Source organism: Rattus norvegicus, chromosome 4, assembly GCF_021556685.1.
Source record: "Rattus norvegicus strain SHRSP/BbbUtx chromosome 4, alternate assembly SHRSP_T2T, whole genome shotgun sequence".
NCBI classification, from domain to species: domain Eukaryota; kingdom Metazoa; phylum Chordata; class Mammalia; order Rodentia; family Muridae; genus Rattus; species Rattus norvegicus.
Window position 1 is genome coordinate 166,274,352 of NC_141537.1, and position 144,179 is coordinate 166,418,530.

General features: G+C 37.0%; 2 protein-coding genes and 1 pseudogene across 6 annotated transcripts; all 3 read right to left on the reverse strand.

Annotated features, from left to right (window-relative positions):
- Positions 1 to 23,806: 23,806 nt before the first annotated feature.
- LOC147995096 (killer cell lectin-like receptor 7) lies at positions 23,807 to 65,739 on the reverse strand. 2 transcript variants are annotated; one of them, XM_087659595.1, is made up of 7 exons: positions 65,678 to 65,739; positions 65,185 to 65,303; positions 50,511 to 50,670; positions 45,875 to 46,093; positions 33,606 to 33,701; positions 24,097 to 24,249; positions 23,815 to 24,017 (listed from the first exon to the last, which is right to left on the reverse strand). In XM_087659595.1, exons 2-5 carry the CDS (start codon positions 65,221 to 65,223, stop codon positions 33,670 to 33,672), a joined length of 450 nt encoding a protein of 149 aa, XP_087515721.1. In that variant the 5' UTR covers positions 65,224 to 65,303; positions 65,678 to 65,739; the 3' UTR covers positions 23,815 to 24,017; positions 24,097 to 24,249; positions 33,606 to 33,669. The 2 variants fall into 2 exon arrangements, with proteins under 2 accessions (XP_087515722.1, XP_087515721.1); XM_087659596.1 differs by lacking the exon at positions 24,097 to 24,249 and having other exon boundaries at positions 23,807 to 24,017.
- Positions 65,740 to 73,555: 7,816 nt separating this feature from the next.
- On the reverse strand, positions 73,556 to 98,529 carry Klra5-ps2 (killer cell lectin-like receptor, subfamily A, member 5, pseudogene 2; annotated as a pseudogene). Its single transcript, XR_015686206.1, has 7 exons — positions 98,441 to 98,529; positions 96,574 to 96,755; positions 94,372 to 94,452; positions 93,288 to 93,506; positions 90,769 to 90,911; positions 83,812 to 83,915; positions 73,556 to 74,150 (listed from the first exon to the last, which is right to left on the reverse strand). The product of XR_015686206.1 is annotated as a killer cell lectin-like receptor, subfamily A, member 5, pseudogene 2 (transcript).
- A 20,321-nt stretch (positions 98,530 to 118,850) lies between these two features.
- Positions 118,851 to 141,569, reverse strand: Ly49i3 (Ly49 inhibitory receptor 3). 3 transcript variants are annotated; one of them, XM_087658498.1, is made up of 7 exons: positions 141,052 to 141,569; positions 139,236 to 139,435; positions 137,747 to 137,836; positions 136,650 to 136,868; positions 134,912 to 135,054; positions 124,415 to 124,518; positions 118,851 to 119,447 (listed from the first exon to the last, which is right to left on the reverse strand). In XM_087658498.1, the coding sequence occupies exons 2-7, from the start codon at positions 139,345 to 139,347 to the stop codon at positions 119,273 to 119,275; spliced, it is 843 nt and encodes a 280-aa protein (XP_087514624.1). In that variant the 5' UTR covers positions 139,348 to 139,435; positions 141,052 to 141,569; the 3' UTR covers positions 118,851 to 119,272. The 3 variants fall into 3 exon arrangements, with proteins under 3 accessions (XP_087514624.1, NP_001009499.1, XP_087514623.1); XM_087658497.1 differs by having other exon boundaries at positions 118,857 to 119,447; positions 139,236 to 139,350; positions 141,052 to 141,209; NM_001009499.2 differs by lacking the exon at positions 141,052 to 141,569.
- Positions 141,570 to 144,179: the final 2,610 nt, after the last annotated feature.

The following is a 144,179-nucleotide window of genomic DNA, read 5'->3' on the forward strand; positions in this document are numbered from 1 at the left end:
GTCCTTCAATTACATAATTGTTATTTATTATTATTGTTCTTGTGATGGGGGCCTCAAGCCAAGGTGCATGTGTCCAGAAGACAATTTTACAAAGCTGGTTCTGACACTCCAACTTCCTTTGCGTTAGTTCCAGATATCAAGCTCAAGTATTCTGTCAGGCTTCTGTAGAAAGTACACTTACACACATTTTACCTAGATCGTATCATAATATCTTTCAGATGGTTTATATATAAACACCTTACAAAGATAAAGAGTAATGAATTCCATAATTCCTCTACGTTAATTTCTAAGCACACAAGTCACAGCATACTGCAAAAGAAAATCACCAGTGTGGAATAACATTTTTCACATTCTGCCACAGTTAACCTGATCTAACACAACAAACAGAACTTCCCCAACAATCCCTATTTCATGTCACACCCTGTGAAATTCTCTAAAGTATATTTGATCATTTGAAAAGAAAGTAATAAAAGCTGCAATTGTTACCTGTGTCTCTACACAGAAGTGATTCTGGTAGAAGGAATTGACCCCCAATTGAGGGAAAGCTGGTCTTCCCTGATTTGTCTCCCCTAAGAGACTCCAAAAAGAAAGGTAAACCACATTTCTTCTGAATGATACTCAACCTCATGATTTTCTGCCCCCCTCTTCAACAAAGCAAAAAGAGGAAATTGCTTTTGAAAGCTGCATATGAGAGGAAAGGAAAGTAGCAGCATATTATGCCAGATGCTGCAAATGTAATGTTCATAAATGATATTTGAAGTCTAATAAGATAAACACTTCTGCAGATAGAGCAAAACTAGTGTCTTTAGCAAAACTATTGGGAAAAAAGAGGGACTGAAACTCCTCTGCTTACAGTTTTGTAATAGACTGTTGGAAATTTTCTCTTACGACTACTATTTGTACACTTCTTGATTTTGAATTATGCTAATTGCAGCTAAGTGTGTATTAGAAATACCTCTGGAGAACTCACATTTCCACTTTTAAAGTCATCCTCTACCCACTGCTAGCTTCGTAATCACAGATAATATTTACTGTCAACATTGATGCCATTCCATATGGAGTGGTGAGCTGCTGATGTTTTTATACTGCTGAGATATGAAATCTAAGACAATGAGCTTACTCAGCAAATACTCTGTCCCTGAGCTATAGACTCATGCCTTTTTTTGGTTTTCTTCTGGTGTTTAGTTTTGCTTTTTGTATGTTGGTTTGTATGCTTGATTTCACTGTTGCTGTCTGCTCTCCCACTCACAGACCTGGGCTCACTCTTTTCTATATAAGTATTACAGCTATACACAACTATAACAATTAACTACATGCTTCTGATAGTAAATTATCTGGAAACTAATAAGCAGTACTTCATTTTATATATATATATATATATATATATATATATATTGATCACAGGATGTTTAAACCTATATGTAATTTTTAATCACCTCTATTCAGCATAAATTAATTAGATAATGCTCCAATATTGATTCAGCTGTTTTACAGTGTTCCGTTTTTCTGTTTTAAAACGACATGGGATATACTTTAGAACATACTAAGAAAGACATTTTATGCATGGAGTCATGGATTCAAGGAGATTTACATAGGAGGAATTCTGATATAGATCATTACATGACATCTAGATCATTTACAGTCTACGAGTTAGAATGAAAATATTCACAATTGCTTTTCTAGAGATAAGAAAAGGTGGTTTTCTTCTATGAGTTTTGCACATGAGATTGGGATAAAAATTCCTATAAAGAATCTGTTTTATCATAGACTGATTTAAACTACAGGGCATGGGGAAGTTGTAATAGTGTGGGTTCTAGGAACTAATCATATTAGCATAGGTAAACTCTAGCCTTCTAAATTAACCTATATCAGAACTAACATCCTGTGACTAATGAATTAAAAACTTCATGAAATCTATTAAAATTGCTGACCACTAAACTCCACTAGCCTGAAGGCTTAGAATGTCTTCTGATGACCCAGAGAAAAGATTCGGCCTTCTCGATGTAATTACTTCTCTGATGTACTGAGTAATGAATGCTGAAATTGCCTTGATTCATAACTTTTAGGTTCTTTGAAACTTCAAATCTTTATGAAACTGCTTTCACATTGGAACATGGAAACTTCGTCACTCAAAATGTTTCCAAAATATGCTGTATTTTATTTCTTTTAAGGTGAAATCTGGTTTTTGCATCAACAAACCTTCACTGAAAGTTACTGCTGTGCACAAATTGCTCAGGAGTTTGCAAATCCTAGTGCAGTTTCACACGCTGAACACTTTACATACTTCATTGTGTTAGAGGGTACAGTTCACAGGAGGTATGTACAAAGGCTTGACCTCATACAACACAATAATCATAATAATAACGATAATAATACAAGTGACAAGGATAATAACTAAAACAATGATAATAATAATAGAATAAAGAGAGGAGGTAGAAGACTATTTGGCTTCAACAGTCTGTTGACATGAGCCAACCATTTTCAGAATATGTTCAAGTCTCTCACTAAACTGTACTTTCATTAGACTGTAGCTTTTCCAATTTGCTGGTTTGTGTTTGATGAAAACAATTTAAATTATTCTTAAGTCAAGAGACAATGCTTAATGAAGCACTAGGAATTGGTGGAGGTCTTGTGACTAGAAGAAGAAATGATGATTCACTCTTAAGGCTGATGCCTAAAAGATTAAGTCAGAAGGGAACCCCTGCTTCTCTCCTCCACTGTTAACTTCTAGCCAGGCTTGAATCATAACTCCTCAGGGGTTTTTCAATTTTTTTTCACTCCACCTCCAATCTTTGCTCCCACTTCATAATCTACTCATGTGCTTACCAATAGATTGTTCTGCCTCTTTATTATATGATCAGGGTCTTTCTTCTTAAATTGTGTCTTTTACGGATTTAAAGATTGGGTTGTTTGGTGTTTTGTTAGTTAGCTTCTTGACTTCTTTATATATTTTGGATATTAACTCTCTGTCAGATATGGGGTTTGTGAAGAATGTTTTTCAAATTTGTAGGTTGTTGATTTGTCATATTGGCTATGTCCTTTACCTTAGAGAAGTTTTCCAGTTTCATAAGTTTCCATTTATCAAATCTTGACCTTAGAGCATGAGGCACTAGGGTTCTGTTAAGGAAATTTCCCCCTGTGCCAATGTGTTCAAGGATCTTTCCTACTTTCTCTTCTATTAGATTGAGTGTATCTGGTTTTACATTAAGGTCCTTAATCCACTTGGACTTGAGCTTTGTGCAAGGTGACAAATCTCATTTCTCTACATACAGACAGTTAGATCAGCACCATTTATTGAAGACAATTTCTTTTCTCCACTGTGTATTTTTGGCTTCTTTTTCAAAGATCAATTGTGCATAAATATGTGGTTTCATTTTCGGGTCTTCAATTCTATTCCATTCATCAACCTGTCTGCCTCTGTACCAATACCATGCATTTTTTGATCACTGTTGCTCTGTAGTAAGCTTGAGATTAGCAATGGTGATTCTCTCAGACATTTATTGCTAAGAATTGTTTTCAATATTCTGTTTTTTTGCCTTTCCAGATGAATTAGAGAATTGCTTTTTCCATGTCTTTTAAGGATTTAGATGCGGAATACATTGAATCTGTAGTTTGCTTTAGTGGGTATTACATTATTTTTCCAGTGTGTGAGCATGGGAGATCTCTCCATTTTCTGAGATCTTCTTCAATTTCTTTCTTGAGAGACTTGAGGTTACTATCATAGAGATTTCTCACTTCTTTTGTTAGAGTTACCTCAAAATATTTTATGTTATTTGTGACTATTGTGAATGAGGTTGTTTCACTTATTTCTTGCTCAGACTGTTTATCATTTGTATAAAGAAAGGCTACTGATTTATTTGACTTAATTTTATATCCAGCCACTTTGCTTATGGTGTTTATCAACTGGAAAAGTTCTTGTGTAGAATTTTGGGGGTTGCTTATGTATAGTATCTCAACATCTGCAAATAGTGATACATTTATTTCTTCTTTTCCAATTGGTATCCCTTGATCTCTTTTTCTTCTCTTATTGCTCTAGCTATTACTTTGCGTACTATATTAAATAGATATGGGGAGAGTGGGCATGCTTGTCTTGCCCCAATTTTAGAAGGATTGCTTCAAGTTTCTCTCCATTTAACTTGATTTTGATTGCTGGTTTGTAGTAAATTGCTTTTTATTATGTTTAGTATTTGGCCTTTAATTCTTGATCTCTTCAATAATTTTAACATAAAGGCGTATTGTGTTTTGTCAAATGCCTTTTCTAGATCTAATAGATCTAAGGAAATGATCATGTGAAAAGAAGACAAATTTTATATTGATAATTATTGGTGTGTGTGTGTGTGTGTGTGTGTGTGTGTGTGTGTGTGTGTGTAAGGTAGTTTGAGTACATAGATGCCTTGTGGTGTACATGGTTTTCAGAGGATAACTTTGGGGATTTATTTCTTCTACCAAGGTTCAGTGAATCAAATTTGGGGATGTCATCAGGCTTGTGTGGCAAATGCTTTTACCCACTGAGACACTACAAAATCCAATTTTGGATACTGTAACATAAGTACCTATGAGTACCACTCAAGTCTGCCATTATCATGCACCTTATGTTTGCTGAAACAGATAATAGATGTTAAGTCATCTCAACAGTAAAAGAAAAGTTACATGGGTAGAATGTGGTTGACTCAGTAATCACTCCAGCTACTCTGTTTTGTCTCAGCACCCTCATCTGGGAAGAATCCCTGTATTTCCAGCACACAATTTTGAAGGACATGGGAAGGGACAGGTAGGATGTAGCAACAGCAGAGTTGATTAGGTGGTCCCAGTGTCCCAGTGCAAGCAGATGGTTGTGATATCTCAGTTTTCTGTTGACAACAATGCTGAAGTAGTCAGATGACTTACTTAAGGACCCTGTATAACTATCTCTGAACCTGTGCTCCACATACATCATCAATTCATTCATAGAAAATGGATACAATGACACTTAGAAGGGTCTGGATTTTAGCTTCTCACAAAGAATGAATCTGGGAGCTGGGGAGACATGAGTGGAAATACTATCTCAGACTCATTTAACTTTATGTAAATCTCATCATTCATAAATTCTTTGAGCACAAAAATCAGAAGAGCAATTTCTTTACAAGGTTCATGTGAAGGTTTAATAAAATACACAAATAGCTTTTTGTTTTGTTTGTTTTGTTTTTGTTTCTGAGACAGGATTTCACTATTAACACTGGGTGTTCTGGAACTCACACATAGACTTGGTTAGCCTCAGAATAATGGATTGCCTGATTTTCTCAAGTGCTGGGATTAAGGTATAAATCATCACACTCATTTCTAAAAAAAGCTTTTAGTCATGAATTGGCAAATGGATAGTAAGTTGCATTCAGCATTAAACATTATTATTCATGGGGCAACCCTCTAATCTTTGCTTAGCATATAACTCTGAACAGAACACTGAAACTTTAAGCACCTGTTTTCATGTGATCATTAAGAGCATGTCACCTCCTTCCTAGGTTTAGAGTAACTGTTATCAGGGATATGAACAGAAGCTGGTAGATTTTTAAGAGCCTCCAAACGCTTCTCTAAGACACAAACTGGATAAATTTTCTAAGAGTGCAGATGTTGGAAGCACAGGATAGGGAGGGTACTTGAGCAAAACTGAGAAAATGACACATCTACTGATCTGAGCTATTGCTGCTCTAGAAAACCCACATTTTCCCTCATATGGGAGGTTTGTGTCACAGTGCCCACAGAAATAATAAAGGTGCTGAGACCTTTTTGCATCCTTATCTCTGTAGAGAGATTATTATCTTTACCACAGAAGCTAACCACATGCACACGGTACACTTCCTTGTGCTTTCTGCATATTGTTTGCCTCTTCTAACATCAAGCAAACAAGGGTGTGAAGAAAAACTTCAGAGTTATTTGTTCATTATTGTAACCATAGCATTAGTGGGAGGAAAGGGGCCACCAGTGCACTTGAAAAACAGTTGATAGTCAACAGAAACTGAACACAGAGTGAGTGCTGGATTGTTTTTATGGCCAAATAGGAGAATGCCCATTAACTGTAAAGCCAAAGAGCAGTGATTTCCTCTAGGCTCTGTACAACTGAACTCTGAATAAATAGAAAAACTTCAAGTGTAAGGGGCAGAGTCAACATTGAAATATATAATGACTACAGAAGAAATGGAATTAATCGATGACACTCCAATTTATTTTCTTTGACCAAAGTTCATCATAAAACAAAGTCCTGAACTCACATGGCAAGGTAATACAAGAAAACTTAAAGATATTTTAGTTTTCTTGACTTTTGTCTCTAAATTCATGTTTGTTAAAAAAAAAACAAAAAACATACTTAACACACAAAACACACAAACATATATATATATATATATATATATATATATATATATATATATATATATATATACACACATACACATACAGATACATCTTATATGTCTATATCTACACCTACATACAATCTCAATTTCTTGGCTTTGCTGTAAAAGCCTTTATTTCTGGAACCACAACTGTCCATACTCCTTTATGGTGAGAAAATCACAAACAAAATCCAACGTTTAAACCTTCAGTCAAACCCTCAAACCTCAGTGACATCATTGCAGAGTTGCAAATGGCTCTTCCTGTCCCAGGCTGAGGTGATGGACACTTGGTATCGTCACCAGCCCACAGGTTGCTTCAAGAGGAAGGACATTGGCCAGTGTCTCACCTCTTGGTGTTATCTTTTAAGATGGAACTTTTACCACCATGATATACAGTAAACTTCACAGATCTTAAAAAAAAATAAACAGCTCTTTTTTGAAATTTCCTGTGCTTATATCCACCCTGTACATTTATGGTGACAGTTATTTTAACACTCTGCCTTCCCTGCCTACCCATATACTATTAGACAGCTCACACACTGAGAGAAAATAAGTAAGTTGATTCAGGAATATACTAAGAATTATAAAAGGGGCCCAAATGGGGTTTATTGTAGATATCTGGTCTCTTCAGTACCCAGGGATAAAATTCACTCTTGGAGAAGACATATAACAATCCGTAAGACCTTTGCTCTTCATTCTCTCTTTTCTCACTGTGTCATACTTCACAGCATAGACTTTATTCCACTTCCGCTGCCTCCTCTTTGGACTCTGCAAGTTCGGCTCCTCCTCTTTAAATAACTCATTCTTTTAAGTTTTATTTCACTTTCATAATGTGTGGTCTCATATAGTTCAGGATGGCCCAGAATTAAAATGTTGCTAAGACAGCCATGAAACACCTTCTAATTTGTGAGCTCTGGAATTACAGGGGAATCTACTCTAACTAGCCTTCTTATCATTCATTATTTTACCTGTGGTGGTGTGCTTATTTTTCTTATTTTGATGAGAAGTTTTATGCTAGTTTATTATCCAATAAGACTAGGAATTCTGTTATTACAACAGGAAATCCTATTTGTGGTTCAACGTATACTTAGCACTTTGTAATAAGCAACTCTCTCTCTCACACACACATTAAGTAAATACATAGAAGTTTAATAGCACAATTTTCAAGTAATCTCAGCTCTCATTCCTAGTCCTGTCAACAATATAGACCAGCCATTTTGAATATGGCTTGTATTCCATGGAATCCAGTTTTGATTCCCAGAACCCACATATAACATCTCAGTGATTGTTTTATGGTTTATGGATATTTATTTATGGTTGGTTTTCATTTTAACTCATTACAAGTTAGAATCAGCTGAGCTTAAAGCCAGCATTTCCAGGCTTCAATCATGGGCTAATAAATAGCCAGTTTCCAGAATCATAAAGGTTTTCCATACCACAGTGAAACTACAGAGGGCCCCAGCCTTCTTGACTGAAAAACCACTGGATTGTCAGCTCCCTGAGAAAAAAACACTGGGGAACTACTCAAAATGTTAAAAAAGCAGCCAGGAGGACAAAGCACATAAGTGGGAATTCCACTCTGAATACTGAATCAGCGGTTGTTAATACTATTGTTAATTGTTAATTCTGCATTTGCAGAATTAATAAGTCCTTATATATGTTATTTTAGGGTTACTAATTTGAATACAAATGGCACTCACAGGCTTATTTAGGTATCCCCAATGTAGTGAGTCATAGCTAAGGTCACATTCATTGATTCTTAGGTGCCTCTGTCTTATCCTCAATTACTGTCTCATCCTGGACACTGAAACAAACAAACTTTGAAAGGGATGGTTTATTCATTTGACATGTTACTACTGGATGTTAAAGGAATATGCAACAAGCATATATGTGAATGCTGAAAGCAGAAATTACAGAGAAACTCTCTCAGCCTAGATATTTTTCTTTCTTCTCACTTTTTTCAATTTAATTAATTAATTAATTAATTTATTTATTTATTTATTGACCACTCTTCACTCCTCCCACTACCACTCTCACAAGCTTATCCCCCATTAATCCTTCCCCTTTTCCTCAGAGAAGGCGAAATCCTCTAAGGGTAAGAATTTGATCTTGCACCTCCAACTACAGCAGGCATATCCTCTCCTCCAAGGTTAGATAACGCAGTCCTTATTGGAGAAAGTGATCCTAAGTTAAGCAAGAGAATGGCAGCAGACTCCACTCCAATTCTTAGGGGACCCATATGAAAACTAAGACATACATATGTTAAAAATGTTTAGGAGTCCTAGGTTCAGCCCTTGCATGCTTTGTGGTTGGTGCTTCAGTCTCTGTAAGGCCCCATGGACCCAGGTCAGTTGTCTCCGTAGGAATTCTTGTAGAATCCTTGACCATCAGGCTCCCTCAATCCTACCCTCTTATCTTCCACAAAACTTCCTGAGCCTTGCCTGATATTTGAATGTGGGGACACTATATCTGTTTCCATCATCTGCTGAACGGAGACTTTCAGGAGACAGTTACTCTGCAAGCATAGTAAAATATCATTAATCATGTGAGGTTTTGGCTTTTTTCCAAAGTATGGGTTTCAAGTTGGGACAGTCATTGGCTGGCATTCCTACCATCTCTGCTCCATTTTTACTCAAGTGTATCTTGTAGACTGAACATACTTTGAGTCAAAGGTATTTTGGGTAGGTTGGTGCCTATTTCCCTCCAGTTGTAGTATCTGTTGGCTAGAGGTAGCCATTATATGGCCGTCTTCTTGTTTCCATCTGCTAGGAGTCTCAACTAGGGTCATCGCCACAAACACCCAGATACTTCTCCCATGCAAGGTCTCAAGCCATTCCCAGAGATGCCCCCCAACTGATTTCCTTTCTCTCTTTCAGCTCTTTTATACACTCCCTTACCACACCTGATCTCCACCTCCATTATTCTTCTCAAACATTCTCACATGTAGTTTCCTCCATTTATCCACCTCTGGTGTATATTTTATTACCCCTTCTGAGATAAAAACAAGCATCTCCCACTTGAGCCCCTTTTTTAAATTAGTTTCTATGAATCTGTGGATCGTAGCATGGGTATGCTGTAATTTATGGCTAAGGTCTGCCTGTAATTGAGTACATATTATGTGTGTATTTCTGCATCTTAATTGCCTCACTCAGGATGAGATTTTCTAGTTACATTAATTGACAGCAAATTTCATGACATTTTTGTTTTAATAGCTGAATAGCATTAAAACCAATTGAGTGCCAGTGGAGGGAAATGGGCACCAACCTGTCCATTGTGTAGATGTAACACATTTTCCTTATACATTCTTCAGCGGAGGAATAACTAAGTTGTTTCACATTCCTGGCTATTATTAATAAATCTGATATGTACATACTTGAGCCGATGTCCTTGTGGAGCATTTTTTTAAGTATAGGGCCATGCATGGTATAGCAAAATCTTGCAGTAGAACATTTTGCCATTTCCTGAGAAATTGACAAATGGATTTCCAGGGTGGATTACAAATATGAGTTCCTGCCTCTACTAGAGGAGTATTTCTAATGCTCCACACCCTTGCCAGCATATGCTAACCCTTAAGTTTTTTTATTTTTATTGGATATTTCTATATACATTTCAAATATTATCCTCCTTCCCAGTTTCCTACCCATTAACCCTCATTTTTAAATGTTTCCCAGACGTTCCATATTCACTTGTTTAGAATTCTCTGTTTATATCTGTACTCCAATTTTAATTGGGTTGTTTGGATTATGTGTATAACTTCTCAATTGTTTTTATATATTTTGGATATTAGCCCTCTATCAGAAGTAGAGCTGAGAAAGATATTTTCCAATCTGTAGGCTCTTATTTTATCCTAAAGAAAGTGTCCTTTGCCTTACATAACTTTTCAGTTTCATAAAGTCCCATTAACTGTTGATCTTAGTGCCTGAGCTGTAAGTGTTCTCTTAAGAGAGTTGTGTCTTGTACCAATGAGTTCAAGGTATCCCAATCTTTCTGTCCTTTTCAATTTTGTACTTATGGTTTTATGTTGATCCTCTTTCACTTGACTTTTGTGCTGTGTAATAAACAAGAATCTACTTGCTTTCTTCTACATGTAGGCATCCAGTTAAACCAGCATCAGTTGTTGAAGATGCTCTCTCCCATTTTCATTGTATGGATTTGTCTTTTTTGTAAAAAAATTAAGTGCCTGTAGGTGTGTGGTTTTACTTCTGTCTTTGATTTGATTCCATTAATTAGCCTATCTGTTTCTATAACAATACTATGCATATTTCATTTCTATTGCAGAGTAGTGAAGCTTTAAGTAGGTGAGATGATATGTCCAGAATTTCTTTTACTGTGCAGGATTATTTTAGCTACCCTGTACTTCATGATTTTTTGTTTTTCCATATGAAGTTGATAATTACAATTTCAAGGTCTGTAAAAACTTGCATTGGAATTTTCATGGGAATTGCCTTAAGTTTGTGGATTGATTTTGGCAAGATATCCATTTCCACTATGTTAATCCTATCCATTTACATGTAGCACCCATTATAATTTTTAGAAGTTAAAAATATTTAAAAAATCCTTTCAATATTTTAAAATTCCAAGTGGTTTTTTAGAAATTCAGCATTCTTGATTGTGCCTACTGTTTGATGAAATGTATGTTACAAACCTTCATAATTGAGGACGGAAAATACATGAACTAGAAAAATCGTTTCTAAGTAAAACCCAAAGGCTTTTATTTCAATCCATGTTCAGTAGTAGTTTCTGGCTTCTTATTCTCATCCATGAGCTTCTGGACCAAAAGGACCCATGTACTCCCACTTCTTTGGACAGTAAGTAATTAGCTAAACAGTGCTGCACAATGACACGCTGTCTCCAATACAAAGCTTTAAAAGATGGAAAATAAGTTAATTTAAGCTGACTGAGCAATCCAGAAAAATCTGTACCGTTGGCAATATATAGATAAATAGTACTCAAGAGTTTTCTCCAACGGTTGAATGTACATATTATGTAGGGGTCTACAACAGCTTATTCGGGGTCCATATTCCTGAGGGTTCTTGAGCATTCTACCTATCTCTCCTCATGAAAATCTTGTATAAAAGTTGTCATGGGAGTCTTCTGTGGGTGGTCACAGGTTCTCTGGTTCAGGTAATGACAATGCTATGTCCAAAATAGAATTAACAGCTACACATCTGACTTCAAAGTGGAACTTGGATGTTCATTTCCAATCTTGCCACTCAGAAAGTCATTGCATGGGGATCAGCAAGTCAAATACATCATTTTCTACAGAATGAATTTGAAACTAGGTTGCCTTATGGAATCCTGATCTCACAAAAACAAAAACAAACAAATATACTCTCTTCACTGTAGGCAAATAAACATTGTTTTACTTTAATCCACAAAGTGTATGGTCTTCATTAGAACACCCCCAAGAAGCTAGTACACACATAAAAGAGAGCAAAAATCCTAATTTGTTGTTTGCCATTTTGTCCTAATGAAAGTATTATTTGCCTTACAGGACCTTTGTAATTTTATGAGGTCCCTTTCATCAATTCCTGATCTTAGAGCATAAACCATTGGTACTCTGTTCAGGAAATTTTCCACAGTGGCCATGTGTTCAAGAATCTTCCCCATTATTTCTTCAATTAGTTTGAGTGCATCTTGTTTTATATGGAGGTCCTTGATCTACTTGGACTTGAACTTTTTTCAGATCAATAAAAAATGATTGATTTGTATTCTTCTAAGAGCTGACCTCCATTTGAACCAGCACCATTTGTTGAAAAATTATATCTTTTGTCCATTGAATGATTTTAGCTCCTTTGTCAAAGACCAAGTGACCATAGGTATATGGGTTCATTTCTGGGTTTTAATTGTATTCCATTGATCTATCTTCCTTTTTCTGTACCAGTACTATACAGTTTTTCATCACAATTGCTCTCTACTACAGCTTGAGACTGGAAATCATGATTCTCTAGTAGTTCTTTTGTGTTGAGAGATAGTTTTCTCAATCCCGTGTTTTTTTCTATTATTCCAAATGAATTTACAAATTGTCCTTTCTAACTCTATGAAAAATTTGTTGTAACTGTGATGGGTATTGCACTGATTCTGTAGATTGGTTTCACAAAATGGCCATTTTTACTACATTAATCCAACCAATCCATGAGCATTGGTGGTCTTTCCACCTGCTGAGATCTTCTACAATTTCTTTCTTCAGAAATTCTTCATCTGTATGAAGTTCTTGTCATACAGATCTTTCACTTACTTGGTTACAGTCTTTTATATTATTTGTGACTATTGTGAAGGGTGTCATTTCCGTAATTTCTATCTCATGCTGTTTATCCTTTTAGTAGAGGAAGACTACTGATTTCTTTGAATTAAATTTATATACAGTTACTTTACTGAAATTCTTAATCAGGCTTAAAAGTTCCCTGACGGAGCTTTTGGGGACACTTAACTATACTATCATACCATTTGCAAATAGTGATGTTTTGAACGTTTCCTTTCCAATTTGTATCCTATTGACATCCTTTGGTTGTCTGATTGCTCTGGCTCGGACATCGATTACTAAATTGAATAAGTAGGGAGAGTGTGGGCAGCCTCGTCTAGTCCCTGATTTATTGGGAATGCTTCAAGTTCCTCTAAATTTAGATTGATGTTGGCTACTGGTTTGCTGTATATTGCTTTTACAATGTTAAGGTATGGACTTTGAATTCTTCATCTTTCCAGAACTTTTACCATGAAGGGGTGTTGGATTTCATCCTTTCTCAATTCAACATTCGGTCCATGTATAGTCTTTGGGTAGTGGCTTAGTCCCTGGAAGCTCTGGTTGGTTGGCATTGTTGTTCACATGAGGTCTCGAGCCCCTTCAAGCTCTTCCAGTCTTTTCTATTATTCCTTCAATGGGGATCCCGTTCTCAGTTCAGTGGTTTGCTGTTGGAATTCGCCTATGTATTTGCTGTATTATGGCTGTGTCTCTCAGGAGAGAACTACATCAGGTTTCTGTCTGCCTGCATGTCTTTGCTTCATCAATCTTATCTAGTTTGCTGGCTGTATATGTATGGGCCATATGTGGGGGAGGCTCTGAATGGATGTTCCTTCTGCCTCTGCTCTAAACTTTGACTCCCTATTCCCTGCCAAGTGTACCCTTGTTCCCCTTTTAAAGAAGGAGTGAAATATTTGCATTTTAGTCATCCTTCTTGAGTTTCATGTGTTCTGTACACATAGTGTAATTCAAGAATTTGGGCTAATAGCCACTTATCAATGAGTGCATATCATGTGTGTTTTCCTGTGATTGGGTTACCTCACCCAGGATGATACTTTCCAGTTCGATTCATTTGCCTATGAATTTCATAAAGTCATTGTTTTTGATAGCTGATTAATATTTCATGAATATTAGAATGTGTAGATAGATGTACCACATTTTCTATATCCATTCCTCTGTTGAAGGGCATCTGTATTCTTTCCAGCTTCTGGCTATTATAAATAAGGCTGCTATGAACATAGTGGAGCACATGTCTTTGTAATATGTTGGGACATATTTTGCGTATATGCCCAAGAGAGGTATAGCTGGGTACTCAGGTAGTTCAATGTCCAATTCTCTGAGGAAACTACAGACTGATTTCCAAAAATGTTGTACCATTCTGCACTCCCACCAAATATGGAGGAATGTTCCTCTTTCTCCACATCCTCGCCAGTATTTGCTGTCACCTGAGTTTTTGATCTTAGCCATTATCACTGGTGTGAGGTGAAATCTCAGGGTTGTTTTGATTTGCATTTCCCTGTGACTCAAGATGTTGAACATTTCTTTAGTTTCTCAGCCATTCGACATTCCTCAGCTGTGAATTCTTTGTTTAGCTCTGAACCCCATTTTTTAAAAGGGTTATTTGTCTCCCTATGGTCTAACATCTTGAGTTCTTTGTATATTTTGGATATAAGCCCTCTATCTGTTGTAGGATGAGTAAAGATCTTTTCTCAATCTGTTGGTTGCCGTTTTGTCCTAACCACAATATCCTTTGCTTTACAAAAGTTTTGCAGTTTTATGAGATCCCATTTGTCGATTCTGGATCTTAGATCATAAGCCATTGGTGTTTTGTTCAGGAAGTTTTCTCCAGTGCCCATGTGTTCAAGATGCTTCCCCACTTTTTCTTCTATTAGTTTGAGTGTATCAGGTTTCATGTGGAGGTCCTTAATCCACTTGGAGTTAAGCTTTGTACAGGGTGATAAGCATGGATCACTCTGCATTCAATTACATGTTGACCTCCAGTTGAACCAGCACCATTTGCTGAAAATGCTATCTTTTTTCCATTGGATGGTTTTGGTTCCTTTGTGACCATAGGTATGTGGGTTCATTTCTGGGTCTTCAATTCTTTTCCACTGATCTGTCTGTCTGTCTCTGTACCAAGACTATGCAGTTTTTTTTTATTACTATTGCTCTGTAATACTGCTTGAGTTCAGGGATAGTGATCTCCCCAGAAATTCTTTTATTGTTGAGAATAGTTTTAGCTATCCTGGGTTTTTTGTTATTCCAGATGAATTTGCAAATTGTTCTGTCTAACTCTCTGAAGAATTGGCTTTCTATTTTGATGGGGACTGCATTGAATCTGTAGATCTCTTTTGGTAAAATGGCCATTTTTACTATGTTAATCCTGCCAATCAATGAGCATGGGAAATCTTTCCATCTTCTGGGGTCTTCTTCAATTTCTTTCTTCAGAAGCTTGAAGTACTTTTCATACAGATATTTACTTGCTTGGATAAAGTCATTCTGATGTATTTTATATTATTTGGGAATATTATGAAGGGTGTCATTTCCCTAATTTCTTTCTCGGTTAGTTTCTCTTTTGTGTAGAGGAAGGCTACTGATTTATTTGAGTTAATTTAATACCCAGCCACTTTGGTGAAGGTGTTTATCAGGTTTAGTAGTTCTCTGGTGGAACTTATGGGAACACTTATATATACTATCATATCATCTGCAAATAATGATATTTTGACTTCTTTTTTCCAAACTTTATTCCCTTGATCTCCTTTTGTTGTCCAATTGTTCTGGCTAGAATTTCAAGAACTATATTGAATGAGTAGGGAGAGAGTGGGCAGCCTTGTCTAGTCCCTGACTTTAGTGGGATTGCTTCAACTTTTTCTCCATTAATTTAACGTTATCGACTGCTTTGCTGTATATGGGTTTTACTATATTTAGGTATGGGCCTTGTATTCCTACTCCCCTACCAGGGCTTTTAGCATGAAGGGGTGTTGAATTTTGTCAAATGCTTTCTAAGCATCTAATGAAATGATCGTGTTGGTTTGTTCTTTCATTTTGTTTATACAATGGATTACGTTTTTCTTATATATTAAACCATCCCCGAATGCCTGGGATGAAGCCTACTTGCTCATAGTGGATGATTGTTTTGATGTGCTCTTGGAATCGGTAGGCCAGAATTTTATTGAGTATTTTCGCATCGATATTCAAAAGGGAAATTGGTCTGAAGTTCTCTTTCTTTGTTGGGTCTTTGTGTGGTTTAGGTATAAGAGTAATTGTTGCTTCATAGAAGAAATTCAGTAGTGCTCCATCTGTTTCAATTTTGTGGAATAATTTGGATAGTATTGGTATGAGGTCTTCTATGAAGTTCTGATAGAATTCAGCACTGAACTCATTTGTACCTTGGCTCTTTTTGGTTGGGAGACCTTTAATCACTGCTTCTATTTGGTTAGGAGTTATGGGGTTGTTTAAATGGTTTATCTGTTCCTGATTTAACTTTGGTAACTGGTATCAGTCTAAGGAATTGTCCATTTCCTGCAGATTTTCAATTTTTGTTGAATATAGGCTTTTATAGTAAGATCTGATGATTTTTTGAATTTCCTCTGATTCTGTAGTTATGTCTTCCTTTTCATTTCTGATTTTTTAATTTGTACACACTCTCTGTTTCATCTTGTTAGTCTGGCTAAGGGTTTAGCTAAGGGTTGTTGATTTCCTCAAAGAACCAACATTTGGTTCTGTTGATACTTTCTATGGACCTTTTTGTTTCCACTTGGTTGATTTCAGCTGTGAGTTTGATTATTTCCGGCCTTCTACTCCTCCTGGGTGTATTTTCTTCTTTTTTTCTAGAGCTTTTAGGTGTGCTGCCAAGCTGGTGACGTTTGCTCTCTCCTGTTTCTTTCTGCAGGCACTGAGATCTATGAGTTTTCCTCATAGCACAGCTTTCATTGTGTCCCTTAAGTTTGGGTATGTGGTACCTCATTTTTATTAAATTCTAAGAAGTATTTAATTTCTTTGTTTATTTCTTCCTTGACCAAGTTATCATTGAGAAGAGCATTGTTCAACTTCCATGTATATGTGGGCATTCTTCCCTCATTTTTATTGAAGACCAGCTTTAGACAGTGATGGTCTGATAGGACACATGGGATTATTTCTATCTTTCTGTATCTTCTGAGGCCTGTTTTATGACCAATTATGTGGTCAGTTTTGGAGAAAATATCATGAGCTGGTGAGAAGAAGGTATATCCTTTTGTTTTAGGATAGAATGTTCTATAATATCTGTTAAGTATCTTTGGTTCATGACTTGTCTTAATATGTCTATGTCTCTGTTTAATTTCTGTTTCCATGATCTCTCCATTGATTAGAGTGGGGTGTTGAAATCTCCTACTATTATTGTAGGAGGTGCAATGTGTGTTTTGAGCTTTAGTAAGGTTTCTTTTACGCATGTAGGTGCCCTTGTATTTGGGGCATAGATATTTAGGATTGAGAGTTCATCTTGGTTGATTTTTCCTTTAATGAATATGAGATGTCCTTCCGTATCTTTTTTGATGACTTTTAGTTGAAAATCGATTTTATTCGGTATTAGAATGGCTACTCCAGCTGGCTTCCTCGAACCATTTGCTTGGAACGTTGTTTTCCAGCCTTTCCCGCTGAGGTAGTGTCTGTCTTTGTCTCTGAGGTGTGTTTCCTGTAGGCATCAGAAAGCAGGGTCCTCATTGCATATCTAGTTTGTTAATCTATGTCTTTTTATTGGAGAGTTGAGACCACTGATGCTGAGAGATATTAAGGACTAGTGATTATTGCTTCCTGTTATATTCATATTTGGATGTGGGATTATATTTGCGTGCTTTTCTTCTCTTTGTTTTTTTTTTCCAAGACAAATAGTTTCATGCTTTTTCTTGGGTGTAGCTTGCCTCCTTCTGTTGGGCTTTACAATTTATTTTCCTTTGTAGGCCTGGGTTTGTAGAAAGATATTGTGTAAATTTGGTTTTGTCATGGAATATCTTGGTTACTCGATCTATGTTAATTGAGAGTTTTGCAGTATACAGTAACCTGGGCTGGCATTTATGTTCTCTTAGTGTCTGTATGACATCTGTCCAGGAACTTCTGGCTTTGACTGTCTCTGGTGAGACGTCTGGTGTGATTCTAATAGGTCTGCCTTTATAAGTTACTTGACCTTTTTTCCCTTACTGCTTTAAAAAATCTTTCTTTGTTTTGTGCATTTGGTGTTTTGACTATTATGTGACAGGAGGATTATCTTTTCTGGTCCAATCTATTTGGAGTTCTGTAGGCTTCTTGTATGTTTATGGGCATCTCTTTCTTTAGGATAGGGAAGTTTTCTTCTATGATTTTGTTGATGATATTTACTGGTCCTTTGAGCTGGGAGTCTTCACTCTCTTTTATACCTATTATCCTTAGGTTTGATCTTCTCATTGAGTCCTGGATTTCCTGTATGTTTTGGACCAGTAGCTTTTTCCATTTTACATTTTCTTTGACCGTTCTGTCGATGATATCTATGGAATATTCTGCTCCTGAGATTCTCTCTTCTGTCTCTTATATTCTGTTTGTGCTGCTTGTATCTGCGGCTCCTTGTCTCTTCCTTTGGTTTTCTATATCCAGGGTTGTTTCCCTTTGTGCTTTCTTTATTGCTTCTATTTCCATTTTTAATCCCTTCACCTAATTGATTGTGTTTTCCTGGAATTCTTTCAGGGATTTTTGTGATTCCTCTCTATAGGATTCTACTTGTTTATTTATGCTTTCCTGCGTTTCTCTAAGGGAGCTCTTCATGTCTTTCTTGAAGTCCTCCATCATTATGATCAAATGTGATTTTAAATCTAGATCTTTCCTTTCTGGTGTGTTTGAATATTCAGTGTTTGCTTTGGTGGGAGAATTGGGCTCCAATGATGCCATGTCGTCTTGTTTTCTGTTGCTTGGGTTCCTGCACTTTCCTCTCGCCATCAGGTTGTCTCTGGTGTTACCTTCTTCTACTATTTCTGAGAGTGCCTTGACCATCCTGTAGGCCTGTGTGTCAGGAGACCTGTTTTCCTGTTTTCTTTCACTCAGTTATGGGAACAGAATTTTCTCCTTTCAGGCGTGTAGTCTTTCCTGTCTACTGGCCTTCAGCTGTTCTTGCGGTCTTGTGTTCTGAGTCGACCAGGCAGGTCTCTTGGAGCAGAAAAGTTTGTCTTTCCTGTGGTCCCGTGGCTCAAGTTGCACATGGGGGTCTGCTTTGAGCTCTCAGTGAGGGCAGCAAACAGGAGGGCCTGCATGGCCTTTTCCCAGGGCCCCCATGCACTGGGGTCCCAGATGGCGTTAGGTGTTTTCCTCTTGAGTCAGAAATGTGGGTAGAGTGTAGTCTCCTCTGGCTTTCCAGGCGTGTCTGCCCCTCTGAAATTTTAGCTCTCCCTCCGACGGGATTTGGATTCAGAGAACTGTTGACCAATTCTCTTCAGATCCAGGCAGTGTCTGGACTGCAGGGTAACAGTTGATAGATTTCTTATAATAAACCAGCCCTGCATCCCTGGGGTGAAGCCTATTTGATCTTGATAGATGAATGTTTTGAAGTTCTTGGATTTGGTTTGTGAAAACTCTATTGAGAATTTTTGCATTGATATTCATAAGGGAAATTGGTCGGAAGAAATCTTTCTTTGTTGGGTCTTTGTGTCTGGGATAAGTAAGATTGTGGCTTTGTAGAAGGAATTGGATAGTGTTCATTCTATTTCTTTTTTGTGAAAGAGTTTGAAGAGTATTGCTATGGGTTCTTCTCTGAAGGTGTGACAGAGATGTGCACTAAACCTGTCTGGTACTGTGAGTTTTTGGTTGGGAGACATTTAATGACTACTTCTAATTCCTCAGACATTTGGAGACTGTTTAGATAGTATATGTAATCCTTATTTAACTTTAGTAACTGATTTCTATCTAGGATATTGTCCATATCATCCAGATTTGCCAGGCATGTTAAATATAGGCTTTTGGAGAATGATCTGGGGATTTTATGTATTTCCTCAGATTCTGTTTTCTGTCTCCCTATTCAATTCACATTTTAATAATTTAGATCACCTCTCTGTGCCCACCTGTTGTACTGGCTAAGGGTTTCTCTATCTTGTTGACTTTTTTCAAAGAACCATCTCCTTGTTTCCTTTAATTTTTGTATAATTCATTTTATTTCTGCTTTGTTGATTTCTGCCCTGAGTTTAATTACTTCCTCTTTCTCTGCAGCCTCGTCAGCATTTGCTGTCACGTGAGTTTTTGATCTTAGCCAATCTCACTGGCGTGAGGTGAAATCTCAGGGTTGTTTTGATTTGCATTTCCCTTATGACTAAAGATGTTGAACACTTCTTTAGGTGTTTCTCAGCCATTCGGCATTCCTCAGCTGTGAATTGTTTGTTTAGCTCTGAACCCCATTTTTTAATAGGGTTATTTGTCTCCCTGCGGTCTAACTTCTTGAGTTCTTTGTATATTTTGGATATAAGGCCTCTATCTGTTTGTAGGATTGGTAAAGATCTTTTCCCAATCTGTTGGTTGCCGTTTTGTCCTAAACACAGTGTCCTTTGCCTTACAGAAGCTTTGCAGTTTTATGAGATCCCATTTGTCGATTCTTGATCTTAGAGCATAAGCCATTGGTGTTTTGTTCAGGAAATTTTTTTCCAGTGCCCATGTGTTCCAGATGCTTCCCTAGTTTTTCTTCTATTAGTTTGAGTGTGTCTGGTTTGATGTGGAGGTCCTTGATCCACTTGGACTTAAGCTTTGTACAGGGTGATAAGGATGGGTCGATCTGCATTCTTCTACATGTTGCCCTCCAGTTGAACCAGCACCATTTGCTGAAAATGCTATCTTTTTTCCATTGGATGGTTTTGGCTCCTTTGTCAAAAATCAAGTGACCATAGGTGTGTGGGTTCATTTCTGGGTCTTCAATTCTATTCCATTGGTCTATCTGTCTGTCTCTGTACCAATACCATGCAGTTTTTATCACTATTGCTCTGTAATACTGCTTGAATTCAGGGATAGTGATTCCCCCTGAAGTCCTTTTATTGTTGAGGATAGTTTTAGCTATTGTGGGTTTTTTGTTATTCCAGATGAACTTGCAAATTGTTCTGTCTAACTCTTTGAAGAATTGGATTGGTATTTTGATGGGGATTGCATTGAATCTGTAGATCACTTTTGGTAAAATGGCCATCTTTACTATATTAATTCTGCCAATCCATGAGCATGGATGATCTTTCCATCTTCTGAGGTCTTCTTCAATTTCTTTCTTCAGTGTCTTGAAGTTCTTATTGTACATATCTTTTACTTGCTTGGTTAAATTCAAACCGAGGTACTTTATATTATTTGGGTCTATTATGAAGGGTGTCGTTTCCCTAATTTCTTTCTCAGCTTGTTTCTCTTTTGTGTAGAGGAAGGCTACTGATTTATTTGAGTTAATTGTATACCCAGCCACTTTGCTGAAGTTGTTTATCAGCTTTAGTAGTTCTCTGGTGGAACTTTTGGGATCACTTAAATATACTATTATATCATCTGCAAATAGTGATATTTTGACTTCTTCTTTTCCAATCTGTATCCCCGTGAGCTCCTTTTGCTATCTGATTGCTCTGGCTAGAACTTCAAGAACTATATTGAATAACTAGTGAGAGAGTGGGCAGCCTTGTCTAGTCCCTGATTTTAGTGGGATTGCTTCAAGTTTCTCTCCATTTAGTCTAATGTTAGCAACTGGTTTGCTGTATATGGCTTTTACTATGTTCAGGTATGGGTCCTGAATTCATATTCTTTCCAGGACTTTTATCATGATGGGGTGTTGAATTTTTTCAAATGGTTTCTCAGCATCTAATGAAATGATCATGCGGTTTTGTTCTTTCAGTTTGTTTATGTAATGGATCACGTTGATGGTTTTCCGTATATTAAACCATCCCTGCATGCCTGGGATGAAGCCTACTTGATCATGGTGGATGATTGTTTTGATGTGCTCTTGGATTCAGTTTGCCAGAATTTTATTGAGTATTTTGGCGTCGATATTCATAAGGGAAATTGGTCTGAAGTTCTCTTTCTTTGTTGAGTCTTTGTGTGGTTTAGGTATAAGAGTAATTGTGGCTTCATAGAAGGAATTCAGTAGTGCTCCATCTGTTTCAATTTTGTGGAATAGTTTGGATAATATTGGTATGAGGTCTTCTATGAAGGTCTGATAGAATTCTGCACTAAACCTGTCTGGACCTGGGCTCTTTTTGGTTGGGAGACCTTTAATGACTGCTTCTATTTCCTTAGGAGTTATGGGGTTGTTTAACTGGTTTATCTGTTCCTGATTTAACTTCGCTACCTGGTATCTGTCTAGGAAATTGTACATTTCCTGTAGATTTTCAAGTTTTGTTGAATATAGGCTTTTATAGTAATATCTGATGATTTTTTCAATTTCCTCTGAATCTGTAGTTATGTCTCCCTTTTCATTTCTGATTTTGTTAATTTGGACACACGCTCTGTGTCCTCTCGTTAGTCTGGCTAAGGGTTTATCTATCTTGTTGATTTTCTCAAAGAACCAACTTTTGGTTCTGTTGATTCTTTCTATGGTCCTTTTTGTTTCTGCTCGGTTGATTTCAGCTCTGAGTTTGATTATTTCTTGCCTTCTACTCCTCCTGTGTGTATTTGCTTCTTTTTGTTCTAGAGATTTTAGGTGTGCTCTCAAGCTGCTGACATATGCCAGTAAATGCTTTAGAACCATGCACCTCTGAACATCACTAAGAAGACATGGTTTAGAGAAAAACATGTTAGGACAAATGCAAGGAAAAGTTGAAGGTGCAAAGAGGTGATGGATATGATCATACAATGTCCCCAAGTATATAGGATTTGTCGTGTTTCCACAGTTTACGTTCAGCTATAATTCATGGTGGTCTAATGAGACACATGAGGTATTTCAATTTTCTTGAATCTGTTGAGGCTTATTGTATGAGTGACTATAGAATCAGTTTTGGAGAAGGATACATGAGATGCTGAGAAGTAGCCATTTTGTTTCATATTTGGGTGATAAATTCTATAAATGACTCTTAGGACCTTTTAATTCATAATGTCTGTTATTTTATTTTTCTCCATTTCATTTTTGACTGGATGACCAGTAAAGTGGTTATAGATGAGCGTTCAAATCTCCTGCTATTAATGTGTAGGGTTTAATGTGGTATTTAAACTTTAGCAATGTTTCTTTTTCAAATAATTTTGCCCTTGTATGTGGACATAGTTGTTCAGAATCGAGGTAACATCTTGGTAGAATTTTCCTTTGGTGAGTAGGAAGTGTCTTCCTATCTCTTTTGATTAATTGTGGTGGAAAGTCTACTTTATTAGATATTAGAATGACAATTACATATTTAGTCCTGGGTACATTGGTTTGGAATACTTTTTTCAGCTCTTTACTCTGAGGTAATAGCAATCTTTATTTCTAAGGTGTGTTTCTTGCATGCAACTAAATGATGGGACCTCTTTTTCTGTGTATATTCTGTTAGCCTGTGTTTTATTGGGGAATTGAATTCACTGATATTGAGAGAAATTAATAACCAGTTATTGATATTTCCTGTTATCTTGATGTTAATGGTGTTAATGTTTGTGTGTGTGTGTGTGTGTGTGTGTGTGTGTGTGTGTGTGTGTGTGTGTTCTTCCCTTGTTTTTGCTCATATGGAGTTTTGTATTCCCCATGTTTCCTTGAATGTAGATATCTTCATTGACTTTGAGTTTTCTTTCTAGTATTTTCTGTAGGGCTGGATTTGTGGATATCCTTGAATTTGGATTTATCTTCTTCAATCAGTCTATGTTGATTGAGAGCTTTGCTGTATATTATATATTATAGGTTGGGATCTATGAATTTTTAGAGGTCGCAAAATATCTGTATAGACCTTTCAAGTTTTTGAGTCTTTGTTGGGAAGTCTAGTGTGATTCTGATAGATCTAACTTTGTATGTTAACTGCCGTTTCCCCTTACTTATTTTAATATTCTTTCCTCACTCTGTAGACTTTGTGTTGTAATTATTATGTGTCAGTTCAGAATCTGCAGATCCCTTCAGCATCCACAGATCTTATGAAATTGAAGAGATAGGTTAGTGTAATGTGGAGGTCCTCCTGTTTTGGCAGGCTGGTCTGGTCAGCTTACCTTACTCCAGATAACTTAGTTATTACAGAAGATTGGTGGATGAAGGACAAAATTGTGCTTTTATTTAAGATGATTTACTCTACTCATAATTAAGAACTCAGGCTGTTAATGAGTATTCTTTATTTACTTCTAAGGGAGTTTATGCAAATAGAACAGATTCCTCAATGCTTTGACATTGAGCCTGGACACACACCAAAGTAGGTCTCTCTTCTCTTTACAAGGGAAGAAGATGTCCTCTGCTCTGTCAAGTCAGATTCCAGAGAATAAATCTTCCAGGTTGTCTCTCTGTTTGCACAGCAGACTAAGTCCTATGATCAAAACACTTGTTTATAAGGAGTCATGGATTATTATCATAGACAAATGTCAACCAGAACATTTCCATTTTACCTTTAACACTCCAACAGTCAGACAGGGAATTTATCCAGTGTCTTCCCACAAATACAGCTGTATGAATTATCACACTTATTATTTTCTAGTCTTGTTTTAGATAAGAATACACATCCTCCATCTTTTAGATTGAACTTCCTTATGCTCAGTACACTGAAGAACACAGAGAACAGTGGGCAACTGCTGAATTTTGAACAGTCTCTGAAACAAGTCATGATTTTAAAAATTCTTTTCACTAAAGTAGACAAAACTACAAGTATTAATCATAGGTTAATCAATAAAACATGTTTTTTTTTCTCTAAGCACATTAAAAAATAGTGGTCTCTTTGTCAAAAAAATCCTCATCTATTTCACACTTGCAATTTGTGGTTGGCAGGGAAAACTGATTATACATATTTCCCAGGAACTATTTTGTGTTGAGCATACTCTCCCACATATATCTTGTCAATAAAAATGGTAGTATAAAAGTAAAAAAAAAAAACAGATGTGTGTGTGTGTAACACAGGACATGGTCTCATATGCTCATGTTTTAAGGAGTAAAAGAAGATATGAATATCACAGATGAAGGCATATAATTAATATTTGGATTGTTATGTTCTTTTTCCTACACTACATCCTAGCAAATGGGCCTTCAAAGAAATATGGTAATCTGCAGGATGGTATAGGACTTAAATTTTAAAAAAAGTTAAATGCAAAATAAAAATACAATAGAACACAGATGAAATTAGTGCATAGAAATAAAAACAAGGATAAGGGGCTGGGGATTTAGCTCAGTGGTAGAGCGCTTACCTAGGAAGCGCAAGGCCCTGGGTTCGGTCCCCAGCTCCGAAAAAAAGAACCAAAAAAAAAAAAAAAAAAAAAAGGATAGTTAGTTCTCAGACAACCTGAGATATGTAGAAAAGCAGAATTCAAAAGGTAAGTATTTAATAACTATGATCTTCTTGTGTAAACCTGCATAAATCACACGTCTGAAACATTAGCAGGAGGTGGATCAAGTTTTAGATTATCAGAGAAGCACTACAGCCAGCTCTATCTCCAAAAGGGAAATCTAAGTAAAAATGCACTTATAATGGAGACCTTCAATATTAGATTCCTGGAGGCCTACTATGTCACAATTGAAATCATTCGAAACTACATAGGACTGTGACTTCAAAGGAATGAATCTTTAGCAAAATACATCGGTGTCTTTGAACTGTGGGTTTAAGATGAGAGGAATCGCTGCCACAGCTCTCTGTAGCCAAATCCTATATGGGAGAGAGATGGGCATTCAGAAGTGCAGACAATTCTGAGAGCTCAGGGGAGTCACATTCCTGGCCCAAGAGGAACCCAACTAGAGCATTCTGGACAGAGGAACCTAGGAGTAATCAGAGAGAGGGTCGTTCTTGTCTTTGCCCATGACAAGAGCTGAAAGCCAGACATCAGGGGCACTGAAAAAACTGAGAGCAGAGGTCAGGTCAACTCTTCTGCTCCAAGTGACCTGCCTGAAGCCCATAGAACACATAAACCCAGGAGCAGACACGGACAGGACCCTTCTGTTTCTGCCTGTACCCAAAGCTGAACTGGTATCACATCTCTGTACCCAGATTCGACTTAGAGAAAACAAGTGTCCAAGAGTAATGAAACACAGTCTTACAGGAGGAAAAAGTCACAGTCAGAGACAAAAAGACTAGCTAATACAGAGACAACATGATGGCAAGAGGCAAACATAGGAACAAAAGCAACAGAAACTAAGACTATTTGGCATCATCAGAATTCAGTTCTCTCACCAAAGAAAATAATGTATATTCCAACACACAAGGAAGGCAGGATTTGTACTTAAAATCATACCTCATGATGATGATAGGGGACTTTAAGAAGAACATAAATAACTCCATTAAAGAAATATAAGACAGCACAGATAAACAAATAGAGGAAACACAAAAATCCTGTAAAGATTCACGAGAAAACAAAACCAAATAGTTGAATAATTGAACAAAATAATCCAGGATCTAAAAATATAGATAGAAATTATAAAGAAATCACAAATGGAGACAAAACACCAAATGTACAAAACAAAGAAAAAGTATTAAAAGCAGTAAGGGAAAAAGGTCAAGTAACAAATAAAGGCACACTTATCAGAATTACACCAGATTTCTTACCAGAGATTCTGAAAGCCAGGAGATCCTGGGCAGATATATAGAACTTAAGAAAACACAAATGCCAACACAGGCTACTGTATTCAGCAAAACTGTCATTAACATAGATGAAAAGAATCAAAAATTGCAAGAGAAAACCAAATTTACACAGTATGTTTCCACATATCCAGTCCTATAAAGGATAATAGAAAGAAAATCCCAACACAAAGAAGGAAACTACATCCTAGAAAATGCAACAAATTAATCTTCTTGCAACAATACCAAAAAAAAAGCACACAACATAATTAAACCTCTAACAACAAAAATAACAGGAAACGAATATCACTATTCCTTAATATTCCTTAACATCAATGGACTCATTTCCCCAATAAAAAGACATAGACTAACAGACTGGATATAGAAAAAGGACCCAGCATTTTGATGCATATAAGAAACACACCTCAGTAACAAAGACAGGCACTGCCTCAGAGAAAAAGGCTGGAAAACAATTTTCCAAATTAATGGTCCCAAGAAAAAGCTGGAGTGGCACTACTAAAATTTAATAAAATTGACTTTCAGGCAAAGGATAAGGAGGGTTACTTCATATTCATCCAAGGAAAAACCCACCAAAATGAACTCTCAATCCTGAATATCTATGCTGTAAGTACAAGGGCACCTACATTCATAAAATAAATATTACTACAGTTCAAAGGACACATTGTACCTCAATGAATAATAAAGAGTCAGAGATTTCAACACCCCGATCTCATCAATGGACAGATCATAAAAACAGAAATTTAACAGAGACATAGAGAAACTAACAAAGGTTATAAACCAAGTGAATTGAGCAGAATATTTCATCCTAAAATAAAGAATATACCTTCTTCTAAGCATTTCATATTACGTTCTCAAAATTGATCATTTAATCCGTCAGAAAACATGCCTAAAAGATAAAATAAGATTCAAATAATCACATGCATCCTATCATATCACCACGGATAAAGGCTGGTATTTAATAACAAAAAAAAATGACAGAAAGCCCCCATTCACATGAAAGTTGAATAACAATCTACTCAATGATAACTTGGTCAAGGAAGGATTAGGATTACTATGAAAGTGTCATACAAGTCTGCACTAATTCCATCTTATCATAGGGATTTTTTTTGGTTGGATGACTTTTAATTACTACTTCTATATTTAAGGGTTATGGGAACCTTTAAATGGTTTATCTGATCCTGATTTAGGTTTGTTACCTGCATCCTGCATAGAAAATTGTCCATTTTATTCAGATTTTCCAGTTGTGTTAAACATAGGATTATGTTTAATTAAAGAATTTAATGAAAATGAAGATGCAACATACCCAAACTTATGGGACACAATTAAAGCAGTACTAAATGAATATCTCATAGCTCTGAGTGCCTCAAAAAGAAAGAGGAAAGTGCATACCTTAGCAACTTGACAGCACATTTAAAGCTCTAGAAAAAAGAAGCAAATACACCAAAGAGGAATAAACAGCAGGAAATAATGTAGCTCTGGGCTGAAATCAACCAAACAAAGCAAAAAGAACTATTCAAAGATTAAAGGAAACCAGAACCTGGTTCTTCCAGAAAATCAACAAGATAGATAAATCCTTAGCCAGACTAACCAGAGGGCACAGAGAGTGTATCCAAATGAACAAAATCAGAAATGAAAGGGGAGAAAGAACAACAGCATCTGAGAAAATCCTAAAAATCATCAGATCCTACTCCAAAAGCCTATGTTTAACACAACTGGAAAATCTGAGTAAAATGGACAATTTTCTATGCAGAATACAGGTAACAAACTTAAATCAGGATCAGATAAACCATCTAAAGGGTCCCATACCCCTTAAATATAGAAGTACTAATTAAAAGCCATCCAACCAAAAAAAATCCCTATGATAAGATGGAATTAGTGCAGAACTCTATGACACTTTCATAGAAATCCTAATACCAATACTGTTCAAACCATTCCAGAAAATAAAAACAGAAGGAACACTAACCAATTTGATCAATGAAGCCACAAATATTCTTAAACCTAAATCATACAAAGACCCCACACAGAAAGACAATTACAGACCAATTTCCCTTATTAATAGCAATGAAATAATACTCAATAAAATTCTCTCAAACTCAATCCATGAACACATCAAAGCAATCATCCATCATTATCAAGTACGCTTCATCCCAGAAATGGAGGGATGGTTCAATATATGGAAATTCAACTATGTAAAGCACTATGTAAACAAACTAAAAAAAAAAAAAGAAAACATGATCATGTGTTTAAATACTTAGAAAGCATTTAACAAAATTCAACACCCCTTCATGTTAAAAAGACTTGGAAACATCAAGCTCATACCTAAACATAGTAAAAACAATATGCAGAAAACCAGTAGCCAACATCAAACTAAATGGAGAGAAACTTGAAGAAATCACACTAAAATCAGGGACTAGACAAGGCTGCCCACTCTCTCCCTACCTATTCAAAATAGAACTAAGGGGAATCAGACAACCAAAAGAGTTCAAAAGGACACAAATTGTAAGTGAATAAATCAAAATATCACTATTTACAGATGATATGATAGTGTACTTAGGTTTCCCTAAAAGTTCCACCAGAGAACTACTAAACCTGATAACCAACTTCAGCAAAGTGGCTTTATATAAAATTAACTCAAATAAATCAGTAGCCTTCCTCTGCTAAAAAAGATAAACTGGCTGAAAAAGAAAGTCAGGAAGTGACACCCTTCACAGTAGTAACAAATAACATAAAATAACTTTGTGTGACCCTAATGAAGCAAGTGAAAGATCTGCATGACAAGAAATTCAAGTCTCTGAAGAAATAAATTGAAGAAAATATCAAAGGTAGAATGAACTCCCATGCTCTTGGATTGGCCACATTAATATAGCAAAAATTGCAATTTTGCCAAAAGCAGTCTATAGATTCAATGAAACCCCATCAAAATGCCCACTCAATTCTTCATAGAGATAGAGCAATTTGCAAATTCACTTGAAATAAAAAAAACAGCATAGTGAAAACTATCTGCAACAATAAAAGAGCTTTTCACCTAAACCTGTATTACAGAACAATAGTGATAACAACTGTATTTTATTGGTACAGTGACAGACAGGCAGATCAATATAGTAGAATTCAAGACCCAGAAATGAACCCCCACACTCGTATGGTCACTTGATCTTTGAAAAAGGAGCTAAAACTATCCAGTGTAAAATGATAGCAGTTTCAACAAATGGTGCTGGTTAAACTGGAAGTCAGCACCTAGATGAATGCAAATCGATCCTTTCTTTTCATCCTGTATAATGTTCAAACCCAAGTGGGTTAAGGACATCCACATAAAACCAGATACACTCAAACTAATAGAAAAAAAGTTTTGAACACATGGGCACGGAGGAAAATTTGCTGAACAGAACACCAATGGCTTATGCTCTAAGATCAAGAATCGACAAATGGGACTTCATAAAATTGCAAATCTTCTGGTAGGCAAAGGATGTTGTCATTAGGACAAAATGACAACGAATATGTTGGGAAAAGAGCTTTACAAGTCCTACATCTGATAGAGGGCTAATATCCCATGTATATGAGAACTCAAAAGGTAGACTGGAGAGAGTTAAATAACCTTAATAATAAGTTAGGTACCGATTAAGCCAAGAATTCTCAGCTGAGGAATATCAAATGGCTGAAAAGCACTTTAAGAAATGTTCAACATACTTACTCATCAGAGAAATGCAAATCAAAACAACCCTGAGATTATACCTCACACTTGTCAGAATGGCTAAGATCAAAAACTCAGGTGAAAAGAGATGCTGGGTATGATGTGGAGAAAGAGGAACATTCCTCCATTGCTGGTTGGATTGCAAGCAGGTATAACCACTTGGGAAATCAGTCTGCAGCTTTAACAAAATTTTGGACATAGTACTATTTCCAGAATCAAGCAAATCACAGGGTATATACCCAAAAGATGCTCCAACATATAACAATTACACATGGTCTACTATATTCATAGCAACCTTATTTATAATAGCCAGAAACTAGAAAGAACCCATATGCCCTTCAACAGAGGAATGGGTATAGTAGATGTGCTACCTCTACACAATGGAGTATTACTCAGCTATCAAAACCAATGACTCCGTGAAATTCATATGCACATGGATGTAATGAGAAAATATCATCCTGAGAGAGATAGCCCAATCACAAAAAAAAAAACCACACATGATATTCACTCACTGATAAGTGGATATTAACCCAAAAGCTCCTATTACCCAAGACACAATATACAGACCACATGTAGCTCAAGATGAAGGATGACCAAAGTGTGGATGCTTCAGTCCTTATTAGAAGGGGGAACAAAAATATTCATAGAAGCAGATATGAAGAAAATATTTGTATCAGAGACAAAGGAATAGCCATTCAGTTCCTGCCCCACCTGCCCCACATACAGCCTCCAAAACCAGAAAATTTTGCGGATGCATGAGGTGCATGCTAACAGGCTAACAGGAACCTGATATAGCTGTCTCCTGAAAGACTCAATCAGAGCATGACAAAAACAGAGGTGAATGCTAGAAGAAAACCATTGAACTGAGAATGGTGTTCTCATGGTGTAGTTAGAACAATTTGAAGGACCTGAAGGGGCTTGCAATCCCACTTGAACCCACAATATCAACCAACCAGAGCCCCCAGGAACTCAACCACTACCCAAAGTGTACAAATGGACAGAGCCATGGCTCCAGCTACATATGTAGCAGACGATGGCCTTGTTGGGCAACAATGGGAAGAAAAGTTCTGCCAAGGCTTGACCCCATAGTGGTCAAGAAATTGAATAGAAATTCTAGTCCTTAGGAGATTGAGTCCTTAGGAGGAGATATCATGAGAAAACTCATGATAGTCAATGTGAAATTATGCTTCATATAGGCAAACTAAAATTAATAACAGTACTAATAATCTCTGTGATTAGAACATATTAGTACATGTGCTAAAGCAGTCTATCCTGTGGTCATTTCTGTGACAGCCTGCTTAAGAATTTTCTTTGAAGAAATAGAGGAAAATATTTTTAGAAATATTTGGAGCCTATCTGTCCACACTGACAGGGACACATTTAGAATAGAAGTGAGCTAGATGTGCCATGTTCCCAGACACTGAATAAAGGATTCCTGAGAAAGTTATTATTGTGGGGAGCATGCCTCAGATAGTTTCTGTATTTTCTGCAGCTGCTGAAGAAGAAAGCCAGTGAATACCACAAATAAAATGACATCATAACAAAAGACAACAGAAACAGTACATTAAACCCTCAAAAGTACAAACAACACAATTACCAACTAGCACATGTGGAATAAGTATAACTGACCTTTTTCAAAAGAAAATATACAGGCCAGATATACCTGCCCATAATCCCAACCCCTAAGAAATATAGACATGAGGATCATGAGTTCAAGGATAGCCTGTGTGACAAAAGTCCCTATCTCAAAATCTCTACAAAGTAATAAAAATTAATTTTTTTACTTATGTAAATGCAATTCAGCATATAAATCCCTAGGAAAGTTATAATAAAACTCATAATTATGCAGTGATTTCTTAAAATTTGTACTTCTAAAAACCATCAACATAATAAAAAATTGATAAATATATGATGTGAAGACAGAGGGGGATTCTGAGGACTCAAGGACAAATGTGGATGAGTACAGAAAAATAAGGGAAAAGTGAGGAAAAAGGATGGATTAAGCAAAACCAAGGATGGATAAAGGCCTTATGGAAACCTACTAGTTAGCTAGTTTAGAGTTGGCCTACACAAAACTGCCTTCATATTTCCTTGGTGGTTTGGTGTTTTCTTGTTTTTTTTTTTAATGTGTGGTTTTTGTTTCTGTGTGTGTTTGCTTGTTTGTTTGTTTGTTTGTTTGAGGGGGGACTTTTTTGTCTTACTTTTTTAAATTGTTTTTTTTTTTGCTAGTTTGATTTTATTTTTTTATTTTCTGGTGTTGTTTTTTGGGGACAGAGAAAAAGCATGACAATGACTGTGTAGGAAGGTGTGGACCAAGAAGTATTCAGAGAGTATGGAATGTGATCAAAATACATTCTATGAAAAAAGTTAGTTAAAACATGGACGTTTAGAAAAGAGTTACAATTACAGAAGATATGAGTTTTTAAAAGAAAACCAAAGTGCAAGACAAAGGATACCCCAGAGGATTCACTTACTGATCAGGGAGATGACAGAGGACTCCAATGCAGCATAGGTATTGCTCCTGCACTTGCTTACCATAACTACTTGGTAAAGCCTTATTGCTGCAGATGCTCCACACTTTGACATGAACACATAGAGAAGTCTATCTCAAACCAATATGGAAATATCATTCCTTGGACTGGCTTTCAAAGGGTTAGTAGGTATTTTGCAGGATGAGGAGAGAATAGATATGATTAGTCCTACCTGCACTGGACTCTGCATACTATAGGGCTGACCTGCTAGGAAAGATAGGTCATAGGATAGCGGTTTTCTTATTGGAACTAAGGTCTTTACCATATAACAGAATAATGACTGATGTTGTAATCCAAATCAAAAGCCCAAGATTTAACAGAGGTCCAAGACCTAGGTTGGAACTTGCTACTATCACTCTGCTAAGTGGTCAGTGATTAGAGTGCATTCTAAACATTCATAGTTACAGCCTTGACTTTTGCTGCTCTCAACTTCCATTACAGATGCTTCTTTGTAGTTCATGCAGAGAGACAGAACTGGTAAATGAACTTAGTATAAGTGTTTATGTGTAGAGGCTTAAAGGAGACATCTACATCAACTTCTTCCTCTCCCTACCACCAGCATGTCTCAGGGAAGAGCAGAGAAGAAGACATGGAAAGTATGTGAAATGAGAAAAGAAAAAAAAGATTTCTGAAATGAGATTTTCCAGACAAGATGAAATTTCTTAAAGATTTCTTACTTTTTTAGAAATCATTATTTATAGGTGAAAGCTGCTAGAAAAGGGAAATGTTCTTTATTGAGGGTGTGGCCACTTTTGTGTTTCTTTTTTCCAATGGAGAGCCTACAACCAGGCACATATGGACAGCTAATTACAATGACATGATTTAGAGGGGCACTTGTTACACCTTTTAGTGGGACTAGGGGATGATATATTCACATATTATTTGATGTATATGAGATACTCACAAAATACATATTATTAATAAATATAAGTAGTTAAAATTTTTCTACCATGTTATAAATAAACAAAAATAGTTGGATTTGCATAACAAATGGAAGGTATGCATATATATGTATATATATATATATATATATATATATATATATATATATATATAAACAAGTTCATAAACCAAAAATTGTGTAAGGTAACTACAGTAAAAAGTATCTGAGATACTCACACTCATTGTATCTGTCATGATGATTCAATCACTTCACACAATTTCATCTAAAGCTGTTGACTTGCTAGTGCCCTTTGCTTCTTAGAAGACACAATCCTGAGATGTATACAGTATTAAAACATTTTTGTCAATTTCTGAACATACAACTTTCTTCTGTAAAACTTTCTTAGAGACTGCCTTATGCAACTTGCCTTACACATGAGCTCATAGAAAATGGGGAAAGACATGGGAATTGAGAGAAAAGCCTTTGTACACAATTTTTCTAATTCCCACACCAGTGTTAGAATCTAAAGGGTTCAGAAACTCAGTTTAGATTGTCCATTGTCCATCCTTTTTTATTATTATATTTCAATCCAATCCAGTAATTATCTGAAGTAACCTGGTGCTGAAGGAACTTCCGAAAACAAAACAACACACTTTATTATGAAATTTCTATCTGTTTGATGAGAGAAGAACAAGCAGGAAGAATTCTCAGCATGTATGTGTCATTATCTGCTGGGCTGTCCTTCCACCACTCAATCCTACTGTGGGGTTCAGTTTCTAAGTGACTTCCTACTAGTAGCACATCTAAGTCAAAAATTGATGTCAGTTCAACAAGTTATTTAAATGAAAACTTGAGATATTCTGAGATATTGGGTACAGGATAAATGTGTGACTGCATTTCTTAAAGCAAGTCTCACTATGTAACCAAGGGTGTCTTTGAACTCACAACCTTCCTACTTAAGAAAGGAATTTTTTAGATTTAGCATTTTCTATGACTGATGTATCAATTTCTCTATTGCATCTTTCATACCTGACCTAAACAGATAATTCTCAACAGAGGAATCTCAAATGTCTAACAAGCACATTAGAAGTGTTCAAAGTCCTTACCCATCAAGGAAATGGAAATCAGAATAACTCTGAAATCCCATCTTAAACCAATAGGAATGGCTAAGATTTAGAGTCAAATGATATGACATGCTCGCAAAGATTCAGAGCAAGGGGAACAATACTCTACTTCTTGTGGAAGGGCATATTTGTAAAACTATTTTGGAAACCAATTTGATGGTATCTCAGAAAGCTTATAATAGTTCTACCTCAAGAACCAGATATACCACTGCTGGACATATACACAAAACATCCTCTACCATCTCACAAAGGCTCATTTATTGTCAACTATGTTCATAGTAGTGTTTACTTATAGTGAGAAACTAGAAATATCTTAGATGCCCCTCCACTAAAGAATGAATAAAGAAAATGTGGTACATCTGCACAATGGAATACTATTCAGCTGTGTAAAACAAAGACATCATGAATTTTGGAGACAAATGGATGGAACTTGAGAATATCATCCTGAGTGACATAACCAAGTCACTAAAGTATATGCATGGTATATATTTACTTATAAATGATATTAGCCATAAAATAATGATGCCCGTGCCATATACCACATACCACTGAAGCAATGATGCTTCAGTCTCACTTGAAAACAGAAATGTAATAGTTATAGAAGCCATTGGAAGGAGAGAACTTTGTAGGAAAAGGGATTATGAGGGGTATAAGGATTCGGGGTCAGGTGTTGGGAGGAGTAAAGGGGAGGGTTTGATGGCCATGAGAATGAATGGAAATCTACAACTGATGTGGGTAGTTAGGGAACATCTACAGGAAATGATGGAGATCAGTGATATGGGAGGCACACAAATATCAATGGGAGTGTTCTTAGCTGCAACTCTATGTTGCCTAAGGAAGATGCTTCCTACGGCCAGGAAAGAACACCAAGGGAGTAATAGTAATACCAACAAACTCACAAGATCTTTGTCCCTATCTTCTCTTGTCTAAAAGAAATGTAGGGATTAGGAATGGAGCAATAACGGGGATACATCCAACAAATAACCACCTCCAATTGATAAAAATAAAGATAAACTGATTCGTGGTTAAATTGAATTCTTAAAAATTAGCTATGGGGCGGCAATGGGGGGACGGTTGGGAGGGGAACACCCATAGGGAAGGGTAGGGGGGAGGGGGATGTTTGCCCGGAAACCAGGAAAGGGAATAACACTCGAAATGTATATAAGAAATACTCAAGTTAATAAAAAATAATAATTAAAAAATAAATCCAAATGTTTTACAAGATATCACTAATTTTTGTAACATGCAAAAAACAATTGACGACGATTTTTCAATCATTTTTGAGGCAAGGTCTTATGCAGCTCAGGATGTTCTCAACCATGACAGATAGTTGGGAATGACTTTAAACATCGGATCCTTCTGCCTTCACATCTTGAGTGCTGGGATTGGAGATATGTACCTCTATGCCTGGCTAATGCAATGCTATGGAATAAATCCATAGCTTCACACATAATAGGCAAGTATTTAAAAACTGGTCACATTCATAGCCCAGATATTCATAATATTTCGATTTTTGTTGTAAATTTTAGTTACGTGATTTTTCCTATGTGTCTTGGATCAGTGCTCAGAACTCTCTCAAAACCCTCCATGTCTACATCTATTTATTCTATTTTTCTAATTATTGTTTTTGCAGTGCTAAGAAATAAAATGCAAAACCTTGCACATGCTAGATAATCACCATACCAACCCACGTCCCCAAAAAAGAATACTGTGCAGGAAATATTGTGGACAGTTTTAGTGTAAATCTCCATGGACCTAACTGGTCAAACATTTAATTCCACATTTATCATATCATCTCATTTTGCACACAGGGCCAGTGCTCAACTACATTGTCTGTGTCAACCATGGATGAATCAGTAGAGAAAACGTAGAACACTCGCACAGAAATAAGAATACCACTTATCTTTGAAGGAAAATTAATCAGCTGGTCATGATGACTTAAGCCTATAACCTGAGCATGTCAAAGAGAGAGACAGGAAGATCACAACAAGTTTGGGGTCATTCTAGGCTAAGTAATGACTTCCAGGACAGCCATGGCTACATTTTGTGTCCTAAGCCACCCTGGGCTACATAATGATACCATGTCTCACATGAAACCCAAAAGAGAAATATTAGCCTATCTGACAAACATTGATAAACTTGAGGATTGTGTACAAAGTGAAAAACACCAGGCCTAGGACCATACTTATGATACCATGCAGATTATATTTCTAAATCAGCCTACTTCTATGAATTAGAGGCTTGTGAGATATCCGGAGCCAGAGGGTAGGAAATGAAGACTTGCCATTCAGAGGCAGTTAAACTAATGAAAGAATTCTAGATCTGCAGTAACTCATTGTGCCCACACAAATCTACACACTACTGTGCACTTAACATTGTTTCATGTCGTTGTTAAATACTCTTACTTTAAGTGATATAAGAGACATCCTAGGGTGGTTTTGATGTAGATAACCTGTTCTCCTGAGTATTTTGATGCCTTCAATAATATGTTCAAATGCCCAAATGTTTCAAGTTAAATACATTAAAATGTGTGGAGTTTTTGTTGAAAGACTGCTTCAATATGAATATTTAGTTTAGAGAAGTGCTGGGAATGGCCATGCTCAATTAAAAAACTATCTTGAACCTCCATTTTTCTTTGAAGAGGTATCATTGTGTAGCTCATGCTGGCCTGGAATTTCATTGGATGTCCAGATTGTCCTGAAAGTTATAATTCTCCTCCCTCAACTTCATAATCATAGGTATTACATCATTAGGACAACCATTATAAATAATTAAGTTATTTTATAATAATGATAAAAAATGTTTTTGATCAGTCTAGAATACTTCTAACATTTCTTTGGAGCTTTTTTCTCCTGTCACAAATTTTATAATGTAGCACTTTCAAAAAATCACAAATCCTATGAAACTCAAGCAAAAAGGATATTACAAGTGTGGATACCTCAGTCCTACTCAGAAGGGGGAAATCATCTTCAGAAGTAGAGGGAGAGAGGGATCTGGAAGGGAGAAATGAGGGGGTGGGAAAAAGCAAGCCTGGTTCAGATACGTGAGGAGATGGAGGAAAAGTACAGATGGTCAGGAATGTGAAAGGCAGTGTATAATAGTGGGGGATGGGAAAGTGGGGGTAGCTACTAGAAAATCCCAGATGCCAGGAATCTAAGAATTTCCCAGTAGAAAACAGGGAGGACATTAACCAAAATACCTAACAAAGGAGAGATAGATCCTGCACAGATCATAACCAGTGGATAGATACATCCCCTGGTGGAGGGATGGAGTCACTCACCAACCTCAAAAATATTAATTCATAATTCCTCCTGTCAAAAGGAAATCCCAGGACAGAGAATGGAGCAGTGACTGAAGGAAACCCCATAAAACGTCTGCCCCATCTAGGGATACATCTCATATGCAGACACCAAACCTAAACATTATTGTTGATACCAAGAATTGCTTTCACACAGGAGCCTGGTATAACTTTGCACCTGAGAGACTGTGCTAGAGCCTGACCAGTACAGATACTGATATACACAGCCAAACATCAGACTGAGAATGGGGAACCCAGTGGAGAAGTTAGGGCACGGACTGTAGGAGCATGTATGTACTCAATAATAAACATAGATCACGTGGTATATATTCACTAATAACTGAATATTTGCCAATAAAGTATAGTATACCAAGGATACAATCCACAGTCCTCAAGGCTAACAAACAGAAGGGCCCAAGTGAGACTAGTTCAATTCCACTTTGGAGGGTTAAGAAATTAATCTCTGCAGAAAGATGTAGAGAGTGACCTAGCTGGGAGAAGGGAAAAGAAGAGGATACAGGTATATGGCCAGGTATGGGTAGGGAAAATAGGAATGAAACCCTCAGGGACAGCAGAATGAATGGAAGTGTGCAAACTCAGGGATAGGAGGTAGGGGAACCTTCAAGAAAATTCTAGAGACCTCAGAGGTGAGAGTACTCTAAGGGAGGGGAACTTAGATGAAAAGCTTAACTGTGGGAAAATATAACTTCTAGAGTCCACTTCCAGTAGAAATACAAGACATCAAGTGAAGGGATGGGGTTGCAATCCCACAGTCAAAAATTCTGACCCAGAATTTTTCCTCTCTAAAAGAACTGCAGAAACATAAAAGAAGAGACTGAGAGGAAGGCACTGCAGTAACTGGCCCAAATTATGATCCACTTCTTGGAGAGGTTCCAAGTCTGACACTACTAATGATGCTATAGTGTGCTTACAGGCAAAAGTCTAGCATGTCTGTTCTCAGTGAGGCCCAAATGTAGGTGGCTAAGTCAGTTGCATACACTTTCACCCAATCATTTAACTGAACACTGGGACCCCTGTGGTTGAATTAGGGAATGTCTAGAAGAGGCTGTGGAGGAGGTAGACCACATATCAGAATAGGAGTCTCATTAAGTAGAAATCCTTAGCTCTCCCAGACACACATCTAACAACCAAACAGCATACAGGTGCTCATTCAAGGCCCCAGACACATATACAGCAGATGACTGCCTGACCTGGCCTCAGTTGAGGAAGATGCACCAAACCCTCAAGAGATTTGAGGCCCCAAGGAGTGGGGATGGCCTAGCAGGAGAGGGGGTGGGGGATCTTTTAGGAATCACGGGGATGAGGAATGGGATGAGAAACTGTGGGAGGGTGGACAGGGAGGGCATAATGACTAATGGGCTGTAAAATAAATAAAGGTAACTAAAAGGGAAGAAGGGTGGGATAGCATTTTATTTCCCACATGCATCTCCTAAACCCCTTTGAATGTCAATATGGGTAGGAGTACTGCATTTCTATAAGCAAGAAGCTAATGTGTTACACTTTAGTCTGATCTTTATTTCAATACCCCAGGAGTTACTGATGGAGACCCGGCTCATTCACCAGCAGTGCTTGAAATCTGGTAATGCTTCAGTATGAACAGTTTAAGAAAAGAACCAAGTCCTCTCTCAGACTGATAGCAAATTACATGTTCCTTTAATCTGTGCTTGTAGTCTCCAACTCTCCTCCTTATGCTTGGTTACCCTGGGTAACAGAGACTGGCTACTTGTTCAGAAAACTTGTTTTCTTTTTCTACCTGGAAGATAGCTGGATGTGGCTGAATGACTGTATTCTGGCCAAAGGAATGTGACTGAATATACAATGAGTTACCTCTAGGGCAATATAATAAAACTGCCAAGCTCAAACTTCTACTCCTTTCCCTAACCATTCAGAAAAAAATGCAGAAGATGCAAGGACCTAACACATAACATCAGTTTTTCAATTTTTTGTCAGTTTATTCAAAGCGTATGGTTATGGATTATATTAATACTCTGTATAAATTTAGTGAATATCACCTATTACTAATACAAAGTTTTCCAATATGGGCATGGTTATTTCCTTCCAATTATCTGCATTTATAAATTTTTGTATAAATCTTTCATGTCTGTTGTAGAATTTATTTTGTCTTCTGCTTTTGACAATATTTTAAATGGACTTGTTTTCTTAATAATTTCCTAATTTCATTGCCTGTTTGTCCATGTAGATTATAACTCGTGCTCTTTATACTGACCTTCTTTTCTTAATGCTCAACTAAACTCATGTGTTAGCTTTAGAATTTAATTGAGTCTTCCTTTGCATTTTCAATCTAAGAAATGTCAACTGTAAATAGAAGTACATTAAATTCTATTTTCCACTTCAGACATAATTATTTATTTTTCTTGCTTAATCATTATAGCTAAACTCTCTAGTACAACACTGAATATAAATGACCAGAATGAGCAGTTTATTTTGTTTTTTACTTTGGAGGGAAACCATTCATTCTTTTACTCTGAAGTAGGTTATAATCTGTGAGTTTTTCACTGATATCCATTTTCAAGTGGGATGAATTATCTTATATAACCCTCCCAAAAATCCATAGATCATTAAATGATTTCTGATGCTGTATGACATTATTCAAATTCCATTCATCAATAGTACAGAAGCATATCGGTAGTATTCATATGGGAAGTAATTACCTGTCCTCAAAGAAATTTCATAAAGATGAAAAGTGCTGTCTGAAACAATGTGCATGGAGCTCCATGCTACACAAAGGAACTTTCCATACTTCAGATTCAGAAGTGACAGACTTTGGAGAAGATGGAGATATATTTGGTAGCATTTAGAGTATGTTACATGTGACACTGGAGTGGCATGATATTTAATTAAGTAACCGATTATATTTTTAAAATATGGGTATGTTTAAATGCAGTTATATTGGTGGAGTTAGTGTGTGTGTGTGTGTGTGTGTGTGTGTGTGTGTGTGTGTGTGTTCCATGTGTTTTATTGAATGTAGATATCCACTTGGATTGAAATTTTCCTCTTAGTGTTTTCTTGGTTTTGTCTTGAAATATCTTGTTTTCTCCATCTATGTTTATCGAGAATTTTACTAGGTTTTATAATCTAGGTTCTCATCTGTAGTGATTTAGAGATTTCAAAATATCATATCTGACATCAGGTGCATTTCTTGTTTTTCTGCCTTTGACTGTTAGCTGCCTATTTTCACCTAGAGCATTTAATATTCTTTCCCTCTCTGTAGATTTTGTGTTTTGATCATTATGCAGTGGGAGTGTTTTCTTTTCAAGCCAGTCTAATTACTGTTCTAAAAGCATCTTCTATGTTTATAGGATTCTCTTTCTTTATATAGGGTACTGTTTCCTTACTTTGGAAAAGTTTTATTTTATGATTTTGTTGAAATATTTGGGCTTGGAGCTGGGACTCTTTGCTTTAGTTTCTATTACTCTGAGATTAGGACTCTTCACGCTATCACAGATTTCCTGGATGTTTTGTCTAAGGAAGTTCTTTAGATTTAACATTTTATTTGTATCTTCTATATCTGAGGTAAACAGAGAATCTTCAACAAATGAATATCAAATAGCGAAGAAGCACTTAAATAAATATTGAAAGTCCTCACCTATTGGGGAAGTGCAAATCAAAACAACTCTGAGATCCCATCTTATACCAAGAAGAATGTCTAATATCAAAAAATCAAGTGATACCACATGCTGTCAAAGATGTAGAACAAAGTGAACAATCTTCCACTGCTGGTGGGGGTACACATTTTTACAACCACTTTGGAAATCAAATTAATAGTTTCTCAGAAAACTGGCATAGCTCTTTCCTAAAACCCAGCTATATATTGGGCATATATCCAAAATATGCTGCACCATCTCAAAAAGACATTTACTCAACTATGTTCATAGAAAAGTTATTCATAATAACCAAAAATTAGAGAGCTTAGATATCCTTTAACAGAAGAATGGATAAAGAGTGTAGTGCACCTATGCAATGGAACACTATTTGGCTATGAAAAACAAAGACGTCATGAATTTTTCAGGAAAATGGATGGAACTATAGTATATAATGCTGACTGAGGTAAAACAGTTCCAAAAGGATATGCATGGTATGAATTCAATTCTAACTAGTTAATAGCCATAAACTACAGGATGCCCTTACTACACTACAACCCTAGTAGGATAGACAGAAAGAAGGGAACAAAGAAGGATTCTTCAGTCCCACATGGAAGGGGAAATAGATGGTCACGGAAGGAGAAATGGAACTGGGTGGGAAAGTATTTAAGAAGGGTAGTGGGTAATTCAGGGTTGGGTGTGGAAATGGTTAGTAGGGATGGCATTATTGCCATGAGAACGAGTGGCCATCTAAGACTGATGGGAAGGGTAGGGGACATTTCCCAGAAAATGGGGTATAGTAGGGGCACAAGAATCAATAAGGGGGTCCTTAGCTACTGGGGAAATGGATCCTGACATGACTACCTCCTCTGGCTAGGGAGGAACCCTGGGGAAGCAATAGGGATACAAATCCACCCACAAAATTTTCATCCAAAAAGGGGATGGAGGATGCAGGATGGATTGTGGGAGGGGATGCCCAGGAGAGGGGCAATGCACAAGGTGTAATATGAATAATGAAAATACACAACAATACCTAATAAAAATAATAAGAAGAAGAATATATTATTATTATTATTATTATTATTATTATTTTAAAAATTGATTAGGTTTATTATATCAAACTATTTTCTGACATTAAAAATCTTTATGTTGTTGTTTAAACATGTATTAAATTTGTATATAAATATCATACTGTGTTATAATTTGCAAAGGATTAAAGATGACCCTTCAATCATTTCTCTAAGAATGTACTCTTCATATTTGAAAAGATTTCATTAATAATTATTTAAAAAAGAATGCCAGAATATTGGAAAATTTGTTTTCTTTCGAATAATGATTTCCAAATATGGATATCTTTTTTACAAATGTAAGAATACTACACAGTAAAGTTAGGGACATTATCAGTGAAAATTACCATGGGGCTAACTAGCAAACCAAGTAATTCCCCATTTTTCATTGTATCTCATTGTACAAAGAGGCCCATACCTCAACAACCTTTCCTGGTGTGATCTGCTTACTCATCACAGGCAGTCTCATTTCAAGGTTCCAAAGAAAAAACATTAGACAGTAGGAGCTTATTTGGAACTCCAAGGATAAAAATGACTTTCAACAAGAGGATGTGCTACACCAAAGGGTTAAACTTCATGAGGGGAAGACATTCAAACTCCTGAGAAAAGGAGAACACTGAAAGACACAAGTGTCATTGTAGTAACAAGTCTCCTCTTAACATACCTGAGTCCCACAGTTTTGTTCAAATTACAGGAAAACCATATACTTTAAAAATAAATCCAAGATTCAGTATCTCATTATTTAGACCTAAGAATAGAGTATAAGAGAATGAGGGGCAAGTAAATATCTACAGTGCCAGCTCATTCATATCATATATATTGAGAAAGGATAATCTGTACTGCTGGCATGTCTGCTTACATTCATGCCATGTTCTTGTGTCCATTATGAAATAATAACATTTTATACCATAGCAGAACCAGTGTATTCCAAACACTCACCTACAGAAAAGAACACAAATTGTTAAACGTTATTTTCTGGGATTCTTTTGTCAGAACAATGTATTAATTAATTCTGTGTAGAAAAAAAGTAAAATCTCACAGTAGTCAGAAATAGTAATTTTATAAATGCCCAGAGACCCCTGTGTACACTTATGATCTACATAACATTGTATTAACACTAGAAATAAAGCAACATTTTGTGTGTCAATCATGGATGAATGAGCAGAGAAAATGCAGCCTGTACATAAAAAAGATTCCTACTTATTATTTAAAGAAAAATGAAACAGTTGGGCATGATGACTTATGCCTATAACATGAGAGCTCCAAAAACATAGACAGGACGAACACTACCAATTTGAGACTATCCTAGGCTAAGTGATAGCTTTCATGCCAATACTTTCTATACTGTGCAGTCCAACATACCATGGGCTAAAGAATGAAATCATTTCTCACAGCAAAACCAAAAGAGAGATGATGACCTATGAGAAAGGCATGGAACTTGAGGGTGGTGAGCAAAGTGGAACACACCAGGTGTAGGATCACACTTTATGATTCCATGCAAATTGGTTATCTAAAACATCTCAATTCTATGAAAAAAAGAAGTTTATGAGATATCATAAGGAAGGAAACTTGCTACTGAGAGGCAGTCAAATTAATAATAGAATTCTAGATCTGCAGTAATGCATTGCCATGCACACCACTCGGTACTTAACACTGTGCCATGGTCTGTGTTAAATGCTCTACTTTAAGAGAAAAAGAGAGATACAAAGGAGGTTTTGATGTTGACATTCTGTAGTCATGATTATGTAAACCCCTTAAATGGTGTCCCCACATGCCCAAATGTTTCAAGTTAAATACATTAAAATCTGTACAGATTGTGTAGCAAGGTCACCTCAATATGAATATTTTGTTTAGTGAGGTCCTAGGAATATCCGTGCTTTGTTAACAAAGTTTATCTCCAATCTCTATTATTCCATGAAGAGGTTTCATCATGTAGCACAGGATTGCCTGGAATCTGCTGGACTTTCCACATTGTCCTGAAAGGTATTTTGTTCTTTCTTCAATATCCTAATCTAAGGGATTACATCACTATGCTATCCTTTAAAATAATGAAGTTATTTTAAACTAGTGACACAAAGTATTTTTCATGGGTCTGAAATACTTTAACAATGATCTAGAGCTTTTTCATTTCCTGTCACAATTTTTATAGTATAGCAGTTTTAGATATATTTAGTCTTTACATAATGAGAATAGTCATATCCTACTAACTCAGCATGGTAAGTTATAAACAAGAACTCTTCATAAGCTCTAAATCTTGAAAAAATATTTAATGATTATTGTTAAACAGTATCAGTTAAAAATTACCAGTAACACTGAAGGGTAAGAAAGATTTCTTCTGACACTTGATATTTTCATCTTCCCAGTCTCATTCAGGTGTCACTGATAGAGATGCTATAAGTGCACACTATGATTCAGCACCCCTGTCTATTCCAGGAGGATCTCTTTATTACAAACTGGACAAATTTCTAAAGACAAGTCATATGGAACACACACACACACACACACACACACACACACACACACACACACACACACACTGTTATTTTTATAATTGCAACCATGTAAATCTCAAGTCTGTTTTAGCACAAATACTTGATGAATGTATTCTATTAAAAACTTCCATGAGCATGTAAAATACAGAGGCTAATGCTAACAGCAAACCATTGGACTGAGAATAGGGTCACCATCAGTGGAACTAGAGAAAGGCTTGAAAGAACTGAAGGGGCTTGCAACCCCTTAAACATAATAATGCCAGCCAACCGGAGCTCCCAAGGACTAAACTACTACCCAAAGAGTATATATATGGACTGACCCATGACTCCAGCTGCATATGTAACATAGGATGGCCTTGTTGAGCAACAATGGGAAGAGAAGCCCTTCGTCCTGCCAAGGCTGGATCCCCAGTGTAGGGGTATGTCTTAGGGGTGGCATGGGTGAGTGGGTAGGGAGAACAACTTCATAGAAGAAGGGGAGTGGGAGAGGACAGGGGGCTTATGTCTGGCAAGCTGGGAAAGGGAATAACATATGAAATGTAAATTTAAAAAATCCAATAAAAGAAAAAAATCATCCATGTTATATCAGCAACCAAGTGGGAGACTCAGACTTTCCCCTGGACAAAAAAAATCTAAATTCTCAGGATTACTGATTTGTAATGCCATCCCCAGGGAGCTGGAAGTGTACCAAACATATGCTGATTTCTAGAAATTATAAGATTCTTCTATCCGAGACAGGGATTTCTGGGTTTCGAAGACATTACATGAAATAAAGAACCTTCAAATAATTAACACAGAGATCAACAGAATTGTAAGCTAAAGTTTGGCCTTCAAAGCTTCCATAAAAGGAACAGTAGATGATAATGCAAATCTGTATTCATCGTGCTCTCCTGCTACATACCTGTGTGCTGAGAGGAAGCTAAAACAGTCTTAGTTTTGCTGTACAATCTCTTCTGTTCTCTGTTGAGTAAGTCCAGAAGAGCATTGCCGGGAATACACTCTACAGACATATTTCTCAATATTTCTTCCTTTAAATTGATGTCATTTTCCATGGTGCTGCAGTTATGGTGGAAGTTCTGAGTTTTCTGCAGTTCATTCTCTTCATGGCTATACTGAAAAACTAAAGTAGTCACAGGCATAACAGCAAAACTGTTCATAAAGAATATATATTGTACTTTAAGATTAGAGAAAAATCTTCATGTTGACTGACAACACATATCATTACTTCCATTGGTACTTAATATTTATAAATCAACACTTCTACTAACTCACTTTTGAAACAGATACATCAATTTTTCTCTAAAGTTAGATTGACTGTAAAATCAATAACAGAGCTGAAAAAATCTATGGTGGGAATGACTTGCAGTTACTTAATATTTTAGAGTATGATGAGACAATAAATACAGAAGTAAAATATTCAGTGAATAATTAATATGTCATGGGAATTGGAAACAAAAAATGTTAAGAAATGGGACAATTATTATTGAAATGTAAGGAGTATAGATTGTCCAATTCCATAGCTATGATTTAGCATACACTAGAAGCAATATTGTGTAAATGTGAAGGTAACCAATAAAGTTTAACTTTTAATGTTTCCGTACAGATGAAGTCATTTTACTTAACCATGACCTCAATATACATTGAAGAAAAAGGAAGAGGTCATCTATTCTTTGCACAGCTGTAACTCACAAAATATTTGCATAAAGTTAACAATCACCTTACCTCAAAAATGTACATAAGTCCTCAGAAGGAACATGACCAAGAATGAGAAAGAGCAGGACAGATCCAAACAGCCCCTGAGCTAACAGATTAGGTACGAAAGCAAACATAACACTGCAGTGAGTCAGGAAAAGTTATTAAGTCCATTGATTATGACTCATCTCCTCATTATAGGCAGGACAACGAACAGAGTGTATAACTGCATCATCCCTGTCCAAAGCTATTTTTTTAGGAAGAAGTTCAATTAAGATGTATCTCAATTACTTACTGTTTGTCACCAACATTGCAACACCTACAAGCCAAAGGGAATAGAGGATTCCAAGAGCTATCACAGTGAGCTGCAAGGGGACTGAACTCTCTTAAATCAACAAAACAAAGCAAGAAAATAAATACCATTAAAAGTGCACATCTCAATATTAATTACAATTTTGTTTAGCAGACAAAAAGGGGAAATTATACACAAGTTGATGATACAAACAGACTGAAAATGTGCTCTCAAAGTTGTAGATTTCTACCTAAAATACAGCTGTAGAAATTCTACATGTTTGAAGTTTCACAAAATTCTGATCTTATTTCTGCTTTTGCCTTGTATTGTGAATCCTCCACTCTCAGAATAGAAGTATGTGGGTGAGTGTCATATGTCCCCACCCAGTTCTATAGGAACAAAAGTGCCTTCTAGAGAAGGCAATTGAGGCATAGTTCCAAGGCAATACAAGATAACAAACTGGAGCATAGAGTGCATCAAGAAGGATAACTGAGGGGGGTTGGGATTTAGCTCAGTGGTAGAGCATTTGCCTAGCATACACAAGGCCCTGGGTTTGGTCCTCGGCTCTGGGGAAAAAAAGATAACTCAAGAAAGAGAGGAATTAAGGATGGATGGATGTTCTTGAGAACTGATAGGGAACCACAGCTGGTCTGGACTTGATTTTTATAAATAAATCCCCATCCTTGAAAAGGCCTATATTTCAACTATTCCTTTTTCCTGAAAATCGATTGCTCTATATAATACTAAATATTTTGTTGTATCTAAGGTATTTAGAATCTAACACTCATGATTCTGATTACCACTACATCAATGAAGAAAATTATCTCAGCAAGGTACAGAACCATGACAGTGCATATAGAAGAAGTGAAGAAATAGAGAAGAAAAGAAAAAGTGATACTTCTGTTTTTCCTTAATAAATTAAATTATTCTTTGACATTTCAGGAACTCACAATGTGGTTTAGGTCATTCCCACACTCACTAATCCTCTCATTCTCTCTTCCTTTATCTGCAATATTATTACCATTTGTAAAATTCTTCTTTGGATGGACAACTCTTGGTGCCTGTTATATTAGATGTTGGGGATATTTATGACAATTGAAACACTTTGCTTTGGAATGAAAATATTGTTTCTAATGCATAAGCCTCATTTCTGTAGAATTTTCTTTCTGTAGAAAACTTAGTCTTTTTTCAGACTCTAGTTTGTCGGTTAGTTTCAAAGTTTTCAGAATTTTTCTTGACTAGATTGCATTAAAAAAAACAAAAACAAAAACAAACATCTCCTTATGGTTTCTCACAACTTTTCCTACTTTTATTTTTATTGGCTACTTTATGCACTTTCATTTAAAATGTTATTCCACATCCAGGTCCCCCCTCTCCCATTACCCCTATCCATTGTATGAGTATGCTCTCCCTCCCAGTCACCCACTCCTATGTCAACATGCCAGCATTCAACTACTCTGGGGGAAATGTGCCTTCATAGTACCAAGGGCTTCTCCTCCTATTGATTCCAGACAATGCCACTCTCTGCTTCATATGCAGCTGAAATCATGTGTCCCTCTATGTGTAGAATTTGGTTGGTGGTTTAGACTCTGGGAGCTCTGGCATGGTCTGATTGGTTGATGCTGTTTTCCTATGGGGTTGCAAACCCTTCTCCTTCAGTCCTTTCTCTATCTCCTACATTGTCATCCCCATGCTCAGTCTGATGGCTAGGTATAAGCATCCTCATCTCTATCAGTAAGGCTCTTGGTTCTGCAACCTTGAAGACTTTTGGAATCTCACAGTTGAGCAAGGGACCTCCTGCTCACTCATTTTGGTAGTAATGTATGAAGTCAGTTATCAGCTATAATCAGGACTTGAGTGATTTCTAAAAAAAATTTGAAATGTCCATTTTTGGTATGGTACCTAGATCTGATAATAAAAATGGCTGGGAAAAGGTCAGATCTGACTAATTTACTAAATGATTCAAACACCCTGACATGGAATGACCACGATTTCCATTACAGGTGAGAAACTTTTACAGATTTCTGTTAAATTTGTTTATATTTCTAATATTCACAGGAAATTTTGTTAGGAAATATGTAAAGAATTTAAAATTTACTTAGTTTTTGTAATATTGACAAAGCCCCTTTGTTTTTAATATTCAGCACATAAAATTTTGGGTAAAATTGGTTCCACTGAAAATCATTTTAAAAAAAACCTTTTAAACAAACTATCCAAATAAAAATGTCAAAGCATTATGAATAAATAAAAATGTTGCTTTAAAATTATTTACAAATGTTATAAACACATGAATATTAAATGTTCTTTCAGTCTTTTTATTTATTCATGACTCTCAGAGTTTCCCAGGCACTACCTTCAAAGGAATATTTGAAAGAAAATACTTGAGGTGATGCAAAGCATATAAATATCTCATGGACTGAATCCCCAAAGAGCTGAGAGGTACAACTTCTCCATCTAGCTACAATCTACATATGACTGTCTATGCTTGAACCTGTTCAATGGATTCAACCAGAAAAGAACCTGGTAAGTGGGATAATCCATACCTAGAAAGACAAAACTAAATATTGTCTCTCATCTGAGGCTCCTGGCTCAAAGTCTTCAGAAATTCTATGTTACCTCTAGTAACTGCAGCAACAAGAAAAGTAAAAATGGGACATATCTGGGTGGCTGTGAGAGCAATAGAGAGAAGCATAGAGGATACAATATGAAGTTTAATCTCAAAGCATTCCATGTACACAACCATTTCACATATAATATACTCATTCATGATGTGGCAAGAGGAGGATATATGAAAATAAATTTTGTAACTATGCAGCATATATGAGCTAATGCCAATGAAAAATATGATCTGATAGTTGATATCAATGTAATAGTAAATAGTAAGTAATAGTAAATGACATTACCCTTACATTAATAACTGAGATGTGAGCAGGCAGATAATAAAGATAACACAGTGCACGTAATACAACATATTAACCTTGTTTTTAATTTATGAAGTTTTCTGAGGTGATTTTTCGGCTCCATTATTTTTTGGATGAAAAAGAACCCGTCCATTAAACAACTCTCTTTCCAAATTGTTATTTTTTATTATGGCCCCTAGGGTGGAGCTTGCTGAGCCAAGGTTCATCTGCCCAGAGACAACTTTCCAAAGTGAGTTCTTTCACTCCAACTTCATGTCAGTTCCAGAGATTAAGTTCAAGTATTTGATTAAGATTGTTTGTCAAGTACCTTTACAAACCGATCCATCTCACTTGGGTCCTATTGTGACATTTGCCAGATGGATAATATATACACATTTGACACAGTAAAAGAGGAAAAACCCATAGATACCTCGATCTTAACTTCTTAGCACACAACTAAATTCACAGCATACCGTGAAAGAGAATAACCAGGGTTTTTCTCTTTATAACAGTTTCACATGCTTCCAGAATTAAAATGATCTAACAGAACCATCAGGGTTTCATCCTCAATCCTATTTTCATGTCAGGCCATGTGAAGTTCTCTAGAAAATATTTGTTCATTGATATAAAACAATAAAAGCAGGAATTGTTACCTGTCTCTCTACACCGAAGTGATCCTTTTGGAAGGTATTGGTCTCCCAGTTGGATGCAGAGTTGACGTTTCCTGGTCTGTATCCACAAAGAGACTCCAAGACGAAAGGCAAAACTAACTTTCCTCTGAGTGATACTGAACTTCATGACATTTTGCCCCTCCTCTTGACCAAAGCGAAAAGAGGAAATTGTTTAATGAAAGCTGATTCTGAGAGTAAATGAAAGAAGCAAAATACTGTGCTAGATGTTGCAAAATACATGTCAATATTTAAGGCTTGAAGACTGGGAAGATGTAAACTGCAGAGAGAGCAAAACCAGTGTCCTTAGCAAAACAGTAGGAAAAAGATGGACTGAAGCTGCACCATCCTTAGATTTCAAATGCGCTCTCGGAAATTTTGTCTTATGTTATTACTTTTAAAGTTACTTCTTGATTTTGTATTATGCTAATAGCAGCTTAAAGTGTGGATAAGGAGTGCCATGAACGCTCTCATGATTCCACTGGTAATGATGTTTTTACACTCTTCTCACTTTTTAAACATAGATATTTAATGTGTACATTGTCATTTAACATGGAATGACTTAAATACTGATATGTTCATTGTGCTGGGAAATCAAATCTAAGAAAAAGAGCATGTTCAGTATATACGCATTTGCTGAGTTATATTTTATTCTGGTGTTTTGGTTTTGGTATGCTTGATGATGCTATTTTAATATACTTGTTGTTTCTTACTATGTAGCACAGGCTGACACCACATTCACAGACCTCTGTACTATTTGTTCTCTTAGAATTATACCTGTATACCAGTACACAAATTTATGCCATTTGTGATAGATATTTTCTAATAAATAGAAAGATATTTTGCATTTTATAAATATTGATATCAAGATTTTTAAAGCCATATGCAATTACTATTCAATTATATATTTCATAAATTAAGTAGGTACTCCTCCAATGCTGAAAATCCTAGCTATTTTATAGAATTTTCTTACTGTTAATTGAAGAACTGCATAGAATATACTTTAGAACATACTTAAAAACATACTTATTTTATGCACGAAGTCAAAGAATTAGGGCAGAATCACATATAACAAACTCTAACATACATCATCACCTGACATCTAGCTAATTTATAGTCTTTCAATTGGCTTTAACAAATTCACAGTTGATTTTTTAAAGATGAAATGGATTTTTATTCTATGAGATTTTCTAAGAATTGTGATGAGAAGTCCTGGAAAGAAGCTCCTTCAATAAAGACTGCATTAAACTACAGAGAAGAGGGGACTGTGTAAAGTTTTTGTGTCTAGTATACAACAAAAAAATTGGCCTAGATCCTCTATTTGATCATTTCCAAGAGTGCAGGTGTTTGGAAGGTCAAGAAAACGGGTATTTGCGCAAATGAGTGAGGCTGTCACATTTACAGCACATCTATTGCTGCTCTAGAAAAGGGAAATCACTCCCTCAAATCTGGGAGGTTTATGTCATATGACCTACAGAAATATTGGTAGTGCTGAGACCTTCTTGCATTCTTATCTCTACTGAGAGGCTGTCATCCTTACCACAGAGGCTGATCGCATGCAAAGGGCACACATCTTTCTGTTCTCTGTGTTTCATTTGCCTCCTCTAACAACATACAACAACTGTGGGAAAGAACCCAAGAGCTTTTTATTTATTAGTGTGACCAAAGTATGACCAGGACAGGGTACCTACCAGTGCAGATCATGAAGGAAGGGTGTAGTTAACAGAAGCTGAACATAGAATGAAATATTTTTGGATTTTGTTTCTTTGTATGTCAGAGACAGGAGGATGCCCATAACTGTAAATGTAAAGAGCAACAGCTTCTTCTAAGCTCTATGGAGCTCTGAATTTATAGAAGACTTTAAACTGTTAACAGGCACAATTAGCATGGAAGTTATAGTGACTGTAGAAGGAATGGAACTGACTGACACCACCATTTTGTTTCTTTGACCAAGGTTCACCATAAAACAGGAAGTACTGAACTACATATGACCAAGTAATAAAACAGAGAAATGAAAAAAGTGACGAAATTGTTTTTTTTAGTATGTCTTCTAAAATTTTTGTGAAAAAACAAACAATAACAGTATACATACTTACACACTACATACACACACATATATACATTACACAGATACACATACAGAGAAACACACACAGACACACACACACACATTCATGGCTGCTTTAGTGTAAAATCATTTATTTGTGAAACCACAACTCCCACTCCTTTATGTTGAGACAGACACAATCAGAATCCTACTTTCAAATATTCCAGTCAGACACTCAGACCTCAGTGCCATCTTTGCACAGCTATAAGCTGTTTATTCTGTCCCTGGCTGAGGTGAGCGACACCTGAAGTACCCACCAGTCCACAGGAAATGATTTTCTAATTGCTTGCTTCACTGGGAGAGCTGGGTTATCCAGGTCAGTGTCTCACCACTTGGTGCTGTCTTTTAAGGAGGAACGTTTACTACCATGAAATATGGTAATCTTCACAGGTCTTCAGGAAACCCCCAAAACCTCTATTTTGAGATTGCCAGTGCTTATGTCCACCCTGTGCACTTATATTGACAGTTATTTTAACACTCTGCCTTCCCTGCCTACCCACATAGTCCTAGAATGGCTGAATCACTGAGAGGAAATGAAGAAGATGTCAGGAATGTACTAAGAATGATAAAAGGGGACAAGATAGGGTTTATTACAGATAACTGGGCTCTTCAATACCCAGGGATACAAGTCACTCTTGGAAAAGTCAATTAGGCAACAATCCATGAGACCTGTGCTTTTTCTCATTGTGCAATACTTCAGAGCAGACACTGTAATCTGGTTCCTCTGCATCCTCTGTGGAGTCTGCAGGCTCAGCTCATCCTCCATAAAGCACTCATTCTTTTAAATTTATTTCTTTTTTAAGGTGTTTTGTCTACCATAGTTCAGGATGCCCCAGAATTACTGTGTATGTGACACAGCCCTGAAACTCCTTCAAACTTACGTGATCTGGATTTTCAAAGTGATCTATCATAACCACCATTTGTATCATTCATTAACTTTTTTGTGTAATTATTTTTTTATTTTGATAAGAAGTATTATCCAATTAGCCCAGGGATCCAACTATTGAAACAGCAAAAACTATTTGGAGTTCAACTTATAGCTTAGCCCTTTGTAAGAAACAGTTCTCTCTCATTTTAAGTAACTATATATAGGAGTGCAATAGAAAAATTCAAAGTAACCTCAGCTATCATTAATAGTACTGACAACAATGTGGAGTAGCCATATTGATAATGGTTACTCTTCCAGAGAAACCAGTGTTTATTCCCAGAATCCACATTTAACATTTCAGAGGATTAGTTGGACAAAAGACATTTTTATGGTCTGTTTCAACTCACCAAAAAAAAAAAAAAAATAGAATCAGCTGATGTTGGAGCCGGTTTTTCAGACTTCCATCTGGAACTAAGAAACAGCAGGTCTCCAGAATATTAAAGGATTTTCCTGCCACAGTGGGACTAAGGAATGAGCTTTGTGTACAAAACAAATACTGGGTTGTCATCTTCCCAAATGAGAGGCAAATATTGTGCAACTACTCCAAGTGTCAAGACAACTGCCAGGAGGACCAAGAAATTAACTGCATTTACCACTCTCCATTGTGATTCAGCTGTTGTTAACTGTATAGCAAGTGTGAAATAAATAAGTCATTACATATGTTAGCTCAGGGTTACTATGTGTCTTAGTCATGCTATCTATTCCTGCAGATACATCATGAACAAAAAGCACGTTGGAGAGGAGAGTTTTTATTCGGATTAATCAGTTTATTCCACATTGCTGTTCTTCAACAAAGGAGTTCAGGGCTAGAAGTCAAACAGGTCAGGAAGGAGGAGCTGATGAAGAGGCCATAGAGGGATGTTACTTACTGGCTTGCTTTCCCTGGCTTGCTAGGCTTACTTTTGAATAGTACCCAAGACCATCAGCCAAGGGATCGTACCACCCACAAAGGGCTGGGCCTTCCCCCCTCGTTCACTACTTGAGAGTGTGCCTTAGAGTTGGATCTCATGGAGGCATTTCCTCAACTGAGGCTCCTTCTCTGTGATAACTCCAGCTTGTGACACACAAAACCAGCCAGTACACTATGTTAAATACAAATTGCACTCATAGGCTTATTTATGTATCCCTAAGAACATCCATTGATTCTCTGGTGCCTCTCTCTTATCCCCAGTCAGTCACATCCTGGACACTAACCAAACAAACTTTGAAGAGAATGGTTTAATTCATTGCACATGTTACTACTAGATGTTAAAGGAATAAGGAACAATCATATACATGAAAGCTCAAAGCAGAATTTACAGAGAAACTCAGGCTTGCTCCATGGCTCAAGTTTAGCTCTTTTTCTTTTTCTCTTCTTCTTCTCCTTCTCCTTCTCCTTCTCCTTCTCCTTCTCCTCCTTCTCCTTCTCCTTCTCCTTCTCCTCCTTCTCCTTCTCCTTCTCCTTCTCCTTCTCCTCCTTCTCCTTCTCCTTCTCCTCTCTCCTTCTCCTTCTCCTTCTCCTTCTCCTTCTCCTTCTCCTTTCCTTCTCCTTCTCCTTCTCCTTCTCCTCCTTCTCCTTCTCCTTCTCCTCCTCCTTCTTCTTCTTCTCCTTCTCCTTCTCCTTCTTCTCCTCCTCCTCTTCTCCATCCTCCTCCTTCTTCTTTCCTCCTCCATTATTATTATTATTATCATTATTATTATCATTATTATTTGATTATTTGAAATTTTTATTTAATTTTTACACTTCAGATCTTATTCCTCTCCCAGTCTACCCTCTGACTTTCCCCCATCCTTTACCTCCTCCTCCTCACCCTCCTGTCTCCAATATGATTTCCCTACACATAAACCCCGTACTCCACCACAGCATGAAACTCACTGGTTGCTCTATTCTCTTGAAGGTTAGGTGAAGTTTATTTGCATCTTCTGTGACTGAACCCAGACCAGCTATTCTCTGCTGAATATGTGTTGGGGGCCTCAAATCAGCTGGTATATGCTGCCTGATTGGTGGTCCAGTATTTGAGCGATTTTCAGGTTCTAGGTTAATTGAGATTGCTGGTCTTCCTATAGGGTCTCCTGCCTCCTCAACTTCTCGCAGCTTTCCCCTAATTCAACCACAGAGGTCCGCAGCTTATGTCAATTGGTTGCATGCAAATATTTGCATCTGACTCTTTCAGGATTTTGATGGCTCTTTCAGAGGGCAGTCATTATAGGTCCATTTTGTGAGTGCTCCTTAGCCTCAGTAATAGTGTTAGGCCTTGGGGCCTCCCGTTGAGTTGGATCCTACTTGGTGCCTGTCCCTGGAACTCCTTTGCCTCAGTCTCTTCTTCATTTCCATTCCTTCATATCTTTCAGACAAGAACATTTATGGGTCAGTATTTTGACTGTGGAATGGCAAGTCCATCCCTCACTTGAGGCCCTGTCTTTCTGCTGGAGGCAAGCTCTAAAAGTTCACTCTCCCAACTGTAGGTCATTTCATCTAAGGTCTTGTCCTTTGAATCTTAAGAGTCTCTTGATTTTCAGGTTACTGGTACATTCTGAAGGATCCTCCCAAACACCTACCTCATGAGGTTGCTTGTGTGACCCTCAGGACTTCAGTCCTTTCCCCGATCCAAAAACATCATGTTCTCTCTCCTCTTCAACCACCAATTCCCTTTCCCTTCCAGAGCCCACCATTCCAGCTTGTGATTGATTTCTTTTATTCAGTGGCTTATTTATTCACCATTCTCTCGACTCTTCATACACCCATACACACATGCCCCTAACATGATTAACCCTTCCCCTTTTCCTCAAAGAAAAAGAAACACTACATGGCTAAGAAACTGCCCTGGCATCTGCAATTAGAGCAGGCATATCCTCTGCCTCTAAAGCTAGACAAGACCATCCTTATTTGGGAAGATGATCCAAAGTTAAGCAACAGAAAGGCAGCATCCTCCACTCTGATCCTTAGGGGACCCACATGAAAACTAAGTCATACAACTGATAAAAGTATGTAGGAGTCCTAGTTTTAGCTGAAGCATAGATTTTGGTTGGTTTTTCCAGCTCTGTGTGGCCACATGGGTCTGAGTTATTTGACTATGTAGGTATTCTTGTGGTATCATTGTCCTTCCAACTCCCTCTATCCTATCCCTCACTCTTTCACAATAGTTACTGAGCCTAATATTTGACTGTGGAGACACTACACCCGTATCCATAACTGATGGGTGAAGACTCTCAGGAGATAGTAATGCTAGGTCCCAATACGAAAGCATTATAAAATATCATTAATCATGTCAGCGTTTGGCTCTTTCCCAAGGAATGGATCTCAAGTTGGTGAAGGCATTCATTGGCCATTCCCACCATCTCTGTTCCAGTCTATCTCATAGGCTGGAAAAATGTTCAGTCAAAGGTGTTAGATGTAGGTTGGTGTCCATTCCTTTCCTGGAAATCCCATTTGTCTGCCAGATGTTGCCACTTCAGTCTCTCTATCCCCAGCTAATAGGTGTCTCAACTAGGGTCTTTCCCATAAAGACTCAGATGCTTCCCCTATCCCAGGTCTCAGCGCATTCCCAGAAATGTCCCCTAACTAGGTCCCCTTTTCTATCACAATTTTTTTTTTACTTTCCTGTACCACATTAGACCTTATCCCCATTAGCTTCCTCACCTACTCTCCTCCATTCATCCACCACTGATATATATTTTTGCCCTTCTGAATGAAATATAAACATCTTCACTTGAGTCCTCCTTGTGACTTAGATCCTTTAAAACTGTGAGGTGTAGCATGTATCTACTGTACTTTAAGGATAATGTCCTTTTATAACTGAGTACATAGTATATGTGTCTTTCTAGATCTGAGTTACCTCACTTGGGACAATAATTTTTAGTTCAGTTAATTTACTGCAAATTTCATGATCTTTGCTTTTTGCTGTTGTTGTTTGTTTCTTCGTGATATTACTGTTTTTTTCTAAAAATTGAAGAAATACATATTTAATGGACATTTTTATTTGCATTTCAAATGTTATTCTTTTTTCAAGGTTTTGAGTCTATAAGCACCCTCTTCTATCTCCCTCCCCTTTTTCTGTAAGGGTGTTCCCTCTCCCCAAACACTCCCCATTCCCGCCTCCCCACCCTGGTATTCCACTACACTGGGAGGTCCAGCCTTGGCAGGACCAAGTGATAAGACTCTTATTGGAGCCCAACAACGCCATCCTCTGCTACGTAAGCAGCAGGAGCTATGGGTCTGTCCATGTGTAGTTTTGGGTAGTGGTCTAGTTACTGTGAGCTCTGGTTGGTGGCTACTGTTGTTCCACTAGGGATGCAAGCCCTTTCAGCTCCTACAATACATTCTCTAATTCCTCCAATGGGGACCCTGTTCTCAGTTCAATGGTTTACTGCTAGCATTTGCCTCTGTATTTGTCATGCTCTGGCTGAGACACTCAGATGGCAATTATATCAGGCTCCTGTCAGCATGCACTTCTTGGCTTTATATATATATGTATTGGATCTGAGATGGGGCAGGCCCTGAATAACCATTCTTTCAGGTTATACTCCAAACTTTCTCCAAATCCCCTCCTAGGAATATTTTTGTTCCCCTTTTTAAGAAGGCCTGAAGCATCCTCACTTTGTTCATCCATCTTCTTGAGCTTCATGTGGTCTGCAAATTTAATCTTGTGTAATTCAAGCTTTGGGGCTAATATCCACTTATCAGTGAGTGCATACCATATTAGGTTTTCTTTTTGTGATTTGGATACCAAACTCAGGTTGATATTTCTAACTCCATTCTTTTACCTATGAATTTCACAAAGTCATTCTTTTTGAAAGCTGGGAAATATTCCAATGTGTAGGTATCCATTTTCTGTATTCATTCCTCTGTTGAAGGGTAACTAAGTTACTCCAGCTTCTGGCTATTATAAATATGGTTACTATGAACATAATGGAGCATGTGTCTTTGTTTTATGCTGGAGAATCATTTGGGTATATGCACAGGAATGGTGTAGCTGGGTTCTCAGATAGTACCATGTCAAATTTTCTGAGGAACCACCAGACAGATTTCCAGAGTGAGTGAAACATCTTGCAATCTCACTAACAATAGAGGAATCTTCCTTTTGATCTACAGCCTCACAAGCTTCTGTTTTCACCTAGGCTTTTTGTTCTTAGCCATTCTGACAACTGTGAGGTGGAATACCAAGGAGGTTTTGATTTGCATTTCTCTGATGACTAAAGATGTTGAACATTTCTTTAGGAATTTCTCAACCATTTGATATCCCTCAGCTGAGCATTCTTTGTTTACCTCTGTACCCCATTTTTATTTGGGTTATTTGGCTCTCTAAGGTTTAACTTCTTGAGTTCTTTGGATATTTTAGATATTACCCCTCTATCAGACATAGAATTGGTCAATATCTTTTCCAAATCTGTTGGTTGCCATTTTGTCCTAATGCCAGTTTACTTTGCCTTACAGAAGCTCTGCAGTTTACTGAGGTCCCATTTGTTGATTCTTGATCTTAGAGCATAAGACAGTGATGTTTTGTTCAGGAAATTTCAAATGCCCCTGTGTTCAAGGCTCTTCCCCACTTTTTCTCCTATTACTTTGAGTATACCTGGTTTTATGTGGTAGTTCTTGATCCACTTGGACTTAAGCTTAGCAGTGGAGCAATAAAATGGTTCAAATTGCATTATTCTAAATGCTGACCTCCAGTTGAACCAGCACCATTTGTTAAAAATAGTATCTTTTTACCACTGTATGGTTTTAGCTCCTCTGTCAAAGATCAAGTGACGAGGGGTGTGTGGCTTCATTCCTGGGTCTTTGCTTCTATTACACTGATCTACTTGCCTGTCTCAGTATAAATATCATACAGTTTTTATCACTATTACTCTGTAATACAGCTTGACATCAGAGATGGTGATTCACCCAGATGTTCATTTATGTTGAAGATAATTTTGCAGTACTGGGTTTTATGTTATTACTAATGAAATTTCAAATAGTTCCTTTTAAATATATGAAGAATTGAGTTGGAAACTTGATGGGAATTGCATTGAATCTGAAGATTGCTTTTGGAAAAATGGACATTTTTATCATATTAATCCTGCCAATCAATGAACACTGGAGGTCATTCCAACTTCTGAGATGTTCTTCAGTTTCTTTCTTCAGAAACTTGAAGTTCTATTCATGGAGATCATTCACTTGCTTGGTTAGAGTGAAACTGAGGTGTGTTAAGTTATTTGTAACTGTCATGAATGGTGTCATTTCCTTAAAAAATTTCTCAACTTTTTTCCTTAAGTATATGAAAGCTATTGGTTTATTTGCATTAACTTTATAACCAGCCACTTTGCTGAAGTATTTTATCAAGCATAGTAATTCTCTGCTGAGTCTTTAGGGGTCACATAAGTATACTATCATATCATCTGCAAATAGGGATAATATGACTTCTTCTTGTCCAATTTGTATACCTTTGATCTCCACTTGTTGTATGATAGCTCTGGCTTGGACTTCAAGTACTATATTGAGTAAGAAGTGGGAGAAAGTGGGCAGCCTTCTCTAATCTCTGATTTTAGTGTGTTTGCTTCAAGTTTCTCTTCATTTAATTGAATATTGGCTACTGGTTTGCTGCACATTGCTCTTACTATATTCAGGTATGGGCCTTGAATTCCTGATGGATCCAACACTTTGAACGTGATTGGTTGTAGAATTATGCTAAATGATTCATCAGCATCTAATGAAATGATGAGGTGGTCTCTTTCCTTTTAGTTTGTTTACATTGTGGGTTTTATTGATGGATTTCCATATATTGAACCATCCCTGCATCCCTGGAATGAAGCCTCTTAGATCATGCTGTATGATCATTTTGATGTGTTCCTGGCTTCTGTCTGTGAGAATTTTATTGAGTATTTTTGCTTCGATATTCATAAGGAAATTTGGTCTGACATTTTCTTTCCTTGTGGCATCTTTGTGTTGCTTAGGTATGAGCATAATTGTGGCTTCATAGAAGGAATATTGTAGTGCTCTTTCTGTTTCTATTTTGTGGAATAGTGTGGACAGTGTGGGTATGAAGTCTTTTATGAAGGTCAGATAGAATTCTTCACTAATCCCATCTTGTCCTGGGCTTTTTTTATGTTGCAAAACTCTTAATAACTGCTTGTATTTCTTTGGGAGTTATGGGACTCTTTAGATGGTTTATTTGATCGTTTTTTAACTTTAGCTCCTGGTATCTATCTAGAAAATTGTCCATTTTATCCAGATTTTCGAGTTTTGGTGAGTATAGACTTTTGTGGTGGGATCTGATGATTTTTTTTAATTTCCTCAGATTCTGTTGTTATGTCTCCCTTTTTATTTCTAATTTTGTTCTTTTGAATACACACTTTGTGCCCTCTGGTTAGTCTGATTGCCCTGTTGATTTTCTCAAAGAACTATCTCCTGCTCTTTTGATTCTTCGTAATGTACTTTTTGTCTCTTCTTGCTTGATTTCAGGCAAGAGTTTCATTATTTCCTGAAGCCTGTTCCTCCTGTGTGCACTTACTTCATTTTTGATTTAGAGCTTTTAGGTGTGCTGTCAAGTTGGTAATGTATGTTTTGTCCTATAGACAAAACATTTGCCTTATAGTTTTATGAGGTCCCCTTGTTGATCTTAGTGCCTGAGGGATGGTTGTTCTATTCAGCATGTTGTCTCTTGTACTATTTAATTCAAGGTTATTGCCATATTTCTCTTTTTTTAAAATTTGTGTATCTGGTTTTATGATGATCCACTTAGACTTGAGTTTTGTGCAGGGTGATAAACATGGATCTGTTTGCTTTCTTTTACATGCAGACATCCAATTAAACCAGCACAATTTGTTGAAGGTGTTCTTCCATTTTCATTGTCTTATTTAGCCCTCTTTGTCAAAATATCAAGGGTCTGCAATTTTATGGGTTTACTTCTGTATCTTTGATTAGAATCCATTGATCAGTCTATGTGTTTCTATACAAATACTATGCAGTTTTTATTTCTATTGCTCTATATGGAAGCTTGAATTCAGGTAGGTGATACCTTCAAATATTATTTTATTATACAGGATAATTTTAGCTATTCTGTTCATTATGGATATTTTGCTTGTCTATATGAAATTGAGAATTACTCTTTAGCGTTTAGAAATGCAAAGTTCTTGTTTGGTGGCTGCTATCTCATTAAATGTTTGTTACAGACCTTCTTAATTGATGAAGTACAATGCATGACCTAGGAAAATTATTTCCAAGACAGGCTAGAAAATGCTGCACCACTGGCAACATATTGATAAGTATTGCTCAAATTTTTTCTTAAAACCCTGATGTTACTTATTATTGGATTGTAGTCTACAAAAGATTTCTTCAAGGCCCATCGTTTCTCTGAGTGTTCTTAAGCATTCCTACTCTCTCTACTCAAGGAAAGTAAGTGTGAAAGATATCACGAGAATCTTCTGTGTGTTAGCATACGTTCTCTGGTTCAAGTAATGGTAATGGTCATGTCCAAATCAGAAATAACAGGTACACTTCTGATTTTCAGTTGGAGCATAGATATACATTTGCAATCTTGGCACTCAGAAAATCATTTAAGGGGTACCAGCAAGTCTAAAACATCCTCTTCTGTAGACTGAGTTTGAAACTAGGTTGGCCTATGGAATCCTGATCTCACAAAAGCAAAAAATACAAAATATACAAACAAAGCAAATGTGAGCTCCATACAGTAAGCAAATAAGCACTGTTTTTTTTTTTTCATCCACAATGTGCATGCTTTTCATTTGAATAACTGTAAGTAACTAACAGACATTTAAAAATAGCAGGGATCTAACAATTTAAGAAAAGACACAAATATAATAAAAGACAAATTTAGCCAAATGAACAGAAAGAAATATTTATAACTTTCACAAATCCAGTTTGACTGGGAGTCTGGTATTCTAGCCCACGTAGCTCATAGTTGCATAAGAAAGTTAGTGGATTTTTTTTCCTCCTTAGACTATATGTCACTTTCTATTTCTCTGTATACAAACCTGCAGCAAGAGCACTTCTAAGTATGATCAAAATTGACCAAACTGATTTCTCTATATGCAGTAACTAAGGTGTTCATCAATAGACACTTATAAAATTGATTTGCTGACAAACCAAAACCAAAAGCAATATTTCATGTTGCTTTGGGAATCTCTGGGATGTTTCTGACAAACACCTGGCTGTGGTACTTTTTTATTGATGGTATGTGGCTTCTCGAACACTCATTATCAACCATCAAAAGGTACCTCTAGTCACCAGTAACTATCAGTGCTTAGACTGCACAAGTTTCATTCTGTCAACACTTAGTCTTCTATAGGGAAAAGTTTCATGCAAACGTTAGCCCCTGCTTGGAAACTATTGACATTGATAAATGCAGCATTATTGTTTTCATTTGTGTCCCTACCAGTAACCACAGCATACTCAATTGATAATAATTCTCCACTTATACTCTACATAAAGGCAGTGTTGACCTACCTGGGGCAGTGAGCAAATGAAGACAGATACATGGATGGATACATACAAACTACTACAATTAGATGGTTTGGTGTTTCTCAAACAGGAAACATTTGTGATAATAATAATAATAATATTATTATTATTATTATTATTATTATTATTATTCCCTAATTTTTTTCTTCAGTCCTTTTTTTTTAATCTTTATTAACTTGAATATTTCTTATTTACATTTCGATTGTTATTACCCTTCACGGTTTCCGGGCCAACATCCCCCTAACCTTTCCCCATCCACTTCTATATGGGCTTCCCCTCCCCATCCTCCCCCAATTACCACCATCCCCCCAACAATCACGTTCACTGGGGGTTCAGTCTTGGCAGGACCAAGAGCTTCCCCTTCCACTGGTGCTCTTACTAGGCTATTCATTGCTACATATGCGGTTGGAGCCCAGGGTCAGTCCATGTATAGTCTTTGCGTAGTAGCTTAGTCCCTGGAAGCTCTGGTTGGTTGGCATTGTTGTTCATATGGGGTCTTGATCCCCTTTCGGGCTCTTCAAGTCCTTTCTCTGATTTCTTCAACGGGGATCCCATTCTCAGTTCAGTGGTTAAATGATGGCATTTGCTTATGTATTTGTTGTATTCTGGGTGAGTCTCTCAGAAGAGATATACATCTGGTTCCTGTCAGTCTGTGCTTCTTTACTTCATCCATCTTATCTAGTTTGGTGGCTGCATATGTATGGGCCACATGTGGGGCAGGCTGTGAATGGGTGTTCCTTCTGCCTCTGTTCTAAACTATGCCTCCCTATTCCCTGCAAAGGGTGTTTTTGTTCCCCATTTAAAGAAGAACTGAAGCATTCACATTTTGGTCATCCTTCTGGACCAAAATTTCATGTGTTTTGTTCATCTAGAGTAATTCAAGCATTTGGGCTAATAGCCACTTATCAATGAGTGCATACCATGAGTGTTTTTCTGTGATTGGGTTACCTCACTCAGGATTATATTTTCCAGTTCCATCCATTTGCCTATGAATTTCATAAAGTCATTGTTTTTGGTAGCTGAATAATATTCCATTGTGTAGATGAACCACATTTTCTGTATCCATTCCTCTGTTGAAGGGCATCTGGGTTCTTTCCAGCTTCTGGCTATTATAAATAAGGCTGCTATGAACATAGTGGAGCAGGTGTCTTTATTATATGTTGGGAAATCTTTTGAGTATATGCCCAAGAGAGGTATAGCTCTCTTGGGTCCTCAGGTAGTTCAATGTCCAATTTTCTGAAGAAACTCCAGAGTGATTTCCAGAAAGCTTGTACCAGTCCGCAATCCACCAACAATGTGGAAGTGATCCTCTTTCTCCACATCCTCGCCAGCATCTGCTGTCACCTGAGTTTTTGATCTTAGCCATTTTGACTTTGTGAGGTGGAATCTCATGGTAGTTTTGATTTCCATTTACCATATGACTAAAGATGTTGAATATTTCTTTAGGTGTTTCTGAGCTATTTGGCATTCCTCAGCTGTGAATTCATTGTTTAGCTCTGAACCCCATTTTTAATAGGGATATCTGTCTCCCTGCAGTCTTGAGTTCTTTGTATATTTTGGATATAAGCCCTCTATCAGTTTTAGGATTGGTAAAGATCTTTTCCCAATCTGTTGGTTGCCATTTTGTCCTAACAACAGTGTCCTTTGCCTTACTGAAACTGGAACCATTTGGGATTATTATTATTATTATTATTATTATTATTATTATTATTATTCCCTAATCTTTTGTCTTCTGTTTTTATACACCTCCTAGCACTCTAGATGGTCCCATTCCTATACCTCCCCCACACCCGTTCTTCAAGCAGATGTCCCCATCCACCACCCTCCACACGACTAGACCTCCCTAATCCCTGGGGTCTAAATTCTATTGAGCATTAGGTGCATCTTCTCTCACTGAGGTAAGTTCAGGCAGTCTTATGCTATATCTGTGTCAGGGACCTTATATCAGCTCTTGTATACTGCCTGGTTGGTGGTTCATTGTCTGAGAGATCTTGGGAGTCTAATATATTTCACACTGCTGAGTCTTCATATAGGGTAGCCCTACTTCTCAACTTCTTCCACCTTCTTCCTAATTCAGCCACAGTGGTCCCTGACCACTTTACATTGGTATGTGCATCTGACACATTCAGCTGCTTCTTGAACCTCTCAAGGGGCAGCCATGCCTGGGCTCCTGTTTTAAACATACCATAGCATCAATAATAGTGTCAGGCCTTGGGTGCTCCATTTGTGTTTGGTCTCAATTTGGGCCTGTAACTGGATAGCCTTTCCCTTGGGCTCTTTTCCATTTTTTTTCCAGCAGTTCTTCTAGAAAAGAAAAATTCTGAGTCAGTGTTATTGACTGTGGGATGGCAACTTCACCCCCTCCACTTGATTCCCTGTCTTTCTATTGGTAGTGGAACCTAAAAGTTCCCCCTACTCACTGTTAGATATTTTATCTATGGTCACTCCCTTGAGTCCAGATAGTCTCTTACCTCCAAGGTCTCTGACACATTCTACAGCCCCTGCCCCCACCTCTACTTCTCAAGGTTGATCATTTCCATGCCTCCTGCTGGCCATTTGGACTTCAGTCCTATACTCCCTAATAACTTTTCATATTCCCATTTCCCATCCTCTCCTACTCTCTCCTACTCAGGTCAACCCTCCTTTTGCCACCCAACAGCCATGATTGCTTTCTTCACCCTCCCAAGTTTGATTGAGTCATCTTCCTTTGAGACCTTCAGCTTCTTAAGGTTCTTGAGTTCTATGGATTGTATCCTGGGTATTCTAGACTCTTTATTTGCTCATATCCCCTGATTAGTGAGTACATGCAATGTATGTCCTTTGAGTCTGAATTACCTTATTCAGGATGCTATTTTCTAGATCCAACTATGTGACTGCAAAATTCCTTAATGGATTAGTAGTATTCCATTCAGTAAATTAACCACATTTTTCTGCAATTCTTTTCTATGTTGTGGAATGTCTGGGTTGTTTCCAGCTTCTGGCTATCACAAATAAAACTTCTATGAACATAGTGGGATCATGTGCCCTTGTGGTGTGGTGGGACATCTTTTGGGTATATGCCCGAGAGTGGTACAGCTGTGGCTTCAGGTAGATCTATTTCCAATTATCTGAGGAACCTCCATATTCATTTTCAGAGTGATTGTAACAGTTTGCAATCCCACCAGCAATGAACAAGTGTTCCTCTTTCTCCACATCTTCATATTGACATGTGCTATCACTTGAGGTTTTGGTCTTAGCCATTCTGATTGGTATAAGGTGGAGATTCAGGGTTGTTTTGATTTGCATTTCCTTGATTACTAAGAATTTCGAACATTTCTCCAAGTGCTTCTCTGCCATTACAGTTATATCTGCTATGAATTCTCTTTTTATGTCTATATCCTATTTTTTCATTGTTTTGCTTCTTCTTTTTTTGTGGTTAGCTTCTTAAGTTCTTCATATATTTTGAATATTAACCCTCTATCTGATGTGGGGTTAGTGGAAATTTTTTAACAATCTGTAGGTTGCTGATCAGTCCTATTGACTACATAACCTTTGCCTTAAAGAATCTTTCTAGTTTCATGAGGTTCTATTTATTAATTAATGTTGATCTTAGAGCCTTAGCCATTGAAGATTTGTTTAGAAACACACACTCGCACACTCACACACACACACACACACACACACTCACAGAAACACACACGTGCCAATGAGTTCAAGACTTTTTACCAATTTCTCTTATTTTATATTTAGTGTATATAGGTTTATGTGGAGATTCTTGATCCCCTTGAAGAATAGACGGTAGGAAAGAGCAAAACTCATGACTGAAATTAAACAAAGGGAAGTAATGTGAACTATAAAAGATTGTACAAAATCAAAAGCTGGTACTTTGAGAAAATCAACAAAATAGATAAGCCCATAAAGAAACTAAATAAAGGGCACAGAAATAGTATCCAAAGTAAGCAATCCCATTAAAGTCAGGAAGAAGATGAGACTGCCCACGTGCTCCCTGCCTATTCAATATAGTATCCTTAGTGTTGGCCAGTACTATTAAGAAACAAGAGATCAAGAGGTTAAATGTTGGGAAGAAGAAAGTCCGGATATCACTTTTTGCAGATGATATGACAATATACATTACCCCCCAAAATTCTACCAGAGAGCTCCTATACTTGAAAAACAACTTCAGCAAAGTGGCTGGAGTTAAATGAACTTTTCAAAATTAGTAGCCTTAATATACCTTAAGTATAAATTGGCAGAGTAAAAAAAACTAGGAAAACAACACTCTCATAATAGTGACAAATAATATATCTTGGTGTGACTCTAGCCAAGCAAGTGAGTGATATGCATGAAAAGATCTTCAAATCACTGAAGAAAGAAATTGAGGAAGACCTCAGAAGTTGGAAAGATCTCCCATACTCATGGATTGGCAGAATTGATGTAGTAAAAATGGCCATCTTACCGAAAGCAATGTACAGGTTCAGTGAAATCCCCATCAAAATACAAACCCAATTTTTCACAGAGTTAGAAACAGCAGTTCTCAAATTCATTCGGAATAACAAAAAAGGTCAAGGATAGGGAAACAATTTTTAACAATAAAAGCACTTCTTGGGGGGAATGACCATCACTGACCTCAAGTTATATCATAGAGCAGCAGTGATACAAACCACATGTTTTTGTTACAAAAATAGGAAGATTTATCAGTGGAATAGAATTGAAGTCCCAGAAATGAACCCACAACACTATGGTCACTTCATCTTTGATAAAGAAGCCTAAATCATACAGTTGGAAAAAAGACAGCATTTTCATCCAATGGTGCTGGTACACCTGGCCATCTGTATGAGGAAGAATTTAAATTGATCCATTCTTATCACACTTATCTCTTTCTAAAAATCTCAAGTCCAAGTTGATCTCAGACCTCCATATAAAGCCAGATATGGTGAATCTAGTAGAAGAGAAAGTGGTGAAGTGGCTCAAATACTTGGAAACAGGGAAAAACTTCCTGAACTGGGCTCCAATGACTTATGCTTTAAAGTCAACAATTGACAAATGGGGCCTGATAAAATTGAAAATATTTTAAGGCAAAGAACACTATCGAGAGGACAAAATAGAAACTAGCAGATTGGAAAAATATCTTTACCAACCCTACATCTAATATAGGGCTAACACCCGAAATATACAAATAACTCAGACAATAAAACCCCAGAAAACTAAATAACTTTATTAAAATGTAAAGTACAGAGATAAACAGAATTATCAATTGAGGACTCTCAAATGGCTGAGAAGCAGTTAAAGAAAAGTTCCACAACCTTACTCATCAGAGAAATGTATACCAAATTGATACTAAATTTCCACCCCACAGAAATCATAATGGATAAGATCAAAAATGCAGGTGACAGCAAATGTTGGCAAGAAAGTGGAGAAAGGGGAACATTTCTCCATTGCTGGTGGGATTTGCAAGCTTATAAAACAATTTTTTGAAATCAATCTGTTGTTTCCTTGAAAAATTGGAAATAGCTCTACCTGAAGATCCAACAATACCATTACTTGGCATATACCCAAAATATGTCCAAATATATCACAAGGATACATGCTCCACTCTATCCTTGTAATCCCTATTTATAATACCCCGAAGCTGGAAACAACCCAAAAATTCCTCAACAGAAAAATTGATACAGAAAATATGGTACATTTGTACAATGGATTACTACTCAGAGCTTAAAAACAATGATTTCATGAAATTCCAAGGCACATAGATGGAGCTAAAAATGTAATTCTGAGTGAGATAGCACAGAGAAAAGAACATACATGGTACGGACCCACTGCTCTGTCGAAATTAGCTCAAAGTCTTATAATGCCAATTTTCAACTCACATGCAATATGGAACATAGGATGAAGGAAAAACAAGGTATAGATGCTTCTGTCTTGCTTGAAGGGAAAATAGGATAATTGAGGGAGGTGGAGGGAGAGGGGGACCTGAGAGGGAGACAGAAGATGAGAAAAATAAGGGTGCTGCAATAGGTACTGTAGGGCATGGGAGAGAGGTACAGATGGTCAAGAAATCAAATAAAAATATGTTGCTAGAGTATAGGGGGAGACAAGGAACTGGTGATAGCCATTGTATGATTTCCAGACAACAGGCAAACAAAGTCTCCCAGGATCAAACTGGAATGACTATAGCCAAAATGCTCAGAGGCACAGAAGGTAGAACCTATAGAGACCTCCTCCAACAGATAAGCACAGTCCCCTGTTGAGGGATGGGCCAACACAGCCCTCTCAAAATTTTTAACCCCGAAATATACATGTCGAAAGGAAGACCACGGACAAAATATGGAGCAGAGCTTGATGGCAGGGCCATCCAAGGACTGCCCCATCTGGGTATCCATCCTGTCTGCAGACACCAACCCTTGGTGTGGTCATGAGGCACTTAATGACAGGAAACTATTGTGGCTGCTTCTTGGGAGGTCTGACCAGCAACTGACCAAGGAAGGTGTGGATGTGTGGAGCTAACCATCTGACTGAGCTAAGGGACACTGGTGGAAGAGCTGATAGAAGGAATGGAGGAGCAAAGGGAAATTGCAATCCTATAGGGGAAACATCAACAACATCAGTTGGCAGCATGACTCAGTACTCCCAGAGACTAGACCAACAACCATGGAGGGAGGGAGGGATCCAGGACTCTGGATTCATATGTAGCAGAGGATGACCTTACCTGACAACAGTGGAGGGGGGAGTCCTTATTTCTGTAGAGTTTTGATGCTCCAGTGTAGAGGTATGCTGGAACAGTGGGGCAGAAGATGTTGGGTGGGCAGGAAAGTACCCTCATTGAGTCAAAGAGGAGGAAGGGGAGGGTGAATATGGTAAGGGGAGTGGTTATGGGGGGATAACTGAGAAGGGGAATTTCATTTGAGAATTAAACAAATATGATTAACAAAAAAGAAAAATGAAAACAAGAACATGGAGAAAAATGTTGATTTAGTTAGCAATTACTGTAAGTTACTTGTTACAAAGGTGGCTTACGTTTTTTATTATATAAAAATGTGAGTCTCCATTTGGGAATAAGATTGGTAAAATACTAATGTTCAGGATGTTTTACATGGAAAATAAGCAGAAAATAGACAAAAAATTTCAGAAATGTAAAGAGAGACATAACAACTGAAATGGAAGAAATTCAATAAACATCATCGGATCCTACTACAATGCCTATAGTGAACAAAACTGGAAAATCTAGGTGAAATGAATGAAATTCTAAAGAGTTACCACATATCAAAGTTAAATCAAGTGCAGGGAATATATCTAAACAGCTCAATATCCCCTTAGGAAATAAAAGACATTATTAAAACACTCCCAAACACCCCTCACCCCCCCAAAAATACCCTGGGTCAGATGACTTTAGTGCAGAATTCTAAGCGACCTTCCAAGAACAACTAATTTAAATAACACTCCTCAAACTATTCCATAAAAATAATAAAAGGAAATGTACTTAATTCATTCTATGAAGCCACAATTACTCTGATACCTAAAAACACAAAGACCCAACAAAGAAATAGAACTTCACACAATTTCACTTATAAATATCTGCAAAAATACTAAATAAATTCTGAAAAGAAATCAAAGAACACATCAAAACCATTATTCAGCATGATCAAAATGGCTTCACCCCAGGAATGCAAGGTTAGTACAATATATGAAAATCCATTAATGTTATCCACTATATAAGAAAACTCAAAGAAAAAAATTACATGATGATCTCAATAAATCCTCAAAAATTCTTTGACAAAAGATAACACTCTTTCCGGTTGAAAGTATTGGAAAGAACAGAAATTCAAGAAACATACCTACACCTAATAAAAGCAATATACAACAAACCAACAGCCAATTTAAAATTAAATGGAGAAAAACTTGAAGCAATCCCACTAAAATCAGAACATAAAGGATGCCCATTCTCTCCATATCTATTCAACATAGTTCTTCAGTACTGGTTCAAGCTAGAGCAATAGGACAACAAAAGGAGATCAAGGGAATACGAACTGTCAAAGAAGAAGTCAAGGTATCACTAATGTTATATTATTGTTAGAGTTGGGTATAAGAATTTGTATGCAAAAGAGAGAGAGAGGAAATATATTACTTTGAGAGTGAGAAAAGTAAGAAGGAACTGAGAAGTGTGGATGGAAAAACATAATATGGATGTATACTATTACAAAATTTGATTTCAATACACATATATTTAAAATAAAACTTCTTTGAAAAGGAAAGTCAAATTTAAGCGTCCTCTACAGTGAGCAACACACAGAACCTGTTGAATAAATTTCTTCTATAATATTTAAAAGGAAAGAAGTTCTATGCTGATCTTACAGAGGAATTGAGTTTATTTCCCAGCACTCAGTTTGTTCATAACCTCATAAAACTACAATTTTCCTTGATCCAGTGACCTATTTTGGCCTCTGCTGGTACTCATACACACAATGCATTGCTCAGACAAATATCAACAAATTTATAAATAAAAAATTAGAATAAAATATTATCTGATTTAAATGTGTATTTTAAAACTATATAATTTCTGGAAAAATTATCAGATAAATCCTCTGCACTTGAATGTAATCAAACACATGTTGAAATCAAAACCTGCTAAGTCAATGTTCAATGAAATGTTAAATTATCTGTTCTTAAGTGATGTATTCCAGAAAATGCTGAACGAGAAATCAGGAACTTGTTCTGGCATATTATCAATAGTTGTTGAATCCAAATTATTTGAGTGTGTGTCTCTCTATGTGTATGTATTATGTATGAATGTATGTATGTATGTATGTATAAATTATGTATATACCTATATATATTTTTTTCATACACTTTGAATACAGAAAATCTAAGAAGAAATTAGCTTGTATGAATAGATATTTGAGAAAGGAAACCGCCTACCTGAGTGACCTATAAGTACAAGAAAAGATGGTTAGTGTCATTAGATCTCAGAGAATAATAACTTGTCAATTTATCCAGATGGTATAAATTCAAAGCATTGATATCATCAAATATTGGTGAAAATGAGGGATAATGTGGTATAAGTTCCTTATAAAACAAATCTTCACTTAACACTGGAAAACAAATATCATAGCTTTGAATGTTTAAAAAATAGATATAGATGGATAGATTATAGATAGATAAAAATAAAAGTATAAAATGTATTTCACACAGTGCAACACATAAATTAATTTGACAACTTTATTGAAATGTGTTAAAACTTAGAAACATATGATATGTTCACATGTGAATGGAGGAATATCATGGTTCTTTGTGTAACATAACGTGCTGATTAATAAAAAGATTGAACCACTGCTTTTTGAAAAATGTATATGTTAGCTGAAAATCATTAAAATAAAAATATTCAGAGAAAGTAGTGTCAAATACACATCTTTGTAGCACACATTAAACTCTGAACTAGGCCATACTAATTTATATTACAAGACAGCATATGCCTACCTCCCTGGGGACTGGCAGGGAGTTTATTGGATCAAAAAGTCTTTGGGAAATAAATTTTCTGTTGTAGAAAATGATGGCTCTCTTAGTCTGTTTTCTCTTTTGAAGTAACACCATGGTGAATGTAATTTGGAGGGGAGAGGGATAATTTTGTTTACATTTCCACATTATAGTCTGCCATTGAAGGAAATCTGGACAGAAAATCAAACCTGACAGGAAGCATTAAGCAGAAGCTGATGTGGGATCAGCCATATTTATTAGAATCTCCTAGACCACAAACACATAGGTGGCACCCACAATCTGACTGGCCTTTAGACACAAATAGATAATTAAGAAAATACCTGAAGGCCTACCCACAGCCAAATCTTATTAATCACTTCAGAATTGAGGTTCCCTCCTGGGATATGATTCTATTTTGTGTCAAATGGACAAAAAACTACTTAGTACAACTGTGATTAAAGATACGTGATTATTTGACACAACTACTATTTCTAATGATACTCCAAGTTCAACACCTGATATTTTTAAGTCTCATGACAAAAACCACAAAGATATTGCAAAACAATAACCATTTTGAAACTGAAGGTCATGAAACTGAAGCAAATTACAGGTAAATGTATAGCACGATACTGACCCTTAGGACATACGGACATCATCCAGAAAATGGACAGATATGAATGTAAATCATGGATTAAAATATACTAATAGATCAATAATAGATATGTTATCATCATTATAGTTCTATACGGTGGAAAAATACTTAGCCCTAGAAAAATGATTTTAAACAATTTATATTATTATTACTGTCATCCTTAGGCTTCATGAGACAAAGTCTCATTCTAGAGCAAATGATATTAGAATTTACATGTCGCCTAGGCTGCCCTCACATTCATGTATATAGCATGTTTATAAGTCTGAGCTACCATACCTAACTGGCTTCAATAAATTTTACTGTTTCTATGGGGTTACAACTTCCCAACAAATGGAGCAGAAGGAGAAAGAGAAACTAAGAACAAATGTGAACTTCAGAAGGTCCTCTGAGTGTCTTGAACTAGTCATGGCAACGAGTCATGAAGTCTGGAATTATATTTTACAGCAAACATAAGGTTTTCAAAATTATTTTATTTATTAACAGTCAAGACATTACCCCAATCTGTCCTCCCCTCCACAGTTCCTCATCTCAAAAGGTTTTTAAAAATGCTAACTTTTTCTACATCAAAAAAAAAAAAACAAATAGTAACTAACCACTACATGAAAACCCACAACTGCAGATTTGGTATTAATTGTGCTAACAAGCCATGGGCTGTAGAAATATCCTAAAGAATATGTGATGTGTGCATTATTTATTGAGTTCTCCATGTGGTTCTGTGTGTCATTCAGTAGACAATGTGAGGAAAATCGTTTGGGTCTTGGAACAAAGGATGTCCATTCTCTACATGCAAGCTGCTCCATGTGCCAGAAGGAAATACTGTGTCTGCTCTTAAGACAAATTTCAGAAGACTTCTTTGCTTTGCAACTCATCTGTTTATTCACAGAGCAGACCGTGACCTTTCGTTAACACTGCACAATGGGGTAGGATGTTTTTCGATTCCCTTTTCACAGATACAGAGATGTCTTTTACCACAGTCATCATCATTTAGACCTGTCATACTGAAATATTTACAATTTCCTGTTTTTTGTAGTGATTTCATTGCCACCAAATCACTATAAGACAAAGAAAATAGTTGTCAGTTATTAAAATTTCAAGTTTATATTGTTGAAGGCCATGATTTTTGTAACAAGTTTTATTGACGAAAATATACAGAATATGGAATGAATCACATGTGTAAGACTAAAATGTTTTTATTTTCCCTAAACTCCTAAAATATGGCCTTGGGCCAGCAACTTGAATGTGTTAGGACTGTTGACACCAAACCAGACCATCTGTTTTTAGCCCTCAGATGCTGCACAATAAAGAAGAGGCCTAGGTCCTTTCAACTGTCAATGAATTACTCAGGTGTTGTGATCTGTGCATGCACATGCACATAAATCCACACAAAAAGACATAAACAGTAAAAGTACACATAGAAACTGTCTCTGACCATGACTCAATGAACTATCCTTTTCATACCACTAATTTTGTGCAAGAAGGAAGATTATTTTTCAGCATTTCAGAAATAATAAGGGGTAATATAATACTCTGGTTATTTTTCTATGATATTTTTTGCTATGATGACAGATTGAAGAGAAGAAATAGGTGTATGGGACATCTAGTACAGACTTATTTTCCTTGTTTTTAAAGAGAAAAAGGGGGTGTTTAATTCAATTACAAACAATGGTTTGTGAATACAATTTTGTTGTTTTCTTTTTGACTTCCCCAAATCAGAACTAACAGGTCTTCTTTGAAACGTGGTGACTGAATGACTTCCCTGCCTTCAACTCAACAGAAATCTCTGCTGTTTGATATATTTTGTACCACAGCTATCTTACTGTAAAACAATTTTAAAAGTTTAATAGTAAATAGAACAAAGAAAAGGTGATACATACATAGAATCTCAGCATGTGTGACGAAAATAACAGGTGAAAAGATTTTGGAACTCTGAATGACTAGGATTATAAACCAGTTCAAAATTGGCTTTGGAACAAGAACCTCATCAAATATTCACTAATTATTTAAAGTTTAATGAATACATTTGTGACAGATAATGAAGCAGGTTTCGATATAGGCTAGGGTTCAGTAAAGGTGAGATTTCCAAAGGATTAGAGAGTGTGGCTGTCAATCAAAGCAGGGAAAGGGAGGATGGATTAGGGGATTTCAAGAGAAGAAACCAGGAAAAGGGATAACATTTCAAAAGTAAATAAATAAAATATCTAATAAAAATGTTGGTGAGGATCTCTTAATTGTGAAGTTGGAGGACCTGAACAAAATATATTCTATGAGAAAATGTAACTTAATGATCAAAGTTGAGCTGTGTGTGGTGGTGATGCACATCTTTAACCCTAACACTTGTTGGCAAAGGCAGGTAAATCTCTGAATGTGAGGTTAGCCTTGTATTCTGAGGAAGGTCCAGCAGAGTCTGAACTATACAGAGAAACTCTGTATTCAAAACCCTAATGTGAATGAAGAATTAAACGACAGAATTATAAGATACTAAATGAATATTGAAGTGCACATCAGGGATACATCTAGGAAATTATTGGTCATGAAGACAAAGAGATCTCCAACACACAAGCTATTGCCTCTCCACTTGTTTTTTTACCACAACTACATGGTAACACCTTATTGCTGAAGATATAACACACTGTGACATAAAGACAGAGATTTAATGTCAAATCAATCAAGAAACATTTTCCTTTGGCTACATATCAAAGGGTCAAATGTCCATTGCAGTCTGATTGGAGGACAAAAGATATCAATGGCTTTACTACTACCACAACAAGCTACATACATGCTAGGCAAGATATGCCCAGTGGTATCATTGTAAGTGGATAGGTAATTGCTTCTCTACTGGATTTAAAACATTTAATTGAGGAATGACATGTTTTAAATTCTACTCAAATCAAAAACCCATGATTGCAGAGATCGTGGATCCTATGCCAGAATCTTCTATAATACTTCAGATACACAGTCATGTGGCACAATTATGTTATTAATTATTGCCTAGACTGGGTGTCATAATTGGCATTTCATTGGTGTGAGGATACACCATGATCAAGGAACCTCCTATAAGGGATACTTTATTGGGAATTGTTAAAGGTTCAGGGTTTCAGTCAATTACCAAGGCAGTAGCATAGCAGCATCCACACAGATGGAGGATTAGAGAGGAAATGGGATTTTACATCTATATCCCTAGAGAGACAGGAGAAGATTGGCTTCCACATGACTAGGAGAAGGGTCTCAACATCTGCCAACAGGGACATGCTTTCTCCAGCACAGGCACTAAAACATCAACACAGCCATAATTCTTACACTACCACTAACTGGGACAAGCATAGTCAAACCAACATATTTCATTCCACAACTTCAATGGAATCTAAATATGACAAATCTAAACATAATGCCAAATGCATTATTAAAACATCAATAGTTCCTACTGTATATAGCAATCTCAACAATGTTAAATGTCCAAAGTTCAAAGTCTCTTTCTGAGATTCAATTTTTTAACTGTATTCTCCTATAAAATCAAAAACAAATGGCTGAAGAAATAGCTCCAACATCCCAGGATATATAACAACATTTCAAAATTCCTTATGGAGGAAATAATAGACTAAACCAAGACAGGAAATCAGCTAGGCAACTCAAATCTCTACAACTACAGGTCTCATATCAAAGAACTCTTCAGATCTCTGACCCTTTTTCCATCTTCGTTGACTGTGAATGAAAGAGCCTGACTTGGGGGTTAATCTAAGGCCAGTGGGAAAGGTCCACCACAAACCTCCAAGCAAAAAGACCTTTCCCTTCCAGGGCGTAGTTAGTTCCCAGAGCAACTGCAAACCAAACTGTCAAACAAGGCTACCTGTGACTCCCAACAGACCCCCAGACGTCCAATTGTCCCCCTTGGAATTTCCAGAATGGTCCACTGATCGCAAGTTAGCTTGGAGGTTACTTTGCACTATCATTAATACCCTGCCTAATTACCAATTTTTGAATTCTGCCACAATGGATTGCAAGGTATATAGCTCTCTGACAGTCTGCTCCAGGTCATCTCTCTTTAAAAGCGAGGACCAGGAAAGGCCAAAATTAAACTCCACTTGCTATTGAATCAATCACTGTCTCCATGTGTCTCTTTCAAGAGGTCCTGGAAAAGATTCAATTCGGACCTCAACAACAAACTCCTTTCTCCCTGTTAATACCTTTCTTCAGCTCACAGCTCCTTGTTCCTATATCTGGTATGCACTCATGATCTTCTGAGTTCCATCAATGGGCTTGGATTACTTCTCCAGCTCTGCCCTGTGTAGCATTCTAGAATGTGATTGACTCCACTCCACTGCTCCCTCTGTTTTTAGTTGTCGTAGTATGATACTGAAATATCCAATATGCTGGGGTCTTCTGCTGCAACTAGGCCACACCGATAGCCTCTCATAGGCACTCTTTATGGTGCCATTCCTCAATTTATTTGTATGACCCCCTTTGTACTCGGACATCAACTTCAATTGAGCTGCCCCTCTACCAATGATCTCCCCTTGCCTCTCACAGGGCTGAGCCTCTTTTGTTTTCCTTGACCCCTTAATATCTTCAAAACCACTGTGACTTTTGTGATTCTTAAACCTTATCAAGGCCATTGGCAGCATGATGTACAGGCTTATCTCTTCTTATCTCTTTGTGCTCTCAGAAAACACCACTCAGAACTTTTCACCAAAATAATGCTGATCTTTTCTTAACCATCCCTAATTTCTGAGGTTGAGCTAAAAAGCATTAATTGATTCAGTGTTCCTTTTATTTTTTACTATAGAGCAAGATTCCTATGCTGAAGCTGGCTAGTTCTACTACTTGCTAGGGCTGGAGGATGTCCCACCACTTTACTTATCAGATTTCTGTTTCCTAACTCCCTCAGTGCCTAATATTGGTTCTCCTGAAACTTGTTCTGTAGATTGACAAGAATTCAGAGATCTGCATGACTCTTCCTACTGAATGCTGGGATTAAAAATATGTATACCCATGCCCGGATTTAAGCTTTTCTATACCTAGAAATTCCTCTGTCCCAGGCTGGCCTTGAACTCCAAAATCTGCTTGCCTTTATCTCCTGGGATTAAAGACTTGTACCACCGCATTGGAGACTAAGCTTTCCACAGCTCCTCAAAATCTGGAATAAAAGTGTTAGAGGAAGTTCATAGCACTAAGTCCCTCCATAAAGAAACTAAATTTTGCATACCATCAGTTTAAGTGCACCTGGAATGTTTGGGGAAAAAAAGAAGCAAACAAAACAAAGAGGAATAGAAGGCAAGAAATAATAAAAAGAAATCAACACATAGAGAAGTCAATGTCAAATCAATACGGAAATATGTTCCCCTGGGCTGGCTTTCAACAGTTTAATAACTGTTTTTGCAGTTTTCATGAGAGAAAGGATATGAATAGTCCTATCTTGCATTTGAACCTTCATGCTACAATACGAATCTATTAGGCAATATATGTTTTAGCATAAATAGACCCTTTCTTATTAGAACTAAGACTTTTACTATATGAGGAAATAATGTTTGGTGTTGTAATGTAAATCAAGAGTCCAAGTTTGGTGAAGTCACAGATTTTATATTGGAGCTTGCTATAACTGTTCTGACAAATGGTCAGTGGCCAGATAGACCCCCCAGAGCTCCCAGGGACTAAACCACCAACCAAAGTGTATAAATGGAGCCACACATGGCTCCAGCTGCATATGTAGTGGAGGATGGCATCTTCGGGAATCAGTGAGAGGAGAAGCCATTGTTCTTGTGAAGGCTCAATGTCACAGTAAAGGGCAATGCCAGGGCAGGGAGATAGAAGGGAGTGGGTGGATGGATGAGGGAGCACCCTCATAGAAGCAGGGGCGGGGGAATGATAGACTAAAGGGTTTCTGGAGAGAATTCTGGAAAATTGGATAACATTTGAAATTTAAATAAAATATCCATTAAAAAAGAAAGAAATGTTCAAAGTCATCAGAGAAATGCAGTTCAAAAAGACAATGATATTCTATGTCACAACAATCAGAATGTCTACGATCAAAAGTCACGTGACAATACATGCTTGGGACGTGTGTAGAAAGAGGAACACTACTCCATTGGTGGTGGGATTGCAAACTGCTAAAACCACTCTGGAAATTAATTTGGCAGTTCCTCAGAAAATTGGAAAGAATTCTACCTGAAGACACATCTATATCAGTTATACCAGTCTTGGGCATATAAACAAATGATGCCCGACTATACCACAAGAATATGTGTTCCACTTGTTCACAGAATCCTTATTTGTTATATTCAGAAGCTGGGAAAAACCCACATGTCCCTCAGTCAAGGAATGGATACAGAAAATGTGGTGCATTTTAACAAAATGGAATGTAATTCAGCAATTAAAAATGTGACATCATGAATTTTGCAAGCAAATGGACGTAGAAATTATCATTCTATGTGATAAAATGGCATGCATGGTATATTCTCACTGATAAGTAGGAATTAACCAAAAAGTACACAATGTCTACAATACAACCCACAGAGTTTAAGAAGTTTGACAAGCAGGAAGACTCAAGTGAGGATGCTTGAATCCCAATTAGAAGGGGAAAGGAAATAATCACAGGAGGTAGACAGAAGGAGAAACCTTGATAGGAGAGTGGACAGTGAGGGAAAAATACGAACAGGACCAGATATGGTGAGAAGGGATTGGAGAGATATTCAGAAGGCCAAATTAATGAACAGAAATGGGCAGTCTCAAATAGTGGGAGGAAGAGGGACCCACTGGAAAGTACAGACACATTGGAGGTGAGACACTCTCATGACTCATTGGGGGTTCCTTATCCAAAATGTCCAACATTTTGGAAAGAGAACTTAAGAGTCTATCTCCAGTAAATCAACAGGGCCTCAAGTACAGGGACAAGAGTGATGATGCAAAGACAACATTCTTAACCCATAATTGTTCCTGTCTAAAAGAAATCTAAGACAAAAATGGAGACAATACTGAAGGAAAGGTAGTCGAATGACCAGGCCAACTTTGGGTCCATCCCATAGGACGAAAGTAAGGTTTGACTCTAGTATGCTATGATGTGGTTACAGACAGGAGTCAGGCTTCTCTGTCTTCTGAGAATACCAACCAGCAGCTGACTGAGACAGAAGCAGATAGTAATTCCCAAACATTGGACTGAAGTTAGGAACCCCTGTAGTTGGAATAGGGACAGGATTGAAGAAACTGAAAGGGAGAAGGATCACATGAGAAGACCAGCAATCTGAACTAACTCACACTCCAGGGAGGATTTCAGAGACTGACCCACAAAAGAGGTGCATACACAGGCTGATCTGAGGCCCTGGCACCTACTTAGCATAAGTCTGCCTTGTCTGACCTCAGCAGGAAATGTGCACTTAATACTTTAGAGCCTTGAGGCCCCAGTGAATGAGGAGACCTGGTGAGGGAGGACCACCCTCTCATAGGCAATAGGAAGGAAGGGACAGAGAACTAGGAGAGGGAGTATTGAGGGAGACAATGAATGTAATGAAAATAAAAAAATAATTTTAAAAATTTAAGGATATATACTTAATATTATGATGTACAGTTAAATATAAAATGTGTGTATACATGTATATTTGTATATTTTACATGTATATTAAAGAAATATGTTCAATCATAAATAAAAATATTTATAGTTATAGCCTAGGCCTGTCCTGCTCTCAACCTCCATGATAACCTTTTTTTTATTGGATATTTTATGTAGTCACACTTCAAATGTTGTCCCATTTTCTGTTTTCACCTCAGAAATCCCCTATCGCATACACTCCTGCTCCACCTCAACATCCATGGAATCCCCTCTACTGGGGAATCTAATATTCACAGGACCAAGGGCCTCTCTTCCCATTGATACAGGACAATGCCATCCTTTGCTACATATACTGTTGGACCATCGGTCCCTCCATGTATACTCATTGGTTGGTGGTTTAGACCTTGGGAGCTTGGGGGTTCTGGTTGTTTGATAATCTTGTTCTTCCTCTGGAGTTGCAATACCCTTTGTCTCCTTGATTCCTTTGTATAACTTCTCCAGTGGGATCCCTATACACAATAAGATGGTTCGCTTCAATTGTCCTCTTCTTATCAGAAGGGCTCTGGCAGAGCCTCTCAGGACACATCCATATAGGCTCCTATCTGCAAGCATTTCCTTGCTTCCACAATAAAGAGTTTCTGGCTTGATGTCTGTATGTGTGATGTATCTTCAGGTGGATCAGTGTCCAGATGGCCTTTCCTTCAGTTTCTGCTCCACATTTTGTCCCTGTATTTCCTTTTGACAGCAGTCAATCTGGGTTGAAAATTTTGAAGATGAGTAGGTGTCATCATACTTGGGGCCTTGCCTAACATCTTGATATGATATGGTCTTACAGGTTCTTCCTCCCATTTTAGAGGCTTTACAGCTAAGTTCATCCCAGTTAGGTCCTGGGAGCTTCTTGCTTTTCTGACATCTAGGACTTGCTGTTGGCTACCCCCAGTGTCCCATCCCCCACTACTATAAACCACTGTTTAAATTCCCAGTCCTGTCACATCCCATAACTGGTCAAGTTCCCATTTCCCCTTCCCTTCCACTCTTCCTCCCAAGCCCTCCAAACCCTCTACCTACTATGCATATTTCCTCCTCTCTAAATAGGACTGAAGACTCTACATTTTGCTCTTCCTACTTCTTGAGCTTCATATGATCTGTGAATATGTATCTTGGGCATCCTGAGATTTTATGCTACTATTCAACATATCAGTGATTGCCTACAATAACATTTTTCCTCTGTGACAGGGTTGTATTACTCAGTATGATATTTTCAAACTTCATACATTTGCAGAACAATTTAATGAAGTCGTTGTTTTTAATAGCTAATTAGTACTGCATTGTGTAGATATACTACATTTTTTGTGTCAATTTCTCTTTTATGAGTCATCTGGGTTCTTCCCAGCTTCTGGCTATTTTAAATAAGGTTGCTATGAACATAGTGGAGCATGTGTCCTAGTTATATGTTGGTGAACCTTTTGGGAATATGTATAGGATTTATATAGGCTTGGTCCTCATTTTTATGTCCAATTTTATGAGGAACCACCAGACTAATCTCCTTAGTGATTGTACCAGCTTGCAAACCCAACAACAATGGAGGAGTTTTCCTCTTTCTCCACATCTTCACCATCAAATGCTGTAACCTGAGTCCTTGATCTTAGTCATTCTGAGTGGTGTAGGTGGAATCCCAAGGTTGTTTTGATTTGTATTTTCCTGATGACTAAAGATGTTGAACATTTTTTGGTGCTCTACATTCTCTGATGCCTACCTTCTTGAGTTCTTTGTATATATTGTATATTAGCTTGTATCAACTGTAGGACTGGTAAAGATTTTTCCCAATATGTTGGTTGCTGTTTTTTCCTATTGGTGATGCCTTTGCTTTAGAGAAGCTTCGCAGGTTTATGAAGTCCTATTTGTTGATTGTTGATCTTTGAGAGACATTTGTGTTCTGTTAAGGAAAATTTCCACTGTGCCCATGTGTTTGAATCTCCTTTCCACTTACTCTTCTTTATGTTTTACTGGGTCTGGTTTTATGTGGAAGTCCAAATTCGACTTCTACTTGAGCTCTGTAGGAGGAGGTAAGAAGGAATTGTTTTGCATTCTTCTACATGCTGACCTCCCATTGAGCCAGAACCATTTGATGTAAATGCTGGATGGTTTTAACTCCTTTGTTAAGGATCAAGTGACCATATATGTGTGTTCATTGCTGAGTTTTCAATTCTCAATGATTTACCTGACTGTCTGGGCCATAATGCATGCAGAGAGGCAGAATTGGTCAAAGTTCTTGGAAGAAGTTCTTAAGTGATCATCCATTAAAGAGACATCTACATCAACTTCTTTCCCTCCACACCACCACCAAGAATAAGGGGATAGCAGGGAAGGAGACATAGAAAGTAAGAACCATAGAAGGAAGAAAGCTCTCTGAAATGCAGCCTTCTGGACAAAACAAAATTTCTGCAAAGATTATTTCTTCTTATTAAATTACTATTCTTAGTTGACAGTTTCAGAAAAGGAGATTCAATTATTTATTAAGCTTGTAGCCCTGATGTCTTTCATGGATTTAGTAGCTGAGCTACAATCTTGCACTTATGATTAATAATGAAGGCGTGAGATAGTGAGACACGTGTTAGAGTTTTTAGTTTGAACAGACGTTGATATGTTGATATACTATTTGTTGTATGAAAAATACTCAAGAAAAATATATAATATTAATAAATTAAGCAGAAAACTGTTTTCTACCAGATTATACATTGAAAATGTGAAACAACACCTTCAAATGGGAGGTAGGCATCCATATGTAACATATATGAACATGTTCTTATATTTATAAGGAACCAAAAATTATATAAGCAAACAACAGTAAAAATGTCAAAAAATGTATGAGAGACTCACATTCAATGTATCTCTCATGATCATTCAGTCACTTCATAGCATCTCAAGTTATTGACTTGCTATTGCCTTGTGCATCTTAGAAGACATAATCCTGAGATATATTAAGCATCATTGGTCAGTACCTTGAACACAAACTTACCTGTCAAACACTGACTCAGACACTTCCTTATACAGCTTGCCTTTCCCATGAGCTCCATAGAAAATGATGAAAGTCAAGTGAAATTGGAGAAAAGCATTTATAAACAATCTCCCAATTCGCATATCACTGTTAGAGTCTGAAGGGTTCAGAAACTCACCAATTAAATAGGCTGTTGTCAATCCGTGACCATTCTTATTTTTTATTATTATATGACAATCCAATCCAGTAACTTTCTCGAATAATGTGGTCCTGAAGAAACTTCTGTAAAGGAAACAACACACCTCATGGTGAAATTTCTGTCTGTTTGATGAGAGAAGAACAATCAAAAATTTCCCAGCATTCCTTTGTCATCCTCTGCTGTCCTTTCCTCCCACTGCTTTGTCACACCATGATAATTTTCTAAATGGACTTCTAACTAGTAGTGCATTCATATCAAAACTATGTCATTTCAATATGTTATTAAAAATAGAAACTTCAGTTGTTCTCTGATACTGGGTTCATGACAAGATTTGTGACTGTGATTCGTAGACCAAGTCTCACTATGTATACAAGCCTGTGCTTGAACTCACAATCTTCCTGCCTAAGACCCATTAAAAAACATAGATCACATGGTATGTACTCAATAATAAGTGCATGTTTGATTTAAAAAAAGTACAGAATACACAAGATACAATCCACAGTCTTCCAGAAGGTTGACAAACATAGGGACCCAAGTGAAGTTGGTTCAGTTCCACTTGGGAGGGTTAGGAAAGTAATCTCTGCAGGGAGAAGTAGGAAGTGACCTCTGTCAGACTAGGGAGGGGGAGAGGATACAGAAATATGGTAAGGTATGGGGGGAATGGGCGAAAAACCCTCAGGGGTAGCAGAATGAATGGGAGTGTACAAACTCTAGTGAAATCCCGCTTTAAACTACTATAGACCTGAAAGGTTGGAGACTCTGAGGTCTCAAAGGGATGGACCTTAGATAAAATGACCAACAGTGGGGAAAGAGAACTCATAGAGTCCATCTTCAGTATAAATACAAGAGTACATCAATAGAGGGATGGGGTTGACATCCAAAAATCCTAAACACTGACCCAGAATTTTTCTCTCTATATGAAGTTAAGAAACAAAAATGAAGAAGAGACTGAGAGAAAGGCAGTGCAGTGATAGGCCCAAATATGGATCCACCTCTTGGAGAGGCTCCAAGGCCTGACACATCACGGATGCTGTAGTTTGCGTACAGACAATCGTCTAGCATGGCTGTCCTCAAATAGGCCCACATATAAGCTGGCAGAGACAGATGCAGACACTTACCCCAATAATTTAACAGAATTTTGGGACCCCTGTGGTTGAATTAGGAATTGTCTGGAACAAGCTGAGGAGGAAAGAAACACCATAGCAGTCCAGGGTCTCAATTAACCAGAACCCCTGATATCTGCAACATACAGATCTATCACCCCCACAGCATACAGGATCTCGTACAAGCCCCAGACACCTATACAGCAGAGGACTGCCTGGACTGGCCTCAGTGGGGGAAGATGCACCCACCCATCAAGAGACTTGAGACCCAAGGAGTAGGGCTGGCCTGGCAGGAGAAGTACTTTTTTTGGAGACAAGGGGAGGAGGAATGGGGTGAGAAACTGTGGGAGGGAGGACCTTGAGTGTGTAATGACTAATGGACTGTAAAAAATAAATAAATAAAGGTAACTAAAAGGAAAAAGAATAGTGGAAAAATAGCAGTTTCTTTCCCACATGCATGTCCCAAACACTTTGAATGGCAATATGGGCAGGAGGCCTGCATTTCTATAGGGAAGAAACTAATGTGCTACACTTTACCCTCACCTTTTTTTCTATCCCATAGCAGTTACTGATGGAGACTCAACTCATTCACCAGCAGGAATGTGCTGCTTACAGTGCATCCAGTCTGGTAATACTTTACCATGAACAATGGAAGAAAAGAATCAAATCCTCTCTCGGACTGACCGCAAATTACATGCTCCCTTAATCTGTGCTTGTATTCTCCAACTCTTCTCTTATGCTGGTCCTGCATAACAGAGACTGGCTACTTGTTCAGAAAACTTGTTTTCTTCTTCTACCTTGAAGCTAGCTGGATGTGGCTGAATGACTAACTTCTATCCAAAGGAATGTGACTGAAAATACGGTGAGTTAACTCTAGGCCACTATAATAATATTCCCATGCTCGACTTTCCACTCTTTTCCCTAACCATTCAAAAACAGAACACAGAAGATGCAAGAACCTAACACATAACATCAGTTGATCATTTTTTGTCAATTTATGCAAAACATATACTTATGGATTATATTATTTCTCTGTATTAATTTAGAGAGAATCACCTATTACTAATATAAAGACTTAAAGTGTAGGCATAGGAATTTTCTTCCAATTATCTACATTTTACATTTTTATAAATCCAGCATGTCTTTTGCTAAATTTATTGGTGTTTTCTGATTTTTGAGGATATTATGAATATACTTGTTTTCTTAATAATTTCCTAATTTAATTGCCTGATTGTCCATATAGATTATAACATGCTCTTTATACTGCTATTCTTTTCTAAATGATCAATTAAACTCATGTATTAGCCTAATAATTTAATGAGGCTTCCATTGGATTTTCAATCTAAGAAATGTCAACTGTAAGTAGAAATACATTAACTTCTATTTTCCAATATAGTCATAATTATTTCTTTTTCTTGCCTACTTGTTATAGCTAAACTCTCTAGTACAACACTGAATATAAATGACCAGAATGAGCACTCTATCTTTTTTTTAATCTTAGAGGGAAACCATTCACTTTGAATCTGAAGTAAATAAGATATCACTTGTGAGTTTTTTACTTATGTCCATTTAGAAGTTGGATGCATCACCTTTTATAACCCTCACCCACCCAAAACCCATAGATCATTAATTCATTTCTGATGACCTATGACATTATTCAAATTCCATTCTTGAATAGTAGAGAAGCATATTGGAAGTGTTCATATGGAAAGTAATGATCTGTCTTCAAGGAAAGATCATAAAGAAAAAAAGTGCTATGTGAAACAATGTGCATGAAGCTCCATGCAGCACAAAAGACCTTTCCATACTTCAGATGCAGAAGGGACAGAGATGATGATCGAGAGATACTTTGCATCATTTAGGGTGTCTTACATGTGACATTGGAATGGCATAATATTTAATTACGAAACTGATTTTATTTTTAAAATATGAGTAGGTTTAAAAATACTTACATTGATTCAGTTAGTGTGTGTGTGTGTGTGTGTGTGTGTGTGTGTGTGTGTGTGTGTGTGTGTTATTTGGGCTTTCCTTGATTTTGCTGGTATGGGTTTAATTATTTCCTGTGTTTTCTTGAATGTATATACCCTCTAGGATTGGAGTTTTCCTTTTAGTATTTTCTCGGTTTTATCTTGAAATATCTTGTTTTCTCCATCTATGCTGTTTCAGAATTTTACTGGCTATTTATTGTATTCTAGGTTTATATCTGTGATGTTTTAGAGATTTCAACATATCATGTCTGAAGTCAGAAGCAATTCTTATTATTCTGCCTTTGACTCTTACCTGCCTATTTTTGCGTGCAGTATTTAGTACTCTTTCTTTCTCTGTAGATATGGTGTTTTGATCAATATGCTGTGGAAGTGTTTTCTTTTTAATCTCAGTCTAATTTCTGTTCTACAAGCATCTTCTATGTTTATAGGCTTCTCTTTATATAGGCGACTGTTTCTTTATGTTGGAAAAGTTTTATTTTTTCATTTAACTGAAATATTCTGGACTTGGAACTGGGACTCTTTGGCATTTGTTTCTATATTCTAAGGTTAGGACCCTTCATGTATTCACAAGAAAGGGCCTAAGAGAGGAGGGCCGCCATTAGCTGCGACCTTATCCCATGGCAGACCCTGGCCACAAGATTCTCCTGGCCATGTGACAAATATCACTCCAACCTAAGACAGACACAGTTCCCGAGGGGCTCATTTCAGGACAGCACGGCCATTTGGTCACCTTTTCATTTGAATATAAGGAAGGGGGAGATGTTATTGATGTTATTATTATGGTTAGAATTAAGTATGACTGGGTTCATGGAAAGTACCCAGCCAGCTGCAGAAGACTAATATAAATCTGGTGGTCAAGATAAATAACAATATGATAAAGTTCTCCTGCAGACTAATAATATGACGAACCTGTGACATTTCTAACATCCTGTCAACATCAGCCAATTACCTGACCACACGAATACTGTGTCCTTGGCCTGTGTAAAAGTTTCACTTTTCCAACCTCCCTCTGTTACCCATGTTATGGTATAAATTAAGCCTTGGGAAAAAATAAAATTGGCACCTTGATCAGCCTCTTGTCTTGGCTTCCTTCTTCGTGTCTCTTGTCCCCCATTCTCTTCCAGGGAAACCCAACACCTTTCACTTACATGGTATCACAGATTTCCCGGATGTGTTGTGGAAGGAATTTTTAGATTTAACATTTTATTTTACTGATGTATTACTTTCTTCTATCTTATTTTCTATGTCTGAGGTAAACAGAGAATTCTCAACAAATGAATCTCAAATAGTCAAGAAGCACTTATATAAATGATGAAATTCCTTATCCATTGGGGAAATACAAATCAAAACAACTCTGAGATCCCATCTTACCCCAAGCAGAATGGCTAATATCAAAAAATTCAAGCGATAGCACATGTTGGAAAAGATGTGAAGCATGGTGAAAACTTCTCCATTGCTGGTGGGGGTGCACATTTGTACAACCACTTTGGTAATCAATTTAATGTTTTCTCAGAAAAATGGCAATATTTCTATCCTAAGACCCAGCTATATCACTGCTGGACATATACACAAAATATGCTGCACCACACCAAAAAGACACTCACCCAACTATGTTCATAGAAACTTATTCATAAGAGCCAGAAAGTTGGGAGAGCTTAGATGTCCTTCAACTGAAGTATGTATAAATAATATGGCACATCCGTGTAATGGAATATAATTAACTATGAAAAACAAAGACATCATGATTTTTTCAGGCAAATGGATGGAAATTTAGACTATAATCCTTAGGTAACCGAGTCCCAAAAAGAACAGGCATGGTATGCATTCACTTTTACACAGTTATTAGCCATAAAATACAGGGTGCACATACTATACTACACAGGCCATAGTAGTGTGGACAGAAAGAGGGGAACAAGCAAGAATCCTTCAGTCCCACTTGGAATGGGAAATGGATGGCCATGGAAAACAAATGGAGAATTGGAACTGGGTTGTAAAGGATATAAGAAGGGGAGTGGGAAATTCAGTGTTTGGTGTGGGAATGGGTAGTAGGGATGGCATGATTACAATGAGAATTAGTGGCCATCTACAACTGGGAAGTGTAGGGTCATTCCCAGAATATCCTGGAGAATTGAGATATGGTAGGTGCACATGAATTAATAAGGGTGTCTTTAGCTGTGCCTCACATTATTGGGGATATGGAGCCTGAGATGGCTGCTTACTTTGCCCAAGTAGGAACCCTGGGGAACCCAAACAGACACCAACCCACCCACCAAATTTTCATCCCAAAACTTATTTTGTCTACAAGACACGCAGAGATTGGGGATGGAGCATAGACTTCCAAGCTGGGAACAGCCAACTGATAATTGGCTGAACTTGATACCTACCACATGGAAAAAGCAATAATACTTAACCCTATTCGTAATAGTTGATTATCCTTGCAGACAAGAGTTTACAGTTTCTATCCAGTAGCTGTCACAATCACTGAACCTACTAGTGGTGCTCAGACAAGAGTTTGGAGTCTCCACTCAGTAGCTGACACATACAGATACAGACACCCATAGGCAAACAGTGGATGGAGTTTCAGTAATATTAAGGAAGAATGTAGGCACCAAAAGGGGATAGAAATTTGACAGGTAGACCAAGAGAAGCAACTAATCTGGACGCTAAGGGTCCAACAAACAAAGAGCATACGCAGGGCTGGAACTAGATTTCCCTGCATATGTGCACTTTGGTCATCATGTGGGAAAAAAATAGAATGGGAGATATCCCAAAAGCAGTTACATATGTATATATTCAATGTTCTTCTACCTGGGCTTCCTTATCTGCACTGAGTGGAAGAGGATGTACCTAGCTTCAGGGAGACCTGATGTGAAAGGATGGATTAATAACTAGGGATTAACCACCTCTCAGAGGAGAAAGGGATGGGGATGTAGGATTGACTGTGGGAGGTGATGCCTAGGAGAGAGGAGGGGCCAGTCCACAAGATGTAATAGGGATAAGTAAAATACAACAACAATTAATAAAAATCACAATAATAATAATAAATAATGTAAAGATTGGTTATGTTTGCTGTATCAAATGGAAAAATTGCACTATTGTCTGTCATTAAAATTCTTTTGTGCTGTTGTTTAAATATGTATTAAATTCGTGTATAAATATCATACTGTGCTGTAAAGAACAAAGGATTCAAGATGATGCTTCAATCATTTCTCTAGAAAAATATAGTCTTCATATTTGAAAGAATTTCATTCGTTATTATTTAAAAATGATGTCAGAACATTGGAAATTTTGTTTTCTTTCAAATAATGATTTCTAAACATGAATATCTTTTTTTTACTACACAGGAAAGATAGGGACAGTTTCAGTGAAGATCACCAGGGGACTAACTAGTCAACCATATAATTCCCCATTTTTCATAGCATCTCATGTTGCAAAAGGGACCAGAGCTCAGGTACTTTCCCTGTTGTCAACTGATTACTCATCTCAGGCATCTGCATTTCAAGTTTCCAAAGAGCAAACACGAGACAGCAGGGGCTTATTTGGAACTCCAATGAGAAAAATGATTTTCAGCAAGAAGATGTGCTCTACCAAAGGGTTAAACTTCATGAGGGGAAGGCATGCTTTTTGAGGCAAACTGTTGTAGACTCCTGAGAAAAGGAATGGACTGAAAGACACAAGTGCCTTTGTAGTAACAAGTCTCCTCTAAACATACCTGAGTCCCACAGTTTTGTTCAAATTACAGAAAAACCGTATACTTTATAAAAATCCAAGATTCAGTATCTCATTATTCAGGGGTAGAAATAGAGTATTCTTAAGACTAAGGGGCAAGTAAATATCTACAATACCAGTTCATCCTTATCATCTATCTTCAGAAAGGATAAGCCATAATTCTGGCAGGTCTGTTTACATTCAAGCCATGTTCTTTTGTCCATGATGAAATAATAACATTTTATTCCATAACATAACCAGTGCATTTCATCACACCCGCCTACAGAAAAGAATGAAAATAGTTAAACATTATTTTCTTGGATTGTGTTATCAGAACAATGTATTTATTAAGGCTGTGTAAAAAAAAGTAATATCTCACAGTTCTCAGAAATAGGGATTTTATAATGCCCAGAGAGCCCTGCACACTCATGATCTATATAACACGGTAAATAACACTAGAGATAAAGAGATATTTTATGTGTCAACCATGGATAAATTAATAGAGAAAATGTAGCCTGTGTATACAAAAGAATCCCCCTAACCCTTTGAAAAAAAATGAAACAGCCATGCACGATGACTTATGTTTATAACCTGAGAATTCCAAAGACAGAAACAGGAAGAATATTACCAATTTGAGGCCATCCCAGGATAAGTGATAACCTTTGTGCTATCCAACTCACCATTGACTAAAGAATGATATCTTTTCTCACACCAAACCCCAGAGAGAGATGATGACCTATGTGACAAGCATGGATGAACTTGAGGATGGTGAGCAAAGTGGAATATACCATGTCTAGGATCACATGTAATGATTCCATGCAAATCAGTTATCTAAAGCATCACAGTTCTACGAAACAGAGTCTTGTGAGATACCAGGGGCTCGAAGGAATCAAATGAGCACTTGCTACTCAGAGGCAATTAAATTGATAACAGAATTCCAAATCTGCAGTAATGCATTGCCACATTGGAAGATAAAACACTGGGTACTTAGCACTCTACCATTGTCTGTGTTAAACGCTCTACTTTAAGAAAAAAGAAAGAAAGGTATGAAGGAGGTTTTGATGTTGACACTCTGTAGTACTGATTATGTTGACTCCTTAAATGTTATCCCCACATGACCAAATGTTTCAAGTTAAATACAGTAAAATGTGTACAGCTTGTATAGCAAGATCACCTCAATATGAATATTTTGTTGAGTGAGGTTCTGGGAATGCCCATGCTTTGTTTACAAACTTTATCTCCAATCTCTATTTTTCTGTGAAGAGTTATCATCATGTAGCATAGGCCTGTCTGAAATCTGCTGGACGTTCCACATTGTTTTGAGAGTTATAATCTTCTTTCTTCAGTATCCTAATCTTAGGGATTATATCATTATGCTGCCCTTTACAGATAATGAAGTTATTTTAAACTAATGACACGAAGTATTTTTCATGGGTGTGAAATACTTCAATGATGATCAAGAGCTCTTTTTTCTGTCATAATTTTTATAATATAGCAGTTTAGATATACTTAGTGTGTACATAATGAGAATTGTCACATCATACTGTCTCAGCATGATGAGATGATAAACAAGTAATCTTCATTAATTCTAAATCTTGAAAAATATTTAATTATGATCAATAAACAGTATCAGTTAAGAATGACCAGTTACAATGAGGGCTAAGAAAGGTTACTTATGACTCTTTATATTTTCAACTTTCCAGTCTCATTCATGTGTCATTGACAGAGGTGCAATGTCTGCACACCATGGTTAGGCACCCCTGTACACTCCAGGGAGGATTCCTTTATTATGAACAGGCCAACATTCTGAAGACAAGTCAGATGAAACACACACACAGAGAGAGAGAGAGAGAGAGAGAGAGAGAGAGAGAGAGAGAGAGAGAGAGAGAATTATTTTTATAACTGTCCCTGTGTAAATCTTTAAGTCTATTTTAGAATGAATGCTTGAAAATATACTCTATTAAAAACTTCTGAATCGTGTAAAATACAGAGGCAAATGATAGCAACAGCCCATTGAACTGAGAACAGGAACTCCATTGGAGGAATTAGAGAAAAGATTGAAGGAGCTTAAGAGGGTTACAACCCCATAAGAACAACAATGCCAAACAACCAGAGCTCCCAGGGACTAAACCACCACGCAAAGACTATATATCTACTGGCCCATGGCTCCAGCTGCATATATAACATAGGTGGCCTTATTAAGCACCAATGGGAGGAGAAGCCCTTGGTCCTGCCAAGGCTGGATCACCAGTGTAGGGGAATGTCAGGGTGCTGGAAGGGGGAGTGGATGGGGAGGGGAATGGGACTGGGGACTTATGTTTGTGAAACAGGTACAGGGGAAAAAGAACTTCTGTGTTATATCAGCAACAAAGTGGGACTCTCAGTCTTTCCCCTGGACCAAAAAATTATCAGGATTACTGATTTGTGATTTCATCCTCAGGGAGCTAGAAGTGTACCAAACATAGGAACTATAATAGTCTCCTAACCCAGACAGGCATTTCTATGTTTCCAAGACCCTACATAAATAAGGAACCCTCAAATGATTTACCCAGAGATCTTCATAATCTTAAGCTGAACTTTGGACTTCAAAGCTTCTATAAAAGAAACAATAGATGATAATGCAAATCTGCATTCATTGTCCTTCCCTGCTACATACCTGTGTGCTGAGGGGAAGCTAAAACAGTCTTAGTTTTGTTGTACCATCTGTCTTGTTCTCTGTTGATTAAGTCCAGAAGAGCACTGCAGTGAGTATTCTCTATAGATATTTTTCTCAGCATTTCTTCCTTTAAGTTGATGTCATTTACCATGGTGCTGGAGTTATGGTGAGAGTTTCGAGTTTTCTGCAGTTCATGGGTTTCATGACTATACTGAAAAACTAAACTAGTCACAGTTATAACAGCATAAATGTTCATAAAGTGTATATATTAAAATTTAAGATTTGAGAAAAAACTTCATGTTGAGAGACAACCCATCATTATTTTCATTGGTATTTAACATTTATAAATTAGCACTTCTATTAACTCACTATTGATACAGATACATAAATTTTTCTCTATTGTTAAGCTGACTGTAAAATAAATAATACAGCTGAAGGAAATTATGGTGGAGGTAAGGTCCAATTACTTAATACTTACAGCATGATTGGACAAATAAAAACCTAATTAAAATATTCCGTGAATACTTAACATGTCATGGAAAGTGAACTAAAAAAAGTTAAGAAAGGGGATGATGATTATTGAAACATAAAGTGTATAAACTATCCTCCTCCATAGCTTTGTTTTAGCATAGCCTTGAAGTGATACTCTGTAAATATGAAGGAATCTAATAAAGTTTAACTTTTAATGTCTCAGTACAGATGAAGTCTTTTTACTTAACCATGACCTCAATACATTGAAGAAAAAGGAAAAGAAGGTCATCAATTATTTGCACAGCTATAACTCACAAAATGTTTGCATAAAGTTAACAATTATTTTAGCTCAAAAATGTAGACTAGCACCAAGACCTCAGAGGGAGCATGTCCAAGAGTAAGAAAGAGCAGGGCAGCTGCTAACTGCCCCACAGATAACACATTAGTTATGAAAGAGAAGAGAGCACTGCAGAGTGTCAGGAAAAGTTATTGAAGTCCTTGATTCTCACTCATCTCTGATTATAGGCAGGGCAATAGAGTGTATAACTGTATCATCCCTGTCCTAAGCTATTTTTAGGCAAAAGTTCAATTAAGATTTATCTCAGTTACTTACTGTTTGTCACCAATATTGCAACAGCAACCAGTCGAAGGGAAAGAATGATTCCAATAGCAATCACAGTGAGCTGCCAGGGGACTGAACATACTTAAGTCAACAAAACAAAGCAAGAAAATCAAAACCATTAAAAGCGCACATCTCAATACTAATTAAAATTCTATTTAGCAGAGAAAAAAGGGGAAATTATGCACAAGTTGATGATACAAACTGAATGAAAATGTGCTCTCAGAATTGTAGATTTCTCCCTAAAATACACCCACTGAAGAAATCCTACATGTGTGAAGTTTCACAAAATCCTGAACTTATTTCTGGTTGTACTGTGAATCCTCTGGAATCAGACTAAAAGTAGTTGGGTGACAGACCTGTGTCTTCACCCAGTTCTATAGGAACAAAAATGCATTCTACAGAAGACATTTGAAGAATAGTTGCAATGCAATCCAAGAATACCAACTGGAGCATAGAGTCCACCAGGAAAGAAAATTGAGGCTACAGAGTAATGAAAGAAGGATGGATGTTCTTGAGAAATGGTAGGGAATAACAGCTGGTCTGGATCTGATCTGTATAAATCCCCATCTTTAAAAGGTCCTATAGTTCAACTATTTCTTTTTCATGTATATTTGATTTTGCTCTATAGAATACTAAATATTTTTTGTATCTATGATATTTAGAATCTGAAACTCATGCTTCTGATTACCACAGCATCAAAGAAGAAAAGTATCTCAGCATGGAACACAGTCCTGACAGTGCATATAGTACAACTGAAAAATAGTGAAGAAAATAAAGTGATACTTCTGCTTTTTCACTAATAAATTAAATTATTCTGTGACATTTCAGGAACTCACAATAAGGTTTAGTCATTCCCACAACCACTAATCCTCTCATTCCCTGTTCCTACATCTGCAACATTATTACCATTTGGAGAATTCATCTTCTGATGACAACTGTTGGTCCCTGTTATATTAAATTTTGGTGATATTTATGACAATTAAGACACTTTCTTGAGAACAGAAATATTGTTTCCAATGCATAAGCCTCATTTCTGTAGTCTTTTCTTTCTCTAGAAAACTCAGTCTTTTTTCAGACTCTAGTTTGTCCGTTAGTTTCAAAGTTTTCAGAATTTTCTTGACTAGACTGAATTAAAAAAAAGTACAAAAATCTCTTTATGGTTTCTCACAACTTTTCCTATTCTTATTTTTGTTGGCTATTTTATGGATTTTATTTTCAAATGTTATCCCATTCCCAGGTTCCCCCTCTCCTGTTACCCCTCCCATTCTATGAAGATACTCTCCCTCTCAGTCACCCATGCCTAGCTCTACACCCTGGCATTCAACTACTCTGGGGAAATGTGCCTTCACAGTACCAAGGGCTTCTCCTCCTATTGAGGCCAGACAATGCCATTCTCTGGTACATATGCAGCTGAAGCCATGTGTCCCTCTATATGTATTCTTTGGTTGGTGGTTTAGACTCTGGGAGCTCTGGAGTGGTTTGATTGGTTGATATTGTTGTTTTTCCTATGGGGTTGCAAACACCTTCAGCTCCTTAAGTCCTTTCTCTAGCTCCTAATTGGCATCCCCATGCCCAGTTTGATGATTAGGTAAAAGCATTCTCATCTGTATCAGTAAGGCTCTGGCAGACCCTCTCAAGAGACACCCATATCAGGCTCCTATCAGCAAGCACTTCTTTGGATCAGCAACAATGACAGGGTTTGGTGTATGCATATGGGATGGTTTTCCTGTTGGGGCAATCTAAGGATGATTTTTCCTTCACTCCCTGGTCCACTTTTTATCACTGTACTTCCTACTGTGAGTATTTTGTTCTCCCTTCTAAGAAGGACTGAAACATTCACATTTTTTCTTCTTTCTTCTCTCTTCTTGAGTGTCAAGATTTTTTTCTTGCTCATTCCCATTGTTCTACATTCCTCATATGTTTTATTTTGTAGCTGACTAAAAAAACCAAAGAATAGCAATAATTTATAATTCTCTCCTTCTTGGTTTTTAAAACTTCATTGCTTTATTTTTAAAATTTAGTGTTAAGTACTTTTTTACTTGATTACCCTCCAACTAGCATTCAAAGTTCACTTCTTCACTTGTGCATATCCAAGCCCAGTTGAAATGGAACATGATAGCTTTTGATAGAAGGCAGTAAGGTATTTTCAATTGTTGTAAGTTTAAAATGCCTAAAAAGCAAGGGATTTTAGACACTTAAAGCACTTAACTCTGCAGCCAGCTTCCCTGGGCCTTTGAGTATCCTCAGGCCTCACTTGATACCGCAACCCTGAAGACTTTTTAAATCTCACAGTTGAGCAAGGAACATCCTGCTTACTCATTTTGGGAATGATGTATGAAGTCTGTTTTCAGTTAAAATCGGGCCTTGAGTGTTTTCTAAAAACAAGTTGAAATGACCATTTTTGTTATGGTACCTGGATTTGATGATATTTAGGGTTGAGAAAGGGTAGGATCTGAATAATTTACTTAAGTATCCAAACACCCTGACATGGAATTACCCCAATTTCCACTACAGGTGAGAATCCTTTGCATATTTCTGTTAAATTTGTTTATATTTCTAATGTTTACTGCAATTTTTGTTAAGAAATATGTACAGAATTAAAAATGTATTAAGTCATGTCAATATTGACCCAGACACTTTGTTCTAAGTATTCAACACATACAATGTTGGGTAAAATTGGGACTACTGAAAATCATTATAATAAAACAAAACTTTTAAACAAACTATCCAAACAAAAATGAGTAAAAGCATTAGCAATAAATAAAAACGTTGCTTTAAAATTATTTACACATTGTTGCAAACATAAATATTAAATATTCTTTCAGTATTTTTTATTTATACATGGCTCTCAGAGTTTCCCAGACACTACTTTCCAAAGGATATTTGAAAATTAATATTTCAGGTGATCTAAGACATGTAACTATCTCTTCATGGAAGCAACAATCAGCTGAGATGTAGAATTTCTCCATCTAGCCACAATGTACATAATCCTCTCTGTGCTTGAACCTGGTGAATGGATTCAACCAGAAAAGATCCTACTGAGTGGCATAATCCAAACCCAGAAAAACAAAACTAAATATTGTCTCTCATCTGAGTCTCCTGGCTCAAAGTCTTCAGAAATCCTATGTTGCCCCTAGTAACTCCAGCAATAAGAAAAGTAAAAAGGGGACATAGCTGGATGGATGTGAGAGCAACAGAGAGAATCATAGAGGATACAATATGAAGTTTTAATCTCAAAGCATTCCATTTACACAACCATTTCACATATAATACACTCGTACATGATGTGGCAAGAAGAGCATGTAGGAAAATAAATTTCATCACTATGCAGCATATATGAACTAATGCCCATGAAAAATACAATCTGATAATACATATCAGTGTATTAGTAAATAGTAAGTATTGGTACCTGACCTTACCCTTACTTTAATCACCGAGATGTGATCCAGTACATAATAAAGGTAACGAACGGCATATATTAAAACAGTCTTCCCTTATTTTTAATATATGAAGTTTTCTGAGGTGATTTACCTGTTCCCTTATTTTTTGACCAAAAGGGAACCCTTCCATTAAGCAAATCTCTTTCTAAATTGTTATTTTTTATTATTGCCACTAGGGTGGAGCTGGCTGAGCCAATTATTATCAGCCCAGAAGAAAACTTTACAAAGTGTGTTCTCTCACTCCACAGTCATGTTAGTTCCAGGGATCAAATGCAGCTATTAGATCAAGGATATTTATCAAGTACATTTACAAACTGATCCATCTTACATGGGTCCTACTGTGATAATTTTCATTTGAATGAAATATGAACATTTGACACAGTTAAAGAGTAAAGAACTCCATAGATAGCTATATCTTAACTTCTTAGCACACACACAAAAAAATTCACAGCTTAGTGTGAAAGAAAATAATCAATGCAGAGTAACAGTTTTCACATGCTGCCAGAGTTAACTTGATCTAACACAACCTGCAGGGTTTCTTCATCAATCCTATTTTCATGTCAGCCATATGAAATTCTCTTGATCACTGATAGGAAATCAATAAAAGCAGGTATTGTTACCTGTGTCTCTATCCCAAAGTGATTCTATTGGAAGGTACTCGTCTCCCAATTAGAGAAAGCCTTGACCTTTCCTGGTCTGTATCCACGAAGAGGCTTCCAGATGAAAGACAAAACTAACTTTCCTCTGAGTGATACTCAACCTCATAACTTTCTGCCCCTCCTCTTGACCAAAGCAAAAAGAGGAAATTGTTTAATGAAAGCTGACTCTGAGGGCAAAGCAAAGAAGCAACATACTGTGCTACTGCAAAATACATGTCAATAATTAACATTGGAAGACTGAGAAGATGTAAATTGCAGAGAAAGCAAAACCAGTGTCCTTAGCAAAAGAATAGGAAAAATGGGGACTGGAGCTGTTCTGTGCCTAGATTTCAAATGGGCTGTCAGAAATTTTGTCTTATGTCACTAATTTTAAAGTTACTCCTTGACTTTGATTTATGCAAATTGCAGCTCAATATATGGATTAGGAATGCCATTAAAGATCTCATGCTTCCACTGGTAAAAACTTTCTTTACACTCTTCTAGTTTTTTAAACATAAATATTCAATGTGAACCTTGTCATTTCACATGAAGTGACTTAAATACTAATTTGTTCATGGTGCTGGGATATCAAATCTAAGACAATAAATATGCTCAGTTTATACTCATTCCCTGAGTTATATTTTGTTCTGGTGTTTTGGTTTTGGATACTTTGTTGATACTGTTTTAATGTCCTTTATCTTATACTATGTAGCACAGGCTGACTCCACATTTGCAGAACTCTGTGCTATTTTTTGTCTTAGAAGTATAGCTGTATACCCCTACACCAATTTACACCATGTTTGTGGTAGATATTTTCTAATAAATAAAAAGGCCTGCATTTTATAAATATCGATCTCAAGATTTTTAAAGCCGTATGTAATTATTAATCAATTATATGTTGCATAAATTAAATAAATAATCCTCTAATGCTGAATATCTTAGATGTTTGATAGAATTTTCTTATTGTTTATTGAAGAACTACATAGGATATACTTTAGAACATACTGAAAAAAGTCATTTTATGCATATAGTCATGGAATTATAGCAGATAGCATATGAGAAACTCTAATATCTGTCATCATATGACATCTAGTTAATTTACATTCTATCAACTGCCATGAACAAATTCACAATTGATTTTTTAAAGATAAGGTGAATTATTATTCTATGAGATTTGGTCATGTTTTTGTGTTGACAAGTCCTGGGAAGAAGCTCCTTTAGTAAAGACTGATTTAAACTACAGGGAAGAGAGAACTGTGAAATGGTGTGTGTCAAGTCTTTGTCACAAAAAATTCTAGATTCTCTACCTGATCATTTCCAAGAGTGCATGTGTTTAGAAGGTCAAGAAAAGGAGGGTATATGAGCAAAAGTGAGAGTGTTTCAATCAACAGCGCTGAACCATTTCTGTTCTCAAATCTGGGAGGTTAACATCTTACTATCCACAGAAACAGTAACTGTGTTGAGATTTTACTGCATTATTATCTCTGCTGAGAGGTTTTCATCCTTACCATGGAGGCTCCTCTAACATCATGCAACAAGTGTGGGGAAAAATGCAAGAGATGTTTGGTCATTACTATGACCACAGTATGGACAGGACATAAAGTACCTTCAAGTGCACTTAATGAGGGAGGAAGGTAGTTAATAGAAAATTTACAGTGCATAGATTTTGGTTTTTCTCTGTTTGCTTGTATGTCAGAGACAAGTGGATGTCCATAACTGTACAGCCAAGGAGCAGCAGTTTCTTCTAAGCTCTGTAGAGTTAAGCTCTGAATTTATAGAAGATGGTAAACTGTATAGGAGCATAATTAGCTTTGAAGATAGACTTACTGCGAAAGGAATGGAACTGACTGACACTCCCATTTTGTTTCTTTGACCAAGGTTCATCATAAAACAGCAAGTACTGAACTTCACATGACCAAGTTATAAAACAGAGAAATGAAAACCATAAAGAAATTATTGTTTTCTTTAGTTTTGTATTGTAAATTTTATTGTGAAAAAGAATAACAATATACATACATACAAATCACACGTACACGCACACACATGCACAGACACACACACACAATACACAACACACACATATTCATATTCATGGCTGTTTTTTCTTCAAAAACCTTTATTCGTTAAACCACAACTGCCAACTCCTTTATGTTGAGACTGAAACAATCAGAATCCTACATTCAAATGTTCCAGTCAGAACCTCAGACCACAGTGCCATCATTACACAGCTGTGGGCTGTTCTTCCTGTCCCTGGCTGTGGTGTTGGACACCTGAAGTAGCCAACAGTACACAGGAAATGATGGTTTGATCACTTGCTTCACTGGAAGAACTGGCTTATCCTGGTTAGTGTCTCCCCACATGGTGCTGTCTCTCAAGGTGGAACCTTTACTACCATGAAATATGGTATAATTCACAGATTTTAAGGAAACCACAAACAACTTTATTTTGAGATTTCCTGTGCTTGTGCCCACCCTATGCATTTATAATGACAGTTATTTTAACACTCTGCCTTCCCTGCCTACCCACATAGTACTAGATAGTTTGAAGCAATGAGAGGAAATGAAGAAGATGATTCGGGAATGTACTAATGAAAAAAGGGGCCCAGATAGGGACTAAGCAACCAAGCTTTGTGTACTAAACAACCACTGGGTTGTCAGCTCCCCAACTTAGAGGCAAACATTGTGTAACTGCTACAAGTGTCAAAATAACTACCAGGAGGATCAACCTATTAAGTGCAATAACCATTCTCCATTGTGATACAGATGTTGTTAATTTTATAGCAAGTGCAGAACTAATAATTCATTACACATGTTAGCTTAGGATTACAATGTTTCTTACTCATGCTTTCTATTCCTGCACAGATATCATGAAAAAGGTCAAGTTGGGGAGTAAAGAGTTTATTAGACTTTTTTGGTTTATTCCACGTTGCTATTCATCACCAAAGGATGTCAGGGCTGGAAGTCAAACAGGTCAGGAAGGAGGAGCTGATGCAGAGGACATTCAGGGATGTTACTTACTTGCTGGCTTCCCCTGGCTTGCTAGGCTTGCTTTCTTTTTTTTTTTTTTTTTTGTTTTTTTTTGTTTGTTTTTTTTTTTTTTTTGTTGTTCTATTTTTCGGAGCTGGGGACCGAACCCAGGGCCTTGCGCTTCCTAGGCAAGCGCTCTACCACTGAGCTAAATCCCCAACCCCTAGGCTTGCTTTCTAACAGTACCCAACACCACCAGCAAAGGGATGGCACCACCCACAATGGGCTGGGCCTTCCCCCCTTGTTCATTACCTGAGACAATGCCTTAGCGCTGGATCTCAGGGAGGCATTTCCTCAACTGAGGCTCCTTCTCTGTGATAACTCCAGCTTTTGTCAAGATGACACGTACAAACAGCAAATACACTATTTTGAATAAAAACGGCACTCATAGACTTATTTAGGTATGCCTACACTCACACCCATTGATTCTTGGGTGCCTCTCTCTTATCCCCAGTCTCTGTCTCATCCTGGACATTGAAACAAACAAACATTGAAGGGAATGGTTTAATTCATTGCACATGTTACTGGTAGATGTTAAAGGAACATGGAAAAAGCATATACTTGAATTTTCAGAGCAGAAATTACATTCTTTCAGACTTGCTGCGTGGCTCAACTTTGGCTTTTTTCATTCTTTTTTTTTTCTTTTCTCCACTTTTTTTTTATTTTTGAATGTTAAATTTTTATTTAATTATTTTTTTACATCCCAGATTTTATTGCTCCCCGATTCGACCCTCTGAATGCTCCCATCCCATGCCTCCTCCTGACCCTCCTTTCTCCAAGATGATTATCCTACCCCACAACCCTCTACCTCAGCACAACATGAAACTCCCTGGTGCTTCCAATCTATTAAAGGTGAGGTGCATCTTCAGTGTCTGAAAACAGACCCAGCATTTCTCTGCTGTATATGTGTTGGGTTGGCAGTCTCATATGAGCTGGTGTATGCTGCCTTGTTGGTGGTCCAATGTCTGAGACTTCTTCAGGGTCCAGATTAATTTAGAGTGTTGGTCGTCCTACAGAGTCACATTCTTCTTCAGCTTCTCCCAGCTTTCCCTTATTTCAATTACAGGGGTTAGCAGCTTCTGTCAGTTTGTGGGTGCAAATATCTGCATCTGCTTTTTCAGGTCTTTGATGGGATCTTTCGGAGGACAGTCATGACAGGTCCGTTTTGTGAGTGCTCCATAGATTCAGTAATACTGTCAGGCCTTGGGGCCTCCTCTTGAGCTGCATCCCGTTTTGTCCTGTCACTGGATATCCTTTGCCTCAGTCTCTTCTCCATTTCCATTACAACATATCTTTCAGACAAGAACATTTATAGGTCAGAGTTTTGAATGTGGGATGGAAACCTCATCCTTCACTTGATGACCTGTCTTCCTGCTGGAGGTGAGTTCTCATAGTTCCCTTTCCCAATTGTACGGCATTTTATCTAAAGTCTCTTCCTTTGAGTCTTTAGACTCTCTTGCTTCCCAGGTCGCTGATAAATTATGGAAGATCCTCCAAAACTTCTAACTCCCGAGTTTGCCTGTTTCCATTCTTTCTGCTGCCACTCAGGGCTTCACTTCTTTCCCCCACCAAATGCCATATCATGGTCCCCTCTCCTCTCAATCCCCCAATTCCACTTTTTTCCCAGGCCTATCCTTTCCTGCTCTGATTCCTCTCTTTTATACAATGGTACACTTACTCACCACTCCCTCCACTACTCATGTACACACACTCACATGCCCCTACCCCATTATCACTTCCACACTTCCTCAAAGAAAATGAAACACTCCATGGCTAAAAACCTATCCTCTTACCTCCAATTACAGCAGTCATATCCTCTGCCTTTAAGGCTAGAAAAGACAGTCCCTATTGTGGAATTCGATCCAAAGTTAAGCATCAGAATTGCAGCAGCCTCCACACCAATGTTTAGGAGAACCATATGAAAACTAAGTCACACATAGGATAAAAATATATAGGGGTCCTAGTTCCAGCTGAAGCTGGTTTTTGGTTGGTTTTTCATTCTCTGTGAGGCCACATCGGTCCAGGTTAATTGACTATGTACATTTTCTTGTGATATCATTGACCTTCAGACTCCCTCTATCCTATCTTATCCCTCACTCTTTCACAATACTTCCTGAGCTTTACCTAATATTTGACTGTGGAGACACTACACCTCTTTCCACCCACTGATGGATGAAGACTCTCAGGAGACAGTTATGCTAGGCACCAATCTCATGCATTGGAAAATATCAAAATCATGTCAGGGTTTGGGTCTTTTCCTAAGAAATGGATCCTAAGTTGGTGCAGTCATTGGTTGGCCATTCCCACAGTGTCTGCTCCATCTTTATTCAAGTGTTTTCATAGACTGGACAAATGTTCAGTCAAAGCATTTGGGGGTATGTTGGTGTCCATTTCCTTCCACTGGACGTCCCTTCTTTGTGCTAGATGTTGCCACTTAGTTTCCATATCCCCAGCTAGTAGTTGTCTCAACTAGTGTCATCTCCATAAGGATTCCGGTGCTTCCCTTAACCCAAGTCTCAGAGGATTCCGAGAAATGCCTACTAACTGAGTTCTCTTTTCTTTCACAATCCTTTTCTACTTTTCCACTCCACACTAAATCTTATCCCCATTAGCCTCCTTAACCACTCTCCCATCAAGTATCCTCCATTCATCCACCTCTGATATATATTTTATTTTCCCTTCTGAGTGAAATACAGGCATCTTCACTTGAGTCCTCATTGTAACTCAGTTCCTTTAAGTCTGTGGATTGTAGAATGTATCTCCTGTACTTTACGGATAATGTCCAGTTATAACTAAGTACATAGCATGTGTGTCTTTCTAGATCTAAGTTTCCTCACTTGGGATGATAATTTCTAGTTCAAATTTCATAATGTCTGTGGTTTTTAATGTTTTTTTCTTCATGTTATTACTGTTTTATTCTAAATATTGAAGATTTGCCTTTTTACTAGGTATTTTTATTTACATTACATATATTATTCACTTTCCTGGTTTCCAGTCCATAAACCCCCTATCCTATCCCCCACCCCTTCTTCTGAATTGTTGTTCACCCTCCCAAAACACACCCCTCCCTACCTCCCCTCCCTGATATTCTACTCCATTGGAAGTTCGAGTTTTGGAAGGACTAAGGGATATGACTCTCAGTTGTGCCCTACAAGGTCATCCTAGGCTACATATGCATCTAGAGTCTTGAGTTTGTCCATGTGTACTCTTTCAGTAGTGGTTTAGTCCCTGAGAGGTCTGGTTGGTGGGTACTGTTGTTCTTATGGTGCTGCAAGCCCCTTCAGCTCCTTTAATACTTTCTCTCATTCCTCCAATGGGGACCCCATTCTCAAATCAGTGGTTTGTTGCTAGCATTTGTCTCTTCCTTTTTCAAATTCTGGCTGAACCTCTCAGGTGACATATAATCAGGATCTTGTCAGCATATATTTTGGCTTAATAAATATTGTCTAGTTTAATTTGCTCTCTCTGTATCTATATTTATATCTATATCTATATCCATATCCATATCCCTATATAACTATCTATCTATCTATATCTATATCTATCTATCTATCTATATCTATATCTATCTATCTATCTATCTATCTATCCATATATATATATATATATATATATATATATATATATATATATATATATATATACTGGATCCCAGAACGTGGGAGAGGCCCTGAATTACCATTCCTTCTCTTTCTATCCAATACTTTGTCTCCATATGCCCCCCATGAATATTTTTGTTCCCCTTTTTTTTCTTTCTTTCTTTTTTTCGGAGCTGGGGACCGAACCCAGGGCCTTGCGCTCGCTAGGCAAGCACTCTACCACTGAGCTAAATCCCCAACCCTTTTGTTCCCCTTTTTAAGAAGACCTGAAACATCCTGGCTTTGGTCATCCATCTTCCTGAGTTTCATGTGGTCTGTGAATTGAATCTTGGGTAATTCAAGCTTTTGGGCTTTTGGGCTAATATCCACTTATCAGTGAGTGCATACAATGTGCGGTTTTCTTTTTGTAGTTTGGTTACCTAACTCAGGTTGATATTTTTTAATTCCATACTTTTGCCTATGAATTTCATGAAGATATTGTTTTTGATAGCTGAGTAGTAATACAATGTGTAGATGTACCACAGTTTCTGTATCCACTCCTCTGTTGAAGGGTAACTATGTATCCACTCCTCTGTTGAAGGGTAACTAGGTTCTTTCCTGCTTCTGACTATTATAAATATGGCTGTTATAAACATAGTGGGACATGTGTCTTTGTTTTGTGTTGGAGCATCATTTGGGTATATGCCCAGAAATTGTGTAGCTTGGTCCTCAGGTGTTGAATTCTCTAGGGAACTTCCAGACTGATTTCCAAAGTGTGTATAACATCGTGCAACCTCCCAAACAATGGAGGACAGTTCCTTTTTTCCACAGCCTTGCCAGCATCAGTTGTCACCTGAGTTTTGATCTTAGTCATTGTGACTGCTGTCAGGTGGAATCTCAAGTTTGTTTTGATTTGCCTTTCCCTGATTTACTAAGGATGAAGAATATTTCTTTAGGAACTTCTGTGCTATTTGATATTTCTCAGCTGAACATTCTTGGTTTAGCTCTGTACCCCACTTTTTAATTGGATTGTTTGGCTCTCTGGAGACTTACTTCTTGATTTCTTTGTATATTTTGGATACTAACCCTCTATCAGATGTAGAATTGGTGAAATGTTTTCCAATTTGTTGGTTGCCATTTTGTCCTAATGACAGTTTCGTTTGATTTACAGAAGCCTGTAGTTTTCTGAGGTACCAATTGTTGATTCTTGATTTTGAGCATAACACATTGATGTTTTGTTCAGAAAATTTTCCTCAATGACCATGTGTTTGAGGGTCTTCCCCACTTTTTCTCCTATTACGTTGAATGTATCTGGTTTGCGAGGAGATCCTTGATCCACTTGGACTTAAGCTTTTGATAGAGCAATAAAAATGGGTATATTTGCATTATTCTACCATCTGACCTCCAGTTGAACCAGCACCACTTGTTGAAAATGATATCTTTTTACCATTGTACGGTTTTAGCACATCTGTCAAAGATCAAGTGACCAAGGGTGTGTGGGTTCATTTCTGGGTCTTTTTTTCTATTCTATTGATATACTTGCCACTCTCTGTACCAATATAATACAGTTTTTATCACTATTACACAGATGTTCTTTTATTCTTGAATACAGATTTTGCAATCCTGGATTTTATGTTATTCCAAATCATATTGCAAATTGCTCTTTCTAATTATACGAAGAAACGAGTTGGAATTTTGACGGGGATCACATTGAATATGTAGATTGTTTTTTGGCCAAATGGACATTTTTATAATATTAATCCAGCCAATCCAGGAACATTGGAGACTTTTCATCAGGAACTTTAAATTAGATTCATACAGATATTTCACTTGCTTGGTTAGAGTCAGAACAAAGTGTTTTCTGTTATTTGTTGCTATTATGAAGGGTTTCATTTCCCTAATTTTTTCTCAGCCTGTTTGTCCTTAAGTAGAGGAAGGCTACTGATGCATTTGAGTTTATTTGATACCCAGCTACTTCACTGAAGTTGTTTGTCAAGCATAGTAATTTTCTGGTGGATATTAGGGGTCACATAAGTATACTATGATATTATCTGCAAATAGTGATATTTTGATTTCTTCCTGTCCAATTTTTATCACTTTGGCCTCCTTTTGATATCTGATTGCTCTGCCTAGGACCTCAAGTACTGCATTGAATAAGTAGGGAGAGAGTGGGCAGCCTTGTCTAGTCCCTGATTTTAGTGGGTTTGCTTCAAATTTCTCTTCATTTATTTTAATGCTCCCTACCATTTGCTATATATTGCTTTTATTATGTTCAGATATGGGCCTTGAATTCCTGATGTTTCCAAGATTTTGCACATGAAGGGGTGTTGGATTTTGCCAAATATTTTCTCAGCATCTAATGAGATGATCATGTGTGTTTTTTCCTTTGAATTTGTTTACATAGTGGATTATGTTGATGGATTTCCATATATTGATCGATGCCTGCATCCCTGGAATGATCCTCCTTGATCATATTGTATGATTGTTTTGATGAGTTGTTGGATCCTGTTTGCAAGAATTTTATTGAGTAATTTTGTGTTGATATTCATAAGGAAATTGTCCTGATGTTGTCTTTTCTGTGGGGTCTTTGTGTGGTTAAGGTATGAGCATAATTGTGGCTTTATTGAAGGAATTAGGTAGCACTCCTTCTGTTTCTATCCCATGGAATAGTTTGGACAGTGATGGTATGTGGTCTTCTATGAAGTTCTGATAGAATTCTTCACTAATGTCATCTTGTCCTGTGCTTTTTTATGCTTGGATATTCTTAATAATTGCACATATTTCTTTAGGAGGTATGGGACTGATTAGATGGTTTATCTGATTTTTTTAACTTTAGTACCTGGTGTCTGTCTTGAAATTTTTCCATATCCTCCAGATTTTCTACTTTTGTTGAATATAGACTTTTGTGGTGGGATCTGATGATCTTTGAATTTCCTCAGATTCTGTTTTTATCTCTCCCTTTTCCTTTCTGATGTTGTTCATTTGAATATACTCTCTGTGCCCTCTGGTTAGTCTGGCTAAGGTCTACCTATCTTGCTGATTTTCTCAAAGAATTTGCTCCTGGTTTCGTTGCTCCTTTGTATAGTTCTTTTTGTTTCTACTTGCTTGATTTCAGGCATGAGTTTGATTATTTCCTAAAGTCTACTCCTCTTTTTTGTGTTTGCTTCTTTTTCTTATAGTGCTTTTGGGTGAGCTGTCAAGTTGGTAATGTATGTTTTGGCCTATGTTTTCCTTCAAGAGAATATAGTTTCATTAGGTCCTTCTTATTAATTGTTGATCTGAGTGCCTCAGCTATGGGTGTTCTCTTCATCATATTGTCTATTACAGTAATTAACTTAAGGCTATTTCCAACTTCCTTTCTTTTATAATTTGTGTGTCTGGTTTTAATATGATCCACTAAGATGTGAGTTTGTGCAGGATATTAAAGCTGGTTCTATTAGCTCTCTTCTATATGCAGATGTCCACCTAAATCAGCAAAATTTGTTCAAAATGCTCTACAATTTTCCTTGTATTATTTAGCAAAAATTTTTGAAAAAATCAAGGGTGTGTAAATTTATGGGTTTACTTTTGTGTCTTTGATACGATTCCATTGATCAGCCTATGTGTTTCTATATCAATACTATGCAATTTTTATTTCTATTGCCATATATTGAAGGTTGAATTCTCGTAGGTGACATCTTCAGATATTATTTTATTATACAGAATAATTTTAGGTGTCCTGTACTTTATGGATTTTTTTGTTCATATGAAGTTGGGAATTACTCTTTAGACTTTAGAAATTCAAAATTCTCATTTGTGGCTGCCATTTGATTAAAGGTATATTACACATCTTCTTAATTGATGAAGGAAAATGCATGACCTAGAAAAATTATTTCCAGTCCAGTCCAGAAAATGATGAGCCACTGGCAAGGTATATATAAATATGGTGCAATTTTTTTTCCTTAAACCCTGATGTTTCTTATTATTGGATTGTAGTCTACAATAGGTTTCTTCAAGGCCCATTATTCATTATGAGTGTTCTGGACCATTCCTTCTCTCTTTCCTCAAAGAAAGTAAGTGAGAAACATGTCATAAGAATCTTCTGTGGGTGAGCAGTTTCACTGTTTCAAGTAATGGCAATGATCAAATGAAATCATAACTGACAGGTACACATCTGATTTCCAGGTGGACTATGGATGCACATTTGCAATCTTGGCGCTCAGAAAATCATTGAAGAGGTATTAGCAAGTCAAATTCATCTCCTTCTATAGAGTAAGTTTGAAACTGATTTGGCCTAAGGAATCAAGATCTCACAAAAGAAAAAAGCAAACAAACGAAGCAAATGTAAACCCCATATAATAAGCAAATAAGGACTGTTTTTCTTTCATAGAAAAAGTACATGCTCTTCATTAGAATAACCATAAGAAACTGATACATGTTTAAAAAATAGCAGAAGTCTAACAATGTAAGAAAAGGCACAATATACTAAAGTGTCAATGAGGGTCCTGAGGGTACCTGGAAGAGAATGGGGCACAAGAGATATGAAGAAGGAAGCCAAGACAAGAGTCTGATGATGGCATCAATTTTATTTTTTCCCAAGGCTGAATTTATACCATAGCATGGGTAACAGAGGGAGGGGGGAAGTATGAAACATTTATATGGGCCAAGGACAAAGTATTCATGTGGTCAGGGAATTGGCTGATGTTGACAGGATGTTAGAAAGGTCACAGTTTGTCATATCTATTATCAGCAGGATGTTGGCTTTTCAGAAATTTTACAGGTCATCACGTTGTGTCAAATGTATTTTTCAGCAAGGTCAGAGTTTTATCATATCATTATTCATCCTGACCATCAGATTTGTATTACTCCACTGCATCTGGCTGGGGATGTTCCATGAATGCAGTCATACTTAATGCTAAACATAATAATAACATCAATAATGGAGGGTTTCAAGGGAATCGCTCCCAACATTAAAGGGCAAATTTAGCCAAATTAAGAGATAGAAATATTTATATTTTCCCAAAATAAATCTTGGCTGGGAGGCTGGTGACTATCTTGGCTCATAGCTCCATAAGAATGTTGGTAGATTTTTTTCCTTCTTATCATATGGGTCACTTTCATTCCCTCTGTAAAAACAATCAACAAGAAAGCTTCTGGGTGTGTTCCAAATTGACCAAATTTATTTCTATATATGTAGTAACCAAGTGTTCAGCAATACAGTCTTATAATATAGATCTGGTGAGAAACTAAAAGCAAAAGCAATATATCTGGTGAGAAACTAAAACCAAAACAATATCCCATGTGGCTTTGGTTACTTCTGGGATCTTTATGACCAACATCTGGCTCTGGCACTTTTTATTATGGCTTTTTGCTTCTTGGACAGTCATTATCAACCATCAAAAAGTTCCACTATTCACCTATAATTGTCAGTACTTAAACTGAACAAGTTTCACACTGTCAACACTTAGTATTCTACAGGGAAAAGTTACATGGGTCATTAGCACATGCTTAGAAACTATTGGCATTGAAAAATGCAGCTCATGATTGTTTTCATTTGTGTCCCTACCAGTAACCACTGCATACTCAATTGATAATAATTCTCTACCTATGATCTGCATGGATGCACGGTTAACCTAACTGGAGCAGTGAGCAAATGAAAAGAGACACATGGATAGGTACATAAAAGCTAGTGCAATCAGATGGTCTGGTGTCTCTGAAACAGGAAGAATTTGGGATTATTATTATTATTATTATTATTATTATTATTATTATTATTATTATATAATCTTTTTTCTTCAGTCTTTATCCTCTTTTTGGCCCTCTTGATGTTCCTAATCCCATACCTCCCCCATTCCTGGTCTCCAAGCAGATGTACCAACCTAGCCTCCTCCACACCACTAGGCCTTCCCACTCCCTGTAGCCTCAATTCTCTTGAGCAATAGGTGCATCTTCTCTCATTGAGGTAAGTCCAGGCAGTCTTATGCTGTATCTGTGTCAGGGACCTCATATCAGCTCTTGTATCATGCCTGGTTGGTGGCACATTGTCTGAGAGTTCTTTTGAGTTCAATATATTTCAGACTGCTGGGTCTTCCTATGGGCAAGCACTTCTCAGCTGCTTCCAGCTTTTCCCTAATTCAGCCAAAGTAGTCCCTGACTGCTTTCCATTGGTATCTGCATCTGATTCTTTCAGCTACTTGTTGAGCCTATCAGAGGGCAGACATGGCTGAGCTCCTGTTTGTAATATTACAATAGCATCAGTAATAGTGTCATGTCTTGGATGTTCCACTTGAGATCGATCTCAATTTGGGACTGTCTCTGGATATCCTTTCCCTTGTACTCTTTTCCATTTTTGTTCCTGCAGTTCTTTTAGAAAAGAGAATTCTGGGTGAGTGTTATTTGCTGTTGGATGGCAACCTCACCCCCCTGCACACACACTCCCATTTCCATTCTTCCTGCTGGCCCTTTGGGCTTCAGTCCTGTTCTCCCAATACATGATCATATGATCATATTTCCATTTCCCCTCTTTCCTGTCTCCCACCCAGGTCCTGCCCTCCTCCCCCCCCCACATTCCCATGATTGTTTTCTTCACCCTCCCAAGTGGGATAGAGTCATCCTCGTTTGAGACCTTCAGTTTCTTAAGCTTCTTCAGTTCTGTGGATTGTATCCTAGGTATTTTGTACTTTTTTGATGACATCCCCTATTAGTGAGTATGTGCCACGCATGTCCTTTTGAGTCGGAGTTACCTTATTCAGAATGACATTTTCTAGTTACAAATATTTGACTGCAAAATTTCTGCTGAATACTTGAGTAATATTTTATTTTGTAAATGAACCACAATTTTTGAAACTTTTCCTCTGTTGTGGAGCATATGGGTTGTTTCCAGCTTCAGGCTATCACAAATAAAGCTTCTATGAACATAGTGGATCACGTGCCTTGTGGTGTGGTAGAACATCTTTTGTGTATAAGCCCAAGAGTGGTATAGCTGTATCTTCAGGTAGATCGATTTCCAATTTTCTGAGGAACTTCCAGATTGATATCCAGAATGATTGTACCAGTTTGCAATCCCACCAGCCATGGAGAAGTGTTCCTCTCTCTCCTGATCCTCATATTGACATGTGCTATCACTTGAGTTTTTGATCTTTGTCATTCTGATTGGAGTTAGTTGGATTTTCAGGGTTGCTTTGATTTTCATTTTCCTGATCACTAAGAACTTTGAACATTTCTAAAAGTATTTTTCTGTCATTATGGATAACTCCGTTAGGAATTCTCTCTTTAGGTGTTTATCCTAATTTTGATTGGGTTTGTTCTTCTTTTTTCTGGTTAGCTTCTGAAGTTATTCACATATTTTGAATATTAGCCCTCTATCTGATGTGGTGTTAGATTACCAATCTGGAGGTGGCTGTTTTGTTCTAGTGACTACATCCTTTGCCTTAAAGAATCTTGCTAGGTCCATGAGGTTGCATTTATTAATAATTCTTGATCTTACAGCTTTAGCTACTGAATATTTGTTTATGAACACACACACACATTTCCAGACACACACACACACACACAAACACACACACACACACACACACACACACACACTCACACACATGCATGCCACTGAGTTTGAGACTCTTTTCCACTGTCTCTTATCCTATATTCAGTGAATATTGCATTATGTTGAGGTTCTTGATCCACTTGTAGAGTAGACTGCAGGAAATAGTCGACCTCATGGCAGATATTGAACAAAGAGAAAAAAGTGAGCTATAAAAGATTGGTATAATTAATGGAATAAAGTATCTATCCTATAAAAAGCAACCTTCAGGTTCAACTCAATTCCCACCTAATTCTAACAAAGAAAAGCAATTCACAGATTCATCTTGAAAAACAAATAAAATGAGAAAGAATAGGAAAACCATCCTTTTTTTTTCTTTTGTTCTTTTTTTTTATCTTTATTAACTTGAGTATTTCTTATTTACATTTCGATTGTTATTCCCTTTCCTGGTTTCCAGGCCAACTTCCAGTAACCCCTCCCCTTCTCCATCTATATGGGTGTTCCCCTCCCCATACTCCAAGAAAACAATTCTTAACCATAAAAGAAATTTTAGGGGAATCACCATCCCTGACCTCAAACTATACTACAGTGCAGAAAGTGTGATAGAACTGCATGATAATGATATAGAGATGAACAAGTTGGTCAATAGAATATAATCGAAGACCCAGAAATAAAACCACAAACTAGGGACACTTCATCTTTGATCAGGAAGCCACAAACAAACGATGGAAAAAGGAAAGCATCTTCAGTAAATGGTGCTGGTGAAATTGGCAGCTTGTATGTAGAAAAATGAAAATTGATTCATACATGTCACCTTACACAAAGCTCATCAAGAACTGTATGTAAAGGATTAATTAGTGTTTTCCTATAGAGTCTCACTGTGTATGCAAACCACATTTAGGACAGATCCCATGCCCTACAGTAAAACACCAACACAAAATGAATTCATTGGCACTTTTAGAAGATCTTTGTCTCACAATGTCTTAAATGTCCTGCATTAATCTTTTTCTCTTTCTTCCTTATTGGCCCTTTGGTTATGTGTTAAGGTTTCCAATTTTGTGGATACAGGGTTTCTGTGTGTACAAATGTGTATATCTCTGTGTCTATTTGTGTTTCTTAAGCTTTTTCTATGTTTTGTTTATTCTTCTGTTTCTTTGCTTTGTCCAAATTGAATTTTTTATGTTATGTAATTTTATATGATTGTTATAATTGGGTATAAGAATTTGTGTCCAAAAGAGAAAGAAAGGAAAGATTTTACTTTGAGAGAGAGAGAAAAGTGGAAAGGAACAGAAGTGTGGATGGAAAAACATAATATGAATGTACACTATTACAAAATTTGATTTCAATACAAATATATATAAAATAAAATAAAATTTCTTTGAAAAGTAAAGTCAATTTTGGGCTGGGGATTTAGCTCAGTGGTAGAGCGCTTACCTAGGAAGTGCAAGGCCCTGGGTTCGGTACCCAGCTCCAAAAAAAAGAACCAAAAAAAAAAAAAGTAAAGTCAATTTTAAGTGCCCTGCACATTGAGAAACACACAGAATCTATTCAATAAATTTCTGCTATGATATTTAAAAGAGAAGAAGACATATGCTGCTTTTACAGAAGAAATGAGTTTATTTCCCAGCACTCAGTGTGTTCACAACCTCATAAAACTACAATTTCAGGTGATGCAGTGCCCTATTCTGGCTTCTGCTGGTACTCATACACACAATGCATAGGACCAAAAAACATCACCAAATTTATAAATAAAAAATTACAATAAAATATTATCTAATCTAAAGGTGTATGTTAAAACTACATAATTTCTGGAAGAATTAACAGATGAAACCTCTGCAGTTGAATGTACTCGAAGACATGTTAAAGGCACAAAAAACTGCTAAGTCAATGTTCAGCGGAATGTTAAATTATTTGTTATTAAGTAATATATTCTAGAAAATGCTGAATGAGACATCAGGAACTTGTTCTGGCATATGCTCAGTGGTTTTCAATCCAAATTATTTGAGTGTGTCCCTCTGTGTGTATGTATGTATGTATATGATGTATGTATGTATGTATGTTTATATGTATATTTTCTTACACTTTGAAGACAGAAAACTCTAATAGTAAATGAGCTAATATGTACAGACATTTGAGAAAGGAAACCACCTACTTGAGTGACCTATAAGTTCATGGAAATTTGGTTGGTATCATTATATTTCAGAGAAATAATAACTTGTCAATTCAATCAAAGCATTGATATCATGAAATATTGGTGAAAATGAGGGGTAATGTGATATACGCTCCTTATGAAACAAATCTTCATTTAACATTGGAAAAATATCATAGCTCTAAATGTTTACCAAAATAGATATAGATAGATAAATGATTGCTAGATAGATAGAAATAAAAGTATGAAAAGTATTTCACACAATAAAACACATTGATATGATAGCTTTAATCAAAATTGTTAAAACTTAGAAACAAATGAAATGCTCACCTGGGAATTTAAGAATATCATTGTTCTATGTGTAAGAGTAAAATGCTGATTAACAAAAAGTTTGAACCACTGCTTTATAAAAAAAAAGTACAAGTTAACTGAAAATCATTAAAAAATACACAGAGAAAGTAGTGTCAAATACTAATCTGTGCAGAGTATATTACACTATGAACTAGGCCATACTAATTTGTATTACAAGACAGCATATGCCTACTTGCCTGAGGACTGGCAGAGAGGTCATTGTGTGAAAAAGAACTTTTGGAAATAGTTTCTCTTGTAGGAATTGATGGCTCTCTTAGTCTGTATTTCTCTTGTGAAGTAACACCATGGTGAACGTAATTTGGAGGGGAGAAGGATTATTTTTTTACATTTCCACATTGTAGTCTTGTCACTGAATGAAATCAGGACAAAAACTGAAACTGGAGAGGAAAAAATAGGGAGAAGCTGATGTGTGGGTCAAGAAATGTGCTGATCATTGACTTCCCATTGCTCAGCCTTATATACTAGAATCTCGTAGATCACAAACACTTGGTGGCACCCATGATCTGACTGCCCTTCACACAACTAATTAAGTATATATAAGTGATCCCAAAAGTTCCACCAGAGAACTACTAAAGCTGATGAACAACTTCAGCAAAGTGCTTGGGTATAAAATTAACTCAAATAAATCAGTAGCTTTCCTCTACACAAAAGAGAAACAAGCCGAGAAAGAAATTAGGGAAACGACACCCTTCATAATAGACCCAAACAATATAAAGTACCTTGGTGTGACTTTAACCAAGCAAGTAAAAGATCTGTACAATAAGAACTTCAAGACTCTGAAGAAAGAAATTGAAGAAGACCTCAGAAGATGGAAAGATCTCCCATGCTCATGGATTGGCAGGATTAATATAGTAAAAATGGCCATTCTACAAAAAGCGATCTACAGATTCAATGCAATCCCCATCAAAATACCAATCCAATTCTTCAAAGAGTTAGACAGAACAATTTGCAAATTCATCTGGAATAACAAAAAACCCAGGATAGCTAAAACTATCCTCAACAATAAAAGGACTTCAGGGGGAATCACTATCCCTGAACTCAAGCCATATTACAGAGCAATAGTGATAAAAACTGCATGGTATTGGTACAGAGACAGACAGATAGACCAATGGAACAGAATTGAAGACCCAGAAATGAACCCACACACCTATGGGCACTTGATTTTTGACAAAGGAGCCAAAACCATCAAATGGAAAAAAGAAAGCATTTTCAGCAAATAGTGCTGGTTCAACTGGAGGTCAACATGTAGAAGAATGCAGATAGATCCATGCTTATCACCCTGTACAAAGCTTAAGTCCATGTGGATCAAGGACCTCCACATCAAACCAGATACAATCAAACTAATAGAAGAAAAACTAGGAAGGCATCTGGAACACATGGGCACTGGAAAAAGTTTCCTGAACAAAACACCAATGGCTTATGCTCTAAGATCAAGGATCGACAAATGGGATCTCATAAAACTGCAAGGCTTCTGTAAGGCAAAGGACACTGTGGTTAGGACCAAACGGCAACCAACAGATTGGGAAAAGATCTTTACCAATCCTACAACAGATAGAGGCCTTATATCCAAAATATACAAAGAAATCAAGAAGTTAGACCTCAGGGAGACAAATAAACCTATTAAAATATGGGGATCAGAGCTAAACAAAGAATTCACAGCTGAGGAATGCCGAATGGCTGAGAAACACCAAAAGAAATGTTCAACATCTTTAGTCATAAGGGAAATGAAAATCAAAACAATCCTGAGATTTCACCTCACACCAGTGAGAATGGCTAAGAACAAAAACTCAGGTGAGAGCAGATGCTGGCGAGGAAGCAAAGGAAGATGAATACTCCTCCATTGTTGGTGGAATTGCAGACTGGTACAACCATTCTGGAAATCAGTCTGGAGGTTCATCAGAAAATTGGACATTGAACTGCCTGAGGATCCAGCTATACCTCTCTTGGGCATATACGCAAAAGATGCCCCAACATATAAAAAAGACACGTGCTCCACTATGTGTATCACAGCCGTATTTATAATAGCCAGAAGCTGGAAAGAACCCAGATGCCCTTCAACAGAGGAATGGATACAGAAAATGTGGTACATCTACACAATGGAATATTACTAAGCTATCAAAAACAATGACTTTATGAAATTCGTAGGCAAATGGTTGGAACTGGAAAATATCATCCTGAGTGAGCTAACCCAATCACAGAAAGACATACATGGTATGCACTCATTGATAAGTGGCTATTAGCCCAAATGCTTGAATCACCCTAGATGCCTAGAACAAATGAAACTCAAGACGGATGATCAAAATGTGAATGCTTCACTCCTTTAAAAGGGGAACAAGAATACCCTTAGCAGGGAATAGAGAGGCAAAGATTAAAACAGACACAGAAGGAACACCCATTCAGAGCCTGCCCCACATGTGGCCCATACATATACAGCCACCCAATTAGACAAGATGGATGAAGCAAAGAAGTGCAGACCGACAGGAGCCGGATGTAGATCGCTCCTGAGAGACACAGCCAGAATACAGCAAATACAGAGGCGAATGCCAGCAGCAAACCACTGAACTGAGAATAGGACCCCCGTTGAAGGAATCAGAGAAAGAACTGGAAGAGCTTGAAGGGGCTCGAGACCCCATATGTACAACAATGCCAAGCAACCAGAGCTTCCAGGGACTAAGCCACTACCTAAAGACTATACATGGACTGACCCTGGACTCTGACTCATAGGTCGCAATGAATATCCTAGTAAGAGCACCAGTGGAAGGGGAAGCCCTGGGTCCTGCTAAGACTGAACCCCCAGTGAACTAGACTGTTGGGGGTAGGGCGGCAATGGGGGGAGGGTTGGGAGGGGAACACCCAGAAGGAAGGGGATGGGGGAGGGGGATGTTTGCCCGGAAACCGGGAAAGGAAATAACACTCTATATGTATATAAGAAATACTCAAGTTAATAAAAAAAAAGAAAGAAAGAAATACTCAAATTAATAAAAAAAAGAATATAACTACATGCTTGCCCACAGTCATTTCTTATTAAGTCACTTCAGAACTGAGTTCCCTCCTGTGATATGTTCCTATTTTGTGTCAAATGGACAAAAAACTACCTAGCACAACTGTGGTTGAAGAGATGTGCTTATTTGATACAACTACTATTTCTAATGACTTACTGCAAATACTCCAATTTAAGACCTGATATTTTTAAATGTAATGATTAAAACCACAGAGAAATTACAAATCATTAACTATTTTTAAACTGAAGATCTTGAAGATAATACATGTAATTGTATACCATGACACTGACCCTTAGGACATACTAACATCATCCACAAAATGGACAGATATGAATGTAAAGCATGGATTAGAACATACTAATAGATCAGTAATAGATATGTAATTATCATTATATTACTAGACTGTGGAAAAATGCTTATCCCTAGAAAAATATTTATAAACCATTTATATCATTATTACTGTCATCATGGGGCTTCATGAGACAAAGTCTCATTCTAGAGCAAATGATGTTCCAATTTACGTGTAGCCTAGGCTGCCCTCACATTCAGGTATAAGTCTGAGCTACCATACCTAACTGTCCTCAATAAATTTTACTGTATCTATGGGGTTAAAACTTCCCAACAAATGGACCAGAAGGAGAAAAAGAGAAATTAAGAACACATGTGGACTACAGAAGCTTCTCTGAGTGTCTTGAACTAGTCATGGCATCTAGTTATGAAGTCTGAAATTATATTTTACAGCAATCATAAAGTTTTCAAAATTATTTTATTGATTAACAGTCCGGTCATCACCCCCTCCAGTCCTCCTTTCCACAGATCCTCGTCTCAAAAGGATTTTAAAATGCTAACTTTTTGTACATCAAAAAAATACCAAATAGTAACTAACCAATACATGAAAACCCACAATGGCAGATTAGTCATTAACTGTGCTATCAAGCCAAGGGCTATAGAAATATCGTAAATAAGATATGATGTGTGCATTATGTATTGAGTTCCCCATGTGGTTCTGTGTGTCATTCAGGAAACAATGTGAGGGAAAAGTTTGGGTCTTGGAAAAAAGGAAGTCCATTCTCCACATGCAAGCTGCTCCATGTGCCAAGAGGGAATACTGTGTCTGCTCTTATGCCAAATTTAAGAAGACTCTTCCCTTTGCAGCTCATCTATCTATTCACACAGCAGAATGTGACGTTTCCTTCACACTGCACAATGGGGCAGGGATTTTGTCCATTCCCTTTTCACAGATACAGAGATATCTTTTACCACAATCATCATCATGTAGACCTGACATACTGAAATACAGACAGTATCCTGTTTTTCGTAGCAAAGTCCTTGCCACAAAATCACTATAAAATAAAAACAAAATGTCAGTTATTAAAATTTGAAGTTGATATTGTTGAATGGCATGATTTTTGCAACAAATTTTATTGAAAAAATGGAGAGAATAAGGAATAAATTACATGTGTATGACTAAAATATTTTTATTTTCCCTAAAAGATGGTCTTGGGCCAGTGACTTGAATTGATAGGGACTGTTGACACCAAACCTGGCCATCGGTTTTTATCCCTCAGATGCTGCACAATAAAGAAGAGGCCTAAGTCTTTTCAGCTCTCAATGAATTACTCAGGTGTTATGATGTGTGCATGCACATGCACATAAATCCTCACAAAAGAGACATTAACAGTCAAAATTAACATAGAAACTGTCTCTGATCATGACTCAATGCATTACCCTTTCCATACCACAAATTTTGGGCTGCAAGGAAGATTATTTTTCAGCATTGCAGAAATAATAAGGGATAATTTTAAATTGAGTTTATTTTTCATGATATTTTGTGTCATGATGACAGATTGAAAAGAAGAAATATGCGGTTTCTAGCTGGGGCCCGAACCTTGCTTATTCAGGCCCACAGCTCCCTGCTCCCAAACACCATGGGAGAGAGAGCTCACCACCCAGACAGGCGGGCACTCCGTAGACTCCAGCGCAGGAGAGACCTCCAGTAGTGCCCACCCTTGCACACATCCCTTGCCCAATAAGAAACTGTATAGTGCCTCTGGGAACAGGAAGATAGTGGCACTCAACGCTGTGTTCCAAACACAGCCTGGATCTGAAGGTACCCAGTCAAATAGCTCCCTGCACCCAAATCTCTTGGGAGGGAGAGCTAGACCTTCAAAGGGGCAGACAGGCCTGGGAAGCCAGAGGAAACTATTCTCTGCCCACATTTCTAACTCTAGAGGAAAATGCCTAGCACCATCTGGGCCCCTAAGCACAGGTTCCCGAGCGAAGGTGGGGCAGGCCTTTCTGCTTTCTTCCCTCATGGAGAGCTGAAACCCAGCTCTGAGAAGTGGCTACAGGTCCAAGACCAGAGGTAAGACCAAATTTTCTGCTGCAAGTGACCTGTCTGGTGGACTCAGGACACACGCCCACAAGAACACCTGAAGACCAGTAGACAGGAACAACTACAGGACTGAAAGCAGAACACTCTGTTCCTATAACTGGAGGAAAGAAATCAGGAAAGCAGGTCTACAGAACTCCTGACACACAGGTTTATATGATGTTCTAACAACTGTCAGAATTATCAGAACAAGGTAAAACCAGAGACAACATGATGGCAAGAGGCAAGTGAAGGAACCCGAGCAATGAAAACCAAGACTATATGGCATTATCTGAGCCCAATTCTCCCACCAAAGCAATCACTGAATATCTAAACACACTAGAAGAGCAAGTTCTAGATTTAAAATCACATTTGTCCTTGATGATGGAGAACTTCAAGAAAGATATAAAGAACTCCCTTAAAGAATTTCAGGAAAACACAAATTAACAAGCAAAAGCCTACAGAGAGGAAATGCAAAATCCATGAAAGAATTACAGGAAAACACAATCACACAGGTGAAGGAATTAAAAATGGAAATAGAAGAAATAAAGAAAGCAAAAAGGGAGACAAAACTGGATGTAGAAAACCAAAGGAAGACACAAGGAGCCATAGATACAAGCATCACCAACAGAATGTAAGACATAGAAGAGAGAATCTAGGAGCAGAAAATTCCATAGAAATCATTGACACATCTGTCAAACATAATGTAAAACAGGAAAAGTTACTGGCCAAAAACATACCGAACATCCAGGACACAATGGAAGATCAAACCTAAGGATAATAGGTATAGAAGAGAGTGAATACTCCCAACTAGTAAATATTTTCAACAAAAATCATAGAAGAAAACTTCCCTAACCTAAAGAAGGAGATGCCTGAAAGCATACAAGAAGCCTACAGAACTCCAAATAGATTGGACGAGAAAATAAACTCCTCCTGTCACATAATAGTCAAAACACCAGATGCACAAAAGAAAGAAAGAATATAAATAGCAGTAAGGGGAAAAGGTCAAGTAACATATAAAGGCAGACCTATCAGAATTACACCAGACTTCTCAGCAGAGACTATGAAAGGCCGAAGATCCTGGACCAATGCCATACAGACCCTAAGAGAACACAAATGCCAGCCAGGTTACTGTATCCAGCAAAACTCTCAATTAACATAGATGGAGAAGCCAAGACATTCCATGACAAAACCAAATTTACACAACAACTTTCTACAAATCCAGCCCCACAAAGGATAATAAATGGTAAAGCCCAACACAAGGTGGCAAGCTACACCCTAGAAAAAGCAAGAAACTAATCGTTTTGCAACAAAACAAATAGAAGACAAGACACATAGTCTCACCTCAAAACATGAATATAACAGGAGGCAACAATCACTATTCCTTAATATCTCTCAACATCAATGGACTCAATTCCCCAATAAAAAGACACAGATTAAGGCAGTGGATATGCAATGAGGACCCAACATTTTGCTGCCTACAGGAAACACACCTCAGAAACAAAAACAGAAACTACCTCAGAGTGAAAGGCTGGAAAGCAACTTTCCAAGCAAATGGTCTGAAGAAGCAAGCTGGAGTAGCCATTCTAATATCGAATAAAATCGATTTTCAACGAAAAGTCTTCAAAAAAGATAAGGAAGGTCGCTCCATATTCATCAAAGGAAAAATCCACCAAGATGAACTCTCAATCCGAAATATTTATGCTCCAAATATAAGGGCACTTGTACACATAAAAGAAACCTTACTAAAGCTCATGACACACATTGCACTTCCCACAAAAATGGTAGAAGATTTCAGCACCCTACTCTCATCAATGGACAGATCATGGAAACAGAAATTAAACAGAGACATAGACAGATTAAGAGAAATCATGAACCAAATGGATTTAACAGATATTTTTAGAACATTCTATCCTAAAACAAAAGGATATACCTTCTTCTCACCACTGCATGGTACTTTGTCCAAAATTGATCATGTAATTGGTCATAAAACAGGCCTCAACAGATACAGAAAATATAAATGATCTCATGCATCCTATCAGAACACCACAGGCTAAAGCTGATTAGTAATCCTTTGTGTAGATATACCACATTTTGTGTCAATTTCTCTGTTAGGAGACATCTGGGTCCTTCCCAGCTTTTGACTATTAAAAGTAAGGCTGCTATGAACATAGTAGAGCATGTGTCCTTGTTATATATTGGAGAATCTTTTGGGTATATGTACAGGATTTGTATTGGCTTTGTCCTCAGTTCTATGTCCAATTTTCTGAGGAACCACCAGAATGGTTTCCATAGTGATTGTACAAGCATGCAATCCCAACAACATGGAGACGTGTTACTCTTTCTCTACATCTTCACCAGGAAATGCTGTAACTTGAGTTCTTGATCTTAATCATTCTGAGTGGTGTAAGTGGAATCCCAGGGTTGCTTTGATTTTTATTTTCCTGATGGCTAAGGATTTTGAACATTTTTTAGGTCTTTCCATTCTGTGATGTCTATTTCCCTGAGTTCTTTGTATATATAGTATGTTTGCCTGTATCAGCTGTAGGATTGCTAAAGATTTTTCCCAATCTGTTGGTGGCTATTTTGTACTCTTTTCTGTGTCCTTTGCTTTACAGAAGCTTCTCAGTTTTATGATGTCCTATTTGTTGATTGTTGATCTTTGAGAGACATTTGTATTCTGTTAAGTAAAATTTACCCTGGGCTCATGTGTTGGAAGCTCTTCTCCATTTACTATTCTTTTAGATTTACTGTGTCTGGTTTCATGTGGGAGTTCTTGATCCACTTCTACTTGATCTTTGTACAATGAGGTAAGAATGGATGGATTTGCATTCTTCTACATGCTAACCTCCCATTGAACCAGCACCTTTTGATACAAATGATGAATGGTTTTACGTCCTGTGTTAAAGATCAAGTGACCATATATGTGTGTTCAGTGATGGGTTTTCAATTGTATTACCTGACTGTCTGTCCCATAATGCATGCTCAGAGGCAGAATTCGTAAAAGTTCTTAGGAGAAGTTCTTATGTGCTCTCACCCCTTAAAGAGACATCTACATCAACTACTTCACCTCCACACAACAAGCAAGAATCAGGGAATAGCAGGGAAAGGAACATAGAAAGAAAATAAGAACCAGAGAAGTGAAAAAGCTCTCTTAAATGCAGCCTTCTGGACAAGATAAAATTTCTGCAAAGATTATTTCTTCTTACTAAATCACTATTCTTAGATAACAGTTTCTGGAGAAGGAGAATCAATTCTTTATTGAGCGTGAAGCCCAGATGGCTTTCCTTTCTTTAGTAGTTGAGCTACAATCATGCACCTATGGACAGTTAATAATGAAGACATGAGGTAGTGAGACATAAGTCAGAGCTTTTAGTTTGAACAGAGGTTGATATGTTGATATATTATTTGTTGTATATAAAATACTGAAGAAAATATATGTAAAATTAATAAATTAAACAGAAAAATTGTTTTCTACCAGTTTATACATTAAAAAATGTGAAATTTGTTCAACACAACACCTTCAAATGCGAGGTAGGCATCCATATGTGAGCCTACATGAACATGTTCTTTTATTTAAAAGTAACAAAAATTATATAAGCAAACAATAGTAAAAATGTTAAATAAATGTGTGAGAGACTCACATTCAATGTATCTCTCATGATCATTCAGTCATTTCACAGCATCTCAAGTTATTGACATGCTATTGCCTTGGGCATCTTGGAAGACACAATCCTGAGATGTATTAACCATCTTTTGGTAGGTACCTTGAACACAAAACTTACCTGTCAAACACTGACTCAGACACTTCCTTATGCAACTTGCCTTTCCCCATGAACTCCATACAAAATGAGGAAAGTTATGTGAAATGAGAGAGCAGCGTTTGCAATCTCCCAATTGCCATAACACTGTTAGAGTATGAACGGTTCAGAAACTCACAGATTAAATGGGCTGTTGTCAATCCATGACCATTCTTTTTTTTTGTTATTATATGATGATCCAATCCAGTAATTGTCACGAATAATGTGGTCCTGAAGGAACTTCTGTAAAGGAAACAACACACCTCAGGATGAAATTCCTCTCTGTTTGATGAGAGAAGAGCAAGCAAAATTTCCCAGCAATCCTTTGTCATCCTCTGCTGTCCCGCCTTCCACTGCTTAGTCCCATCATATTCATTTTCTAAATGGACATCGTACTAGTAGTGCATTCATATCAAAACTATGTCATTTCAATATGTTATTCAAAATAGAAACTTCAGCTATCCTGTGATACTTTGCTGATGACATGATTTGTGAGTGTGATTCATAGACCAAGTCTCACTATGAATACAAGCCTGCACTTGAACTCACAATCTTCCTGCCTAAGGCCCATTAAAAACAAAAATCACATGGTATGTATTCAACAATAAGTGCATATTTGATAAAAAATAGTACAGAATAACCAAGATACAATCCACAGTCCTCAAGAAGTTTGAAAATAGAGAGGCCCAAGTAAAGCTGATTCAATTCCTCTTGGGAGGGGTAAGAACGTATTCTCTGCAGGCAGAAGTAGGAAGTGACCTTGGTCAGACTACATAAGGGGAGACAATACAGAATATGGCAGGTATGGGGGAATGGGCAAGAAACCTTTATGGGTAGCATAATGAATGAATGTGTGCAATCTCTGGGGTTGGAATGTGGGGGATCCCTCTAGGAAGTGCTATAAACATGAGAGGCTGGAGACTCTGAGGCCTCAGAGGGATTGACCTTAGATGAAATGCCCAGTAGTGTGGAAAGGGAAGTCATATAGTCCACGTCCGTTAGAAATAGAGGAAAACATCAATAGAGGGGTGGGGTTGCCATCCTACATTAAAAAACTCTGACTCAGAATTATTCCTCTGCAAATGAACTTTAGAAACAAAAATGGAGAAGAGACTGAGAGAAAGGCAGTGCAGTGACAGGACGAAACTTTGATCCATCTCTTGGAGAGTCTCCAAGACCTAACATTATTCTGATGCTATAGTATGCATACAGACAATTGTCTAGCATGGCTGTCCTCAAAGAGACCTGAACCATCACCCGGCAGAGACACTTACACGAATAATTTAATTGAAGTCTAGGAACCCTGTCATTGAATTAGGGAATATCTGGAAGAAGCTGAAGAGGAGAGAAACCCCATAGTTGACCAGGAGTCTCAATTAATCAGAACCCCTTAGATCTCCCAGATACGAATCTACCAACCTCACAGCATACAAGACCTTGTAAAAAGCCCGAGACAAATATATATCAGAGGACTCACTGGTCTGTCCTCATTTGGGGAAGATGCAGCAAATCTCCAAAAGACTTGAGACCCAAGGGCTGGCCTGGCAGGAGAGTGGTGGCAGACTCTTTTTGGAGACAGAGGGAGGAGTAATGGTGTGAGAAACTTTGGGAGGGGAACCCTGAGTGTATAATGACAAATGGACGATAAAAAATAAGTCAATAAAGGTAACCAAAAGGAAAAAGAACAGTGGAAAAATAGCAGTTCATTCCCCACATGTATGTCCCAAACCCGGTGAATGTCAATATGGGCAGGAGGCCTTCATTTCTACAAGGAAGAAGTTAATGTGTTACACTCTACCCTCATCTTTATTTCTATCCCCCAGGGATTACTGATGGAGACTCAGTTCATTCACCAGCAGGCATGTGCTTTTTTCAGTGCATTCAATCTGGTAATGCTTTACCATTAACAATGGAAGAAAAGAACTAAGTCATCTCTCAGAGTGACCACAAATTACATGCTCCCGTAATCTGTGCTTGTTGTCTCCAATTCTACTCCTTAATATTCATTACCTTGGGTAACAGAGACTGGCTACCTGTTCAGCAAACTTGCTTTCTTTTTCTACCTTGAAGCTAGCTGGATGAGGCTGAATGACTGTATTCTGGCCAAAGGAATGTGACTGAAAATACAGTGAGTTAGCTTTAGGCCACTATAATAAAATTGCCATGCTCAAAATTCTACTCTTTTCCCTAACCGTTCAAAAACAGAACACAGAAGATCCAAGGACCTAACACATGACATAAGTTGTTCAATTTTTGTCAATTTGTGCAAAAAAATATACCTATGGATTATATTAATACTCTTTTAATTTAATGTGTATCACCTATTTCTTACATAAAAACTTACAATGTAGGCATAGGAATTTTCTTCCAATTATCTACATTTATAAATTTTTGTATAAATCGTGCATGTCTTTTGTTAAATTTATTGATGTTTTCTGGTTCTTGAGGATATTATAGACATTTTTTCTTAATAATTTCCTAATTTCATTGCCTGATTGTCCATATACATCATAACATGTTCATTAGATTGATATTTTCTAAATGCTAAACTAAACTTATGTGTTAACTTAATAATTTAATGAAGCTTCCATTAAATTTTTGATCTAAGAAATGTCAACTGTAAATAGAAATACATTAACTATTATTTTCCAATATAGTTATAATTATATCTTTTTCTTGCCTACTTGTTATAGCTAAACTACTAGTACAACACTGAATATAAATGACCAGAATGAGTAGTCTATCTTGTTTTTCACCTTAGAGGGAAATCATTGACTTTACTCTGAAATAGGGTACGACCTGTGAGGTTTTTTCTGATGTCCATTTAGAAGTTGCATGCTTCACCTTCTATAACCCTCCCCTTCAAAAAAAAAACATAGATCTTTGAAGAATTTCTGATGACCTATAACATTATTCAAATTCCATTCCTGAATGGTAGAGAAGGATATTGGAAGTGTTCGTATGGAAAGAAATAGCCTGTCTTCAAAGAAATTTCATAAAGATAAAAAGTGCTGTGTGAAACAATGTGCATGAAGCTCCATGCTACACAAAGCAACTTTTCATACTTCAGATGCAGAAGTGACAGAACTGTTGAAGGAGAGTTACTTGGCGTCATTTAGGGTTTCTTACATGTGACATTGGAGTGGCATAATATTTAATTAAGGAACTTATTTTATTTTTAAAATATGGGTAGGTTTAACTGTAGTTATGTTGATGGAGTTATTGTATGTGTGTGTGTTTTTTGTGTGTGTGTTTTTGTGTGTGTGTTTGGTGTGTGTGTGTGTGTATGTGTGTGTGTGTGTGTGTGTGTGTGTGTGTGTGTGTGTGTGTGTGAGTGTCTGTATGTGTTTGTGTATTCTGTGTGCTTTCCTTGATTTTGCTGGTATGGGTTTAATTATTTCCTGTGTTTTCTTGAATGTAGATACCCTCTAGGATTAGAATTTTTCTTTTAGTATTTTCTTGGGTTTGTCTTGAAATATCTTGTTTTCTCCATCTATGATGCTTCATAATTTTACTGGGTATTGTTTTCTAGGTTGGCATCTGTGATGTTTTAGAGATTTCCACATATCATATCTGAACTCATGTGTAATTCTAATTATTCTGCCTTCGACTGTTATGTGCCTATTTTCTCTTGGAGCATTTAATATTCTTTATTTCTCTGTAGTATTTTTGTTTTGATCAATATGCTATGAGAGTGTTTTCTTTTCAGTCTCAGTCTACTTTCTGTTCTAAAAGCATCTTCTATGTTTTTAGGCTTCTCTTTATATAGGTGACTGTTTCTTTAGTTTGGAAAAGTTTTATTTTTAACTTTTCTGAAATATTCTGACTTGAAAGTGGGACTCTTTGATTTTTGTCTCTGTTATTCTGAGCTTAGGACTCTTCATGGTATTACAGATTTCACAGATGTGTTGTGTAAGGAATTTTTTAGATTTCACATTTTATTTGACTGATGTATTAATTTTTTCTATTTTATTTTCTATGTCTGAGGTACACAGAGAATTCGCAAAAAATGAAACTCAAATAGCCAAGAAGCACTTATATAAATGTTAAAATCCCTTATCCATTGGGGAAGCACAAATCAAAACAACACTAAGATCCCATCTTACTCCAAGCAGAATGGCTAATATCAAAAAATTCAAGTAATAGCACATGTTGGCAAAGATGTGTAACATGGTGAAAACTCCTTCATTGCTGGTGGGGGTGCATATTTGTACAACCACTTTGGAAATCAATTTAGTGGTTTCTCAGAAAACTGGCAATAGTTCTATCCTAAGACCCAGATATACCACTCTTGGACATATACCCAAAATATAGTGCACCATTCCAAAAAGACAGTTGCTCAACTATGTTCATAGGAACGTATTCATAAGAGCCAGGTGGTGGAGAGTGCTTAGATGTACTGAAGAATGTATAAATAATATGGTACATCTGTGTAATGGAATACAAACTAGCTATGAAATCAAAGACATCATGACTTTTTTTAGGAAAATGGATGGAACTTTGGAATATAATCCTGACTAATTTTACCCAGCCCCCAAAAGGACAGGCATGGTATGAATTCACTTCTACGTAGTTATTAGCCATATAATACAAGGTGTCCGTGCTATACTACACAGGCCTTAGTAGGATGGAAAGAAAGAGCAGAACAAGCAAGGATGCTTCAGTCCCACTTGGAAGGTGAAATGGATGGACATGGAAAAGAAATGGAGAATTGGAACTGGGTGGGAAAAGCGTATACGAAGGGGAGTGGGTTTAACAGATATTTATAGAACATTCTATCCTAAAGGAAAAGGAAACACCTTTTCACCATCTCATGGTACTTTCTCCAAAATTGACCATATAATCAGCCATAAAACAGGCCTCAACAGATACAGAAGGTAGAAATAATCCTGTGTGTCCTATCAGACCACTTTGTGCTAAAGCTGGTCTTCAATAACAATAAGGAAAGAATGCGCAAAATTACATGGAAGTTGAACAATGCTCTACTCAATGTTAACCTAGTCAAGGAAGAAACAAATAAAGAAATTAAAGACGTCTTAGAATTAAATGAAAATGAAAGTACAACATACCGAAATTAATGGGACACAAAGAAAGTAGTGGCAAGAGCAAAAGTCATAGCTCTGAGTGCCTGCAGAAAGAAACAGGACAGAGCATACATCATCAGCTTGACATCATACCCAAAATCTCTGGAACAAAAAGAAGCAAACACACCCAGGAGGAGTAGAAGGCAGGAAATAATCAAACTCAAAGCTGAAATCAACCAAGTAGAAACAAAAAGGACTGTACAAAGTATCAACAGAACCAAAAACTGGTTCTTTGAGAAAATCAACAAGGAAGATAAACCCTTAGCCAGACTAAACAGAGGACACAGAGAGTGTGTCCAAATTAACCGAATCAGAAATAAAATGGGAGACATAACAACAGACCCAGAGCAAATTAAAAAAATCATCAGAACCTACTCCAAATCCTATATTCAACAAAACTTGAAAATCTTCAGGAAATGGACAATTTCCTAGACAGGTAAAATTTACCCAAGTAAAATCAGGAACAAATAAATCATGTAAACCACCCCATGACTCCTAAAGAAATAGAAGCAGTCATTAAAAGTCTACCAATCAAAAAGAGCCCAGGGTTCTGTGTCTAATTCTATCAGACCTTCATAGAAGTCCTCAGACCAATACTATCCAGCGTATTCCAGAAAATTGAAGCAGATGAAGCTCTACTGAATTCCTTCAATGAAGCCACAATTACTCTTATACCTAAACCACACAAAGACCAAACACACAAAGAGAACTTCAGACCAATTTCCCTTAGTAATATTGACACAAAGATATTCAATAAAATACTTGCTAACATAATCCAATATCACATGAAAACAATCATCCATCGTGATCAATTAGGCTTCATTCCAGGGATGCACTGATGGTTTTTATATGGATTACCATCACCATAATCCACTATATAAACATACTGAAAGGTAAAAATCACATGATCATTTCAATAGTTGCTGAGAAAGCATTTGACAAAATCCAACACTATTTCATGATAAAAGTCCTGGAACGAACAGGAATTCAAGTCTCGTACCTAAACATAGTAAAAGCTATATACTGCAAACCAGTAGCTAATATTAAACTAAATGAAAAGAAACTTGGAGAGTAATCCGACTAAAATTAGGGACTAAGCAAGGCTGCCAATCTCTCCCTACTTATTCAATAGAGTTCTTGAAATCCTATCCAGAGCAATCCGACAGCAAAATAAACCAAGGGGACACAGTTTGAAAAGGAAGAAGTCAAAATACACTGTTTGCAGATGATACGATTGTATACTTAAGGGATCCCAAAAGTTCAACCAGAGAAGTGCCAAACCTGATAAACACCTTCAGCTAAATCAGTAGCCTTCCTCTACAAAAAAAGGAAAAAAGCCAAGAAAGAATTCAGGGAAAAAACACCCTTCATAATAGTCCCAAATAATATAAGATACCTCGAGGTGACTTTAACCAAGCAAGTAAAAGATCTGTATGATAAGAACTTCAAGCTTTTGAAGAAAGAAATTAAAGATCTCAGAAGATGGAAAGATCTCCCATGCTCATGGATTGGCAGAATTAATATAGTAAAAATGACCATTTTACCAAAAGCGATCTATGGATTCAATGCAATCTCCATCAAAATTCCAACCCAATTCTTCATAGAGTTAGACAGGACAATTTGTAAATTCATCTGTAATAACAAAAAACCCAGGATAGCTAAAACTATCTTCAACAATACAAGGATTTCTGGGGGAATCACTATCACTGAAATCAAGCAGTATTACAGAGCAATAGTAATTAAAACCACATGGTATTTGTACAGAGACAGACAGATAGACAAGTGGAATAGAATTGAATACCCAGAAATGAACCCACAAACCTATGGTCACTTGATTTTTGACAAATGAGCCAAAACCACCCAATTTACAAAAGATAGCACTTTCAACAAATGGTGCTGGTTGAACTGGAAGTCAGCATGTAGAAGAATGCAGATCAATCCATTCTTATCACCCTCCACATCAAACCAGATATACTCAAACTAATAGAAGAAAAAGTGGGGAAGAATCTCGAACACATAGGCACTAGAGAAAATCTCCTGAACAAAACACCAATGGCTTATATTTTAAAATCAGGAATTGAAAAATGGGATCTCATTAAACTACAAGGCTTCTGTAAGGCAAAGGACACTGTTGTTAGGACAAAATGGCAACCAATAGATTGGGGAAATTGCTTTACCGGTTCTACAACTGATAGAGGGCTTGTATCCAAAATATATAAAGAACTCACGAATTTAGATCACAGGGAGACAAATAACCCTATTACCAAAAGTGGTTCAGAGCTAAACAGAAAATTCACAGCTGAGGAATGTCGAATGGCTGAGAAGCACCTAAAGAAATGTTCAACATCTTTACTCATAAGGGAAATGCAAATCACATCAACCCTGAGATTCTACCTCACACTAATTGGAATGACTAAAATCAAAAACTCTGGTGACAGCAGATGCTGGCGAAGATGTGTAGAAAGAGGCACACTCCTCTATTGTTGGTGGAATTGCAGACTAGTACAACCATTCTGGAAGTCAGTTTTGATGTTCCTTAGAAAATTGGACATTGAAATACCTGAGGACACAGCTATAAATCTCTTGGCATATACTGAAAAGATGACCCAATATATAACAAAGACACATTCTCCACTATGTTCATAGCAGCGTTATTTATAATAGCCATAACCTGGAAAAAACCCAGATGCCCTTCAACAGAAGAATGGATACAGAAAATATGGTACATCTACACAACGGAATACTACTCAGCTATCAAAAATGACTTTATGAAATTCATAGGCAAGTGGATGGAGCTAGAATATATGATCCTGAGTAAGGTAAACCAATCACAGAGAAACACACATGGTATGCACTCATCGATTATTGGATATTAGACCAAATGCTCAAATTATCCAAGATGCATAGAACACATGAAACTCAAGAAGGATGACCAAAATGCGAATGATCCACTCCTTCTTTAAAAGGGGAACAAGAATATCCTTGGGAAGGAAATAGAGAGGCAAAATTTAGAACAGAGGCTGAAGGAACACCCATTAAGAGCCTGGCCCACATGTGACCCATACATATACAGCCATCAAACTAGAAAAGAGGGAGGAAGGAAAGAAGTGCAGGCTGACAGGAACTGGATGTAATCTCTCCTGAGAGACACAGCCAGAATACAGCAAATAAAATGGTGAATGCCAGCAGCAAACCACTGAACTGAGAACGGAACCCCTGTTGAAGGAATCAGAGAAAGAAGTGGAAGAGCTTGAAGGTGCTCGAGACCCCATATGAACAACAATGCCAAGCAACCAGAGTTTCCAGGGCTAAGTCACTACCCAAAGACTGTACATGTACTGGCCCTGGGCTCCAACCTCATAGGTAGCAATGAATAGCCTACTAAGAGCACCAGTGGAAGGGGAAGCCCTTGGTCCTGCTATGACTGAACCCCCAGTGAACGTGATTGTTGGGGGGATGGTGGTAATACGGGGAGGATGGGGAGTGGATCACCCATATAGAAGGGGAGGGGGGTCTAGGGGGATGTTGGCCCATAAACCTGGAAAGGAAATAACAATCGAAATGTAAACAAGAAATACACAAGTTAATAAAAATGGGGAAAAAGAAAGAAGGGGGATGGAAATCTCAGGATTTGGTTTCGTAACATGTAGTAGGGATAACATGATTACAATGAGAATTAGTGGCCATCTACTACTGATGGGAAGGGTAGAGGCATTTCTAGAATATTCTGGAGAATTTGGATATGGAAGTTGCACAAGAATCAATAAGTGTGGGCAGGAGAGATGGCTCAGTGGTTAAGAGCACCCGACTACTCTTCCAGAGGTCCTGAGTTCAATTCTCAGCAACCACATGGTGGCTCACAACCATCTGTAAAGAGATCTGATGCCCTATTCTGGTGTATCTGAAGACAGCTACAGGGCACTTATATATAATAAATGAATAATTATTTTTAAAAAAAGAATCAATAAGGGTTTCCTTAACTGTGACTCACAGTATTGGGGATATGTGGCCTATCCAACCTGCCCACAAAATTTTTATCCCAAAACTGATTTTGTCTACAAGACATGCAGAGATTGGGGATGGAGCAAAAACTTCCCAGATGGGAATAGCCAATTTATAATTGGCTCAACTTGAGACCCACCCCATTGTAAAAACAACAACCCCTAACCCTATTAGTGGCACTTGATTATGCTTGCAGACAAGAATTTGGGGACTCCACCCAGTAGCTGACACCTACACACGCAGTCGCCCATAGCCAAACAGTGGATGGAATTTCAGAAATATTATGGAATAATGTAGGCCCCAAAAGAGATAGAATCTTGACAGGAAGACCAACAGAAGTAACTAAACTGGACCCAGGGGTCCAACAAAGAAAGAGCATACACAGAGCTGGAACTAGATTTTCCTGCATAGGAGCACTTTGGTCATCATATGGGTACCAAAAAACTGGAATGGGAGATATCCCAAAAGCAGTTACATATATATAGGCAATGTTCTTCTACCTGGGCTTCCTTATCTGGACTTTGTGGAAAAGAATGCGCCTAGCTTCTGGGAGACCTGATGTGACAGGATGGAGTAAAAACTAGGAATCCATCTCCCTCTCAGAGGAGAAGGGGATGGGGATGCAGGATGGACTGTGGTAGGTGATGCACAGGAGAGAGGCAGTACACAAGATGTAATATGGATAAGTAAAGTAAAGCAACAACAACAACAACAACAAATAATAATAATAATAATAATAATAATATTAATAATAATAATTATAACTTAAATATTGGTTATGTAACTTTGTCAAATGGAAACATTGCACTATTGTCTGTCATTAAAAATTCTTTTATGATGTCATTTAAATATGTATTAAATTCCTGTATAAATATACTGTGTTATTAATAACAAAGGATTCAAGATGATGCTTCAATAATTTCTCTAGAAAAATATATTCTTCATACGGGAAAGGATTTCATTAGCAATTATTTTAAAAAAATGTCAGAATCTTGGAAAATATGTTTTCTTTCAAATAATGATTTCCAAACATGGATCTCTATTTTATGAAATGTAAGAATACTACACAGTAAAGAAAATCACCATGGGGCTAACTAGTCAACCAATTATTTCCCTATTTTTCATAGCATCTCATTTTGAAAAAAGACCCAGAGTTCAACTACTTTCCCTGTTGTCATCTAATTACTCATCTCAGGCATATGTATTTCCAGGTTCTAAAGAGAAAACAATAAACATCAGTGGCTTATTTGGAACGCCAAGGAGAAAAATGAAATTCAGCAAGAGGATATGCTATACCAAAGGGTTAAAATTCATGAGGGGAAGGCATGTTTTTTGAGGCACTCTCTTGTAAACTCCTAAGAAAAGGAGGAGATTGAAAGACACTAGTGTCTTTGTAGTAACAAGTCTCCTCTTAACATACTTGAGTCCCACAGTTTTATTTAAATTACAGGAAAACCATATACTTTTTAAAAATTCAAGATTCAGTATCTCATTATTCAGGGGAAGAAATAGAGTATAAGAGAATAAGGGCAAGTAAATATCTACAGTACCAGTTCATCCTTATCATCTATCTTCAGAAAGGATAAGCTGTAGTTCTGACAGATCTGTTTACATTCACGCCATATTCTTATATCCATGGTGAAATAATAACATTTTATACCATAGCAGAACCAGTGCATTTCATCACACCTGCCTACAGAAAGAATGAAAATAGTTAAACATTATTTACTTGGATTGTGTTATCAGAACAATGTATTTATGAAGGCTGTGTAAAAAAAATAAAATGTCACAGTTCTCAGAAATAGGGATTTCATAATGCCCAGAGAACCCTGCAACTCATCATTTATAACATTGTAAAAACATTAGAGATAAAGAGACATTTTATGTGTCAATCATGGATGAGTGAATAGAAAAAATGTAGCCTGTATATACAAAAGAATCCTCCTTATCCTTTTAAAAAAATGAAAGAGCTGGGCATGATGCTTAAGCCTATAACCTGAGTACTCCAAAGACAGACACAGGAAGAATACTACCAATTTGAGGCCGTTATTATTCATGGGTGTGAAATACTTCAAAGATGATCTAGAGCTCTTTTTTTCCTCTCTCAATTTTTATAATATAGCAGTTTTAGATATACTTAGCCTTTACATAATGAGAATCATCACATCCTACTCTCTCAGCATGATGAGATAAAAAACAAGAACTCTTCATAAACTATAAATCTTGAAAAAATATTTAATGATGATTAATAAACGGTATCAGTTAAGAATTAACAGAAGCAATGAAGGTTAAGAAAGTTTTCTTGTGACACTTCCAGTTTCATTCATGTGTCTATGACCCTGGTGCAATGTCTGCAAACCATGGGTAAGTGCCCCTGTCCACTGCAGGGAGGATCCCTTTATTATAAACAGGCCAACTTTCTAAAGACAACTCAGAAGAAACACACACACACACACACACACACACACACATGCACACACATGCACACATACACACACACACGCACAAACACACTATTATTTTTATAACTGCACCCATGTAAATCTTTAAGTCTATTTTAGAATGAATACTTCATAAATGTACTCTATTAAAAACTTCTATGAGCGTGTCAAATGAGGAACCAAATGATAGCAGCAACCCACTGAACTGAGAACAGGTTCTCCATTGGAGGAATTAGAGAAAGTATTGAAGGAATTTAAGGGGCTTGCAACCCCATAAGAACAACAGTGCCAACCAACCAGAGTTCTAAGGGACTAAACCACCACCCAAAGACTATATGTGGACTGACCCATGGATGCAGTTGCATGTATACCACAGGATAGTCTTGTTAAGCACCAATGGGAGGAGATGCCCTTTGTTGTGCCAAGGCTGGATCACCAATGTAGGGGAATGTCGGGGTAAAGGAAGCAGGAGTAGATGGGGAGGGGAATGGGACAGAGGACTTATTTTTGTGAAACTGGAAAAGGGAAAAAAAAGAACTTCTGTGATATATCAGCAACAAAGTGGGACTCTCAGACTTTCCCCAGGACAACAAAAATTATCAGGATTACCGATTTGTGATTCCATCCTCAGGGAGCTAGAAGTGTACCAAATATAGAAACTATAATGTTCTCCTAACCCAGACAGGGTTTTCTGTGTTTCCAAGAACTTATGTAAATAAGGAACCCTCAAATGATTAACCCAGAGATCACGAGAATCTTAAGCTGAAATTTGGCCTTCAAACCTTCTATAAAAAAAACAATAGATGATAATGCAATTCTGCATTCTTGGTCCTCCCCTGCTACATACCTGTGTGCTGAGGGGAAGCTAAAACAGTCTTAGTTTTCTTGTACCATCTTTTTTGTTCTCTGTTGATTAAGTCTAGAAAAGCATTGTAGTGAACACTCTCTACAGAAATATTTCTCAGCATTTCTTCCTTTAATTTGATGTCATTTTCAATGGTGCTGCAGTTATGGTGACAGTTTTGAGTTTTCTGCAGTTCATGTTTTTCATTACTATACTGAAAAACTAGAGTGGTCACAGGTTTAACAGCATAAATGTCCATAAAGTATATATATATATTAAAATTTAAGATTCAAGAAAAAACTTCATGTTGACAGTCAACACATCATTATTTTCATTGGTACGTAACATTTATAAATCAACACTTCTATTAACTCACTGTTGAAATGGATACATAATTTTTCTCTATAGTTAAACTGACTGTAAAATAAATAATACAGCTGAAGGAAATTATGGTGGAGGTAATTTCCAATTACTTAATACTTTACAGCATAATTAGACAAATAAAAACCTAAGTAAAATATTCAGTAAATACTTAACACATCATGGAAATTTGAATTCAAAAAAGTTAAGGAAGGGGATGATTATTATTGAAACATAAAGTGTGTAAACTATCCACATCCATAGCTATGTTTTAGCATAGCCTAGAAGTGATAATCTGTAATATTAAGGAATCTAGTAAAGTTTAACTTTTAATGTTTCAGTACAGATGAAGTATTTTTATTTAACTATGACCTCAATATACATTGAAGAAAAAAGAAAAGAAGATCATCAATTATTTGCACAGCTGTTTCTCACAAAATGTTTGCATAAAGTTAACAATCATCTTAGCTCAGAAAGGTAGACTACCAACAAGTCCTCAGAAGGAGCATGGCCAAGTGTGAGAAAAAGCAGGACAGCTGCTAAGCACCCCAGAACTAACTGATTAGGTATGAAAGTGAACAGAGTACTGTAGAGTATCAGGAAAATTTATTAAAGTCCAGAGATTGTTGCCCATTCCATGATTATAGGCAGGACAATGGACAGAGTGTACAACTGCAGGGTTCATGTCTAAAGCTCTTCTTTAGGCAGAAGGTCAAATAAGATATATCTTAATTACTCACTGTTTGTCACCAATGCTGCAACAGTTACCATCAGAACTGAACAGAGGATTGCAAGAGCTATCACAATGAGCTTCCAGGGGACTGAACTCTCTTAAATCAACAAAACAAAGCAAGGAAATGAACATCATTAAAAAAGTATGTCTCAATACTAACTCCAATTTTGTATAGCATAGAAACAAGGGAAAGTTATGCTCAAGTCAATGATACAAACAGACTGAATATGTGCTCTCAAAATTGTAAATTTCTACTTAAAATACACTCACTGTAGAAATTCTACATGACTGAAGTTTCTCAATTTGAACGTACTGTAGGCTTGGCCTTGTATTGTGAATCCTCCTGACTTAGCGTAGAAGGAGCTGGTTATTAGACATGTGCCCTTACCCAGGACAAAAAGAAGATAAAGACACTCTACACAAAGGACTGGAGGCATAGATACATTCCAAGTACAAGAAAAGAAACTAGAGTATGCAGTCCACAAAGAAAGATAACTGAGATTGGATAGGTTAAAAAAGGGATCGATGTTCTTGAGAACTGGTAGGGAACCACAGATATTCTCGACATGATCTCTATAAATCACAATCTTCGAAAGTTGATAAGTCCACTCTCTCTTGATGCTGTAATTTTGATATTTCTCTATATAATACTGAGTATTTAGGTGTATTTGAGGAATTTGGAATCTGAAACTCATGCCTCTGACTAACTAGGTCAAAGAAGAAACAGATATCAATTTGGAGCACAGCTGTGACAGTGTGTATAGAGCAAATAAAATTAAAAGAAAATAAAAAGTAATATTTCTGCTTTTTCATTAATATACCAAATTATTCTTTGAGGTTTTCAGAAATTTACACTGTGTTTTACACATTCCCGCACCCACTATTCCTCTCATCAACTCTCCCTTCATCTGAAACTTTATTTCTAGTATGAGACTGCTTGTTCTTATGGACAACTGTTGTTGCCTATTGCATTAGATGTTGGGGATATTATAAAACACTTTCCCGAGAATGAAAGTATTGTTTCTAATGCATAAGCTTCATTTCCATAAGATTTGTTTCTCTAGATCATCTGTTTTCACAGACTCGTTTGTCTTCATTTTAAAGTTCCAGAATTTTCCTTTACTAGACAAAATAATAATAATAATAATAAACTAATAGTTTCTCATTTCTTGTTTCTCAAGTAATTTTTATGGATTTCTACTGTTCTACTCTCCCCCTCTGATTTATTTTGCAACTACCTAAAAACTAAAGAATAGAAGTAGGGTTATAATTCTTTTCCTTTTTATTTAAAATGTGTTTGCTGTATTTTTAAATTTAGTTTTGACCAATATTGTACTTGATTACTCCCCTACTAAAACTGTTTTTTTTTCAAGATTCTTCTGCATAACAATGTCCAGATGAAATGGACAATTATTGTTTTCTATAGAAGCTAGAAGGATGTTTTTAAAATTTTAAAATGCACAAAACATGAAATTTTAGATACTTAAAACACTTACCTCTGTGGCCATTTTCTTTAGCACTTAGAGTCTCCTTAGACCTCACTTTGTTGTGGAACACTGACGACTTATGAAATCTCACAGTTGTGTAAGTAACCTCTTGCTCAGTCATCTTCTGGAATATATGAAGTATACTAGAGCCTTGAGAATTGTTTTTTTTTTCAAAGTTTAAATGTCCACCTATAGGAAGGTACCTAGACCTGATGATAAAGACAGTTGGGAAAGGGTGGGGTCTGAATAAATCCCTTAATACCCAAACACCCGGACATGAACTGATCCCTAGTAACATTGCAGATGAGAACTCATTGTACATTTATGTTATAGTCATTTATATTTCTAAGGTTCCCAGCAATTATTGTTGAGAAATATATAAAAATTACATATTTACTAATAAGTCATTATATTAGTGGCATAACCCTTTTGTTCAAAATGTTCAACACATAAACATGTTAGGTTTTATATTTGTATCACTGAAAACATAGAAATACATTTAGACAATCTATTTGAATAGAAAACGTCAAAGCTTTAACAATAAAAAATGTGTTGTTTTAAAATTATTTACAGTTTGATAAACACATGAGTACAAAAATGTCATTTCAGTCTTTTTTATTTATTCATGACTCTCAGAGATTTCCAGAAACAATCTTCAAAAGAATATTTGAAGGTTAATACGGCAGGAGATCCAAGACAGAGAAATATCTTTGTGGTTGATGTCCCAAACCTTTGAGATGTCCAACCTCTCCACCAAGACACAGCCTACCCATTCCTCTCTATTCTTGGACCTGGTAAATGGATTCAACAAGAAAAAATTCTACTGAGCTGGGTAAACCAGACCCAGAAAGACAAATACTGAATATTCTCTCTTATCTGAGGCTACTGGTTCACATTTTTCAGAAATGCGTTTAAACCTTTAGTAACTGCAGAACCAGGAAGGTAGAAAGAGAATATTTGTGAATGGGACATGGGAGCAATAGAGAGAGGCAAAGTCGATACAATATGAAGTTTTAATCTCAAACCCTTCCATGTACATAATCATGTTACATATAATATACTCAAACATGGTGTTTCAAGAAGAGGACATATGAAAATAAATTTTTTCACTATGCAGTATACATGAGCTAACATCCATGAAGGATACAATCTGACAATAGATATCAATGCATTTGTAAATGTAAAATATTTGTAAGTGACATTACCCTCACATTAATAACTGAGATGTGTACCAGCAGATGATATGGGCAAGCTGCACGTTGATAGCATTCTTATCTACTTTTTTTTATGTTATGAAGATTTCTGAAGTGATTCATTTTTTGCCTTATTTCTTGACATAAAAAGCATCCAACTACAGAGTAATTTTTCAAAATTGTTGTTTGTTATTATTGCTCAAGCGAAGGTTAATGTGTCTGGAAGACAATTTTACAAATTTTGCTCTCTAAATTCATGTGAGTTCCACGGATCAAATTCAAGTATTCGGTCAGGTTTGTGCAGCAAGTCCATTTACAGACTCACCCATATAACCTGATTGATAATTTGACATCATTCAAATGGATAATATATAAACACTTGATCCATTTAAAGAGTTATGATCTCCATACATCCTTCAACCTTAGTTTCTTAGCACACAACACAAGTCACAGCATATGCTGAAAGAAAATACTAGTACAGAATAATATTTTCACATGCTGCCAGAGTTAATCTGATCTAATACAACCAACAGGGTTTCCCCATCTATCTGGCTCTCATGTCACACCATCTGAAATCCTCTAAAATATACGTGATCATTTGATAGAAAAAGAAGAAAAGCAGCGATTATTACCTGTGTCTCTATCCCAATGCGATTCCCCTGCAGGAAATTGGTCACCCAATTGGTAGAAGAGTTGACCTTTACATGCCTGTATACCCTAGGAGGCTCAGAGAAAAATGACAAAACTAAATTTCTTCTGAGTGGTACTCAACCTCATGATTTTCTGCCCCTCCTCTTGACCAAACCAAAAAGAGGAAATTGCTTAATGAAAGCTGACTATGAAAGCAAAGGAAAGAAGCAACATATTGTTCCAGATGCTGCAAAACAAATGTTCATAATTGATATTTGAAGATTGAGAAGATGTAAACTCCTGCAGAGAGAGTAAAGCCAGTGTCCTTAGCAAAACCACAAGGAAAAAGATGGACTGACGTTGTGGAAAATACTAAAAAATGCACCAATCCATACAAATGCCTGCTATTCTCTGGCCTCACTGGTCCCGCCACTTCCATTGCTATCCCCATGTAGTGACAGCCCTTCTTGCTGCCCTCTTGTGTGGATTCTGCTCACATTTCCAGCCACCTGCCCTCTGTGGTTAGCAGTCACAAATCACTAAAACCCTATAAAATCAAAAGTCTACAGGTTTGTAATTAATCAATTACATTTATATCAGTAAATTCTCATTCCAAAAAACGTCCCAATTGATATTGATGTTAACTGCCCACCTAGATAAGACAAACTCTCTTGCAAATATGCATCCCTTATTAGATATTCATAGCTACTTGTGGCTATTTAAAACCATACGGAATCTGGATGTATTTTATCTTCCTTCATCTTCTTCCCTTTCTGAGTCTCTCCAACTCTTTGAACCTTTTCTAAAATTCTCAGTCTGCCTTCCTTTTTTACTGCCCAATCACAGGCTTTTGCTTTATCTCATACCTGCCCTCACCTACATATAGGCAGCAACCCACAGACTGAAACTCATCCTAGTTTTTTAACAGACTGTTGGAAATTTCCTTTATTCTACAATTTTTAAAGTTATTCCTTGATTTTGAATTATGTGAATTATAGCTAAGTATGTACGAGGAAAGCCTTTAAAGCACTCATATTTCCACTGGTAATGTCTTTTTTTATACTCATATCTTTTTTGTTAACTTATATTTTATTGATTATTTTATTTATTTACTTGTCAAGTGTTATCCTCCTTCACTGTTTCTCCTACCCAAACCTAATCCAACCCCTTTCCCTCCTGCTTCTATGAGGAAACTCTCCTACCCTCCCAACCACCCACTCCTACCTCACCAGGCTAGCATTCTTCTATGTTGAGGCATCAGGGCTCCACAAGACCAAGGGCCTCCATTACACTTTCCTATCTTTTTAAAGGATAGATAATATTTTCTGTGAATGTTGATGTCATTATATATGGAGTGGTTTTACTGTTGATCTTTTTATGGTGCTGGGAAATCGAATCAAAGACAATGCTCAGTAAATACTCTTCCTCTGAGCTACAGACTCAGGCCTGGATATTGTTTTATTCCATTGTTTTGCTTTTGACTTGTTTGATGTTTGCTCTTATTCTTGTTTGAGATACTCGTATCTTGCTATGTAGCATAGACTGACCTCATATTCACAGTCCTTTGGTCTCACTCTTTTCTGTCTTAGAATTACAGCTGTATACGTCTATACCAATATGCACTTGTTTTCTGATAGATATTTTTCTGATAAGCAATAAGTATTTCTTCATTTTATAAATATTTATCTCTAGATTTCAATGCCATATGTACTTATTAAGCATTTATATGCAGTATAAATTACTTAACTTATTTCTGAGCACTCTAGTTGTTTAATAGCCGTTTTTGATTATTGGTTTAAAAACCACATGGGATATACTTTAGAACATACTAAGAAAGATATTATGTGCATGTACTCATAAGATTCAAGGATATATATATATATATATATATATATATGTATTTAAGAAACTCTGACATAGATTATCACATGACAGCTACTAAACTTACAGTCTACCAGTTGGCATGAAAATTTTCACAATTGATTTTATAGAGATGAGATGAGGTGGTTTTTCTTCTGGGTTTTGCCCTTAGGTTTCTGATGAGAATTCCTGGAAAGAAACTGTTTCAGCTCAGACTGATTTAAACTACAGAGAAGTGGGGACGTTGTGATGCTGTGGATCTAGGGACTTTTTTTTGTCACAGGCTAGCTCTAGTCTTCTAAAGTAACATATGTCAGAAATAACATCCTGTGACTAATAGATAAAAACTTCATGATATCTTTGAACATAGCAAACCATTAACTTCCACCAACCTGAAGTCTAACAATGCCTAGTGATGACCTATAGAATAGCTTCTTCCATTTTGCTGCAACCAACTCTCTGATGTAGCCACCAATGTATGATGAAATTGCCTTCATTTATGACTTTCTAGGATCTTTAAAACTGCACACCTTAATGAAATGATGCCACATTGTAACAAGGAGCCATGGTCACTCAAAATGGTTCCAGAATATACTATTGCTTATTTCTTCCAAAGATAAAGATAGTTTTTGCATCAGTAGCCCTTCATTTATAGCTCTTGCTATGCACATTACTAGTAATGCTGCTTCTGCTGAAGACTTTAGACACTTCACTGGGATTGAGGGTACAGTTCATAGTTGGGAATATGCATATGCTTGACCTTGGACAATGCAATAATAATAATAATAATAATAATAATAATAATACAAATGACAATGTTAGTAATAAAATCAACCATAATAATAATAAAATAAAGAGATGAGGTAACAGGCTATTTGACTTCAGTAGTCTTTTGCCATGGTAAATATGTTTGTCTCCTACTTAACTGTACTCTCATTTGATTGTAGTTTTTTTTTTCCATCTACTGGCTTGTTTTTGCTGAAAACAATTTCAATTGTTCTTTAAATTAAGTGACTGTGGTTACCCAAGCATTGCACAATGGGGGATGGCTCAAGACTAGAAGAGAAACTGAAAGGACTCCTTTCCCCTCCATTAGTAACTTCTAGGCAGCTCAGAGATTTCCTTAGTTTTTCTTCAATCCCCCTCCAAGGTTTTCTCCTACTTTTTAATCCATACCTGTCCTTACCAATTACCTCTGATGCTTTTATCTTAAATGACCAGATTCTGTCTCCATACATTTTTCATCATTTATACTTAAAGTAAACACAAC

Bases quoted from the DNA above. Each gene is read 5' to 3' on its own strand.
- LOC147995096 (XM_087659596.1), bottom strand. From the start codon at position 65,223: ATGGAGCACCCAAGGCCTGACACTATTATTGATGCTATG. The intron at 46,094-50,510 runs GTAACAATTCCT...TGACTACTTTAG, and splicing joins ACTTCGGTGTAGAGAGACAG to TTTTTCAGTATAGCCATGAA. The intron at 33,702-45,874 runs GTATGTAGCAGG...TATACATCTCAG, and splicing joins AGCTTCCTCTCAGCACACAG to GATTGTGTCTTCTAAGAAGC.
- Ly49i3 (XM_087658498.1), bottom strand. From the start codon at position 139,347: ATGACTGAGCAAGAGGTTACTTACACAACTGTGAGATTTCATAAGTCG. The intron at 137,837-139,235 runs GTAAGTGTTTTA...TGTTGATTTAAG, and splicing joins TAAAGAAAATGGCCACAGAG to AGAGTTCAGTCCCCTGGAAG. The intron at 135,055-136,649 runs GTATGTAGCAGG...TTCTTTCTGTAG, and splicing joins AGCTTCCCCTCAGCACACAG to GCAGGTGTGATGAAATGCAC.